The sequence below is a fragment of the Eulemur rufifrons genome, chromosome 15 (assembly GCF_041146395.1).
Source record: "Eulemur rufifrons isolate Redbay chromosome 15, OSU_ERuf_1, whole genome shotgun sequence".
Lineage (NCBI taxonomy): Eukaryota > Metazoa > Chordata > Mammalia > Primates > Lemuridae > Eulemur > Eulemur rufifrons.
In genome coordinates, this window is record NC_090997.1 from 7037273 (window position 1) to 7181451 (window position 144179).

Below are 144179 nucleotides of genomic sequence, written 5' to 3' on the forward strand. Positions count from 1 at the left end.
AAATAGAGATTTATTTTTTTTCATAACAGGAAATCTGGCAGTGGCAGTCTGGGTGGCTAAGAAAAGGTTAGACAGAAAACTACTGGGTTTTCTTTTTAAGCTTTTGAGTATATTTAACTATCTTCCCCCCTCAACTATTGTATTAGTTACTCATTGCTCTGTAACAAATTACTTCAAAGCTTAGACACTGAAAATAAACATTTATTATCTCACAGTTTCTGTGAGGGAGGAATGCAGGAGTGGCTCAGGTGGGGTTCTGCTCAGGGTCCCACAGGCTTACAGTTAAACTGCTGTCTGGAGCTGTCCTCACTGAAGGCTCTACTTGGGGGCAGGGTCCCAGTCCCAGCCCTCTCATGGCTGTTGGCAAGAGGCCTCAGTTCCTTGCCGGCTATGGGCCAGCGAAGTCAGTTCCTCACTTGGGCCTTTGCACAGGCTGCCTGAGTTTCCTCAGGACATGGCAGCTGGCTTTCTCCAGAGCAAGTGATAAGAGAGAGAAAGAGAGAGGGAGAGAGAAAGAGAGGACAAGGGAAGCCACAGTATCTTTTACAATTTGATAACCTAATCTCAGAAGTGACATCCATCCCTTCAGCTGTAGTTAAGCTGGTCACACACACTGACCCTGTCGGGGACTGTGGGGAGAGGACAACGTAAGGGTATAAATACCAGGAGGCAGGGATTATTAAGGCAAACTTGAGGCTGGCTACCACATCTGTGTGCGTGTGTGTGCGTGTGTGTGTGTGTGTGTGTGTGTGTGTGTGTATCTGAAAAGCATAATTAATTAAAAATGGAAAAATAAATAAAAAACACTAGATAAAAAACAAAACACCAAATAGCTGCTACTAATTCACTCTTCCACCCAATATATATATGTATAATATATGCCTGTTTCAGCACATATTTGCTATCCTTTGGTTTTATTTGAAAATCCTTTTCTATTTAGATTTATTTTTGTCATTTAACCTATGTAGCAGGTAAAAAGTAATATTTTTGTATCTTATTGCTTATTTCTAAGGTTGAACATTAAAAAAGTATTTGTTAACCAGTTTTACTGCTTTTTCAGCAAGTTATGTCCTTTACCTAGTACATTCATGTATTAGAATGTTATTGATTCTCTCAGTATGTATGAGTTTATATATAAAAAAGGTATTACTTTTTGTCAAAAAAGAAAAAAAAGAGGTGTCTGTCTCGATGGTGGGGAGCATGGGGACCCTGTACTCCTCTGTGGCAGAGCTCCAAGGAGGCAACAGGATTTCAAAAGGAACATCTTGATATTGTACCTCGGGAGGGGACTGGACCCCAAGTACTAGAGACACCCCACTCCCCCAGCCTCAGTAAGGATGCCTGCAACTCATGTGGGACTATAAGTAGGAGCCGGCGGGCTTCAAGGCCCCCATTCCTGGGCTGGCATGAGGTGGCTGTCAGTAGCCCTGATGATGCCTCAGGTAGAAGGGCTGGCCCGTTTCTTGAACCAGGTGCTACATATGGATTCTGAGGCATCTCCAGGAGCCAGGGGAGCCCCAGTGATAACAGAGATTGAATTTTCTTCTAGTCTGGCAATATCAGGTCAATTTAATTAGATTTTTAAAATGCAAATGGATACTTTGCATATATATGAGTTTAACTTCTTAGAGACATACTTTCCATATTTTCTTATTTAAAAATCCATCAACTTAAAACATAAAGCTACTGAATGCTGAGTGCAGTGGCTTACACCTGTAATCCTAGCACTCTGGGTGGCCAAGGTGGGAGGATCGCTTGAGCTCAGGATTTCGAGACCAGCCTGAGCAAGAGTGAGACCCCATCTCTACTAAAAATAGAAAAATTAGTCAGGCCCAGTGATACTAATCCCAGCTACTCAGGAGGCTGAAGCAGGAGGATTGCTTGAGCCCTGGAGTTTGAGGTTGCTGTGAGCTATGATGATGCCACTGCACTCTACCTGGAGCAACAGAGCAAGACTCTGTCTCAAAAAAAAAAAAAAGCTACTGAGATAATTTATGACCTCTTCTCATTCTCTTTCTCTTGGCTTTGTATACTACAGTATGAATTTGCACTTCAACTGAACACTGTAATGCAAGAAGTGGCTTTATTATCTTTATTTTTAAAAACTAATATAAAATCTGACTCAGCCTGCTTCCTCAAGGAGTTAGGGAGAAATCCTAATTCTTTGTTTCTTTCTTTTTCTTTTTTTGCCTGCCCATTCCCTTGTCCCAAGTTCAAACAACCTTGGAATCTCAGGGAGGGGTTCTGGACTTTAGGCCAGTGTGGTCACTGTGGGGGGCTTGATGCCCAAACTTCAGCGGTCCCCACTGCTCAGTAGGCCTACAGGGTGTGGCTTAGAGCTCAGCCCCAGCCAAGTGTCCTCTCAGCGAACCTGTCAGACAGTCTGCCCCCCCATGCTCTGGGAGGAAGTCAGACACATGCCCCAGAATGGGCAGAACCTGCCGCCTGTCTATTTCCCCAAAGGTAAGGAAGTCCCACTTGCTGTAGTGGATTGGGAACCATTCCTTCTTCCCTCAACTTTTCAAATCAACACTCCCTACTCACCCATGTAATCTAGATCTTTGCCTTTAAGAGCCTAGATTTTCCAAAACAAAAGTCCTTTAACTCTCCAAGGGGGGAAGAAGTGGGCAGTCCTCTTAAAGCTACAAAGAGAAAATGCCTGTCATGCTTTGGTGGTGAATCAGCAGGGAAACCAGCCCCAACTCGGAATGAGGTCATTCCTACAATAAATCACACTACTGCATACAAAGCCCTCGTGGTCTGACTCTAATCCAACTTTCCAGGGGTGCCTCTGAGCAGTCCTTCTCACGTATGTAGTACTCTTACTTCCTCAAATATCTTTTCCCTCTCCACCTGGTTCATCTCTCAAGGTCATTCAGATCCTCAAAAAGGTGTCAGGGCTCTAGGTTGGCCTCTGTAATTCTGCTGGCCTTTCTTTTGTGGTTGTAAGCTGACTGACACAGTGCCTCACGCAGTATCCCAGGCAGGAGTGTGCCAGTAAGCTTTTCTCCATGTTTGCTTCTTTCATAAGAAGTAAGACATTTCCCAGAATCCCCCAGAAGTCCTCCCCTCATTGCTCATTGGTCAGAACTGGGTCACATGGCCACACACAGCTGCAGGGGAGGCTGGGAAAGCAAGGTCCTGGCTAAGCGGAATGGGATCGCCATAACTGGTTTAGACAAATCATGATTTATGCCCAGACCAGAAACACAGTGCCACATGCCTGCAAAAAATGAGCCCCTTTAACAAGAAAAAAGGGAAGAAACGGCTAAAAAAACTTACCACAAAGATCTTGTTCCATTAACTATCCCTTTTTCTCCTTTAACACGTCAGGGAATGCTACTATTCTACTTGCCCCTTCCACTGAAACAGAGTGTTTAGATCCACACGTGGTTGGCCAGAATAAGGTTTACATTTCCCAGCCTCTCTCGCAGCTGAGTGCGGCCATGTGACCAATTTCTGAGAATGAGCTGAAAAGGGAAGAAATGGAGGTAAGTTCCAGGTATTAAGGAGAAAGGTCATTTTCTCCCTTTCTCTCCTCCCAGTGGCTGAAGTGTGAATGTGGTGGGGAGCTACCTGGGACCACATAGACCACCTTGAACCACCATGTCCTTACATGATGGAGCAACAGAGGAGGAGCCCATGCCCCTGTAGCTTGCACAGAATGGAGGTGCCACACCAGCTTTGGCTTTCACACGAGAGGAAAACTTCCACCATGTTTGTGGCCACACTTAGATCCTAACCTAACACAACTGCCTCCAATCTTCTGCCGATCATCATGCGAAAGTCTCTCCTGCCTCAGTTTCTCCCTTGACCCTTCATTTCTCTCTAATCCACCTTCAGTCTTTCTCCATGTTAGTCAGAGTGAGCAACAGATACCAACTCTTGTCTGATTTAAGTAGAAAAATCATAGATCATAGGTTTGCGGAGAAGCCTGGATAATCATGTTTACCAGCTACCTATTGCCATACTGATGCCATATAAACGACCATAAAGCCTCTGAGGCATATAGCAATGAACATGTACTTAGTTCACAAATCTGTGTAGTTCAGGTTATCTGGGCCTGGAGAGCTCAGCTGATCTCGGCTGATTCACTCAAGTTTCTGGGGTCAACTGTTGGCTGGCCAGGCAGCTCTGCTGATTTTGGCTGAGCTAGTGCATATGTCTGAGGCTCATCTGGCTGTTGGCTGATCTAGGATGGGCTCAGCTGGGCTAAATCAGGGAGACTTGGCCTAGTTCCATATGTCTCTCATCATCCAGCAGGCTAGCCCAGACATGTGCTAATGGCAATGGCAGAGGGTAACAGTGAGGGCAAGCCTGGTCACACGAGTGCTTTTCAAGCCTCTGCTTATATAATGTTTACTAACAGCCCATTGACCAAAGCAAGTCACAAGGGTGAGCCCAGAGTCAGAATGGGAAGTTCCAACAAGATAAGGTCCTGAAGTGAGCTCATGAATGCAATCAATCTACTACACCACGTTCACAGCCTTTCCCTACAGGGTGGTAGCCAGCATCACAGCACAGAGCTGGGGCACTGAAGACACTGCTACTGCTACCGATGAGCATTTGACTCCAGAGTTACTAGAGAGTGCTATGATCATCTAGTACCAGATCCTGAGTGCTGATGCTGCCACAGCTATTTTCCCAAACTGGGTGTTGCTGCCATGGCACTGCCCATGGATAGAATGGGTTCTTTTCTGCTTCTGCGTCTTCACATCACAAGCTCCTCCTGACTCAAAGTCTAGGGTGGGTGCATTTTATTTAGCAGAGCCTATGACATGTGGCCATGACTTAGTTAACAGGAAGGGTGGGAAAGTGAGTAGCTGGCATTTTCAGCTACAGTACTGGGAGGGGGGTCTGCTTCCCACAAAGTTTCATATTAATAGTGGGAAATTCTCCATATGTGGGAAAGAGGTTTAAACCATGGGAATCTACAAACCCAAAACGGAACAATAGTGACAAGGAGGAGGAGGAAAAGGAGGAGGAGGAGGAAAAAGAGGAGGAGCCTCTCGTTCTATTCACAGCTAAGCTTCTTGAAAGAGTACTCCTAGCTCACTTTTCTACTTCTCCTCTAATTCACTGCTGTAGTATTCAGCTATCGTCACAGTAATAATGCAACATTCAGTAGCTTCAAACTACAAGCCTGTGTTTTTCTCACTCATTCTCCAGGCTGCAGGTTGGCTGGGGGATGGGTTCTAGGCTTCAGTATGGGTTTTTGTCTGCTTCACTGTCTCTTATCCTCCTTGCACCAGTAGCTCCCCAGGGCATGCTCTTGACATGGTGAATACCTCCAGTCCGCTGCCCATAAGCATGTGAAAGTCTCTCCTGCCTCAATTTCTCCCTTGACCCTGGGTTTCTCTCTAATTCATCTTCAGTCTTTCTTTGTTAGTTAGAGTGAGCAACAGATACCAACTCTTGTCTGATTTAAGCAGAAAAATCATAGCTCACAGACATATGGAGGAGGCCGGAGAATCATATTTACCAGCTACCTATTGCCACAACAGTGACAAGAGGGAGAGTGAAAACATGCGATGGAAACACCCGTGGGGAAGAGGTGGAAGTGATAGAGGAGAAGGCAGTCAATGAAGGGTGAGCTATTAAGCCAACTCCCACAATGGACAACGTGAGCTGAATCCTGTAAAGAAACCCTGGGAAACATACCTCAGAATTGTCCTACTTAAGTGCTGAAGGAACTGGGGTATGTATCCAACTACTCCTGAGAGTCACTGGTTGAGGGCTGCTTCCAGGAGGAGTTAACTCCTATGCATCTTTAATATGCTGGGAGCGTGAACAGCACGGCTTTCTGTAGCTCTTGGGAGTTGGTGGAAAAGACTTCAGGCAAAGAGATGCACTTGGTACCCCAAGAGGTCAAGGGATGTGGGTGAGGCACTGACAGCAACTCCTACATGGTTTCTCAAACGCAACTTCTCTTGTAGACCTCCGTAGTCCCGCATATGCTTTATCCTTCTGCCTAGGGTGCCTTCCCCTCCCTTTCTACCTGGTAAACTCCCATTCATCCTTCAAGACCCTCCTGAGGACCACACTCCACTCTGTGTTTTCTTAGGACATGGTACACATCTCTATTTTTATCACCTCTCATACTGCTTTACTTACTAGTCTGACTCTGCCACTAGATTATACACTTGTTGAGGGCAAAGACTATGTTCTTCACAGCTTTTCTTTTTTATTCTAGAGTGCAGTGGTGCAATCATAACTCACTGCAACCTTGAATCCTGGGCTCAAGGGATCCTCCTGCCTCAGCCTCTTGAGTAGCTGGGATTTGGGCGTGCACCACCACGCCCAGCTAATTTTTAATTTTTTTGTAGAGACGGGGTCTCGATATGTTGTCCAGGCTGGTCGTGAACTCCTGGCCTCAAGCGATCCTCTTGCCTTGGCCTCCCGAAGTACTGGGATTACAGATATTAGCCACCTCACCTGGCCACAGCTCTTAATATGGTTTGGTGTCTGGAATATAGTAGTTGCTCAATAACAGCTAGTTGGATGGAAGAATTAATTTCTGTCTACAGACTGTGACCATGATATGGTGTAGTGTTGCATTGAACTGAGGCCAACCTGAGGCAAAATCCTAGTTTTGTTTGTTTGTTTGTTTTTGCTCTTTTCTCACCTTCATGGTATTCCCCTTTCTGTTTTTTGAGATGGTCTTGCTCTATCACCCAGGCTAGAGTGCAGTGGCGTCATCATAGCTCACTGCAACCTCGAACTCCTGTGCTCAAGCGATCTTCCTGCCTCAGCCTCCTAAGTAGCTGGCCATAGGTGCATGCCACCATGTCCAGTTAATTTTTTCTATGTTTGTTGGAGACCAGGTCTCGCTCTTTCTCAGGCTTGTCTCAAATTCCTGAGCTCAAGCGATCCTCCCGCCTCAGCCTCCCAGAGTGTTAGGATTACAAGCGTGAGCCACGGCCCCCAGCCTAAATTACCATAAATTTAGTGGCATAAAACAACAGAAATTTATCCCCTCATGGTTCTGGAGGCTGGAAGTTCAAAATCAAGGTGTCAGCAGGGCGATGTGCCCTTCAAAGGCTCTAGGGGAGAATCCTATGTTGCCTCCTCCGGGTTCTGGTGGCTCCAGGCATCACTCGGCTTGTGGCAGCATCCACATAAACTCCAATCTGCCTCTGTGGTCACATTGCCTCATTCACTTCTGTCTGTATCCTCTCTTATAAGGACATTTGTCCTTGAATTTAGTACCCAACCAGGTAGTCCAGGATGATCTCATCTCAAAATCCTTAACTTAATTATATCTGCAAAGACTCTTCCCAAATAAGATAACATCCCAGGGATTTGGATGTAGACAGATCTTTTGAGGGGGCCACCATTCAACCCACTATATACCCATTTGTACATTTTGAATAGGTACTATGTACAAATTTATGACAAGAGAAAAGAAGGAAGAAAGATTTATGTGTGACTGAACAGAGATTAAGGTTTCTACTTTTCTGTTTCCTGTTCAACCCAATTTTGTTCTTCTCTTAGGATCTGACTTTGAACCCTCCCCCCATTTTTATTAATAGTTACTGTTGAAACTATATTATAGGAAATGAAAATAGAACTCTCATCCCCTGTGGGTGAAAGTTTAAAGTAGTACAACCACTTGGAAAAACAACCAGGCAGTTTTTGCAAAGTTGAACATAGGAACACACCCCTAACCAGCAATTCCACTCCTACATCAATATCCTAGAGAAACGCTGCGACTTGTTCACTTACCTAGAAGACAAGGATGAGAATGTTTACAGCAGCAGAGTTCACAGGGGCACAGAATGTGAAACAACCAAATGTTCATAGCACAGATAAAATGTGGTATTTATAAAATGGAATAGTGTACAGCAGTAAAAATGAGTGAACTACAGTTATCCTCATTGACAAGAGTAAATAAATCTCAAACTGTATTATTGTCTAAAAGCAGCAGGCAACAGAAGAATAGATACAATATCAGCCTTACTATTTTTTTTTTGAGACAGAGTCGCGCTTTGTTGCCCGGGCTAGAGTGAGTGCCGTGGCGTCAGCCTAGCTCACAGCAACCTCAAACTCCTGGGCTTAAGCAATCCTACTGCCTCAGCCTCCCGAGTAGCTGGGACTACAGGTATGCGCCACCATGCCCGGGGCTAATTTTTTCTATATATATTTTAGTTGGCCAGATAATTTCTTTCTATTTTTAGTAGAGACGGGGTCTCACTCTTGCTCAGGCTGGTCTCGAACTCCTGACCTTGAGCGATCCGCCCGCCTCGGCCTCCCAGAGTGCTAGGATTACAGGCGTGAGCCACTGCGCCCGGCCCTGCCTTACTATTAATATAAACAATATATTACTTAAAGTTACAAACATAGGTGGAAAGTACGAAGAAAAGCAAGGGGATGATTAATACAAAATTCTGCACAGTGGTTACACCTGAAAGGGAGAAAACGGGGAGTGCTCATAGGACAGGACTCCCAAGAGGCTTCTAAGGTACTGGTAATGTCCTATTATATAGCGTGGGGAGCAGGTACATGAGTACAAATGTTATTTGTCAAACTGTACATATTAATTTTATACATTCTTTTGTGCATATGATATATTTAACATGCCATGAGAAAACCCTCCTTTACGTGAGCATGTGGAGCAATAGAAAATCACACTCATTGCTGTGAGGATGAAAATAAATTGGAAAGACCACTTGGGAGGACATTTCACAATATCTAGTAAAGTGGAACTTATGCATGTTCTGTGATCTAGCAATGCCTTTTCTAGGTATTCTTAGGCCGCACCTGAGAGCACTGGTTTTCAAAATTTCTGACCATAACCTCTTACTGAGAAATATATTTTACCTTACAACCAAGCACATCTATTTATCTATCTCAAGTGCACACAAATGCATACACATGCACAGACATGTAAGTATGTATAAAGCTGTAACAAAAATTTTGCAAAGCAATACCTGCAACACATTTTGAATTTGTCTATTCCTGTCTATTCTGTTTCATTAAAGGTCCAGAACTTTAAGTTAATTTCAATGTACTAATAGTTGATGCTATGGTCTGAATGTTGGTGTCTCCTCAAAATTCATGTGTTACAACTTAATCACCAGTGTGATGTTATTAGGAGGAAAGGTCTTTGGGAGGTGATCAGGACATGAAGGTGGATTTGTGCCCTTATAAAAGGGGCCCCAGAGAGATTCCTTGCCCTTTCTACCATGTAAGGACATACCTAGCCGGTACCATCTATGAACCAGGAAACAGGCCCTCACCAGACACCAAATCTGCTGGCATTTTATAGTTCCCAGCCTCTGGAATTGTGAGAAGTGAATTTCTGTAGTTTATAAGCTATCTAATCGATGATATAAGCTACCTAATGTATGATATTTTATTACAGCAGCCCAGACTAAGACAGTTGAATAACTGTAATTTGAAAAAAATTGTACTAGAGAAAATTTTGCCCCCTAAAACGTATAAAAGAATGTTGACTGAGCAATGTTCAAAATAAAAATAATTGGAAATGAGAATTGAGGAACATTCACATAATGGTACAGTATATTGCAGCTAAGATGAATAAACTAGAGTTCCGTGTATTAACAGAATGTTGAGTGAAAAAAGCCAGTTGCTGAAACATATGTACAGTATGATACTATTTATAAAGTTTCAAAACATGAAAAACATGTTGTTTATGGATACACACATATGTAGTAAAAGTCTACAACACGCATGGGAATGCTGAACATGTAACTCAGGATCGTGGTTTCCACCAGAGACAGAGAGGGGAATGGGATCAGAGAGGGACAAAAATGGGACTTTAATTATATTTTAAGATTTTTTTGTTTTTTAATTTTTTTCTTATTATTATCTTTTCTTTATTATTTATTGCAGGGGTTGGCAAACTACTGCTTGTGGGCCAAATCTAATGTGCTATTTTTATGTGGCCTATGAGATAAAAATGATTTTTTACATTTTTAAATTGTTGAAAAAAGTGAAAGAATATTTCATGACATATGACATGACAATATTTCATGACATAAAGTTCAAATTCAATGTGGTTCAAGTTTTATTAAAACCTAGCTATGCTAGTTTATTTGTTATACATATTGTCTATAGTTGCTTTCACGCTACAACAGCAGAGTTGAATAGCTACAATGGAGACTCTATGGCAAAGCCTAAAATATTTACAATCCAGCCCTTTATAGAAAAAGTTTGCTAACCTCTGGTTTATTGTGTGATATATATATATATATATATATATATATATTTTTTTTTTTTTTTTGAGACAGAGTCTCACTTTGTTGCCCAGGCTAGAGTGAGTGCCGTGGCGTCAGCCTAGCTCACAGCAACCTCAAACTCCTGAGCTCAAGGGATCCTCCTGTCTCAGCCTCCCGAGTAGTTGGGACTACAGGCATGCACCACCATGCCCGGCTAATTTTTTCTATATATATTTTTAGCTGTCCATATAATTTCTTTCTATTTTTAGTAGAGATGGGGTCTCACTCTTGCTCAGGCTGGTCTTGAACTCCTGAGCTCAAACGATCTGCCCACCTCGGCCTCCCAGAGTGCTAGGATTACAGACGTGAGCCACCACGCCCGGCCATATTGTGTGATATATATTTTATAATAGTAAAATTATGGTAATATTAAAGAAAAATTCCAGAAAAGTAAAAAGAGATATAATTCTACTATCTACCAAAATTTGCTCAATTTTTCCATGTTTTCTTCTAGTCTTTGACAAAACTCATATATTTTTATTGAAATCAGGCAAAGGCATTTTGCATTCTACTTTTTCCCTGCTGTACATCTTTTCATACACGTGAAATGTAGCTATGTAGCATTCAAATTTGCAGCCTTTAATGGTACAATAGGGTTCAAGTTTACAGACCACACACCATAATTTGTGTAATTGCCTCATTTAAACCTTTATGTTCTTTTCATTTCCCCCTATTTATTGCTGGTTACAAGGCAAAGAACATCTTTGTATACAGAGCTTCCCCCCCTCTTTTTTGACTTATATTCTTAGAATAAATTCCTAGGAATAAAATATCTAATCTTCCCTTTGCCCCCCAAACTCTAACCACTCTTTCTTCCTCTCCCTACTCCAATAACCTCTTGCTCCTTTAGTCTATTCTTATCCCTTTGCCTTTTTGCTTATCCCCTTGCCTTCTCTCATGTAACCGATCTCTGTCATTTGGCTCTTCCTAGTGGTTGTTTAGGTACTAAAAAAGCTCTCTTCCCCTTAAGTCCCAGCTTGACCTCACCATCTCTTCGGTGGTGCAACATTGTACAATGCACTGTGAGGGCTGCTTCTTGCTCTAATTTCTTAACCCTCCCTTTCTCTCCTCACTGTGTCTACTTCCTTCACTCCACTCCTTTGCCGAGGTTAAAGTCTGTTAGTGATCTCTCTGTAAGTCCAAAGGCTTTTTTCTCTATTTTTATCTTCCCATTAGAGCTCCTGCTCTGAAACAACCTCCCTACTGCTCTTCAGGCCTTTCTCCTTCCCCTCCTGTCCTGCCACTACTCACGGCTTATCTCTTTCATGCAACTTTCTCAGTGGGTTGGGATATGCCCAGCTCTTTTCAGTCCATATTCAACCCAGGCATATCTCATTCCTTTAACTCAACTTTGCCCCATTGTAAGTTGTTTTACTCCCCTTTGAATGAAGATGAAGGAGGGAAAAGTAAACACTTGCAGGCAGAAAACATTGAGAGTCCTCCACTTATGGCTTCAAAATAATCAAACCCTTGAGACAAGTTCAAGGATCACAGGCCATACTATGCTAGTCACAGAAGATCTACAAAGTGAGGTCCATGGATTAGCAGCATCAGGGTCACCTGGGAGCTTGCTAGAAATGCTGAATTGTAGGCTCCACCTCAGACCTACTGAATCAGAATCTAGGCTTTTAACATAACCCCCAGGGATTCACACGTGCAATGAATTATAAGCAGCATTGGTCCAGTGGACCACTAAGCACCTGCCATGAAAACCTTCATCAAAAGGGCTCCAAAGACCCCTTGGGAACCTCAAACCTATGATTTTTCATCTCTAGCTGGGCAAAGTTTGGTGTAAGGGTGATCTTGCTGTTGTAGCTATCACCCTTTTGATGGTAGCTGACCAACTGATATCCAGCTAGTTGGGCAGCCTCCCTTTCCTTCATTCAAGGTGCAGGTACATTCCTCTGAAGCTGCAAAAGAGTTTGAAGAAGACACACTGTCTCAAAAGATGAAGAGTGGTCTTCAATCAAGAGACAGACAAACTTACAGAATCTTTGGTAGAGTGGGCACATCCTTTAGGGGTTGGGAAACATTGTTTCTATAAACTTTCCCAACAACAATGTGCATACACAACATAGAACCAAAAAGACAAGAAATGTTTATATTCTTCATTCTCTCACTCAGTAAATATTTATTAAGCACCTACTACATGCTAAATACTATTCTAGGTGCTGGGGATACAGCTGGGAACAAAACAGACAAAGTCCTTGCCTTAGTAGAGTTTACATTCTAGGGAATGGAGATGGACAGCAAACAAGCATGTAATACGTCTCACAGTGATAGTGCTTTAAAGAAAAATAGAGTGGTGGAGCCCGCTATTTAGGATGGGTGTTTAGGGAAGGCCTCGCCACAGTGAAGACATTTGGGAATATATGTGAATGAAATGAGGGAGCAAGCCATCCAGATTATTTGGGGGAAGAGAATTCCAAGCAGAGGAAACAGCTAATGCAAAGGCTCTGAGGTAGGAACATGTTTGGCATGTTCAAAGACTAGCAAAAGGATCAATGAGTGTGGTTGGAGCAGATTAATCAAGAAGAGAGCGGAATGATATGAGACTGAAGACGTCAGTGGAACCAAATCATGTAGGAGCTTAGATTTTATGCCAAGTGCAATGGGAGCCATTGCAAGGTTTTGAGCAGAGGTGGGACATGATACAATCTATATTTTAAAAGGCTCTGTCTGGCTGCTCTGTGGGGAATGGACTCTCAGGGGGCAAGAGTGGAAGCAGGAAGGCCTAATAACAGGTTGCTGTAAGGGTGTGTGGTTGGTTTAGATTAGGGTGGTCTTGGTGGTTGCGGGGAGAAAGGGTCCAACAATCTCAATGTCCCTATCAAATACTATTTAAAAAGTTATCACTGGGCAACTAAAGTGAATTTTTAAAATCTTGGATGGGAAACTGGCTTAGATGTAGAAAACTAAGGTAGGAATAATAGGGCTTTTCTGGGTTGAGCAATGTAAACAGTATCCCCTGGGAATCAGTGTTATTTAACATTTCATAAATGATGAAGAAAAAGGAATACTTTGAGACATTTCTAGGTACACAAATTATACTTTGCTTTCCACATAGTAAAATGTCAAGTCAATAGGGAGCATCTTCTGGAGCATTTCTAAAGCTATGTAAGTAAACTGGAAAGTGTCTTGCCACATGGACAAGTGTAAGGCAGCTCACATAGGGGAAGACAATTCAGATGATATCTTTAAGACAATGAAGTCTGAATGCAAACTGCTGTTTGCCACCAAGGTGAGGAATCTATAGAAGTTGTTGTAGACTCAAGACATCAGCTCTTCTAAAATCTAAAAGGCCAGCAAAAGTTTTGGCTGTCCAGAATAAAGGCAAAACATCAGCCTCAACAAAACCTCATAACATACCTCTTAGGGTTCAGTGTGCAGTGCTGGTCATTGCCTCCTAAGAAAAAGAAGAGCCAGAGAAAGGCAGGTAAACTGATTAAAAGAACAGAGGGCTTTTGTTTCATGGGTTAAATGCCCATAAAGAAGATAAGATGAAAGCCTATAAAAGCTTGAAAGACTCAGAGAGAGTAAAACAGCCCTTTCATACAATCCCATGATTCTAAAATTAGAGGAAAAAGAAACTTGAAAATGAGGGTAATGTCTATGTGGAAAGAGGCCATTGGAGGACGTATAAAAGAAGGTCCTTCTTTACAAAGGGGGTCCTTAAGTATTCTCCAATATGTAGAAGGACATGTGGTAGCAGTAAACGAGGTGGGGGAGGGGACGACAACCAGCCCATCTCAGCAGTCCTTTGTTGGGACGAAAACGACTCTAGTTGGTGCTTGCTTTCCCTCTCTCCCCAAATCACTGTGGAGTATAACCACAGAAACTCAAAAAGAGCAAAGACCACTAACACATTCAAAAGATTCAAAATGCTAATATTAAAATTCATCCTGGGTGAAAAGTAGATTGAAAATAAATTCAAAGGTGAAATATTTATAATAGATTAATAAAGGAAATTAATAATGTTTTGGGGGGGTATATCCTTAATCTTTGTGGTTCACACCATGGAGCTATACTATGTCCTCAAAAGAAATAGCACTTGGTAATCTGAATTGTGTGGAGAAAATACGAACCTTTCCTTAACCTTTGAACCTATGAACCTTTCCTTTCCTCAGCATCTGGGTTCTCACAGCCAGAAAGTGAGAGTGAAACAAGGATTAGATCATTTGAATTTCACCCACACCACAAGTCTTTCAATAGTTTCATTTAACAGAGCACAGGGAGACTTTGATGAACCGTTACTCGCCGTTACTCTAACAGTTAGTAACTCTGGGCTATCGGATCTCTACTCATCTTCCTTTCCAGAAAAACAAATCAGGATCTAAATGGAACAAGGAATGGGAGGGTAATAACCAGACCATCATTGAGTTGAGAGATGTTAAAAGCAGGCCACAACCAACGCAATGGCCCTTATTTTTAGGTCAAAGATTTATACATATATTTATATATATATACAAATAAAAATACACATTATGCTCTCTCCTTCCAAAAAATATTAGACTGAGGAACTTCATTCCCCACAAAGAAAACAATCCTCTTTCCTCTTTCCTCTAGGTCCCTTTCTTTACCTGCTTCTTCGCTCCTGGAGGTAGGAACTTTCAGCCCCGCCTCCCTGCTCGCCCCAGCTCCGCCTTTCTGATCCACCTGTGTGCCCAGCCCCTGGCGCTGTCGCTTAGCTTCAGCGGCCTGCAGGATTCCGGCTCCCGATTGGCCGCCCGTCCACGGCCTGCGCAGCCCACCAATGGCAGCGGCGCTGGGTTGGAGGGTGCCCACATCCAAGATGGCGCCCCCAGGAGCTGGGAGCGGGTGACCGGCGGCGGGGAAGCGGCCTGGGTTGGCCCTCGGATTGAGGGGTCCTGGGGGCATCTCGCCGGGCACCCCGCCCTGGCCCGCCTACAAGGCCTTCCCTGGGCCAAAGCAATGGCCGCCGAGAACAGCAAGCAGTTTTGGAAGAGGAGCGCTAAGCTGCCGGGAAGGTGAGCCTAGGACGCTGAGACGGAGAGGAGATTGGACCAAACCCTTCCAGATCCTGATCCCTAAATCCCCGGGCCTGGGGCGCCACCAAGGCCAGAAGACTGGTTTGGGGAACCCGGGCTGGGGAAGCTGGGGCTGCCTGGTGGCGGCAGGGCAGCTGTCAAGCAGAGGGGCGGGCAGAGAGCTTTGGGGACGGCTGGGTGTGGGTGCAGATCGGGGTCTGGGGGCGGAGGTCTCAGGAGGAATGACCTCCAGCTGGGAGGTGGCCGAAGACCAGGCATAAGGGGCAGTGGAGTTGGGTGAGTAGCCGGTGTCTGTCCTGGGCTCGGAGGGCCATCCCCAGGGCTGCTTTCCACTTTACACAGAACTCCCTCTCGGGGGTCTCCACCACGCACAGGTGGTTGCTGGCACGAGATGGCCCCTTTCTTTGCTCCCCCATCTCGGCACGTTCCCAAAAGGTTCTGGTGGGAGTTTGGGGCGGCCTGCCGAGGGGGGTGGGCAGGAAAAGTGAGGACAATTCTCAAGTCCGACCTTAGTTTATCTTGAGTTGGCCCTTCCCCCTTAGAAATTATTGCAAGGTGACCACAGAATCGAGTTTATTCCTTTGGCATTTTCTAAGGATTTGTCCAACCCCAAGTGACCTCCTCCTCTTCTGCATTGTAATGCTCTTACACTACATGCAAATACACTAAATTCTTTCATTCTTCAGTTGTTTAGTTGGAGAGCAGACCTTCTAAGCTACTTTCTGCCCCCTCCCGCCCGGCTTCGGTGTATGTTGAAACTCTTAGCAATTATCCATCCATCAGTTAGCTATTGTTGTACAGTTTGAATTTGTTTGGGGCAGAGTCCCGAAAAGTATAAGGAGTGTGTGTTTCAGGTGTGTTTCAGGTGTGAATTTAAGATTTCTGCCAGCCACAGTCTACATGATGAAATTCATGTTTTGTTGTCCCCTACATGCTATCTTTTCTAATTGATTCAGGTCTTTTCCTTCTGGGATAATCCTTTGAACTTGTGACCCCCCCCCCCCCGCTTTTTTTAAGCTAGAGAGAAATGAGGGTCAGAGTGGCAATTAAGGATCCTATTAGACATATGGAGAAAAGGGTGGGAAGGGAATATATCAACCTAATGGGTACTATGAACATTATTTTGGTGAGGGGCACACCTATAGCTAGGACTCAAGCATTACAAAAATGATCCATGTAACCTAAAACATTTGTACCCCATTAATATTTGAAATAAAAATAAAATTTAAATCACAGAATAAGTTATATATCATATGCCAAGAACGATGTATGTTCTCTTCATGTGAATTTTCCTGGAATAAATACAAAGTTGATCATGCTACTTCCAAAAAAAGCCCCCCAAAACAAAAAAAACCCAAATGCTTGTGAAATAAAGTTTGTGTGTGATGAGTCTCCTATGTGTAAATCTATAGTATTTGTTCTAGAGGTCAGTGAAAGAAAGTATTTCTTCATTGACTTTTTCTTTGCTATGTAAACTGCATGTTACTGAACAGTTTAAGAAATCTAAAGTATTTTTCTCTTTTCATCTTTATTAACTAAAATTAGAATTTAACATGTCTGAAATATTGAAAACTCGACTTTTCAATGGCATTGTGATATTGTATAAGCTGTTGCTTTTTTCTAACATTTGATCAAGTAGAAAATAAAATGCAAATATAAAAGAAAAAAGCAAAAGGTGGGAATCAGCTTTTAGGAATACATATTAAAATAATACAAGGGAATGCAAAGATAGCTTCAGATTAAAGTGCTGGGGAATTACAGTGTTAATATCAGTGTTAAAGATGTTCTATGTTTTTAGATAAGCACCACTTCCTGCCAACTGATTCCTTTTTCCTTCCTGGTCTAGCGAGCTCTCCAGTTGTGCTAACTGCAGTTCTCAGGGGTTTTCCATAGTGAGATCATTAAATTTTGACATCCTGAGATTATAATCAGAATCAATAGGAAAATCATTATATCAGGAAGTAATTAATTTAAGAGATGTGAGACATGGTGTGGTCTTTTGCCTTCTGACTGGTCGTTGCTATTAACAATCTTTTCTTTTCTATATTTCCTCTTTTGGACTACAGAAATAGCTTTTTAAAAACACTACTTCTGTGCTATATGAACAGAAGTCTGTTTAGTTTCTTAAAAGTTTTTGGCTTCCTTTTTCATACAGAGGGATAGAGAAAAGAACTTTTTTTTTTTTTTTTTGACTCCTGGGCTCAAGCGATCCCCCTCCCAAGTACCTTGGACTACAGGCCCACACCACAACACCCAGCTAATTTTTCTATTTTTAGTAGAGACGGGTCTCGCTCTTGCTCTGGCTGGTCTCGAACTCCTGAGCTCAAGCAGTCCTTCTGCCTCAGCCTCCCAGAGTGCTAGGATTACAGACGTGAGCCACTGCCCCCGGCTGAGAAAAGAATTTTTTATTTCAAAATAACTTGGGTTATTATTTGGGCTCTCTTACCTAGCTAACCACAACAAATAATTGACTTAATTGCTTTAGGCCTCAGTTTCCTTATCTTTGAATTGAGAACCCCTTTCACAGGGTTACTGTGAGGACTGGAGGAAATATGTTTTTAAAGAACCTAGGACAGTATTTAGCACAGTATAGTGGCTTAAAAAATAGTACTTATTAATTTGACTGTTATTAGAGCAAGTAAACATTGAAAAGAATGTTTCTCAGATCCTTACTGCAGCACTAGTTATTTATCTTCATTGTTTATTCTTAAGGCATTAAAATGTTTCCACAATTCATAATAGTTTTTTTGTTTTGTTTTTTTGAGACAGGGTCTTGCTCTAATCACCCTGGCTAGAGTGCAGTGGCGTCAGCCTAGTTCACTGCAACCTCAGACTCCTGGTCTCAAACGATCCTCCTGCCTCAGCATCCACAGTAGCTGGGACTAAAGGTGCACGCCACTACACCTGGCTACTTCTTCTATTTTTTGTAGAGACAGGACCTCACTCTCGCTCAGGCTGCCATAATCATTTTTAGTACCTTGCTTGTTGAAGAGAAATATTGTTCAGCTGTGTGCTTTTAGCAGGGAAGTCCCAGGAGCCCCTGGTTATGGGAGAAAACTATCTGAGCTTCTTTTAGATAGAAGGGTACTTTGATTTAAGGAAAATGTTAGAGCATTTTCTCAAGAATAGAACTTTTCCATCTGTATTTTTTAAGTCTTAGAGAAGAAAAACTTTTTCGTGAGTGGAGAAATGACACAAATGACTGTACTAGATTTATTGAAACTTAGAACTGAAACTAGTTTATTCCTTTTGCAAACTGAAAGGTTAAAAAATCAAAGTGATGGCAGGTTACTTTCAGTTTCTTTGATCATGATCCAGTGACCTTAGTGACAACAAATACGAATTTTATTAAATAAAATAGCCTAAGTTCAAAATGAATGAAACATTTTTCTTTAAAATAACAGCTTTCTTGAGATATAATTCATATACCGTAAAATTCACCTTTTTGAAGTGTATAATTCAATGGCATTTAGTAAATTCATCTACAGTATAGGTGTTTTATGCAGTCATCACTAATTTCAGAACATTTTCAATATTCCACAAAGAAACTCTGTATCCATTAGAGTACATTAGCAGCCACTTCCTATTCCCCCTCCCTCCAGACCCTAGTGACTCCTATTTTCCTTTCTGTTCCTATGGATTTACCTATTCTGGACATTTCATATAAATGGAGTAATATAATATGAGGCCTTTTGTGACTGGCTTCTTTTACTAAGCATGATTTCAGGTTCATCCATGTGGTATTATGTATCAGTACTTCATTCCGTTTCATGGCTGAGTAATATTTCATCATGTATGTATACCACATTTTATTTATCCATTCATCAGCTGATGGCAATTTGGGTGGTTTTTTACTTTTTGACTACTATGAATGATGTTTCTGTGAAGATTCATCCACCGGTGTTTGTGTGGACATAGGGTTTCCATTCTTTTGTGTATAAGTAGAATTGCTGGGTCATATGGTACCTTGTTAAGATTAAACATGTTTTTAAGTTCTCTCAGTTATTCACAAGAGCCCCATGTACTTAACACATCAAATGGTGATTTATTGATGCTTAGGAAGATAAGAGGCAATCTGTACCATTGTGGTTAAAAATTCAGGCTCTGGAATCTGACTGCCTGGGTTCAAACCCCAGCTTCTCCACTTTCTAGCTGTGTGACCTTGTGGAAGTTAGTTAACCATTCTGTGCCTCAGTCTCCTCATCTGTAAAATGGGAACAGAGTATCTACCCCATACAACTATTAATATTATGAGAATTAAAGGAGCTAATGCATAGCAAGTGGTTAGGAGGTACTCAATAATGTTAGTTATTGTAAGAATGATAATTACTATTATGGTAGCTCCAATTTTTGTTTTCTCCTCTTGCTTTAGTTTCTGAAACTGGAATTGAAAAACTTTGATCGATGGTGTGTTTAAAGCCTTCAGTGAGTCCTGGACAGGAAACAAAAGAAAAAAACACAACTCACCACCCATTGTTAATTAGGCAGATGGTTTGTGGCGGCACAGAGAAGCCTAACGCAGGGGAACTATGGCTATCACGTGTTCATTAGTGACGAGGAGTATGATTTCGAGCAATGGTCCTCAAACTTCAGTGAGTCAGCTCACTGAAGTTTGAGCCCTCACTCATGAGGGCTCATGAAGACATACATACATTGCTTGGCCCCACTTCCAGAGCTTCTGATTCAGTAGGGTAGAGAAGTTGAGTTTCTAACAAGTTCCCAAATGCTACCGCTGGTTTAGGGGTTGCCCTTTGAGAACCACTGAGAACAGACCCTGAATTAGATTCAAAGAAACCTGAGTCCCAGTGCTGGCAGCTTTTGCCATGTGGCTCTTGAACAATTAATGCATTTCCATGGGGCTCTCTGTAGGCATCTCAAACTTAACGTGTCCAAACAGAACTCTGGATTTACACATCTGCCCACCTCTGCAAAGCTGTTCTTTCTATCTCTCTTAATGGTCCCACTGTTTACCAAGTTCCTCGGGCCAAAAATCCTAATGTCTTTAATTCTTCTCTTTCCCTTCCTGCCACATCCCATTGATTAGCAAGTCCTGATGGCTCATCAGAATATATCCAGAATCTGAGCTGTTCTCACCACTTCCACCCCTACTACCCTGGATCAAACTGAATCCTCTCTTGCCTGGACTACTGCTGTAGCCTCCTCATTGGTCTTCCTGCTTCTCTTCTTTCCCCTCTACAGGCCTCCCATTTGTCATTAGAATAAAATCCAAATTCTCGAAGCCCTCCAGGTCATTCATGGTTGGAAAGATAGGCCAAGTTAAGGGCTTTGATCTTAATCCTCAGATCATAATGAATCTGATAGAAGACTCAGTGTAATGTTCCCAGCCTGTCTGGGCAGGTGCGTTATAACCTATTCTTGGCTTGGAAATGTTTTACTGATAAAGTGAGTGACTAGAAGATATTAAATTAATCACTAAAACAGCATAGATCCCTGGTTCTGGAAAACTTCCACGGAGTGAATGTGTGAGCTTGAATTAGTTGCCAATGTGTTTGGCATTTAAATTCCCATATTTGCTTTAGCTTTTTTCTCAGCGCTAAACAAATACCTGTTGATTTTCCCTACCAAGGTTTTTTGCACTGTTCCAACAATGAGGTAAAACAGCTGTGCTAATACGTTCTGTGGTGTTGGTTTTGTTAAAAGAGAATGACAGGTTGACCAGGATGTTGGCTCCAGTTTGTCTCCTGGCAACACATCCAATGGCATTCTTTTCTCTGCAGATGTGGTGTAATTTCTCTGAGATGCAGCACGCTAACCTCTAGTTTTTAGGTCTGTCTAGCTAGAGAAGCATCGGCCTAAGCAGAGGTATAGGTTTTGTAGAGTTCTAATCTTCACTCACCAAGGATTGTTAAGTGCCTGCTGGTGTGTGTTGTGCTCTGCCAGGTGGTAAGAGGGCTCCAGAAAAACACATGGCACTACCGTGGCTTTCTAGAAGCTGAAAATCTGTTTGGCACCATGGCTTCCCCTGGAGAGGACGCTGTGTATGATTGACTTTCTGGTTTTTCCACTTAGCATATGTTACTTTTGTAATCAGAAAAACTTAAAAGTAGAGTTGGGTGAAAACACATTGTTGAATGAAAAAAGCAAGATGTAGAATTATATGTACAGTGTGCAGTCTTTTATGTAAAGTTTAAAAACATAAAAAAATAGTGTGTGTTGTTTGTGGGTATATGAATATACGTAGAAGTATAAAAACAGATGGGAAGGATTCCCTCCAACTTCAGAATAGTGGTTATCTCTTGGGGAGGGAGGGAACTGCAACTGGGATATCAGTAGCCTAACACTTTATTTTCTTCAAAAAAGAACTGTGATGAATGCTAACAGTTGTTACATCAGAGTGATGGTTAATGGGTGCTTGTTATATTGCTCTCTGTACTTTTCTTTGTGCTTGAAAATGTCAATTAAATGCTTTTACACTTGTGTTAGAGCAGATTTATTTTTTAACTTGTGTTGGAGAGATAGGCCAAAAGCCATGAAATTAAGTAAAATTTAAAGTAGCATTATGATTTAGGGTCATAATAAGTCATATGTACAGTGATATTATTTATATAAAGTTTTATATGCAAAACAATATTATGTATTACTTAGGGATACATAGAAAATAAAAATGAGTGTGAAAAATGCCAAATTTAATAGAGTAGCTTCCTAGGAAGGGAAGGAGGAGTAAGGCAGGGGTTTTGACTGCATAATGTCCTATTTCTTAAGCTGATTATTGAGCACCTACCTGAGTGTACTTATATTATGATCTAACTCTCGTTTGTTTTAAGAATATATAAACCCTGATTTATGCATGTTAGGGAATCAGAAGGCATGGGTTAGTGGATGCTGTGGGTGGGGACAAGAAAGTCTCATGGGGGTGTAGAATTTGAAGGTAATGTTGCAGGTTGGATACAAGAGAAAAGGGATGCAGAAAATAGAAAAGCATTCCGAGTAGGGAAAAGAGCCTGATTTAATAATTCGAGTATGTTTGGAAGATGGAGTGGAGCCCAGCCTTCCCTAGGGTGGAGTTTGGGTTTGGGAGGAGTGGAGATGGTACAGGCTGATAGGTGAATTAAAAATGGCAAGAAATTGAGCACCTTAATCATTGGTCTCTTTCAGTGTATTTTCATTTAGTCTCTGTAATCATGTTGGTTTCTCTTCCTTTTCTAACTTCTTGCCTGTCTTTTTTGAGGTGCAATAAACTGATTTATTACACAGAGTGTTCCAGGTTCAGATACATCATGGTTTAGTTCAAGAATATGTTAACAAATTCAATTTGGGCTCTGATACGTTTGCTGATGAAATCCATCGTTTATCTTAAGGCTTTCTGGCTGTGCTAGCACATTGGGCTGACATCTTTAAACAATAGTTTACTGTGATTGTAAGATTTCTTTCCTAGATGGTAACTGATGGCCTCTGGCCCTTAAGCCTGCACAGTTAGGTTTGTTTTTTTTTCTGCATGAGTTACTGGCAGGTGGTAATACTCTTTTAAGGGGAGGATTTTTCTACCCAGTCACCTAACCTAACCGGCCTGTTGAGATCTTCCTGCAGAGTTTATGCCCTGATTTTATATTTTACTATGAAGGGCCGGGCGCGGTGGCTCACGCCTGTAATCCTAGCACTGTGGGAGGCCAAAGCGGGAGGATTGCTCGAGGTCAGGAGTTCAAGACCAGCCTGAGCAAGAGCGAGACCCCCATCTCTACTAAAAATAGAAAGAAATTATCTGGCCAACTAAAATATATATATATATAGAAAAAAATTAGCCCGGCATGGTGGCGCATGCCTGTAGTCCCAGCTACTCGGGAGGCTGAGGCAGTAGGATCACTTAAGCCCGGGAGTTTGAGGTTGCAGTGAGCTAAGCTGACGTCACGACACTCTAGCCTGGGCAACAGAGCAAGACCCTGTCTCAAAAAAATAAAAAATAAAATAAAAATATATTTTACTATGAAGAAGGCTGTGGCTCATCTTAGATTATTTGCAAATGCTAAAATGCAAATCAGTGGCCCTTTTGGGGTTTTCTTGGTGATTGTTGGTGTTCTACTTTTTGTTTTGTCTAACCCCTTTCCCCTAAGCCAAACTTTCCTTTTACTCTTTGGTTCCTCTTTTTTTTTTTTTCTTTTTCTTTTTCTTTTCCTCTGCCTGGGAAACCCTTTAAACACATTAAAGTGGTGTTGTTTGCTTTTCAGAGTTTGTATTTCTATAGTAATACATATAATGGTTTGTTTATAAATAACCTTCCAGAGAGGTTTAGGGAGTATAGATTCTTATAAAGGTAGGAGCCATATCCATAAACAAGATCATACGCAAGAAGATTCCCTCTGAAATCTCAATAGAAATAAATATGAAAATGATTGACTTGGCTACATTGTTATTTGAAAGCATCTTTAGGATCACCTCTGTTATGTGAAACAAAATACTGGTAAACTTGTTCCGTTTTCTAAATATCAGATAAGGATTAAATAATAAAAATGGAAGAGTGGAAGAAAACCAACGTTTCTTGCTTGGGCCCTGAGTGTGTGCTGGGTAGTGTTTGAATGTTTGCAAGTCTCCCTCACTACCTGCTTCCCATTAAATGAGTATTGCCGCCCACCAGGAATTGTGCTAAAGGGCTTTTGACACATTAGCCCATTTAAACCTTCCAACCCTTTTATGATTGCTTAATTTATTTCTTATAAAGGTGATACTTGTACATGATAGTAAATCAGAAAAGCACAAAGGGTGTGCAGTGAAAACAGTCTTTTTGCCGCCTCATCCTCCATTCATCTGCTTCCTCTTCCAGACTGCTGCTGCTGCTGTTTATGTATTCTTTCAGAGACACTCTTTGCATGCATAGAGCTAATCATCCATGAATATGTGTATATATCTTAAAGATTTTTTAAATGGTGACACATATATAGTTCTGCATCTTTTTTCAATTAATGTTGAGTTTATTACATTTCATTGGATATAGAATTGCCTCATTCTTTTTAAAAGATGTACTATAATTTAACTAGTTCCCTGTTGATGATAATCCTTTTTCTTTTAAAAGGTAAATTCAGCAAATTTATATTTATTGGAATAACTGATATATTTAGTCTTAGTTATGTTTTTAATATTTTCTTTTTTAAAAAACTATTGTATGGACTGTGCTTTGCGGAGCATATATGTATATATTTTAATAATTTGGAAGATTTATCTTTTTATTCTAGTGATTACATTTAGAAGCATAACTTTATACCATATTTCTTCAGACAATATCTATTGAGTCCTTACCATGAGCAATGATGAAATTAGTAGTTATATTTTCTGACCCCTCCTTCCCCACCTGCTTTTAGTTGATTATATTATTTTTCTTAGTTTTCTTTTTTTTTTTGGAAGAAGAATTGGGGGTGGGGTTTGAAGCTAGAAGGACCCTCCATTGGGTAAGTCACTTCTCTTATTAGAGCCTTAGTTTACCCACCAATGAATATTAGAAAGTGGAACCAAAATATGGAACACTTCACAAATTTACATGTCACCCTTGCGCAGGGCCATGCTAGTCTTCTCTGTATTGTTCCAATTTTAATATATGTGTTGCCAAAGTGAGCATTTTTCTGTCTTAAAACATACTATGCCTCTATCACTTGAGCCGTCAGCTTAAAATATCTTTTGAGCCCTATCAGTAAAAAATGAGGAAATCACTGCACTTGTTTGTCCATTTTTTCCTCCTTCCTATTTTTAACATTTGCCAAGTATATTACTTTTACATTCTTTGCAGTAACCATACAGCCTCACATTTAAGACTTGGACCTAGGGTTAGATCGATTCCACTCGTCCTTTTACCGTGGTTTCTCCATCTCATAGTTAGTTGAAGTTGTCCTCTCATAGTTTCTTCAGGCAGGAGTCGAGGAATGCATATTCCCTGAGTTCTTACATGTTGAAAAATGTTTTTCTGTCACCTTTGCATTAATAATTGAATGATAGTTTGGGTCAGTATACAGTTATTCTTAGGTCACTTTTTTTTTTTTTGAGACAGAGTCTCACTCTGTTGCCCAGGCTAGAGTGAGTGCCGTGGCGTCAGCCTAGCTCACAGCAACCTCAAACTCCTGAGCTCAAGCGATCCTCCTGTCTCAGCCTCCCGAGTAGCTGGGACTACAGGCATGCGCCACCATGCCCGGCTAATTTTTTCTATATGTATTTTTAGCTGTCCATATAATTTCTTTCTATTTTTAGTAGAGGTGGGGTCTCGCTCTTGCTCAGGCTGGTCTCGAACTCCTGAGCTCAAATGATCCGCCCACCTCGGCCTCCCAGAGTGCTAGGATTACAGGCGTGAGCCACCGCGCCCGGCCGGGTCACTTTTTTAAGTGTGATATGTTATACACGGAAAAGTACATGAAACACAAATGTGTGATACGGTGGCTTGATGAATAATCACAAAATGAACACAAAGTGAGCACACAGAAACTTCCGTGTCCCCTCCCTCTTTTCCCCCAGAGAGACACACATCCTTTATGTTAATCTCCCCTTGCTTTCTTTATATTGCTACTGCTGTGCATGTCTCCCTAAACAATAGAAATTATTTTTGTCAATTTTTGAAGTGTACACAAGTAGAATCATACGGTATTTACTCCTTCATACTTTGCTTCTTTTGCTCAACATGACATTTGTAAGATTCATCCACATTGTTGCTTTCAGCCCTACTTCGTGTATTGTCCTCGGTGTATAGTATTCTATGTGAACATACCGCAGTTTATTTCTCTATTCACTGTTGACATTTGGGTTATGTCTAGTTTGGGGCTAAGAAGAACCATGGTGCTTTGAATAGTTTTATATATGTCTCTTGATTCACTTTTGTATATATTTCTCTTAAGATACATATTTTGGAGTGAAAACACTGGGTCTTAGGGTATGTATATTTCATTCTTTCTAGATATGGCTGAACTGATTTTTGAAGTTGTTTGTACCCTACCTGCGGTACATGCAATTTCCTTGGGCCACCTTTCGCTTGGTAGTGTTGCTTCATTGTCTTTTAGCCCAGTGAACCTTTAAGGTAGGCCATAGTCCCATTTTAGATGAGAAAACAAGCTCAAAGTAGTCAGGTAACTTGGTCCAAGTTCAAAGTAGTATTGAATGCCAGAAGTGCCATTTGAACTCTGCTCTCTCCAATTCTAAAGCCCATTACCTTTCCACGCTGTCTTCTGTACACATAGGGCTTCCTGACAGTCAGGTGTGTAAAGCACTGAAGCCTTACCAGGGAAAATGAACATTATCAAACACTTTGTTTTTTCTTTTTTTTTTTTTTTAAAGAGTAGGTTGCTCTCTTTTGGAAATGGCTTGAGTATATTCATTCTCCGCTGTAACCTATTTCTCAACATCTCATCCAATTTTGTGATACAGATGGTACTCAGCCAAAATATTTAGTTTCCTAACTAAACTAAACTAACAACTTGCTGCCTCCTTTTTTCATGCTTTTAGCATCCAGCCTGTGTATGGAGCACAGCACCCACCTCTGGACCCTCGGCTCACCAAAAAGTAAGTCAATACATTTTTCCTTTTATGCGTCTACTTCCATCACCCCTGTACTCTCCTTTATTTTGTTGAAATGACAGTTTCTACTTTGGCCTTTTCTAGGTTCTCTTCTGCCCTATTTTGGACCAGTGGATGAGCAATCATCTTACTTCCAAATGGTCCATTACTAAATGGGAAATTAACTCACAGTAGAGATTTTGTGTTTTGGGGTTTGGTGTTAGATTCTCTGGTCAAAAGAGAATGTTAAAAGGTCTTTATTGGTCCCTGAACCCAGGTAATTGCTGACCCCAGGTCTTCTAGCAGGAGATCTGTTTTCTGGGACTTATTTGCTTCTGAATATTGATAGCTCTGCCACCTTTTCCTCACTTACACTATGAGAACTGGGAAAATATAACTTTACGTTGGCATTCTCTAGGTTCTCTTTCTCTTTGACACACTCAGGGAGACCCAGGCATAGATACAGAGTTAAAAGCTCTCTGGATGCTATTTCTCTAGTAAATCTCTAATAAATTATTCTCAAACCCAACAGAGACTCTAGTTAAATCTTAATTTTAGAGACTTCTTTCTGGGAAAGTTGTAGTTTGTAATGATAGCTGAATGGTTTGGGAGGTATAGACCTAGGTGCTTACCCTTCGGGGCCTGTGTAATTATATCCACCCTTTCTTCCTTCACAGTCAATGGGGAAGTAAAGATAATGTGCAATTATAATTTCAACTATCTGACATTCTGGAAAAGGGAAAACTATGGAGATAGGAAAAACATCAGCGGTTGCCAAGGGGTGGGACTTAGGGGAAGGATAAATAGAAGGAGCACAGAGGATTTTTAGGGTGGTGAGAATACTCTGTATGATACTATAATGGTGGAAACATGCTCTTATACATTTATCCAAACCCACAGAGTATACAACACCAGAGTGAGCACTAACCTTAACTACTGACTTAGAGTAATTATAATGTGTCAGTGTAGGTTCCTCGATGGTAACGAATGTACTACTGTGGTGGGGGCTGTTGATAATGGGCGAGGCTGTGCATATAGCGGCGAAGGGAGTAGATAGGAAATCTCTGTACCTTCCTCTTGATTTATTAAGAACCTAAAACTGTTCTAAATAAATAAAGTCTTTTACAAAAAGAAGGAAAAAAGATAATGTGCATTAAGGTATTTTTGAATACCTAGAAAAATGCTATATGAAATATACATTATCAGTATTTAAAAAAAATTTTTTTTTTTTTTTTTTTGAGACAGAGTCTCACTCTGTTGCCCGAGCTAGAGTGCTGTGGTGTCAGCCTAGCCCACAGCAACCTCAAACTCCTGGGCACAAGGGATCCTCCTGCCTCAGCATCCCGAGTAGCTGGGACTACAGGCATGCGCCACCATGCCTGGCTAATTTTTTCCATATGTATTTTTAGTTGTCCAGTTAATTTCTTTCTATTTTTAGTAGAGACGGGGTCTCGCTCTTGCTCAGGCTGGTCTCGAACTCCTGAGCTCAAACGATCCTCCCACCTCGTTCTCCCAGAGTGCTAGGATTACAGGCGTGAGCCACTGTTAAATAACTTAGCTGAATATTTGGTATACTTTCTATAATTCTACCTACTTGTTCTTTTTGTGATTTGGCAAGTATGTAGAAGACACAGTCTTCTGAATTACTGTGGGAGCATGACTGCTGTTCTTGTCTGTAAGATGCACACTTATTATATCAGAAACCATTCTAGTATAAGCTCCTTGAGGCCAGGGACTTTGTTTTGTTCACCCGTATACCCTTTGTACCTAGAACAGCATGTGGCACATAGTAGGCACTGAGTACATGTTTATGGAATGAGAGAATGAAGCTATCTCGTTTACTTAAACAGTGGCTTTTCTTTAATGTTCCTTGGTTTGCACCTTTTATATTAGCTCCTCACAAGGGGAGCATGTTTTCTGTGATATCTGTGTAGTCTGTCCATTAAATAGAATGAATTCTCTTTCTTTCTTATCAAGGATAGACTATCTGGTCTGTTGGCACGTGTGGCAGGCACTATTGATTACCTTGGTAGTCATCCCTGACCCTGCTTGCTTTTTTCATGCTTAAGAACCATAATTTTATTCAGATATTGAGTAAGCAAAAATACACTTAGGGCAGGTATTAGAATTAGTTTGAGCCTCTTATGATAATGTTTTTGGAATCCCAGTGACTGGTCTAGGGTGGTCTCATCTCATTTGTTCTGGCCTATAAAAGAAAGTCTCTTAAGGGTGGGTTCTTGGAAAGATTTTCTTTTTTGATCAGAGAGAGATCACACAAGGAAGGAAGCCTCTTTTTGCTGCCACTCACCTGTTCCCTGCCTTTTGAATGTGGAAGAATGGAAGTAAGATGCTGAAAGCTATGGCAGCTAACTGGTAATCCTGAGGGAAGGGCCGAGAGAATTGCAGACACACCAGCCCGAGTCCTGACATTGTGGTCTTTCCTATTTAAGCATCACAGTTGAGTATTCTCTTGTAACAAAAAGCATTCTCGTCACAGCCAGGAGTTATTGATTAGTAATAGATACATTCCAACACATTTTATAATAACCTTTGATAAACACGTGGCTAACATATAAATCTTTCCATCCACTCATATGTAAGGCAGTAGGTCTACTATCTCATTTTATGTTTTGATCAGGGTCACCATATGCCATCTGCACCTGTCATCAACTGAGCTTTCCCTTATTCTGTATTTAGGACATATCTTCAGAATATCGCCATATCCCAAACTGCCAAGGCAAACTTTATATACTCTTGTTTTCTTACCTGTTAGTGATATAAAACAGTGAATATTTTCACTGGTCATTCAGCAGAGTGGTAGTCACACTTTCAGCAGAAGTAATCACTTAGCTTTGCAATTTGGGGGGAATTTAATTGTCACTGAATTAATTGCTCACCTTTTTCATGTCTGTGGTGGTTTGATATTAATACTGCACAACATGAGACCACATCTAGGTCTGCACCAGATTGTTTTACTCTTTCAGATTGTTGCTATAAAACATTTATCGTCCTTATTTTAGTACCTTTGTTGGGGCATTTTTATGACTTTCTCTGCGACATGATTATTGTTCCACTTCACACCATCATTAATTACTGTGTGGCTAATCCCCATCACAGTGGAAGCCTTTATGTAGGGTCTTCAATCATCTAAACTGCACAAACACAGCAAGTCATTCCCTGTCCATGTATATTGACTTCAGTTTGTGAAATTATTACTATTAGTGATGATATTGGCTGCAGTAATTTTTATAGCTCAGATAAAACTAGTCTTACTGATGAGCAGCTCCATTGGCCACTTGATAGGATGACAAGCTTCTAAATTTATTATTTTCTGAATTGGTGCTAAAGTATGATAGGTCCTAGTTCTGAGTTATCAAGCAAGTTCACATGAAGCCACACTGGTTACTAAGATGACTGATTTATTTGAATGTTACTAAATTTCTCCACTTGCCTCAAGTCACTTACTGGTGTCAAACATTTGTTTAAAAAATTCTGTTAAGTGAAACAACCGCATCAGTAAGACAGTGTAGTAGTATCAAATTATGGAATGATTGATTTTTTTTTTTTTTTTGGTCTTCCCAATCAGTGTAACCTATGACCACTCTTTTTTTTTTTTTTTAACATACTCTGAAGTATTTGCGTTACTATTTAACAAGTTACTCTTTACCAGTCACCAAACCTTTCACTAAGTCTTGCTCAGATGTGCCATTCGTTATGTTTTTGAAAGTTTTTAGTGTCACCTGCACTTTTCAGATTCCGTTTTCTTTGCCAGTTAATAGCTCCATGACCTTGGGCAAGTTACTTAAACTCTCTGAGCCTTAATTTCCTCATCCATAAAATATAGTAAGACTCACCTCACAGAGTTGCTGTGAGGCTTGCATGAGGAGTCTGTAAAAGTGTTTTCTAAACTATAATTTGGCATACAGGCGTAAGGTGGTATGGTGAAGGTATCCATCAGAGGTCAGTTGGGTTGTAAGTTTCACAGAGTTGTGTTTAATCCTGATTAAACTTCAAACCACACCGTGGCACTCTTGTGCCTTGAGTTAGGTATAATAGTTGGGACCATGTTAAAATGAGGTAGCCTATAAACTAAAGGTATCCCCAGCTGGAATTACCTGGATTAACTTTTTTCTGTAACTACTAAGGTCAACAAGGAGGGGAGACGTCTCTCTTCCAAGGACCCCATCCCTAGATGTGGCTTCTTCCCTTCCAGGCTACCTACGTGACACACGCAGTCTATTCTGAGTAGACAGGAAGTTTCTCCTACAAGGTGAGAGAGTTGGGCTGTTGGCTGTGCATACTTGAGGAAACTTATAGCTGGTGTGGGGCTCAGTTTATTCGGCAACTCCTCTTCCCAGGCTGCAGATCCTTCTAGGCCTTTACCCTCTTCTTTTTAACTAGTTTTTCTAGATGGAGTAGTTAGCACATGCTGGCTCAGGAGTCAGGTAGACCTGGATTTGAGCCCAGACTTCACTGTCTGCTCATGTCCTTAGTAAGCTTCAGTCCCCTTATCTATAAGTGGGAATAATAGTGCCTACCTCATAGGCTTACTAATAATTGTTAAATTAGAAAATGGGTATATATAAAAATTAGTACTGGTACCTAGTGAGTAGCCAATAAATGTTAATTATTATTTATGTGTATATGTATGAGCTTAGGTTTCTCCTCTGGAGAGAGCAAAATTAATAAACATGGAAAAGCTTCAAAACCTTAAATCTTACCATTGTTGTTCATTGTCCCTAGTATATAGAGTTTTCTTCTTTCCTCAGAAGTGACCCAAAGTATCTTTTCACTCCTTGCTTTCCTCTTTTGTTCTTGTGGGAGGTTCTCACCAATGTTGTTTTGTCCTCAAACTCCTACCCTTTAATAGGTGATACCAACCCCTTCCTCTGTAATGGCCTCTTTCCTCAGGACAGAGATGACTTTTAAATTGGTTGGTTGAGTTTTGGTTTTGTGGGCTAGGTGTCCCTAAAATAATTTCTGGCAGCCTCAAAATGGTCTGCCTTGAATCTCATATCTTTCCGTCACAGGGAATGACAGCCTTTCCTTCCTCCTTTCTTCTTCATTGTGTTGGAAAGTGTCCTTCAATTTCTATTTGCAAGTTTTCATTTGCATAAATTCCAGTTCATAATCTACTTCAATTGTATTGAATTATCATCTGCTTCAAAAATATAATGAAAACCGGGGCCAAGACGGCGGGCTAGAAGCAGCCTGCACTCGCTGCTCTCAAGGAGAGGATTAAAGGTTGTGAGCTAATGCTTGGCGAGAGCTTTGTGGATTATCAAAAGTGACTGGAGACACCCAAAGTGGGGGAGAGAGAAGTGGGATGATCTGTTCGACAAGATAGGAAGGTACCTGGGGGAAGCGTCCACACATGGGGAAGGGTTAGGGGAGAGTTCCCCAGGGCTCTGTGCTCCCCCAGCGGACGCTGCAACACAAGCTGTGAGCGGCTCCGCCACCACAGCAGGCCTCCACACTAATTAGGGAGCTGCTTGGAGACTGTGCAGCAGCATTGCACCGGAGAGCGCGCACAGTGGGGTCCCGTCAGCTTCTGGTCTCAGGTTGCTGCAACAGATGCCACTCTGCACTCTCAGCCCCAGAGTGCCTGGTCTGCAGAGGGGTCAGCTCCACTGCAGCCACCTCCCCATTACCCCTGCCAGGCCAGGGAGGGAGTAGGGGGGGTGGGTACTCTCACACACACTGTGACTGGGTGCTGTGCACCTTCCAAACTCCTCCTACTGGCCACCTCCCAGGGGTCCCAGCAGAGCAGGTGCCCACTGGCCCTCAGCATCTGCTGCTCCCGTCCCACCATCTCAATATTGCTGCCGCTACCACCTGAGTGGCACCATAGCAGCTGCCACAGTTGGCTACCCTGGATGGAGGGAGAGCCCCAGCCACTGCCACTCCCTAGCTGGGCACTGCATGTCTCCCCAGCCCCACCAGCCGTGGGTGGCCCAGCTGCTATAGCATGACGAGCCACCCTGCCACTGGCCACAGTCCCACAACCTGCTCAGGCACCGGCTAAGGCCCCCTGATCTGTCCAGGCATCTGCCAAGGTTCTTTGACCTGTTCTGCTACTGACTGCAGTCCCATGACATGCCCAGGCACTCATGAAGCCCCCATGACCCACCCCACAACTGACTGTGGTCCCCTGCTGCATCCAATCACCTGCCGAAGTCCTGCAACCTGCCGTGCTCTGGCTGCAGTCCCACAACACAGCCAGGCACCTACAAAGGTCCTGCCACTTGCCATGCTGCTGGCTGCAGTACCACGATGCTCCCAGGTACCTGCCAAAGTCCCGTGATATACACAGGCACCTGTGAAGGTCCTGTGACCCACTCCACTGCTGGCTGTGATTCTGTGGCACACCCAGGCACCCACCAAGGTCTTGCAACCCACCCAGGCTCTTACCAGGGCCCGCTGACCCATCTGGGTACCCACCAAAGTCACACAACCTACTTAGGTGCCTGCCAAGGTCCCATGACCTGCTCAGGCACTGGCCAAGGTCCTGCAACATGCCCAGGCACCTGCTAAGGTCCCACAACGCACCCAGGTGCCAGCTAAGGTTATGCCACCCACCTCCATGGAGAGGGACTTGCCTAACACCCAGGAAGAGCTTCCAACAGTGGCCTGGGAACCAATCCACCAATATGAACCTATGTTCCCCAGCACCAGCTTGGACTGTGACTACCACAGGGGAATGGATGTTGCAGGAGAACAGCTGCATTACAGGTTCTCAGTGCATCCGCCCCTCTCCTGCCGGATCAGTCCCCCAGAGTAGGACACAAAAGTGCTGTCTAGGGATCTCTCCTCCTTCTCACTAAGTAGGAGAGTTCCCAGCAAAGAACAGGTACACCGCAAACCCATCAGCCCTGAAGCGAGAGAAGAGGCTTCAGATGAGAAGAAACCAACAAAAGAATTCCAGCAACATGAAAAAACAAGCTCATTCAACACCCCCAAAGGTTCACAACAGATCCACAGCAATGGACCCCAACCAAAAGGAAATTGCTGAAACGATGGAAATGGAATTCAGAATGTGGATGGCAAACAGGATGAATGGGAATGAGGAGAAAGCTGAAAACCAGCACAAACCAAAAAAATATTTTAGGACATGGATGAAAAATATGAAAAATTTGCTAAAGAGATAGACAACATGAGAAAGGATATAACAGAACTTAAAAAAATGAGTCATTTAGAGAATTATAAAATAATGTTGCAGAAAGCTTCAACAACAGGCTTGACCAAGCAGAAGAAAGAATCTCAGAGCTCAAAGACAAGACTTTCGAAATAATCCAGTCAGCCAAACATGAAAAAGCAAGAAAGTAAAATGAACAATTAATGCAACTATGTGAAATGAGCCAATATATGAATTATAAGTATCCTGGAGGGAGAGGAAGAAAAAGCAAAAAGCATGGAAACCTATTTGAGGGAATTATTGAGGAGAACAACTGTGATATCACCAGAAATTCATATATCCAAATACAAGATGGTCATCGAACACCAGAAAAATTCATAGCAAATAGGACATCTTCAAGACACACAGTCATCAACCTGGCCAAAGTCAAAAGAAGGAGAAAATTCTATAAGCAGCAAGATGAAAGCAACAACTAACCTACAAAGGAAAACCCATCAGGCTAACAGCAGATTTCTCAGCAGAGATCTTACAATCCAGAAGGGATTGGAGCCCCATTTTTAGTTGTCTTAACAGAACAACTGCCAGCCAAGAATTTTGTATCCTGCAAAACTAAGTTTCATAAATTATGGAGAAATAAAGATTTTTCCAGACAAGCAAACACTGAGGGAATGTGTCACTACTAGATCTGCCCTACAGGAAATGCTCAAATAGCACATTAAATACCCACCAGTGTAAAAACACCCAAAAGTTAAAGCTCAGAGCTCTTATTAAACAATAGTACAAGAAAGAAAATAAAACAATAAAGTATCATCTAACATGATGAACAGAACACCATCTCACATATCAACTTAACATAAATGGTCTAAATGCCCCACTTAAAAGACATACATTGGTTAAATGAATGAAAAAACCCAACCCAAACATTTTCTGTCTCTAAGAAACAGATCTAAACCACAGTGACTCATGCAGACTCAAGGTAAAGGGATGGGAAAAAAATATTTAATGCAAATGGAAACCAAAAGCAAGCAGGGGTAGCCATTCTCATATTAGATAAAATAGACTTTAAATTGACATTTAAAAAAGACAAGGATGGTCATTATATAATGATAAAAGGAGGAATTCAACAAGAAGACATAATAACCCTAAATATATATGCACCTAATGTAGGAGCTCCCAGTTTCATAAAGCAGATCCTTCTAGATCTAGGCAAAGAAATAAACAGTAGCATCTTAATTGCTGGGGACTTCAACACCCCACTGACAGAACTGGACAGATCATTAGAGCAGAAAATGAATAAAGAAACACTGGACTTAAAGAGGACTCCAGAACAAATGGACCTAACAGACATTTACAGAACATTCTACCCGAGAACTACTGAATATACATTCTTCTCATCAGCACATGGGACATTTTCCAAGATTGGTTGTATCTTAGGCCACAAAACAAGCCTTAGAAAATCCAAAAAAAATAGAAATCATTCCATATATCTTCTTAGACCACAGTGGAATAAAACTAGAAATTAATTCCAAGAGAAACACTCAAAACTACACAAAGTCATAGAAATTAATGATCCTTGGGTCAATGATGAAATTAAGATGGAAACTCAAAGATGCCTTGAACTGAATGACATAGGGGACATAAGCTTTCAGAATCTGTAGGATACAGCAAAAGGGAAAGTTCAAATGCCTACATCAAAATGACAGATCACACATTAACAACCTAATGTCACATCTCAAGGAACTAGAAAAAGAACAAACCAAACCCAAAGCTTGCAGAAGGAAAGAAATAACAAACCTCAGAGCAGAAGTAAATGAATGGAAACCAATAAATAAATAAATAAAAATGAAGCCTCAATGAAACAAAAGTTGATTCTTTGAAAATGTAAAATCGATAGACGACTAGCCAGATTAGCCAGAAATAGGACAGAAAGGACTCAAATAAGCTCAATCAAAAATGAAAAGACATTACAACTGATACTGTAGAAATACAAAATATCATCTGTGAATACTTTGAAAATCTCTACGCAAACAAACTAGAAAACCTAGAGGAAATGGATAAATTCCTGGAAACACACAACCTCTCAAGCCTGAATCAGGAAGAAATAGAAATCCTGAACAGACCAATAATGAGCAGCAAGATTGAAGCAATAATAAAATATCTCCCAACAAATAAAAAGCCCTGGACCAGATGGATTCACAGAAGAATTCCACCAGACCTACAAAGAAGAACTGGTACCTATCCTACAGAAATCATTTCATAACATTGAGAAGGAGGGAATCCTCCCTAACTCATTCCACGAAGCCAGTATCACCTTGATACCAAAGCTAGAAAAGGACACAACAAAAAAAGAAAGCTACAGACCAATATTCCTTATGAACGTAGATACAAAAATTCTCAACAAAATGCTAGCAACTGAATTCAACAACAGATCAAAAATCTGGAGGCATCACATTACCTGACCTCACTTGGTTATAAGGCTATAGTAACCAAAACAGCATGGTACTGGTATAAAAGTAGAGATGTAGACCAATGGAAAAGAATAGAGAACCCAGAAATAAAACCACATAGCTATGACCAATTGATCTCTAACAAAGCAGACAATAACATACACTGGGGAAAGGGAGCCCTATTCGATAAATGGTGCTGGGAAAATTGGATAGCCACATGTGGAAGAATGAAACAGGACCACCTCTCTTTCACCATATACAAAAATTAATCCAAGATGGATGAAAGACTTAAATGTAAGGCATGAAACCATAAAAATTGTAGAAGAAAACATGAGAAAAACTCTTCTAGACTTCAGCCTAGGTGAAGAATTTATGACTAAGATCCTAAAGACATTTACAGCAACAACAAAAATAAATAAATGGGACTTGATTAAATTAAAAAGCTTGTGCACAACAAAGGAAATAATCAACAGAGTGAATAGACAACCTACAGAATGGGAGAAAATATTTGCAAACTATACATCCAACAAAGGACTGGATGTTAATCCAGAACCTATAAAGAACTCAAACAAATCAGCAAGAAAAAAACAAACAACCTCATCAAAAAGTGGGCAAAAGACATGAACAGTAGTTTTTCAAAAGAAGGTAGACAAATGGCCAAGAACATATGAAAAAATGCTCAACATCACTAATCATCAGGGAAATACAAATTGAAACCACAGTGAGATCCCACTTTACCCCTATCAGAATTGCCATTATTAAAAAGTAAAAAAACAATAGATAGTGGCGTGGATGCAGAGAGAAAGGAAGACTTATACACTGTTGGCAGGACTGCAAATCAGTACAACCTCTATGGAAAACAGTATGGAGATTCCTCAAAGAAAAAAATGTAGACATATCATTTGATCCAGCAATCCCACTGCTGGATATCTACCCAAAGGAAAAGAAGTCATTTTATCAAAAAAAAAAAAAAAAAAACCACCTGTATTTGAATGTTTATTACAGCACAATTCACAATTGCAAAGACGTGGGACCAACCTAAGTGCCCATCAATTCATGAGTGGAAAAAGAAAATGTGGTGTGTCTATACCATGGAGTACTGCTTAGCCATAAAAAGGATTAAATAATGTCATTTGTAGCAACTTGGATGGAACTGGAGACCATTATCCTAAGTGAAGTATCTCAGGAATGGAAAAACCAAACACCTTATGTTCTCACTACTAAGTGGGAGCTAAACGATGGGTACACACAGACCCAAAGAGATATAAAGGACGTTGGAAACCAAGAAGGGGAGAGGTGAGGGAAAACAACCTGAGTACAATGAATACTGTTCTGGTGACAGACACACCAAAAGTGCTGACTTAAGCATTATACAAGGTATCCATGTAACAAAAACATTTGTGTCCCATTGATATTTTGAAATAAAAAAATAATGAAACCTCAGATGCATTAAAGAGGTATAAGAAAAGCATAACAAACACCCAGATACCCCCCCATCCAGCTGATTTACCTCCTCCATTTGGTTGGGAAGCTGGTCGTCTGCTAGAACCTGCCACTCAGCGCGGCCTGCCTCTTGCTGTCCTGTTTTCACCTAGGCCAGGGTTTGCATGTGCTTCACCCCATATTAGACCATCAGTTTCCGATCAGCTTTATGATCTGAGTGAAAAGTCAGCTTCTTGATTTGATGATTTATTTAAAGAGTTCTCAAACCTTCCAGTATTTATGCAATCTTTGTAGCCTCCAAGAAGGAAAACGATACTAACCACATATTCCTGTGTAGTATTTTGTAGACGACAGATCTTTCTTACACATCTGCCTATTTGTTCTCAGCAGCAGACCCCCTGAGTTGCTACTGCAGGTGGTGGATCCTGGATTCCCTTTCACAAAGGAGAAGCAGTCGGTGGATGAGTGTAGAACATGCAGCCTCAGTATGTTTGCAGAGGAGCAATTTGCCTTTTGGCCAATAGGTGGATTTTTATATGTGCAAATATTTGTGCTGCATTGCCTCAGTTTTATTTGCTTTGGTTTGGGCACTTCTTTGTTTCCTATTTTTCTTTCAATAGGCTTATGTGTACTCTTTGGGAATTGATGAAGTCCAGCAAAACAACCTTTTCCACTGATTAATAGAAATGACATGTTCATTGTAGGAAATGTGACTAATTCAGAGAATTATAAAAATGAAATTAAATATCACCTATAATTCCATAGCCTAAAGATAAGCACTGTTAAGATTTTGATGTATTTTCTTCCTGGTCTTTTTTATGCACATATTTTTTTAATACAGAGATCATAAGAAATGTATAATTTTGGGCTCTGTTTTCATTCACTTTATTGAGATCATTTGCTAATGTTAAATAGCCTTCAAGGTATGGTTTTTAATGGTAGTGTAACATTCCATCTGGTAGCTAAACCATAATTTATTAAATCATTTCCAATTTTTAGATGTTTATATTGTTTGTAATTTTAGCCAAAATAACTAACACGGGTATAAACTATTTTAGATCATCTTTGTATCTTATGCTCAGAGATTATGAACCATTTTAAGGTTCATGGTGTGTATGTTGCCAGATTGTGTTCCAGAGGATTATACAGCATATACCCCCTCCTGCAGAATTAGTTGGTCTCACTACACCTTGGTCAGCACTGAAGAGCATAAGTCTTTAAATCTTTGCTAATTGAATGGGTGAAAAATGGTATCTTGTTTCCATGGCATTTGGGCTGTTATAATCTTGTGTTCTTTTGTATTTTGTGTAACAGATTTTCCTTTCCTCGTTATTAGTGTGCACAAATAATGCCGCAGTGATACCACTTTTTCATAATAGGGACATTCTGATGAGCTGTATGAGTTACCAGACTGTATTTATTGACATTAATAATTTAAACTCTCTTTTACAGCAAGTATTGGACTCATTTAGGGAGGGAGGACAGGTTAGCAGACCACCCACCTCTATCCGAAGGGAAGAAATCTCTCTTGGAGATGGGGGAACTTCTGCCCTTCTGGCAGAGCCTCTAGAGTTACCCTGTCTTGCTGGGGGCAAACAGTGAGGCATTTCAATGATGTTTTAACCGCGTTACATTCTGGTCCCCATGTACTGTAAACTCACACAAACCTATAACCTCTGCTTCCCTGTTTGGGGTCTGAGCGATGCTAGATGAGACTGAGTTAGAAGTGTCCTAACCAGTCTCCTGGAACGGGAATAAAGGCTCCCAGACCTTAAGGGGGAGTGGGGCTCAGGACGCAAAGAGAAAAAGCTTAGGAAAGTAGGAATGGTTCACGTGACTCTTTGGACTAAGCCCCCTTTTCTCAATAGGTTAATCTAGTGTTTCCCAAACTTCAGTCATGTACTATATTCATGATTTTTTTTTTGCCATATTCTATACTATTATTTACTAAATACATTTTAATTAAGTACTCATTTATTCAAATAGATTTATTTTTTAAAAATAAACCCTGTACTTCCATAAATGGAAAACCAATAATGTTTGCCTTAAATAGAAAGTAACCTTAAAAATACACACAGTGAAAAACAAAACAGTCTTATTAAATTCCACACCAGATCCTATTGCTAGCAAATATGTTGATCCTGACGCTGCCCTCATTTTGTTAAAAAAAAATAGAATCTTAAAGACAGAGTAGCACCAAACTTAGACTTTCTCCTCAAGGCTAGCAGAAGGACTTTAACAAAATAAAAAATGGAACAACTGTTCATTTTGTGACTTAATGTTCAATGCTGTATATATGGAATACCTAAAATCATTTCCTGTTCTGCCAGTAGTTTATGTCCCACTCTAATGGATAGTTTAGGTTATGTTGTCATAGCGAATTAACTGTGAAATCTCAGTGGATTAACACAACAAGGGTTTATTTCTTGTTCATGCTACGTGTCCAAAATGGGGTGAAGAAGTAAGGGGAGAAGCAGGCTCTGCTCCACAGAGTCACTCGCTTACCCAGGCTGAGGGAGCCGCCACCATTTGAAACCTTGCCAGTCACCATGACAGAAGAGAGGTTATAAGAGAACCCACGCCTATTATTTTATACTTTGGCCTGGAAGTGATTACTTCACTTTTCTTCTCAGCCCATTGGCCAGAGCTAGACATAGCCTTGCCTAAATGCAAGGGGGCTGGGAAACATAGAGGAACACATGGGATGTTTGGTGACCATCGCTATCTCTGCTACATCTGTCTCTGCTACATAGGGCTGGCCTGGATGCATCTAGATGAGGAATGATGTGGTGGTTTTTGTTTGAAGAAGCTAATGTTTATGTATGGGGTCGTTTGTAATATTATTAATATTGTATTAAGCTAGTGAAGGTGGTCAGATGTGTCAGACCATTCCTTGGTAATGGTGTCTCCTTTCTTGAAGTTTCATTAAAGAACGGTCAAAAGTCAACACGATTCCTCTGAAGAATAAGAAGGCCTCCAGTTTTCATGAGTTTGCCCGGAATACCAGTGATGCTTGGGACATTGGTGATGATGAGGAAGAGGACTTTTCCTCACCTTCTTTCCAAACTCTGAACTCAAAAGTTGCTTTGGCAACTGCAGCCCAAGTTCTAGAAAACCACAGCAAGCTGAGGGTAAAACCAGAACGGTCCCAGTCAACGACATCCGACGTTCCTGCCAACTACAAGGTCATAAAGTCCAGCAGCGATGCCCAGCTGTCCAGAAACTCCAGTAAGTCCACCCTGCCCCTGCCGTAGCTTCAGCCTTCTCAGCAGAGTGCATTTTAAATAAAAACGATCTTTTTAAAAGGCAGCACTCAGATCTTCCCTTGGGTGACAAATGAGCAAGCCCAAGCCAAGGTTCCTCAGTGAGCCTAAGAAGTCACAAGCTGTGCTTGCCCCTCCTGCCTCGGTGGCTCTGGGCCCTCACTTACTGACACCCAAGTCTTGCCTGCCATTCTCCTCTCCTCTTCCTTTCTACACGTGTAGTGGGGTCCAGAAGTTATATGGTTTGATGGCTTCATGTGGCTTTAGGCATGGTCAGGTTTACGAATATTGACTAATGTATTTAAAGTTGTTAGTGGCTGGATTTCACAGACGTTTTGGCCTGTTGTTAGACTTGTTCAGGCCTGGAGAACGCCCGCTGCTTCCTGCTCCTGGGGGAGGCACCAACACGTGCCTGAAGGCACCAGGTCACAGATCCCTGAGGCAGGCTGCCCATCGGCTGGGGTGGGCGGGGGTGGGGGGACAGGAGGAGAGGCCTGCTCTGTTTCTATTCAGGAAACTGGCCTCAATAACTGGTTGGGGCAAGGGTGGTTTTATAAAACGTTTGGGGGCTCTCACTATACTTTTTTCAGTATCCATTGCTGTGTTTCATGTTGCAGTAATGGATTTTATGGAAGTTGGTTATTCTGAGCTGGAGAGGGAAGTGCCTTTATTCTAGTGAGAGTTGAAATGGCTGACTGGTAAAGGATGAAAAGGAAGTGGAAGGTTGTCAGAGCCCTGGACTGTATCTGAACCTTCTGTGCCATGCCCAGATGGGCATTTCATGTTGATTGACTTGGGTGCCCACAGCTACAGGCTGTGGAAGGTGTCTATGCACCATGATTGAAGGTCTCCAAAGGTTCCCAGCATGAGGAAGGCCCCCACCACAATCCCTGATGAGCTGTCCTTGTGCAGCAAGGACCCCCAGAGCATTCTCCTTATGGGGGTTCCCTCCTGTGTGCATCTGTCTGGACATAGCTGATATCTGAGATGCACATCTGTCTCAGCTTTGCAGTGTGTGGTCTGCATTTTCTAGGCCCCCTGTTACACTAGGCATCCCACCCAAGTGCCTTGTGGCAGTTGTTTTTATAAGCCTTCTGGTAGTACTAGTTAATTAGTATTCACTCTCTAATTTTTGTTGTAACTACTACTTTTTAAGGCCCAGATATATAAGCTGTCACTTGTAAATTACTAAATCTCTCTGAGCTATAGTTTCTCATCTGTAAATAGTTATAAATTCCTACCATATATTGTAAGGACCCAATGAGAGATCATACATATAAGTGACCAGCACGGTGCCTTACACATAGTAAGCACTCGATATATGTTAGTCCTATACTGCTTATTCTTCCTCCTGTCCATCTGTTCTAGAAATGTCCAGAATCAGACAGAGTTCAGCTTGAGTCTGTGTCCTGTAATTTCAGTCATATCCTGGCAGAATTAAAAACTGGTTCATTTTGGTGGGAAACATAGGAAGAGAAAGGAACTGCAGCCACCCAAGGCAGGATGGCCTTAGGCCAGAGCTTCTCCCTGGTGAGCAGGGCACACTGGTGGGCCAAGAACAGGTTAAGGTTGTGCGGGGGATATTGATCCCCTTAGCCCTTGGGCGGCCAGGTGGGGCTTAGGGCTTGTGGAGAGCAGCCACCCCCCCTTACTGCAGTGTGCTTTGCAGTGTCATCATTTCTCGTGTGCCCAATGGTGTGGAAAGGGAAGGAAAACACTGCCTTAGATCGTGTTGCTACCAAACACATTATTTGGCACCGAGACAAGTTTCAGGTTGGGGTATGAAAGCAAACATTTGATTTTTTTTTATTTTCCTCTGGAGTCACCAAAAAAGTTCTCAGAAGTTGCCGCAGCCCCTGGAGCGTGTTAGCGCCGTGTCTTGGTCCGCATGGTGTAAATGCAGCCCTTCCTCTGGGCGGCGAGCGGAGCGGGGCTGGCTTCCCGCCCCCCACTGCCCCTCCGCCGGGCGCCCCGGGCACACACAGCCCTGGAGGAGGACACAGATGCTGAACGGTTAGGTTTAAGGCTTTTCAGAACCTGTGCTCTTCACACAGCCCGTTCTTCTCTTTCCGATGACCTCAGGTGATTCGTGCCTGAGGAACCCACTCCACAAACAGCAGTCGCTCCCTCTCCGGCCCATCATCCCCCTCGTTGCCCGGATCTCAGACCAGAACGCTTCTGGGGCTCCCCCGATGACCGTCCGGGAGAAAACCCGCCTAGAAAAATTCCGTCAGCTTCTCTCCAGCCACAACACTGACTTAGGTGAGTTCTTGTGAGCCCCGGGCAAGGTAGGGGCTTTTGGTGACTGGAATTCCCAGAGACCTGGAAGCTATTGCTCTTTATTCTTCCTTCTTTTACTTTTCTAGCTTCTCCTGATATGGTGCCCATTGCAGTGACATGCAGGTACTAAGTCAGAAGTATGTTACTAGGGATAGGGACCCAGTTAGGTGGGACTGGTTTCTGTGGCCTGTAGACCATAGTGCAACTATTCTGGCTTGGTCTTTCCTACCTCAGGGGGGTTTTTACTGAAATCCACACCCACTGGTCTTTCGGTTCCCTTCTAACTCTCATCTCTGAGCTGACTGGATGGCTACTGCAAGGGCGTGTCCTTGGCACTTTGCTGCTCAGGGCTGTTGTTCTGGGCTTTCCCCTGTGCTTATGGGTAGCAGGCGGTGGTGGTCTGACTCCTTCGGTAGGAAGCATCAGGCAGTGCTGGCTGCAGTTTGTTTTCAGGCACTTGTGGGGAGAGCTAATGCAATGTGGCTGTGTTCTGTTTGCAGATGAACTGAGGAAGTGTAGCTGGCCAGGGGTTCCCAGGGAGGTTCGACCTGTAACCTGGAGACTCCTGTCGGTGAGTTCTACCCACTGTGTAGAGAAGCGTGAGCCTCACACAGCCCTTCTTGCCTGATGAGGTTAGTCTGGACACATTGGTCTTACTCCATAGACTTCTCTTGTCCTGCTGGATATGACAGAACTGTGGGACTGTAGTCCTGTTTCTGTGCATAAAGAAACACATTCTTGAGAGTTTATTCCCACACATATAGAAGAGCACAAGCTTGTCCCAAAGTCACAGCCTCCCTTTCTTAACAGTGAGGAAGAAGACAGGGTGGTCCCAGCACTAGCTTTGAGCAAGCTCCAGCATTCCTCGAGCTTCACTCCTTTTTTCAGTAGGAGTAACCAATGAGGTTGATACCACTCTGCAACTGTGAAGGGTTGATAAATGGGCCTCCCCTGGAAGCCTGACTAGTGCTGCTTTCACCAAGTATGGAGCACTGTGCCAGCCACCACGATAGGGACACTTGGGTTTCCTGAACTTGTAAAATTCATTCATTCTTCTAATAAGGATTTATTGAGGGCCTGCTGCTTTGCCAGGCACAGTGCCAGGTGCTGTGAACAGATACAGAAACGAGTAAACCACAGCCCCTGCTGTCCAGGCACTCGCCGTGGAATGCATTACATCAGCACTTGAGAGAGAGGAAGGGTCTCTCTCCTGGCTGCTCTCCCCACCCCACTGTTGTAACCGTGTGAGCATTGCCTCTGCCACTTCTAATAAGTTTGAATGCTATTCAGAGTAGATTTGGTGAGAACGGAAGGGGAACAGAAGATAGAAGAATGAGACTGGAATCTAGACCAGGGATGAGAATGACAGTTGGCCTGGAGCTTTGGCTAGGAGGGGGCTGCTGCCAGAAGTTCTGTCTGGACGTTGTAGCTGCTATGTCACAGATTCCATTCAGCTTCCTGAGCCGGTAACTCTGAAAGTTACACTGGAGAAGAATGTGTAACTGGCATCAACTTACTTGGCACGCCACTGAGATGCACTGTAGAGATTGCTAGATCCCTGTGATTCTCCGAAGTACGCCCCTGTGTACACGCAGCCCTCGCAGGCCATGACTTGGGTCCAGTTCCCTCCCACTGACCTGCATTCACTGCTCTACTGTGCCAACTCCGGCAGCTCTGGCGTGCTCAGCAGCAGTGTGAGCTCCAAGCGCAGTGCAGGGCCAAAGGAGTGAACAATCCTGGGAAAGCCGGCCTTGCTGCATCTGCCCACATGTGGATCTCATTGAGTGAGGACAGGGCGAACACTGGGTGGCCAAAGCCAAAAAGGGATTTACCCTTGTCCTCTTGGCAGTTTTCATTCTGCTTCCTTGATAGTTTCCAAGCCATTTCTCAGGTTAAAATAAAAATTAAGAATTCATCCAACCAATGTCTGTCCCCATCTGACCGTCAGTCTTGTCTACAGGGCTATCTCCCAGCAAACACTGAGAGGAGGAAGTTGACCCTGCAGCGGAAGAGGGAGGAATATTTTGGCTTCATTGAACAGTATTATGACTCTCGAAATGAAGAACATCACCAGGATACCTACAGACAGGTACACTTATCACCTGCTGCTGCTTACTAGTCATACTCTTTAGTTACGTCTCCTAGGAGTGCGGTTGGGGTACAGATTTTTCAAGTATCCAGGCTGTGGTGTGCTGGTTAGAAATTATTCATAAGTTTATTCTCAGAACTGTTTCACCTCTTTCAGCAGCTCTGATTTTAGCTGTTTTAAATAAATAAACTTTTTTGGCATTAGTCAATGGTAGTGCTTCTCAAACTTTAATCTACATACAAATCACCGAGGATTTTAATAAGATTCTACCTGGAGATTATGAGAAAATGCACATTATGAGTCAGTAGGTTTGGGATGAGCCCTGCACTTCAAACAAGCTCTCTGGGAACGCCAATGCCTCTGGTCCACAGACCACACTGTGAGTAGCAAGATTATAGAACATGGCCGGGCGCGGTGGCTCACGCCTGTAATCCTAGCACTCTGGGAGGCCGAGGCGGGTAGATCGCTCAAGGTCAGGAGTTCGAGACCAGCCTGAGCAATGAGCGAGACCTCGTCTCTACTAAAAATAGAAAGAAATTATCTGGCCAACTAAAATATATATAGAAAAAAAAATTAGCCAGGCATGGTGGCGCATGCCTGTAGTCCCAGCTACTCGGGAGGCTGAGTCAGTAGGATCGCTTAAGCCCAGGCGTTTGAGGTTGCTGTGAGCTAGACTGACGCCACGGCACTCACTCTAGCCTGGGCAACAAAGCGATACTCTGTCTCAAAAAAAAAAAAAAAAAAAAGATTATAGAACATGAGAGGAGGAAAAGCAAACTCTCTCAGGAATGGTCCGGTCCCTCTGGACTGTGACATCAGTGTGTCCTTCTGGCTGCTACAGTACCTATTCAGGACCCACACCTGTCTGTCTGCAGGAGCCATAGCTATCAGTAGACTTGGCAGGGAATCTTCCATCATTGCCCGTAGTGGTCCTCATGGCCCGCAGAGGGGTCTGCTGGCAGCGTCACATGTGGAGGGAGGAGCAGAAGGTGGAAGATGGGGGTGGGCAACTATCTGATATACAACATGCCCCAAGAACAGAAGTAGCTTCTGCTGCTGCAGACACAAGACATAGTCTTTTGGATACCTAAACTGGACATTGAGAAATGACGGAACTGAAACCAACCATAGTGACTTCTTTGGTAACAGAAGTATGGACTTTTAGCTCCAGTTACTGAAGGCCAACTCCCGCCTGGTCCCTCCCCACTTCTCACACATCACGACTTCATAAGCAAGTCTTTCTCTGGTTCCCTATTTAGGCACGTTTTTGCGGCTGACGGAGCTCTTTTAGTTTTTGAACTGCGGATGAGTAAGATTCTGAAAGAGGGGTACACGCTTGTATCATACCTGTTGCATAAGTGCCAGCCCAGAGTGAAACGGACTCCAGAGCAACAGGAAAAAGCAGTTGATTCTCTTAGGTTGTGAGGCCTATTGCTATTTGACTTAAGTGGTTAATTTGGGGAGGTTTCCTTACTAATTAATAAGCTATTACTAAAATGGAAACATATTCCACATGAGCAGGTAGGTTAACTAGAATTTTTTCTTTTTTTTTTTTTTTGTTGTTGTTGTTGTTGTTGAGACAGAGTCTCACTTTGTTGCCCAGGCTAGAGTGAGTGCCGTGGCGTCAGCTTAGCTCACAGCAACCTCAGACTCCTCGGCTTAAGCGATCCTACTGCCTCAGCCTCCCGAGTAGCTGGGACTACAGGCATGCGCCACTATGCCCGGCTAATTTTTTCTATATAGATTTTTAGGTGTCCATATAATGTCTTTCTATTTTTAGTAGAGACGGGGTCTCGCTCAGGCTGGTCTCGAACTCCTGACCTTGAGCGATCCACCCGCCTCGGCCTCCCAGAGTGCTAGGATTACAGGCGTGAGCCACCGCGCCCGGCTAGAATTTTTTCTGAGTCAATCAGTTCTTTCTGAAGATAAACTGTGCTTTCTTACTCCTTTAATTTCTATTTTTAAAGAAAATAACTTGTCAAAAGGACAAACTGGCATTTTGTTTTTGGACATGGTTTCTGTCTTCCAGATTCACATTGACATTCCAAGGACGAATCCTCTCATTCCGTTGTTCCAGCAACCGCTTGTACAGGAGGTGAGGGAATTACTTAATGTTCTTTGGCTCTTCTCCCCCATAGCTCCGTGGCACCTGCCTGCAGGTTTACGGCTGACTGCGATGGTGCTTTGTGTTCACGTATGGGGCTTCGGTTCTTTCAGAGCACGTTCTCATGCGTTCTTCCTAACAAACCTGTGAGCAGAGTAGCACTCTGGGAGGTTAAGGAACTTGCCCACAGCCTTGAGGCTACCTGGTGACAAAATGAAGAACCCACATCTAGGAATTCCTATCCCTGTGTTTGCTCTACTTTATCAAGCCGGAGGTAGTGATTTTTAAAAATTGTGGTAAAATATACATTATATAAATTGTATCATTTTAACAATTCTTTAGCATGCAATTCAGTGGCATTAACTATATTCCCATTGTTTTACAAACATCACCGCCATCCACCTCCAGTACTTTTTTCATCTTCCCAAACTGAAATTCTGTACCCATTAATTATTAACTCCTTTCCCCAGCAGCCTCCATTCTACTTGTCTCTGACTTTGACTACTCTAGGTACCTCAAATAAGTGGAATCATACAACGTTTGTCCTTTTGTGTCTGGCTTATTTCACATAGGTTCATCTATGTTGTAGCATGAGTCAAGACTTCCTTTTTAAAGGCCGAATGATATTCCTTTGCATGTATGTAACACATATTGTGGATCCATTCATCTGTTGATGGACACATGGGTTGATTTCACCTTTTGGCTATTGTGAATAATGCTGCCATTAACTTGGGTATGCAAATATCTGCTTGAGTCCCTATTTTAAATTCTTTTGGATATATATCCAGAAGTGGAATTAGTAGTGATATTTTGAGACCTAACCAGTTACTAAAGCACATGGGAGGTCTCAGTGGGACCATTATGTTTTGACCCAAGCAGTAGCTGTAAACTCCTTGAGATTGGGACTTTGCTTTGCAGCTTTCCAGGAGCCAGGACACAGAGTGTTAGTGCTCTCTGAATTGAGCTTTCAGTTCTTGTCCTAAAGAGAAATGGTGGTAAAAATGCTCAAAATAATTTCTATTTGGCTTTGAATTATATTCATAATTGTTTAAATGTAGATGCCTCTGCTGGTGGGATCCTTCCTTCATGACTTGCCAGTGGCATAAAGAAGATTTTGAGGGTGACACTGTTATTTTATCTATAAGACTGAGCTCAAAGGAAACTAAAGATCCGTTTAGGATCCCTTTGTTCCTCCCATTCAGTTTCCCACAGCTCAGCCCTGCTTATTCCTTATTTTATCTTGAAGATGTTCAGATACTTATCTTTTACCTGTGCATGCTTACTCTAAACATGGAGATGGGGGAAGTTGTTTGTTTAAAAGGCTTCGCCTAGTAGTGGAACCTGAATACGAAGACAGAATCTCAAACTTTATTCTTTCCAGTTTTTCTTGAATCACCTTTTCATCTAGCAGGCTATAGTCATCTTAAACAAAGTAAAAATGCCAACCAAGGAGCAAAGAACTAAGTAACACTAAATAGAGAAAGGATTGCTTTGTAAACCTGAAAGGTACTTGACATTGACTATAGTAAGTCAGAATTACCCACACTAGTAGAAGAGGTGTAGGATAAACCTTCAGGGGTTATCCTGTCCACCCCTCTCTACAAGGTGGGATTATCCCAGACTCTTATAGTGAAGACCCCATGGTCTCCTCTAGTAACCAGGCTTGGTGCTGTTCAGTTCTCATCTCTTTGGCACCTTCGCTTGTACAGTGAGTGTGTCTATGTTGTCCCATCCTTACTAGAGAGGGATTATCGCAGGTCTGATTCTGAATAGCTAGCTTCCATGTACTTGGCTATTGTTAAAGCCAATTACCAAGAATTGTGTATTCACAAGGGGCCCATTGTGCAGAAAGGAGAAGCCCTTGTAAATCCTTCAGAAAGACTGCCCTGGAGGAACTTTTTAACAGGGGCATCCAGATGGACACAGGCCATAAGAGCTGCAGGAAAATAGAGTGGGGCAGGGAATTCTTGATCATTCTAGCTTGTGCTGTATTTTCTAGGAAGGAAGGGGGATCATTTAGCAACAGAGAGGGAAGAGTGTAAGAAGGCTTCTGTTAGAGTGTTGGACTTTACACAGATGAGGAGGCCAGGTCCTTCCCTCAACCACAAAGAGCAAGTGGGTAAGTCTAGTGGAGGCAGAGACCAGCTCACTTCCAGGCAGGGCTTTGTTTTCACTGCCAGTAAGGGCAGAAATGTTGACAGCAGAAGTGTTTCTCAGCTCTCGGCCAGCTGGAAGGCAGACTCAACTATGACAGAGGGGCTGGGAAACATCCTTTATTGTGTGTCTAGATTCTCTGTTCCTCCTACACTGATAACAATCTCCAGAAATCATATAACCATTTCCCTTTTATCAGCTCTCTGGGAAGTTTTTCTGCCTTGCACCTGCTAAGGAGGGCCTCTTCAGACTGACCGAGAGCTGCCTGGTTGGGACTCTGCAGTGTCCGTGTGCTGTGGGGACCCTCTAGTCTCCTTGTCCTACTGGCATGTACTCACCTCCCCTCTGCCGCCCGTCTGGTGAGGTCCGCAGAGACATGAGGCAGCCCAGTCAAAGCCAGTCTTAGGAATGTGTCAGGCCCGGGAGTTGTCATCAGGATGAAGGCAGGCGATGAGTATTATCAGGTTGAGAGAAGACGAGGAAAAAGCACAGAGGGTCTACTGAAAGCAGAGGGGAGTAGAGCTGAATGGGACAGGGGCCCATATGGTCCCTGTAAAGGGACTATAAAGATCTTTCCTTTGTCCCCAGCCTAGGCCTCTGGCTTCTTGTGGGTAAGATACTTAACCTAGAGGCTTTCCCATGGGGGCCCTGGTTGATTTCTCTGTTCTCAAATTCCCAACTGTAGGAGTCCATAGGATTTGGTTTATTTGACTTCCTATCCCCAACAAATGTCTGAGTTGCATCCTGATATATGAAGTGACTTCCTGCATGTATAGTCATCACTTGTTCCTAGTCAAGCTGAATTAAAACTAAATCTAGATCTTTCTTCTCCATAGGGAGAGAGGAGAGGGCGGTACAGGAGGTATTTCCTCTCTAAATCCTGTAATGACCAAAAAAGGTTTAAAAAAGGTATCAGAACTGGGATGCTCTCATATCTTGCTCTTAGAAATAGAAAAGCAGTATCTACAAATGAAAATGTGCTGGCTTGAATTAATGACATCCATTGCAAACCTTTTCTAAGTCGTTTTTTGTTTCTGTCTTTCCTTTTCCCAATTTTATATCATGGTGACCAGATACTGAAAAGATAAATAAAGAGCAAAAAGTATCTACCCCTACTTGAAAACAACTGGTGTGTTAGAAATTTTTGCATTTATATACTTCCTTCGACCCACAGTATTTTAAATTTTTTCTAAAAATTCTACACTAGCCCTGAGATAAATTGTGATGTAGGTAAGTGGAGGGAAAGAGTATGTCCCCATGGTTTAACACTCATGTCTTTCTTTCTCATTTTCCTAGATCTTTGAAAGAATTCTATTTATTTGGGCCATCCGACACCCTGCCAGTGGGTATGTCCAGGGAATTAATGACCTGGTCACTCCATTCTTTGTCGTCTTCCTCTCAGAATATGTGGGTAAGAAGCATGAGTACCAAGTTGAACAAGCTATTGCTTTTTCTTATCTGCCATCTGTTTGTTTGCTTTTCCCAAGAGTGTAGCCAGTGGGTATGTCTTGTTAAAAAAGAGATAGTGTCCTTGGAATACACAGCTAAAATTACTTTAACAACAGTTGCAGCCTGGCATTTATCTCTTGGGACGGTTACAGATCTCACCTAAAAAGACCTGCTTTGTCATAAGAGTGACCAAAGTGATATATTTATGTTCTGCCATAAACAGATGGTTTGATGATTTATTTGAAGTTATTTTAGGATTGTTTTGAACTTGTCCCCACATAGGCCCTCATCCATGAAAGCCGGATTTTAGGTTGGACGTCAGGCCTGCACACGTGAGTTCACTTGCTGTATCTTAGGAGCAGGATGGGGACTCGTGGAGAACAAAAGGTTGTAGCAGCAGAATCCATTTCATATGGGAGGTGAGGGAAGGGGCCAAGGAAAGTTCCAGGACCTCCTTCACCTCTCACCCCACTGGGCTCTTGTCACTTTGGAAAGTGATTAGATTTCACGGCAGCAGTTAAATTTTCTTATATTCCCAGCCTCCTCCTCCAGGCAGTCTAAATTAAGGAGAGAGTCTTAAAGGAGTTGAGGGTCCTGTTTCTCCTTTTTGGTTTCCTTAATCACTTGTGCTTGGAGGTTCATAGGAAAACCCATTTGTTATGGCCTGATGCTTTGTTCCTTTAGTCAGGTAATGAGAAGCTCATGTAGGAATAAGAACAATTGAATGGGATCTTAGAAAACTGTCCATCTAATTCCTCATTTCTCAGATGGGTTGTGAGACTCCCCACCTCCTTAATTAGTGGCAGGGCTAGAACTTGACCTTTTTCTTTAGACTCTGAAGGTAATGGATTATTGTGATTTTTGGAGGAAGCCATTCCAGGGAGATCGGAGGTTAATGAAAAGTGGATGAGAGTGGAGTCCCCTGGTGGGGGGCATCAGAAATGCCTCACTTGCGGCCGGGCGCGGTGGCTCACGCCTGTAATCCTAGCACTCTGGGAGGCCGAGGTGGGCGGATCGTTTGAGCTCAAGAGTTCGAGACCAGCCTGAGCAAGAGCGAGACCCCATCTCTACTAAAAATAGAAAGAAATTATATGGACAGCTAAAAATATATATATAGAAAAAATTAGCCGGGCATGGTGGCGCATGCCTGTAGTCCCAGCTACTCGGGAGGCTGAGACAGGAGGATCGCTTGAGCTCAGGAGTTTGAGGTTGCTGTGAGCTAGGCTGACGCCACGGCACTCACTCTAGCCTGGGCAACAGAGTGAGACTCTGTCTCAAAAAAAAAAAAAAAAAGAAATGCCTCACTTGGTCTGTCCTATTCAGGCTTTCTTTTTTTTTTTTTTTTTTTTTTGAGACAGAGTCTCACTCTGTTGCCCAGGCTAGAGTGAGTGCCGTGGCGTCAGCCTAGCTCACAGCAACCTCAAACTCCTGGGCTCAAGCGATCCTCCTGTCTCAGCCTCCCGAGTAGCTGGGACTACAGACATGCACCACCATGCCCGGCTAATTTTTTCTATATATATTTTTAGCTGTCCATATAATTTCTTTCTATTTTTAGTAGAGATGGGGTCTCGCTCTTGCTCAGGCTGGTCTCGAACTCCTGAGCTCAAACGATCCGCCCACCTCGGCCTCCCAGAGAGCTAGGATTACAGGCGTGAGCCACCGCGCCCGGCCTATTCAGGCTTTCTGATGGGGCTCAAAGGGATAGTGTTTTGTTTGGTCTTTCATGAGACAGTCTCAAAAAGTTAAGGCGACTGAATACCATCCCTTGTTCTGCTTAAGTAGTAGCAACCAGGGTAGAAGTAAAGGTGGAAGGTCCCTCTTGCCCCCTCTATCAGTAAGCAAGACTTAAATTTAGCTTCCAAAAACGTACAAAGAAAGCTTTTTCTAGAAGACTTTTTCACACATACACACACTCCCCACATCGATAGGTCACCTTTTGGAGGCAGCTTTATTCTACTGTGTTGTTTATCAAGAGAGCAGTTCAACTGATCTATTGGATTTTGTTTTGCTTCTTGCAATATTAGTTTTCTAAAATATTAATAGTATTAAAGGATGAGGCTAGGAAGGTATTAGTCCATTCGTTAATCTACATTTGAAATCTAAATGCTGGCATGAAATCTCGATATTGTGCCAGTTAAAAGTAATCCTTGGCAGCTGCAGTTCTGAACATATAGATCTACTTCATTATTTTCAGCAATTATGTTATTTCCATAATAAGACTTTGCTATAGTTTATTTAACTATTCTTCTAAAGAAGGTCATTTAAGCTAGGCGAGGTGGCTCCTACCTAGCACTTCGGGAGGCTGAGGTAGATTGCTTGAGGCTAGGAGTTCAAGACCAGCCTGAGTAATGGGGTGAGACCCTGTCTCTATAAAAACTTTTTAAAAAATTAACTGGGCATGGTGGCACATGCCTGTAGTCCCAGCTACGTGGAAGGCTAAGGTAGGAGGATGGCTTGAGCCCAGGAGTCTGAGGTTGCAGTGAGCTGTGATGACACCACTGCACTCTACCCGGGGCAGCAGAGTGAGACCCGGTCTCAAAAAAATTGAAAAAGCCATTTAAGTTTCCTATAATTTTTAGCTAGTATAAAAAACATTGCAATGAATATCCTTGTCCATATTTTCTTATGTATTTGTGTTAAAATACATATTTCTCTGAAAAAGTCCTAGAAATGAAATTGCTAGTCCTAAGAGTGTGCCAAGTAGGTACTACTAAATTATACTCCAAAAAAGTTTACACCAGTTTGTACTCCAGCCACTAATGTGTGGATGCACTTTTCCTCACATCCTTAGTGAAACTGGGTATCTTATTCTAGTTGTGTTTCACCAACTGGCAAACAAACCATGGTTTGTTTGAAATGGAATCTCAGATGCTTCAGTTTTTGTTTCCACTTGCTCATCAGTGAGGTTGTGCCTCCTTTATGTGTATTATTGTTTGTTTCTTTTGTTATCTGCTTGTTCAATCATTATCCATTTCTTTGAATGGATTATTGATCTATCTTGTTTTGTAAGTTTTTGTAGATTAGCTCTTTTCATCCTTCATCTGGTATGTGCTAAAAATATTAGGTTGAATCACATGAAATTGCTAATATTCAACCATTTTTGATACCCCCCCCAAACAGGGGAATTTTATATGGTTCCAACTAATATTTTTTCCCCAGGCCATCATTTGTCTCTTAACTTTATTTATTGTCTCCTTATATAGCTACTAATTTTTATGTAGTCAAATCTGTCTATTCAGAAAGTATTTACTGAGCTATTACTATGTGCCAGGAGATAGCGTGGCTAAAAAGGTAGATGTGGGCCCCGCCCTCCCGGAGCATCCTGACTGGTGGGGCAGTCACAAACAAGGAAACAAGTACTTGCAAACTGTGATGAAGACCGTGAAGGAAACATCTCCTTCAGGGTTTTTCAATGTGGTATCTTGCTTAAGAAACCTTGCCTCTTCCACCCAAGATTATAGAAATACTCTCCCATGTTTTCTTCTAATACTCTTCTGCTTTGTTTTTGTATCTAGCTTTGTGAGTTCCATAAGTAATTTATTTTCCTGTGTGGTGAGGGTTGAGAATTAAAGTTACTATTCCAGTTGGCTAGCTAATTGTTTCAACACCATTTATAAATAGTACATTCTTTTTTTACTGATGTGAAATCTCTCTTCATAATATTATATAAATTTCTTTAATTACACGGTTCTAGTTTCTACTTCTCTGTTCTGTTCCGTGTATCTTCATTCCTATCCAATCACCACACGCGGCTTAGATTTTTTTAAGCTATATAGTGGGGTTTTTGTCTTTTAAATTCCAGGGCCAATCTCTTTTTATCATCATTTTTTAAAAGGTTGTCTTGACTGTTCTTCCAGATGAACTTTATTATTTTTTTATTTTTATCTTTTAGTTTGTGGTAAGAACATTTAACATGAGATCTACCCTCTTAATAAATTTTGAAGTGTACATTACAGTATTGTCAACTGTGGGCATGGTGTTGGCCAGCAGGTCTCTAGAATGGATTCATCTTACATCACTGAAACTTTGTACCTTCCAACAACAGCTCCCGCCTCCCCTTCCCACAGCCCCTGGCAGCGTCCATTCTACTGTTTCTGTGAGTTTGACTGTTGAGACACCTCACATAAGTGGACTCATGCGGTATTTGTCCTTCTGTAAACTGGCTTATTTCTCTTAGCATAATGTCCTCCAGGTTTATCTAGGTGAACTTTAAAATCAACTTGTCAAATTTAGGAGATAGAGAACAATTCATCATTTAAAGTATTTGCTTCAATAGTTTTAATATATTTATAGAGTTGTATAACCATCACCACAGTCAATTTTAGAACGTTTTTCTCAAACCAAAAAGAACCCCTGTACCCTTTAGCCATGACCCCTAAGCCTCCCATCCCCTAGGCAACCACTAATCTTCTGTCTCTATGGATTGTCCCATTCTGGACATTTCCTATAAATGGAATTATACAATATGTGGTCTTGTGTGTCTGACTTCTTTCAGTTAGCGTAATGTTTCCAAGATTCATTCATGTTGTAACATGTGTCAGTACATCATTGTTTTGTATGGCAAAATATTCTTTGAATGGACATACCACATCTTATTTATCTATTCATCAATTGATGGATATAAATTAAGTGTTAAACAAGGCATGCAGACTTCTCCCCAGCATCAAGGCCTTTCTTGAACAGAGATACAACATTGTCGTGGCCAAAGGTAATTCTCTTGTCTGGGTGACAGTGCTGCATTTCTGTATTTCTCTCGTGGTGCCGTGTCCTCATAAGGCAGCTGCTGTAAAAGCCTGTTTGCTGTGGCCCCTCTGGCATGACTCTCCCTAGTGTCGGAGGCCTCAATGTCTTTCTCTCATGGAACAGGCCAGCAGTTGCCCCGGTATCAGGGGCAGGTCTCACCAGGCAGCCCCATCTCACTGACCCCCAGCCTGGGAGATCTGCCCTAGTAGAGCTGTGGAGTCCATGTGCCACTGGGTCACTGTTTGGCCTCTCTCGTATCTTTTCCCCTTATCTACCCTCTACCACCCTTATTGCTTTTATAAATTAGTATTTGGGCCTACTTTATACTTTGCGTCTTGTTTGTTGTAAATTATTTGAAAACATGGAGATCCAGTGACTTCCCTCTGAGGTGACAGAAAAGTTGTCTTCAGCCAGCCTGGCCCCTAAGCAGCTTCTTTATCTGCTGAAGTCAGCTGCTCCTACAAAAGTGGGTCCTTTGCACATAAGCCAGCCGTGTCTGGGTCCAGTGGTGACAGTGGCAGAGGCTTACCCCTGGGGCGATAATGTCTCTGGACTATGGTATTGCTCTTCACTCTCAGCTCCAAGAACTTTTGGGTTTAGACAATATTATCAGTCTAGCTCTCAACATGTTAAGATCCAATATGTTTGACAGTGTGGGCATCCTCAAAATAAACTACTTAACAGCAACTATTGAAGTGCTATATATAAGGAAATCACATAGAGAGCAGGGCTGTGATGTGTCCTTTTTTCAAAGTAGAGTGGTGTTTTGTCATTTGTTTCAGTACAAAATGCAACTGTAATTATCAAATAATTTTTTCTCTTTTCCTTTCCAAGAAACAGCATGGTAGGATTTTCATTGTAGATTTTACCTAGAAGCATGATGGCAGGGGAACTCCCAGAACAGAAGTTTTTCACAGACCTCTGACTTGTGTGTCCAGTTCCCTGGGTGACATTTCCACCTGGATATGTCATAGGTGATCAGTTAGGATCAACCTGGCTGCATGTGACAGGGAATCCCAAATAGTAGCACTTTATAAGACCAGGCATGGTGGCTCATGCCTGTAATCCCAGCACTTTGGTAGGCTGAGGTAGAAGGATCACTTGAGGCCAGGAGTTCAAGACCAGCCTGGGCAACATAGTAAGACCCCGTCTCTACAAAACAACAGAAAAATTAGCTGAGTGCAGTGGCGTGCACCTGTAGTCCTAGCTACTTGGGAGGCTGAGGTGGGAGGATCGTTTGAGCCCAGAAGTTTGAGGTTGTGGTGAGCTATGATCACACCACTGCCCTCCAGCCTGGGTGACAAGAATGAGACTATGTCTCTTTTTTTTTTTTTTTTTTTTTTGAGACTGAGTCTCGCTTTGTTGCCTGGGCTAGAGTGAGTGCCGTGGCGTCAGCCTAGCTCACAGCCACCTCAAACTCCTGGGCTTAAGCGATCCTATTGCCTCAGCCTCCCGAGTAGCTCGGACTACAGGCATGCGCCACCATGCCCGGCTAAGTTTTTGTATATATATATGTTTTAGTTGTCCATATAATTTCTTTCTATTTTTAGTAGAGACGGGGTCTCACTCTTGCTCAGGCTGGTCTTGAACTCCTGACCTCGAGCGATCCACCCGCCTCGGCCTCCCAGAGTGCTAGGCTTACAGGCGTGAGCCACCGCGCCCGGCCCGAGACTATGTCTCTTTAAAAAAAAATAGTACCTTAAGTAAGATAGAAAAGCTTATTTCTCTCACATTAAAAGCCCAGAGGTAAGTAGTCTAGAGCTTGCTTATATGATGCTTCAAGATATCAGGGTTCTAGGCTCCTTTCTCTCATTGTTCTGCCATTTTCAGCATGTGGTTTCCTTCTCACGATCCCAGGTAGTTGTTTGTGCTCCAGCAATCACATCTGTATTCCAGCCAGTATGGAGGAGGAAAGGAAGCAAGACATACTCCTGTTTAAGGACATTTTCTAAAACTGTGCGTGACACTGGCACTTGAATCTCTTTTGTCTGAACTTAGTCTCATGGACACACCTAGCTATAAGTGAGGCAGAAAAACATAGTATCCCAGGGGACCAGTATCCTCAGGGGCCCTATCACCAAGGAGGAAGGACGGAATAGTTATTTGCAGGCAATCTTTGCTACCCATAAACTCCTCGAACTCAGTGTTTGACTCTTTCCCTCAACCAGCCACCCTTTTTTTTAGTTGACAGCATTTCCTGTCACCTAAGTCAGAAATGCTAAGAATTGTCCATGATTCTCTTTTCTCACTCTTCCATATCCAGTCATTTACGAAGCTCTGATGATTTCATGTTTAGGTGTTTCTTGAATCTGCTTCTTCCTCTCCATTCCCCCTGTGACTGCTCCTGGCCAGGCCTGGATTGCTGCAAACCCATGTTCCACACCATTCAAACACAGACCTGCCCATGCAGCTCCTCTGCCTAAAACCCTTCCTTAGTGGCCCATCGCCTACAGGTTAAAATGTCCAGGTGCTCTAACTCAACATGCAGGCCCTGTGTAATCTGCTCCCCGCCTCGCCCCTTAAACTCAACATTCCACAACTGACATTTTAAATCTGAGGCTTTGTCCTGCATCATCTCTTTATCCCCTGGGCTAATCCTTGTGCGCCCTTTAAGACTCCCCTTCCTCCTGAAGCCTTCTCTGAAATGCCCACCCCTGCCCTCCCAGCAGTACTATTTCCATAGCTCTGTACGTTTCTTCTGTAGACTTCACCACGCAGTTACTGTCTGTGTTTCCCTCCTGCCCTCTGCTACCAGACTGTGTGATTTTTTGAGGCCAGTGACTATTTGAAACATCTTTATATTCCCAGTGCCTTCGTTATGTGTCCAAACTAGGCATCCCACACATGTCCACATGAATGAGCGAATGCCAATCTGTGATAACTTTGCGGAATCCTCAGGAATTAGCACAGCTTTGCTGGGCCTGGCCACTGGAGGGCGGTGGATCCCACCTTTCTGATACTGTGCTGAATTAGCCAAAAGCTTTCTCCCCTAAGGGGTGGCAGTGGACACCCCACTCATTCGGCACGCATGGCTGAGCACCTGCGCCGTGCAGGTGCCGCTCTGGGCACTGGGGTCACGACCACCACAAAGCAGGCAAAAAGCCCGGCCTTCTCCTCGTAGGTATTTATTCAAGGGAAAGGAAGGCTTCTAGCCCCCACAAGACCCATATAAGAATATCCATAGCAGCTTCATTCATACAGACGAAAATAGAAACAGCCCTGGTAGCCGTTAGCAGGAGAGCAGATACTCATACTGTGGAACAGCACTGAGCAATAAGCGGGAATGTACTGCTGATAAATGCAACCGCGTGGAAGAATCGCAGAAACCATTAAGCTGGACAAAAGAAGCCAAATACCAAAAAAACCCACATACTGTATGATTCCATTTAGATGGAGTTAAAAATAGACACAGCTAATCTATGGCCATAGGAATGAGAACAAAGTTTGCCTGTGGCGGGAGAGTGACTGGGCACGGGCATAAGGAAACTTTGCTGGGGGGATGGAAACATGCTCTGTTTGGACTGAGACAGTTTTTTGCCATAGATGTAGGTACTTATCGCAACTCGTAGAGCTGTGCACGTATGTGCAGTTTACTATATATAAATTATACCTTTCAAAAATCCCTTTCTTAGTTTAAATTCTGGTAGGCAGAAACATGATACATTGAAAACAATAGGTATTTGTTAGAATGTGATAAGTGTATAGATAAAAGTAAAGTAGGAAGGAGGGAAAGGAATATGCCATGTTGGCAAGAGTGGGAACAGGAGGCAGGTTTTAAACAAGGTGGCGAGCCACTGAGGAGATGACGTTTGGGCAAAGTCCTGAAGGAGGGAAGGAGGTGAGCCCTGTGGTTAGTTTTTAATAGTTAACACTCAAACTTTCCCAGAAAGGAGTCGTTGCTAGTAACTCCCCACATGCCCAGGTACCGTTGCCGTGTCTTGCTCCTGGGCTGTTGTGGAGTAAGCTCCACGTCCGTGCTCCCAGTTCCCGGGCGGCCTCGTTCTCCATCTCACGTGTGACTCTGCATGTGACATCAGCTCTGCCCATCCTGTTCTTCCCTGTCTGACTAGGTGTCGCGGCCAAAGATGAAGCGGGACACACTTCCATCATAGTGGGCGTTTTCATTATTGTCTCAAGAAGACATTCCTTTGATTTTTTAAATATGAACTTTATATTGAATTATAACGTACACTTAGAAAAGTGCATCTGTTATACATGCACAGCTTGATGAATTTCCCCAAAATAACCAGCACCCATATGAAGACATGGAACATTTGTAGGACTTCAGAAGTCCTCTTGTGTTCCCTTCCAGTCCCTACCCCTGTCCTCTCCCCGCCTCCCCCTGTAAGGGTAACTACTTCACTGACTTTTAACACCTCAATTAGTTTTACTTATTTTTAAACTTTATCTAAATTGAATCATACAGTAAGAATTTTCCATTTTAATGCTGTTGGTTTGGAGGGAATTGGGGTTGGGGTTGATGCTGAATTTTTGGCAGCCACTGTTTGGGAGTCTAACCCTTTCCTCACGATGCCTCCTGGCCCCGTCTTCGTGGATGAGGCAGCCTATCTCATGCGATAGACAGTTGAAGAATATTGAGGCTCTTCCCAGCAACAGACGTGTGTAGAGATAGCCCAGCCAGAGTGGTGAGCCAGGCCGCTTTCAGCTGACCCTTGAGAACTCTGTGTGTGTGTGTGTGTGTGTGTGTGTGTGTGTGTGTGTTAGGATGCCCAGTGCTGGATTTCCTGTCAGGATAGGAGGTGAGTTCTCCAAGGGCAAGTTGTGGCTTGTCATCTCTGGGACTGGAAGATTTAGCCCACTCTTTTCCTGGGCGGTGAGTTGAGTGTGCAGCACTCTCTCTCTCTCATCTGGCTCCAGGATTGGGAAATTGTAGCAGAGGAGAAGTTGAGATAGCCAACATATTCAAGATGTTTGAGCCTAGATGAGGAGCCTCTGTGAGCAGCTGACATCGGCATTGGGGGCTCAGGACCCTCCCAGAACCTGTTCACATCCACAGTGTCTTGGTGACATGCTGCCCATCACTGTGGGAGGTCTCTGGGCAAGTCCTAGGAGGTTAGTGTGTGCTGGACCTTGCTGTTCCTTTGCCCCGTCCCCTGAATACTCGTAGTTTGGGCTCATGTAATCTGGGGTCCTATAGCCAGAGCAAAGAGGCTGACTTAGGCAGTGGCAAATAATGTTTGCTAAACAAAATAATATAGAAACCTAAGGGAAATAATTAATTTTAACCTAGGTATCTTGACATGTATACCCAGGCTACCCAACACTGAGCGACCAGAGTTCATGTGTCGTTCCAAGTTATAGTCACCACCCCGATTGACAGGCACGGTGTCAGGAAGGGCTGTGTGGTTAGTTGCTACTCTGTGTCTACACAGCAGCTCGTCTCCGACAGTCAGAAACACGGGCCTCATCGAACAGAACTGCCGCCCAGTGCCCTCTCCCCTGCGGGAACCTCAGAGTAAGTCTTTCCTCTAGCCATCTCTCCGGAGTGAACATCTCTTCAGCGGCCACTCTCCTTTCTTTGTCGGTTGGTTTGGCGTCCCCTGGTTTAACCGAGCGGCCTTTGTGCCCTCTCTACGCTTTGAGGTCTGCAGTGGTGTCGCCACCTTGGCTTCTGCCATAAAGTACTCGCCTGGAAATACCAGATGAATAACACCCAACAATTCCTTTATACAGCACTAGAACCACTTAAAAATTATCACATAGACGTGATTGGATGGATTCCTTAACACTTTCCTTAACTTTTTGGATGAAACATTTACGTTTCTGTTTTGTGGAGTTCTTTAGATGTATGGTCAAAAAGATTTTTTTTCTTTTTCTGAGTTTACTGTTGTGATCAGAAAATATTATGCAAGGTATTCTTATGAGTCCGGTTTTAAAAATAAAATAAAAACAAAGGCACGAATCAGGTAAACCAGAGGCTTTTAGAAACTAGAAAGGCCATCTGCCGCGGAGGCTGAATCATTCTGACCTACCAGATCACAAAATCTAGAAATTGCCCTGGAATCACAGATGGTTCCTGGGAAATGCTTGCAGCAGTGAATAGACAAGTTACTCTTGTCAGTTTAGGCAAAACCAGTTCTTCCCAAGGCTGTTGGGGAGTTTTTGAGGCATATATCAAGCTGATTTTAGGCCCAGGACTCAGAGTTCTCAGAAAAATAAACAGTTGACTGGAGCCGCCACTCAAGTGCATTTTATCAGCTAATAAATGGGCATGTTCTTTGTCAAGCCCAGAGTGGGCAATTTGATTTTTATAAAGAGCTTTTGGGTTTCCTCTTTCAGATGCTTTGCCTCTTAAAAATGGCCATAAAATATCCCTTAACATCTTTTTCCCTCCTGTCTGAGTCCTGGCTGCTGTATGCTCTGTCATGACAACCAAAGACGCTGTCCTCACTTGAGACTACGCTGCTGGCGTGGTTTCCTGTTTCAGCTTCAATTATATGTTGAATTTCCTCAAGTGGACGCTTAATGACCCTTCGGAACAGATTGTTTATGCTGAATGCAGCCCTTCAGAGAGCATTTGCTCTTCCCTTTCTCCCCGGCTCGCAGCTTTGACTGAATGTTTGAATTTTATCCTCCCAGCAGGCAGCAAAATAGAGCTCAACTCTCCCTTCTGCTCTCTGAGATGCTGGTGAGCTATCTCACTGTCTCTGAAAACAAAGGGCTAATGGGCGGATAATAGCCCCCAACCTGAGGCCCCCAGGGAGAGTTCAGCACCTTGTCTCTGCTCCCTGACAGTAAAAGGTCTGGAGTTGGCACGGTTACTGAGCATGGCCACTTACCAACTTGCGAACTCGTGTTACTGGTCAGATTTTCCCCTTAAGACCAAAAGGCAGAAGTGGAAAACTGAAAATTGACTTATTGTCAATGTATGTTTTAGGGTGTAGGTATTATCGTTTAGTATTAGGTTTGGCTGCAAATAACAGAGATCCAACATACCAGTGGCTTAAATAAGATATAAGTGTATTTGTTCCTTTTATTATAGTAAGAGTAATAATAATAACAACAATAATAATAATGCCAGCTGACATTTACATAATGCTTATTTTATGCCAGGCACTGTTGTTAGCACTTTTCATATATTAATTCTTTAATCCTTACCCTATCCTATGACACTGGTGCTGATATTGCCACTTTAACAGATGAGGAACTGAGGCACTGAAGGTGAGATCACAGAGCTAGTGAGTGACGGCCAGGATTTGAGCTCCACGGTCTGGCTCCAGAGTCTGCTCTTAACCGCGTGTTATTCCGTCTGACAAATAAGCCATAGGTGGCCAGGGCTGATATGACAGCTGTGTCCCCACTGTTCTCAGGGACCCAGGCTTTTCTGCGTTGTTGCTCTGTGGTGTGTGGTTTCCAAGCCTGCTTGCATTTCCATGGCAATGTTCTGAAATCCTAGAATGCCTAGGTTGGAAAAGACCTGTCAAATTATTATGGCGCTCTGGTCTTCCTTTGTGAAATATGTATTAGACATGGCAGGGTAGTTTTTGTCTTGAGCCTTCCTTGTGGGTTTTACTTTTTTTTCCCCCTGGGGCCCAAGTTGTCTGCCTACTTTTTTCTTACAACCCTATTTTCATAAAGAGGGAGCTGCTGCCTAGGATGGGTTAGTGAGCGGCCGTGCCCACTAACAAGGAAAGCCACCCCTTCCTTGAGCAATGTTGTGAGGCTGGTCCTGGAGAGTGGTCTGCCTGAGCCTGTGACCCAGAGTGGTTCTCACAGGGGACGATTCCTCAGGGCACTGTTTGTGGTCATGACAGTTGGAGGCAAGCCGGTTATCCATCCCTGGGGCAAAGGGTAGATCAAGCGTGGTAGGAGCACACCACACAGCAACACAGACCTTAGAAATGGGAGGTGGATAGCTCAATATCATTTAACTGGATCATCTATGTGTGTATCTTCATCCAAAAAAAAAATATATATATATAATGTTTAAAGTAGGAAAAAAAAGAAAATGATATTTCCTGGAAGCATTTTTTAAAAAATGTGAGTTCTCAAATGGACCTTTATATGTTATCTGAATTTTTAGTTTCTCCAAGCTTAGTGTTGTTTTACAAATCTTTATTCTTTTTTGGTGATAAAAAGCAAGTGTCGTCAATTGTGCCTGTTTTTTTCCTAAAATAATGTGCATTTTCCCCTGACTATAAAAATTATGCTTATTGTAGAAATTTTTAAAAGTCCAATAAAGCTTAAAGAAAATAAAATCCTTTATTCCTACCACCTGGTGAATAAACACTGTAAATCCTGTGATATTTTGTCTTTCCCCTGTGCTTATATAAACACATATAAATATTGTATATACAGTAGTTGAAAGTATATCAAATAATTCTGTACCTTGCTCTTTTCCCCTTAACACTGTGACATACTATTTCATGTCATTACAAATTCCTAACAAACTTCATCTGAAATAACTATATTGTACCTACCATGTGCCAGGCACTGTGGTTAGCACTTTAGATGTATGCATTAACTGCGGCTGTACTTTGAGTTGGAGTTTTAGGTCATTTTCAGGGTCATGGCTTTTCTAACAAAGCAACCCACCCTGCTCAAAAAGACTTTTTTTTTTTTTTTTAACAGCCTTTGATGTCCATAAATGGCTCTTTAAACAGGATGAGAATCAGAGTTGTTACATGTTGTCACTAGGAGGTTCAGATATAAGTCTTAGTAATAATTCTTAAAAATGGAGAGGCTAGGCTCTGAATACATTTTGTCAGATGACTGTGTCTCTCTGTAGCACAAACTGCAGGGAACAGCCTGTTTTTGAAACAGGGCTCATGGGTCTAAGGAAAAAAGCTATCTTTGGGCAGAACTCAGGGGCCTGAGTGTTTCCACGTGTGGCCTCTGACAGGCATGCGGTGGCCTGTCCTGTTGGGCAAGGAGAGTCCTCCTTTCTACTTCACGTCTTTGTGGCCGGAGGGGAGAGCTAAACAAGGGCCTTTCCCTTCAGGTTTCTTGAGGGCCGCTAACGCTCTCCTCACTGGCGTCTCAGACCAGATGGCGTCTGGCTCCTGGTACTCAGTGTGGGGTTTCCCTGAGAAGCCAGTAGATAGTCCTCTTTAAAAAAGATTCCATAGCTAAATAAGCTTGGGTAAGCTTGGGTAATCTTGGGAAATGCTGGATAAACAAAGTTAAGCGGATTTACTTAATGCAGAATTTCTTATAACTTCTCAAATCCTTTTGTATGCTATAATCTGTGTGAATCTCCACGATGGGGATACGAAATGCAACGTTTCTCAGCCATATTTGTCTATGGAACCCGTCTTTTCTTCAGTATCCCATAGGGTTGATGTTTTGCAGAGCCCATCTCGGGAAATACCAGCTTGGTGGAATTATGTTCCAGAAGCACCCACAGGCATAATCTTCTTTCACACGCATGCCTTCACTTCTGAGAGGCAAGGCCATTATCTGCCTTATCAGAATTCAGGGGTCCACCTTTGAAATGAACTGTGGGGGCTACTTGCTCCCAGCTGTTCTTACCGTGCAGAGGTGTGAGTGTGCCCGACGGCTCACTGAAATGAAACGGAGGAAGGTTTCCAGACCATCTCCGGGAAGCTGGGTGCAGCTCACTGAACATGAGGCCTGAGGTAGCATTTTCTAAACCCAAAGGAACAAATGCAGAGGAAGAGAAAGATATGTTGGATCCAGTGGGGCCCGTGTGAGAAACGTCCTGCTGGTGTTGTAATGAGATCCTCAGGAACTGGCCTGTGACACATTTGTCCACCTGACTGGGGGAGTAGAGGGCAGGCCCTTGTTCCTTAACGTCAAGTTAGCCCGGTTCTCACCTGGCCTTAGGGACCCTGTTGAAGACAGTAGACTATCTTTCTCTCTCCATTTTTAGACAAGACCCCTGGAATTTCTTCACCTTTTGTTTTACAGAAGAGGATGTGGAGAACTTCGACGTGACCAACTTGTCTCAGGACATGCTGCGAAGCATTGAGGCCGACAGCTTTTGGTGCATGAGCAAGCTGCTGGATGGGATCCAGGTGGGCTGCTGCCGCCCTCGCGGGCACCGCGGCCCAGGGCTCCCTGCAGGCTTCGGTTTCCTTATTGCTCTCCTGTGTCAGGCAGGGCCACCCACTCAGTGTGGCTCCACCTCCCTTTGGTCTCTTCATTAGCTTTACAGCTTTCAGTCAGCAGTGGGCTAGTGTCCCCTGGAATCTGATGAAATCTCCACGTTCCCCTGGCTTTGTCATCAGAGCAGTCCCCTCCTTTCTGCTGTGCACCCCGAGCCATGTGGGTTTGCTTCCACTGTGCAGGGTTCCCCTAGGCTTTCCCCACACTCTACTATCTTGTAGGGGCCTTTGTTTCCCAGAACACGGTCACCGGCCATTGGCACTGGCTTTGGAAGACAGCCTGTGCCTTTAAACACATTTCAGTGAACTTGAGGGGTGATGGCACAATGTTTGGAGTCCCTGTTCATCCTGGGCTCTGTGTCATTTGCAGGATAACTACACCTTTGCACAACCAGGGATCCAGAAGAAGGTCAAGGCACTGGAAGAGCTTGTCAGCCGGATCGATGGTAGGTTCAGAGGAAGAGGAGTTCTCTTGCAGTGGCACAGCATGATTCTCAGATGAGCCAGTTACGCTCGCGGCTCCTCTCCTCAGCTCCCTTCCTAGCCATGGCCCTTTCCGGCGCACTCAGTGCTGTTGGCAGCACCAGCACCCTTCCACGTCACGTCTCAGCGGGGAGGTGAGGTGGGAACTCTGCTGCGATCTCGGGTTCTTCTTTCCCCCTGGTTTCCTATCTCCAAGTTCTATCACTTCTCTCAGCCTCTCTCCTCAGTTCACTCCTTCTCCATTTCTCTAGCCACAGCTTTAGTACAGCCATTCCTAGATTTCTGCAGCTTCCTTCTAGAAGGACTTGCCTCGTCCATATTCTTTCCTCTTCCAAACTATCTGTCATGCAGCTGCATCTTTCTAAAGCACTGCTCTGGTCAGGCCCCTGCTCTGCTCTGACCCCTCCTGCTGCTCTCCATGGCTTAGCCTCAGATCTGTATCCCCCCGTCCTTCATGTGGTGATGGCACTTAGAGCTCCTGGGCTGGGCCCTGGGTCCTCCAGTCTGCCTGACACCCCCGCAGGACTTTCTGTCTCTCCCTGTGACTGGTGTGGGCTGGGGAGATTGAGATACGGCTGTTCCTGATGCAGATGTCGTTGAGGAACAGGAGCCTTACAGGAATTCTTTGGCTTTGGCCTGGAATCATGGCATGTTAGAACTCAAAGGCAACTTGGGAAGCTCTGCTGCTGACTGAGGGAGAAACTGAGGCCCAGGGAGAGAAATCGGAATTAAGTCTCACGTGGGGCACATAGAACCTGACAGTGAGGTCGTCTTACGTGGGATCCCTAGCAGCCGTTCAGTGGTGGCAGCTTCCTTGGGACTCTACCCGGTTCCACACCAACTGACTGTTGTCGTGTCCTGGTTTTTCTACTCACGGGTTTTCTACTCCACCCAAGCGAAGCCTTCATCCCCACCCCGCCTCCCACACAGCAGTTGTATATCTCTCTGCTTTCCCAGGTTCTCCCGTCACGAAAACCTTCCTTGATTTGTTCCACTCACTCCGGCTTCCTTTATGACTTAGAATTTCAATCTTCCAATCTCATTGGTCCATTCACAGCTGTGTCATACAAGTCACCTGTGGGATACTTTTTCTCTGTGTCTCGTCGCCCTGGCCCAGCTGTTACCCCCACGGTGCAGGCCGCTGGCGTCCCTCACCGAGAGCCTCGTGCGGGCGGGCTGCCCTCTCCTGGGCTAAGCTGGCGCCAGAGGCTGGTCGTTAGTCAGGTTCCAGGGGGCAGAGGCTGTGGTTTCTGCCACTGTCTGTCCAATCGTCATTTTTACTGCCCTTAAAAATACCAGATAAATAAAGGGTTAGTACTTTAGGATAGTAGATTTTTAAAAAAATATATATTTTTATCGTTTCTTTGCCTTACAGAAAGAATACCTTCTCATTACAAAAATTTAAACAACTCAGAAAAACATGAAATTAAAAGTAGAAATCCTCCCCATTCCTTAGATTCTTCTCCCCAGAAATAACCATTGTTTATAGTTCTTCTTTCAAGAACTGTATTAAATATTTACCGCATGCCAGGTGTCACTGTAAGCAGTTTATTTGTATTTTCTCATTTTATCTTCCCGAAAACCCTCTGAGGTGTGAATGATTATCCTCATTTTATGGATTAGGAAGCTAAGGAGGACAGTGATTTAAAAAAACAATCCTTCTAAGCGTTATCTGAAGGACTGTCACGTGGAGCGGGCATCAGGTGTGTTCAGGTGGCCCAGAACACCACACGGACACCAGAGGGCGGTGTGGGAGGTGGCCGGTTTCTGGTGCGTCCGCGCACACAGCAGTGGAGGAGGCCGCCGTGAGCAGCGCCGGGGAGCCCCTCTCGCTGGCAGTGGTTAAGTCCCTGCTGGCTGGCCGTCTGGCGGGGACACTGAAGAGGAACTCCTCACTGGAAGAGGGATGGCCAAGGTGACCTCCAAGGTTCCTTTCCGTCCCGGCTCCTTCTCCGATGAGTAACAAGGTCAAACAGCCAAGCGAGCCTTATGCCTCCTGCTCTGCGGCCAGCACAGGCCTGCGAAGGAAGAGGGGCACCCCGCTGCTGTGGGGTGTTGAAGTAGTGCGCGCGGGCTGAGCTAGCCATGGGCGTTGCTGTGACCGGATGCCATCAACAGAGGCCTGTCTGCCCCGTCCGTCTGGCTTCCCAGTGGGGGAGGGGATGATAAGAAGTGGAATCTGCCCTTCTGGTTCCTGTGACCCTTTCAGAGTGCGATCCTCTAGCTTGTGCCCTGGGGCCAATGACGCTTCCTGTTTCAGAGCAGGTACATAATCACTTCAGGAGGTACGAGGTCGAATACCTGCAGTTTGCCTTTCGTTGGATGAACAACCTGCTTATGCGGGAGCTTCCTCTCCGCTGCACCATCCGCCTGTGGGACACATACCAGGTATGAAGGGATCCCCTGGCCTCTCCCTGCCACGCTGCCCTGAGGGGCCCAGCTCCCGCCCGCCCTCGTGTGGAGTGTGGCTGCTCAGAAGTCCCCCCACCTCCTCTCTACCTCTGTGTCTGCCTTAGCCTCAGGGGCAGGGGCTTTGCTAAATCTTCCCATGCTTCTGTGCGCCTGGCCGTGAAGGGGTATTGTACTGCTCTCCCACCCTCCAGAGGGATTGGAACTGAGAGGACCAGAGCTGGATCCTTGTCAGGGCTTGGAGACCTAACTCTGTTCTTTGCTTCCCAGTCTGAACCAGAAGGGTTCTCCCACTTCCATCTGTACGTGTGTGCAGCCTTCTTGATCAAGTGGAGGAAAGAGATCTTGGATGAGGAAGACTTCCAGGTGAGTGGCCGAGAGCTCAGCCTGGGCTGGGAATGAACGTCAGAATGGGAGTCAGCCCCTCAGAGGAGCTCTGCAGACAGAAGCTGCCACAGCAGGGAATAGGAATAGGAAGGGTGCTCAGAAGAGGTCGCCCCTTCCAGTTGGCAGGAAGTCACTGGGCCCAGAGTTCGTTGGTGTGAAAGGGGTCTCTGTGCCAGTAAGGCTGCGGAGTGATTGGGCAGGCCCGAGAGGTCTTTCATTCATTCACTGACAAGCATTTGTTGAATGTCGGCCGTGTGAGAGGCACTGGTTTAAAGGCACAGGATATATTGGGAAGTGAAATAGACAGAGGTCTCTGTTCTCCACAGAGCTTACGTATGAGTTGGGGGAGACATACAGTAAACAAAACATAGTAAATATAAAAGAACTTAAAGATGATAAGAAATATATTTTTTAAAAGTAGAGCAGGGTAAAGGGCTTATTAGGTGGTAGAGAATGGATAGATTTGCAGTTTCAAGTAAAGTAGTCATGATAGGCTCACTGAGAAGGTGACCCTTGAGCAAAGGCTTGAGGAGGGTGAGGGCACAGGCCATGTGGACGTCTGGGGGAAGAGCGTCTGCGCAGAGGGAACAGCCAGTGCAAAGGTCTTAGGCAGTGACATGGCCGGGCTGATGAGGGGATCATGACAGTGACCAACGTGGCCTGAAGCAACGTGATCCAGGGGAAGAAGGAAGAGGTGAGGTCGGAGAAGTCACAGGGACCCAGATCACCGAGGACTTTGTAGCCATTGTAAGGAGTTTGGCTTTTACTGAGTGGGAGGAGATCCGCAAGAGAGGCTTGAGCAGAGGAGAGACATGATCTGACTTACGTTGTAAAAAGATCACTCTGGCTTCTGTGTAGACATGTAGACTTCAGGTGTGGGCGAGGGTGGAAGCGGAGAGGCCGCCCAGGATGCTGTTGTAGTCTCCCGGGTGAGACGTGAGGGCGGCCGGCACCTGGATGGTGACAGTGGAGGTGTGAGAAGCGGCCAGATTTTGGATCTATTTTGTAAGTAGAGCCAACAGGATTTCTTAATAAATTGGGTGTAGAGTTTGACAGGAAGGGATGAGTCTGGATGACTGTACAGTTTATGGAGAAGGCTGTAGGAGGAAGAGGTTTTTGGAGGAAAATCAGGAGTTGGTTTGGGCGTGTTGAATTTGAAATGCCATTGGACATCTAAATGTAGACTAGGCAAACAAATCTAATGAGTCTGGAGTTCAAAAGAGAGGTCTGGGTTGGACCTGTACATTTAAGGGCTTTTCATGAGATGTGCCTCAAAGCCAGGACACTGGATGAGATCCCTGAGGAAGCGAATGTAGACAGAGAAGCAGACCAGGGCCCGATCCTGGCACGCTCCTACATGAAGGGGCCAGAGAACAGAGGAGGCTGAGAGGGGACGACCCGTGCGAGGGCAGCGTCCTGGACGCCCTGGGTGGGAGTGCTTCAGAGTCCCCCTGAGAAAGCTCAGGACGGGCCTGTGCTAGCTGGTGGGTGGGGGAACAGGGATTGAGGAGACAGATTGCTCAGCTCTGTGGGCTGCAGAGAGAATAGCCTGAAGGTCGTTCCTGGTCACCATCTGGGGGTGGCAGTTGGGGGCTTTTGTTTTTACACTTTGTACATTTCTGAACGGAGGGGTTTGTTTGTTTGTTGGTTTCTTTGTTTGTTTGTTCGTTTGTTTGTTTTTAACAGGTATATATTTCTTTTAAAAGCAGGGGGAAAAAAGCCCGAGAAGGTTGAATGTTCTTCTAAGGCCTGACTGATAACACAGGTGTTCTCAAGGGCAACGGCATCTGAAACGATGCAGGACCCCACTCTGAAACTGGCGTTAGGTAGTAGCAGAACGGACGCCTGTTCGGCAGACAGATGGATAAACAGGGCCCAGCTTGCCCAAGCAGGGGCTATGGAAGCAAAGGGAGAGTGGATGGGTTGACCTCCGTGAGGAGACGCTAGTTGTGGCGCCGAGGCTGCAGGCTGCTGATTAAGAACCATGGCTGTGCCTACAAGCAGCACGTGTGACGTCCTAGGACAGATGAGGACCTGGGGCTGGAGTGGCTGTGTGCCGGGCGAGCTATCGATTTTGTTAACGTGGCTGAGGGGAGCAGGATATGGGGAGCAGAAGTCCCATTTAGTTATCACAAGCCAGGCCCAGAGAGCCTCGCCACGTGTGATCCGAGTGCTTCGCGCGTTAGCTCAGGGAGCTGGAGCTGATTCCTGGAACGGCTTTTAGCAGTTCGAGGTCTCGGCACAGCGGAGGACAATACTCTGTAACTTTACAACCAGGTTAACCATAGAGGGTTCTTTACTGGGGAGCATATTTGATTATCTGATAGGTTTGAGGTCTTTTGGCGATAACCCACACAACGTTGGGGCTGTCTGCTGCTGTGTCGATGCCTCAGTTAATGCGACTCATGCAGGAGTCTGACCTCTTTTAGACAAAATAGAATGGGGCGATTAAACTGGATAATCTGCAAAGTTCCTCCCACCCCACACAGTTCTAAAATTCTATGAATAATAAAAGGAAAAAATGTGCCTGGCTATGTTAGGCTAAACAGTATCCTTTAGAGACAGAGGTCGTGGCAGAGGTGTGAGGAACAGGGCACAAGAGCATCGTGCAAGAGTGTGAGCTATTGGACATAATGTTTGCGGAGAAAATAGGCACATGCATCCTCACTGCTAAAAGGCTGCTTCTGATTAAATTACCGTGAAGGAAGCTCTGTAGATGAACACAGGTATGGTAGAAAGCCAAACAGGCCCAGCCTGGGACAGAAGTTTTAGGACTAAAGCTGCAGTAAGTGACTCAAAGAAAAACCAAATGAACTGGTTGCAGAAATAAAAGTGGGAGTTGTGGCAGTTTTAGCAGACCAGCCACTTGTTACCCTTAAAGAGAGGGGAAGAAGAGCCAGATGTAAGAGGGGCCGGTGGAGGGGTTCCAGAGGGGAAGCAGCCACCTTCTTACCAAAATTGAGGACTGTGCAGAATAGTACAGTGGTTAGACCGTGGTCTTTGGAGCTGGACTGCCTGGGGTCAAATCCTAGCTCTGCTGCTTTTCAGGCATGCAGCTGTAAACAAGTAACTTGGTGCGCTCTGTGCCTCAGTTTTCTTATCTATAAAATGGGGATAATAGTACCTACCTCCTAGGGCTATTGTGAGTTTACACAAATTATACATGTGAAGCAGTTAGAATGGTATATTTGGCAAATAGCCCTGAAAACAGTGAGCTTTTTATTATTAATATTATTACTACCTGCAGTGTACTCCTGAGTCCAGGGAGCAGTGAAGACACAGCTTAAAAAACCTAAGTTTCTAATTAAGTAGTTTTTAACTGAATGAGTAGACCACGCTAGGTTTATCCTGGGTGAAACTGCCGACCTGGCTGAGCAAACTGGGCTGGAGAGGGGGCACCGAGGATGCGGGGGCAGAGGACAGGGTCCCAGCTGCGGGGAGAGGAGGGATACCTCCTTCTCCCTGGCCAAGCGGTTGTCTGGGGCCACGGGCCGGGAGACGGAACCAAAAACTGATGGAGGATCACATTAAGAGGCACATCTGTGCACAGTGCTAGAGGGCAGGATGGCTGCGTCATTAGGGACCCAAGGGCTGCTTGAAATGAGAGCTTCTAGCAGAGCTGGACCAAGGCTCTTCGTGGTAGCAGGAGGCCCTCGACAATTCTGGCCCTCAGCCTTGGCTGGTGTAATAGAATAAAGACAAAAACGTTAGATTGAATGCAATTGTATTTATAGGACAGAATATTTGAATGTTGGCAGTTTCATAAGGTTCAATCTAATAATAGCTCGTTTTTAGCTCTCTTAATGTGCAGGCACTATTCTAAATGTTTATCTGTGTTAACTCATTTAATCCTTGTAATAGTACTATAAGGCCATAATTAATGCCCCCATTTTACAAATAGGGAAACTGAGTCATGGTTAGATTACATAACTAGGCCAGGGTCACCCAGAGAGTGCATGGTGGAAACCCGGAATCCGCTTGCTGAGCCCTTGTGCTTTGCTGCCTCTCTACCTGGGGCCTGGCCAGGTGCGTCCTGGAAGCCTTGAGCTACACTCCCGCTGTGGCAGTCACAGGCCAGGATCTGCTTACTCCCCGCCTACCCCCTCCCCTCTCCCTGTCGATTGCTGACAGGCTTTCTCCTCACAAAGAAATGTTTAACAAAAAAATTGGCTGTTTTAAAACTGAAAAAGAATACCTCCAAGGTCCTCCCTTTGATCTCTTCCTATTCTGGCTCCTGGCTTTTTCTGGTTCCACTGCCAGGAGGATCTATGCGCTCCTGCTGCCCTCTCATGCTCTCCCTCCCACGTGGCCCGACACCCTCCCTCATGTCTCTGTGGGCAGCAGAGGCTCTGTGCACCACAGCTGACCACAGCAGGCAGTCCCTGGAGACTAGTGTGGGTTGTGAGCAGAGCACAGCTCTGGGCCTCTGTCCATATCCTCCCAGCTCCCCACCCAGGCCAGCACAGCGCACTAGGGAGTCTCAGGGGTAACAGTCCATTGTTAAATTAAAACATCATAGCATTAAGAGTGGACTTTCAGCCTCCTACCCTCTGGCCAAGGCTAAACCTGGAATGTTAAACTGGAAGAGCCACAGAATTAGCTCACTGGAAAACATGTTTTTATTCCTGGCATCCATTGGCAGAGTACATCATCAAGGCAGGTTGCGGAGGTCAGACTTCAGGGAAGACTTCCCAGAGCAGGTTCATGTCCAACCCGGAAGGACAGGAACTGGCTGAGTGAGCTCTGTGAGTTCCTGTGGGGAGCACATGGAAGCCCTCTGTGGGTGAGCGCAGCACCACATAATTACAACCAAAACACAGAGGGGGTGCCTGGGGAAGTAGGGAAACACCTCCAAAATCCAGAAAGTCTGCATGAGGAAGAGCATGAGCTGTGCCAAGTTGTAGGCACTTAAATGAGCAGCATGCAGAAAATGTATGCAGAATAAAGTGACCCACAGGAAGCCTGAAAACTGTTTGGCTCTAACATATTTCTAGGAAGAGTGTGTGCCCAAGTCAGAGAGGACGGGCACCTGAGCAAATGCCTGGTCACTCTACAGTCCTAGAAAGTGATCTTAGGAAAAGCAGCGCCTGGGAGAGCCCAGAAGAACACGGGAGCCCACAAAGATGTCGGGCAGGTGCCAACAAGGCCTCGGATGGCTCACAACTGGTTTTGAGAAGCACCATGCAGGGGACTCCAAGAACTAATAATCAAAGTTCCTTTAAATACATAAAAAGGTCACCCCTATAATCCTAACACTTTGGGAGGCCAAGGCAGGAGGATCACTTGAGGCCCGAACAAGAGCGAGACCTTGTCTCTACAAAAAATAGAAAAATTAGCCAGGTGTGGTGATGCACACTTGTGGTCCCAGCTGCTCGGGAGGCTGAAGCAGGAGGATCTCTTGAGGTTGCAGTGAGCTGTGATGACACCACTGTACTCTAGCCTGGGCGACAGAGTGAGACCCTATCTAAATAAAAAATAAATACGTACATACATAGAAAGGGAAATGACAAGGGAGTCAGTGGAACTAGCTAATGACTCTAAACTGAAGTATCAGCTGGTCTTCTATCTTAGGGAAGAAAACCTTGGAGAGATTCCCACTCTGAAGGTTTCTTTTGTAGGAAACAGGTCAGGGTTATTAAATGAAATAGTGCTAAGCCCGTGGGATGTTCCAGGCCTAAATACCAAACTAAATGTAAATAAATCCCTTGAACCAGATGGCATCCACCCACCACTTATGCAGGAACTCCAGGGCGCAATTGTGGAACATTGCCCAAACACCGGCCCTGTCTTTACAGACATTTGGTGAATTGCCAGTTTGAATCCTGCCCATAGGAAGGGTTGGAGGGAGCCCTGGGAACTGAAGATCTTCCGCCCAAAACAAGCTGGTGTGAGAAAGGGCACGATTCCTAGACATGTGAACAAAAACAGGCCATTGAGGGAAATGCTATACAGCTTTCTCTGAGAGGAGAGCTTGCCAAATGGCATGGGAAAAACCAATGCATAAAAGTTTGACTCTCAAAAGTTTATATGCAAGGGAATGTTTTCAAAAAGTTGAATTGGGACTAGGGGAAATGTTTTGCTATCTCACTGATTCTCAAAACAGGAGAGGTTTGTTTTAAAGTAGTTATTTGACTAGGAAAGTAGTTTTACATGCCTGAATACACTTTACATTTGCGAAGAGTGTTCCAATATTGAAGAGTGATTCTACATGCAGTATCTTATTTAATAGCTATGTATTTTATGTTCTTTTGCTGTTAATACATCCTATCTTTGGTTGTGCTGGCCCTTATTGCCAAGTAAAATTAATCAGCTCTTGGTCACTGGCCGGGCCGCTCCCATGCGCAGGAGGGAGAGAAGGGGGGACGGGAGAAGGAGGCCACGGTGGCGGCACTGATAAAAGTTCATTCAAGAATTTAGATGTGACCTCTGCAGCAGGTTCACCTCTCTCAGCTGTAAGACAGACTGGATGCTTCATAAGAATTGTCATCTGTTATGCACAGAGAGCCAAAATCCGTTACTGAAATTGTCTGGGTGAGCTGCCTGCTGGGTCTAGTAATGCATTAGCAGACAAAGAAGCTGAAAAAGAAGGTTGGCATATTCTTTGGATGACTTGGCAAAGTGTGACACCAACATGGCATCAAGCCCCACTATGATTCTAAGGACTTCATGACTAAATAAAAATGAACAAAAAAAATTTACTCCATTCTTCAAGATTTCCTTCAAACAGCCTCTTTTATGACACTCTTCTTTTTGTTCCTTCTACTTTATGCCCCACTTCGCACCCCAGGGCAGGCAGTGTATAGTATAGTGGTTATGAGCACCGGCTCTTGAACCAGATTGTCTGGGCTCAAATCCCAGCCCCGCACTAATCCGTGACCTTGGGCAAGTTCCTTAACCTCTGTGCCTCAATTTCCTCATCTGTAAAATGGAGGGAATAATATGTATCTCATAGAGTTGATGTGAGGATTAAATGAACTAATATAAAGCATATGTAAAACATTTAGAGCCCTGTCTGGTACGTCGTAAATGCTCAATAAATGGTAACTGCCACTATTATTATCCTTGATGATGTTCTTCCTCCATTCTCCCATCTGTTGGGCGTTCTCTAATGAGCTTTCCCTGTACCTTTCCCTTGTTGAAGTCTCTGCTTATTACCTACCATCCTTCTTCATTAATCCCTTTCTAATTGTTTTTTCCACCCCTCACATACGACTTGAATTCCTTCTCTACCATATTGCTTTTTCCTTTGTGGATATGTAGGTTCTCAGCAGGTAACTGTGTCTGGCCCTTTTTTTGCTATTTTGGCCGTTTCCAGCTTTCTTCTGTGAAAGGCGATTGCGTTTTTTTCCATTAATTGGGAACCTGTCCCTGATGATTGCCCTATAAGCTGTCTTCTCCTCCCAGCTGTAGTATTTCATCTGACTGCATGACATGCCTGATGCTCCCATGAACTGGCTTTGTAACAAATCTTCAGTCATTCCTGCCCTGGCTGTGCCTCTTCTCTACCCGTAGATAAAAGCTCCTGATTTGTGATTAACACCTTTGTCCCCCAGCCATGACTAGTCAGTTTCTACTTTTTAATCCACTGGGCAGGGCTTCCGATTGTTGCAACACTATGATGGGCAGTGGGATGGGGCCAGGGCTGAAAGTGGTGGTGCTGCAGTTTCTAGGCATAGCCACCAGGTGGCAGAGTGGTTCCTTTGAGCCACATCTCTTTGGGGGACGTGGGGAGGTTAACTTGTCCAGGGGTATTATTATTTGAAGCCTCTGGGAGGTTTCTGTTAAGGCTAGAATAATTAGAAATTATAGTTGCAGCCCATCTCAGCAAAGAATAGTATTCTCTTCTAGAGAGCTCAGCCCTTTGTCGGCTGTTTTTGTTTGTTATCAATTACGCAAGTATATATAACCATTATAGAAAAATTAGAAAATTCCAATAAGAAAAAATTTGCAGCCAGGCACGGTGGCTCATGCCTGTAATTCTAGCACTCTGGGAGGCCAAGGCAGGAGGATTTCTTGAGGTCAGGAGTTCAAGACCAGCCTGAGCAAGAGCAAGACCCCCTTCTCTACTAAAAACAGAAAAAAAAATTAGCCAGGCAACTAAAAATAGAAAAATTAGCTGGGCATGGTGATGCATGCCTGTAGTCCCAGCTACTCGGGAGGCTGAAGCAGGAGGATTGCTTGAGCCCAGGAGTTTGAGGTTGCTGTGAGCTAGGCTGACGCCACGGCACTCACTCTAGCCCAGGCAACAGAGCAAGACTCTGTCTCCAAAAAAAAAAAAAAAAAAGTGGTACCTGAAATCTTACCACACAGAGGTAAATGTTACAAATTCTTTTTTTTTCCTCCCTTGGGACAGAATTTCACTCTGTTGCCCTGGGTAGAATGCAGTGATGTCATCAGAGTTCCTAGCAACCTCAAACTCCTGGGCTCAAGCGATCCTCCTGCCTCAGCCTCCTGAGTAGCTGGGAACTACAGGCACCCACCAGGATGCCCAGCTAATTTTTCTATTTTTAGTAGAGACAGGGCCTCAATCTTGCTCAGGCTGGTCTTGAACTCCTGAGCTCAGTCTTCCCACCTCAGTGTCCTAGAGTGCTAGAATTACAGGCATGAGCCACCACACCCAGCCTATCACAAATTTCTTTTAAAAATATTTTAATTAGGGCCAAGCAGGCATGGTAGCTCAGGTCTGTAATTCTAGCACTTTGGGAGGTCGAGGCAGGAGGATCGCTTGAGGCCAGGAGTTTGAGAGCAGCCTGGGCAACATAGCAACACCCTGCCTCTCCAAAAAATTAGCCAGGCATAGTGGTGTGCATCTATAGTCCTAGCTATTCAGGAGACTGAGGTGGGAGGATCACTTGAACCCAGGAGTCCAGGGCTGCAGTGAGCTATGATCATGCCACTGCACTCCAGCCTGGGTGAAAGAGCAAGATCTGGTCTCTGAAAACAAAAAATGTATATTTTTTGTATTTCTGTGTATTTTATGTACTTAAAACCATTATTCTGAGAAGGAATCGATAGACTTCTCCAGACAGCCAAAAGAGTCTACGGTACAGAAAAGGTCAAGACCTGTATAAAAGAGGGTCTGCCTAATTCAGGATAAAATTTGGTTCCATGAGGAGAACGCTAAGTAATACCTTTTCTGGTTTGTGTGGGGGTGGGGGCACATTGGGGGAAGGAAGTAGGAAGCAGGAGAGAAGAGTCAAAGGGGCCAGAGGCCAGGGAGTTCATGTTCCAAGGTCAACATCTTAAAAAATAAGTTGAGGTAGAAATGATGTTTCCCTTAAAAAAGAAAGCTTTGAGGCAGACAGGACTGAGACTGAGATAGAACCAAGGAAGAATTGCTACTGTAAGAAGTGAGCACTCCGGACATGTTCAGATCTGCTAAAAGAGTTTTTTAAAGAAATGATAGCATCTGGTGGGTTGAGTGAATGTCAGTAACTGGGTGAGTAGCTGGCCTGGTTGAGTGAATCTCAGCAACAGTGTGTTTGGAGGGGTGTGTACCTGGAGGGTGTGGGAAAGACGGTGGGTGCCAGCAGCCAGGGAAGGGGAGAGTATGGACATACAGAGAAGCATTATATTTCTCTGCGGGTTCACCTACATTGTGACTTAGGCTTCGAGTTCTGTTCTCAGGCTTGGGGATCTAAGGGAAAGACATAATTAACAAAGTTAGTTTTTTTTTTAATGAGAGTGAGTATTCAGTGCTGATGGAGATCTAAGGAAATGGGCATTTTTCTGGAATGTGTTTCTGGATGAATGTTACGTAACTTTCAAGTGTTTGTGCCCTCTGGAACAATAATTTCATTTCTAGGAATTTAGCCCAAGTAAATAAACCAAGATATGGTTTTGTGCACAAAGATATTCATTGTAATTTTATTATAGTAAAAAACTGGAAATAATTAAATACTCAAAGCAGGAGGATGTAGAGTAAATTTTGGTACATTTTACATCATGGAAAATTCTTTGGCCATTGAAAATGTCTACCAGGGGTCCTTAACATTAGAGGAAATATTTATGATAAATGCTGGGTAGATTCAAAATTATATAGAGAAAATATTTCAACTGTGTGAAATGTGCAGGAAAAGGGCTAGAAGGAAATCTGCCAAAATGTTTAAAAATGGCTTCCTCTTGATCATGAATTCATGGGCAATTTATTTCCAGAATTTTTACTTTTTACTAAACAAAACTTCCACAGAGCGTGTATTACCCCCCAAAAAATGTTTCATCACACAATAATATACAAAGACTTTCTTTGAAAAGGTACAGCAGAATGAGAGAAAAGTGAAAGATTTCCTTGCCAAAGGTAACCAGTTTACCACCTCACTGTCTACAATTTTTATATACACATGTGCATAGACAAATCTATTGTATTTTTTCTTTTTTTTTTCTTTTGCCAGAGAACTTTATTTTCATATGGCTTTAGGTTACTCTCTAGAGTTCTCTTATTTAGATTTTAAGACTTCCTTTACTATTTCTTTCTTTCTTTCTTTTTTTTTTTTTTTTTTGAGACAGAGTCTCACTCCATTGCCCTGAGTAGAATGCCGTGGTGTCAGCCTAGCTCACAGCAATCTCAAACTCTGAGGTTCTGTATTTTTTCTTTTACCCAAGTAAAAGAGGTCATATTATAAAGGGATCATAATATAAAATTTTCCTACAATTTTCCTTTTTTGTCCTTCTTAAAATGTCTTCTATATCTTTCTGTGTTGGTACATGTAGACCTACTTCATTTGTTATAAATGCTGCCTTGTATTTCATGGTATGGATAATCCATGCTTTATCTAATCATTCCCATACTAACGGGCACTTCCCTGGTATCACTTTCCCCACTGTTTGAAGCAATGTTGCAGTGAATACCTTTGTACATGAGTGTGGATATTTTCCTAGGATAGGGACATAGAAGCAGAGTTGCTGAGTCAAAGACCATGCGCATTTCTAACTTTGATAGATATGGCCTGTATTTAAGATGATATAAACTTGTCTACTGTAACCAAGACCCCAAAATAACAGTGGCTTAAAACAAGATAGTTTTTTACTTTCCTTCAGCTGACAGTCTAAATGTGAGCCGTCCAGGGCTAACGTGGTTCCAGCGTGTTAGGGACCCTGCTTTCTTCTGTCTTAGTGCTCTGCCACCTTCAACACATGGCTTCAGTAGCATGGTCTAAGATGACCACTTCCACCCTTCCGTTCATATCCATTTGTCTAGGGAGGAGAGAAGGAGAAGTTTAGGGCAGAATCCAGAAGGTACATCTATCATTTCTGCTCACATCCCAGACCTGGTCAGAAATTGATCATACTGGCCACACATGGCAATGACGTGCCACGGGCAGCTCCGTGCCCAGCTGAGCCTCTAATACTGAAGGAAGAAATCTCATAAAAGATGTGCAAGACTTCTACACTGAGAACGCAAAATATTGCCCTTGGGTGTAGACCATTTTCAGATCAGCTAAAAGCATTTTTTTTAAAGTAACCCTGGTGTGCGAGTGGGCCACGGGCATCCTGCACGGTACCTGTTCACCTCACTCATCTGGTTTCTTTCCTATGTGGCTGTTTGCCTTTTTTCTCACTGATTTGTAGGCAGTCCTTATTGATTATATGTATTGGCCTTTTATCTTTTATAGATGTTATCAGTATTCTTGTCAGCTTCTTATATTTTTATCTTTGTTTTTGGTGTCTCTTGACATATCGAGGTTTCAAAATTGTATGTAATCAAACCTGTAAGGCTCTTTATGACTTCTGGATTTTGTGTCTTACAACTATTACCTTTATAATTGGGAAAAATAAGAATATCGAGTTCAGAAAGAGAGACAGAGAAAGAACATGAAGCAGCAGCAGCAGCATAGATAACTAAATTACCAGAAATAGACTAAAATCACACATTCATTTCTTATTCCACTATCCTCTTTAATAGACTGTTTTTATGGAGCTGTTTGAGGGACCTGGACTTTGAAAGCTGAACAGGATTTAGATAAGTGGAGGAGAAAAGTGTTCCAGGTAAAAGGAACAGCATGAGTTAAACAGTAAATGTGTGGGAAGTGGACCTGGCTGGAGGGGGGTGTACTCAGGGGACGGGGGGCCGTAAGCCAGACAGGCAGGCGGAGGACGGTCTTTGGAGACGGCGGAGGGCAAACATGGTGACTGCGGGTGAACGGTGGAAGTACCAGGAAAATGTCAAATGCAAAAGGATATATGCTGCAGTCTTGTCAATACAGGTTGAATAAAAAGCAAATTAAGTACCTAACAAAAGAGAAATGGTTAAGTCAATTAGGGTATAGCCACCTGATGGGACCGCTGGCATCGAGAAGAATCATTTTTGAAGGTTGTGTGGAAAAACATGAAAATTATAGTAAAAAAGGATGACTAAAATGCATATTAAAGTCATGATTACAGCTATTTAAAGAAATATGTGAAAAAATACTGAAAAGGAATACTTTGAGAGAAGTATATTTGGATGAGTGATTATTTTTCTCTCTTAAAAATCTTTATTTAAAATCATTCTCTATTTATAACATTTTTGAAAGAGGCAGACGTTGGTGGATCAGAGAATCAGCAGAGGCTTTTCGAGCCTTCCTGAGGTGAACGAGGGGCCGAGGGCCGTGTGCTGTTTGGGAGGAGGGGGCTGGACGCTGGGGTGTGAGGCCGAGGAGGAAGGAGCCGCATCCCAGGCCTTGGTCTCTGCGTGAGGGCCTGCGGTCCCTTGGACTGCAATCTGGAATGATGTCAAAGTCCTCTCTTGCATTCCAGGGTCTTCTCATGCTGCTACAGAACCTACCTACAATCCACTGGGGCAACGAAGAGATTGGGCTGCTTCTCGCCGAGGCGTACAGACTCAAGTACATGTTTGCCGATGCCCCGAATCACTACCGCCGATAGGTGCTGTCTCCCCCGGGGACCCAGACTGCCCCCATCTCTGATGGCAATCTGATCACTGTGGCCACTGTGCGAGCCGTGGACCCCGGCCAGGAACCACTCCTGTTGTACAAAGCTCACGCCCGCCGCCCAGGTCTTAACTTTTTGGTGTCCACCACTCCGTGTCTCCGGCTGTGTCACTTGGACCACTGTCAGTATTCCATGCCGTGTGGATGGGCCCAGGTCTGGGAGAGGACAGAAAAGGTGGTACAGGGTTGTCTGCCCCTTGAAAAGAAACTGGAAAAAAGAAGGGGAAGGCTCAGGGTCTCACTCCCATCGTCCCTCCATGGACTGGCTGTTTCTCACCTCCAGGCCCCAGCTGATACGGTTGATTTTTGTGACATGGTTTGATTTGATCACAGGTCAAAAACGCCTTATGTTTTCAAAAGACTCCTGGCCCCTCTTCCCTCTCCCTGGTTTCCTAGCCCTTCTCCTTCTGCCCTAGTCTGAGCCAGCGAGGGACAGCTTTTCAATAAGACCATTGCTCTAGATGGAAGAGGCACTGATGCTTATACCTCTGGGAAGAGGCCTACACCCAAGGGCTAGGAGTTTTATTTTTCTTTTTCTCACCAGATGTCTGTGTGTGGGGGTGTTAGTGTGTGTACACACCCATCAGCATTTAGTTACATGTCTGGATTTCTGTGTCCAAGCTAGCCCCATCAGACCAGTTGGGAAGGGCCCCAGTGACCAAGCGTACAAGCGTCCCTTGAGAAGGATCAGGTCAGGGGAGGGAGAAGGGGCTACTTACCTCTCCAAACCGTTTTTCCATGATGACCCACTCCAAGATATTATGTGTAAATTGTGTTATTATGTATATGGGTAAAGATGTACAAATATGTCCTCTTTGTAGCAGATATGATTTTATATTTATAATGTGCATCAACATGTGAAAGCAATCTAGGTCACTAGCACAGATGAAGTTGCCGGGCAGGCAGCTTCCGCGTCTCCAGGTTGGTTTCTGGGTGCCCCGCTCTGGGGGGAGCGGAACAGGAGGCTGCCAGAGTATGTCTGGCTGAGCAGGTGGAGCCACTTCGAAAACCAGTGGCAGCCACCTCAAGCATCAGTGTCTCAGAGTCCCCCCTTCTTCCCACCCCTCCCGGGCCTTTCTGGAGCATCTGCCCTGCCCCACCCCCACCCCTAGCGGCCAACCCACGAAGGGACTGCAGAGGCAGACAAGTCCATTCTGTGTGTTTTTTTAGTTCCTGCCTTTCCCCCGGAACCTGGGGAGAGCTTTTGTTTTTACATTTTTAAGTCAGCATCGTGTTCAGGACAGAAGCTGTGACCGACTACTCAGTGCCAAGGAAAGGGATTTCCTGTGTGTCCCTGGGGTTTGGGGATCTTCTCAGAGAGCAGCATTCGTTGTCCCCCACTATCACCTTCACACCCCACACAGCTCAGTGTTCCATTTTTGGTATTTGGTAGTGGAGGGCTGTTGGGGGGCAAGTAGCTGTCATCCTCTTGAGGAGCCAAGCAGTGTCCCCGGGGGGGTGACACCCTTGAGTCTCTTTGCCAGTGAAGCCCGCCACAGCACCACAGTATGAGGTCGGTTTCTCATCTGGAGCTGTTTCTCAGGCATTCTTCCCACGCCTCTCCTTTCCCCTTTGGCGTGCCTCAGTAGTCTCCTTCGCAGAGCGAGAGGGCTCTGACCCTCCCTCAACCGGACTAATTAAAGAAAGACACTTGTGTTCCCCAAGTGGTGGTTTTATTTTTTTAGTTTTTATGTTTGTATGGGAAATTGTGGATAAAGTGAAAGAATTGTAAATAAATGGTGTATTTCCTCCTTCATCTGCTGATTTTTCTCCTGTGCATTCGTGTAACCTAGAACCTAAGGAGTCTCTTTTTCTTGGTTTTCTCTTGCTGATACCAGTAGCCCAGGGAAGGGGCAAGCAGGGGATGAGCAGTCGGAAGGCATTCGCAAAGGCATCAGCAAACACTTACCAACACCTACTCTGGGAAAGACACTGTTGGAATTACAAAAATGAATAACTTTGGTCCTAATAGCTAACATTTATAGAGTACCTTACATGTGCCAAGCACAGTGATAAGCACTTTACGTAGATTATTTCACTTATCCAAAAGGAGTACATAATCTAATGGAGGGTAGAAAATGGGCTAGAATTTCAGTGCTGGATGAAAGCCTAGAGATACCTAATTTAGTTTAACACTCTCATTGTTCACAGAGGAAAACCCAACCCAAGGCCACGACAGGCAGCATCAGGGACCAGAATAGAGTGCAGACCACCCCTGGCTTGCCTGTTCCACCAAACCATACAGAACTGAGACTGGCCCTCCATGTAGGGTCTCCGTTAAGCCTATTTAGGTTGTTGGCTGTTGGTATTTCTCTTGGTAACTCTGCTGTGAAATGTCTCAAGAAAGGTAGTTGACTACATTTTTCATCTACCAAGGATAGATTCAGATGGTTTCTCTATCCAGAACTTCTTCCTAGTATTTATTTGAGAGTGTTTCTTGGTTGTGGTCATTAGGAACTATGTAAGGACTAAATTCAGCTCTGGAACAGAAACCAAAATTAGCAGTGACTTCCACAAGATGGAAATTTACTTCTCCCTCATGGAAATGTCCAGAAGTAGGCAACCCAGGGCTGGTATGATGACTCCGTTTCACAAAGTCCTCAGGAACCCAGATGCCTTCCCTGGGTCTTCATGGTCAAGACGGTGGCTGGCCCTCCGGCCGTCTCACATCTGCTTTCCAAGCAGCAGGATGGATTAAAGAGGGGACAAAGAGGAAGAAGGAAAGGTGCCAGCAGTGTTGTAAGGAAGCTTCCAGGAAGCTGTCCCAGGATATTGCCTCTTAAAACTCCCGGCAGAACTTAGTACAGGGTAGTTTGCACCTGGTTACAAGGGAAGTTGGGGGGATTGGGCTATTCTAGGCAGTGATATGCCTGGCTAAGAATCAGGATTCTATTACTATGGAGGAAGGAAAAACAGACGTTACGATTCAGGTAACAATCTCTACAGTAGGAACCTAAGAGAAAAAGTTGGAAGTAGGGACAGCCTTTCCCATAAACATACAGTGGGGAATGTGACTTCAAAATTCAAGTGACTGTCACAATTAACTTTGGAATTTAACCTTTGTCATAAAACACGGACACTTTCTACTCAATATTATTTGGACTGAGGCCATTGATCCTGAAGCTAAAAATAACTAACCTGAACTAATCTTCATTAAAAAGTTCTATTTTTTATTTGTGCAGGAAGTCAAGCATTTTCTGAGATAATGTTTGATCGTGACTAGGAAATTGATGAAAACTTCCAAACTAATCCTGGCATACTCTGACCTACAGTTTATCCAATGTTTCTGCAATCTAAATCTCTACAGATTTACTTAAAATAGGCCCTTCCTGTGTTTTTATTCACCTGCAAAGGGATAATGGCACAGATTCCTGAAACAGTGACCTTATTTGCTTCTAGAAGCAAGAGCTTCTTGTTGACAGCATTTGGCTTGCCTTCATTTGGACTCTGCAGGTCAAAACAGCTTTGTGAAGCCCGGAGGTTTAGAGACAGAAACTAAGTGCCAGTAACTGAGCCTTTGACTTGGGCTTTCCAACACTTCCTTCCTGGTTGGAGACAGTTTGGAAAGCTGCTATATACAGCAAGGTGGTGATTTTAGATTCACGATGAAAACGTTGAGATTCACACAGAATCAGAGCATAAAGTACGTTGCCACAAGACCAGAATCTTCTGAGCCTGTGCCAGCTTGCCAGGGTGGTTGCAGTGCACCCACAGCTATGACAGGTCAAAGCATCCCCTTGTTTTGGCAAAGGCCAAATTAGGATTCTTGGAAGCAAGGAGAACCCCTGTGCAACTTGGTTCTGCAAGTCATTTGTGAGGTGTGGCTTCTGCATGGTGACTGTGATCGTCCCTACCTGAAGTGACAGCTGTTGGGAATCTGGCGATTTTTGCTTGTAGTAACACTAAGCTTGTCCCAATAGTGAGCCCACTATACCTGTCCCACCCACCCTAACCATTATCTGAGAGAGGAAAATCCAGACCTCTTCAAACTACTGGTCTCCAAACTTTTTTTCCCATCCTTTTAACCTGTCTATGTCTTTACATTTAATGTGGATTTCTTAAAGACTGCATGTAATTGGATCTTGTTCTCCAATCCAGTCTGACAATCCCTGTTTTTAATTGGTGCATTTAGACCATTTACAGTTAATATGGTTGGATTTAGGTCTACCATCTATTTGTTTTCTGTTTGTTTCCTTTGTTTTTTGTTCCTCTCTCCTCCCTTTCCTGCCACCTTTTGAATAATTTGAATAATTTAATGTGTCTCTTGACTTTTGGCTCTATCTCTATAATTTTTAAGAGGTTGCTCTAAGGATTACAATACATATACTTAACTGTTCACTACTTACAGTTAATATTTTATCACTTCAAGTAAAATGCAGAAGACTTACAACCATTTAGCTCTTGTTTACCTTCCCTTCTTTATGTTATAGTTGTTATACAAGGGGTCTTCAAAACGTTCATGGAAAATGCATATTATGAAAAAACTATTCATGGATTTCAAAATTTTTGCAGCAAAATAAACTCATACTAACTTGCTATAGGATCTAGTTTGAGGCACTAAGAAGGATAAGACATCAGTTTGAAAAGATCCCCTATCAGAGCAACAGATACTCTGCTAAAATTGAAATAAGAACAAATATCAAATTTATGGTGAAGCTTGGGTAGAAGAATGGTGAAATCATTGACATTTTACAAAAGGTTTATGGGGAAAAATGCTTCAAATCAGCAATTTAAAAATGGATACCTTGTTTTAAGAAGGGATGAGATAATGTTGATGATTAAGCCCGCAGAACCAGACCACATCAATTTTCAAGGAAAAAATTCAACTTGTTCATGCCCTGATTGAAGAAGGCTGATGATTAACAGCATAAACAATAGCCAACACCACAGACATCTCAATTGATTCAACTTACTCAATTCTAACTGAAAAAGTTGAGCAAACTCTCCACTTGCTGGGTGCTCAAACTATTGCACCCAGATCAGCTGCAGACAAGAGCAGAGCTTTCAATGGAAATTTTAAACAAGTAGGATCAAGATCCAAAAGCATCTCTTTGAAGAATTGTAACAGGAGATGGAACATGGATTTACTAGTGAAGACAAAGCACAATCAAATCAATGGCTACCAAGAGGTGGACGTGGTCCAGTCAAAGCAGCAGTGGACTAGTCCAGAACAAAGGTCATGGCAACAGTTTTTGGGGGATGCTTAAGGCATTTTGCCTGTTGACTTTCTGGAGGACCAATCTGCTTATTATGAGAGTGTTTTGAGAAAGTTAGCCAAAGCTTTAGCAGAAAAATGCCCAGGGAAGCTTCACCAGAGGGTCCTTCTCCACCACAGCAATGCTCCTACTCATTCTTATCATCAAACAAGGACAGTTTTGTGAGAATTTGATAGGAAATCATTAGGTACCACCTTATAGTCCTGATTTGGCTCCTTCTGACTTTTTGTTTCCTGATCTTAAAAAATCTGTAAAGGGCAATCATTGTCCTTTAATTAATAACAAAAAAAGACTGCATTGGCATGCTTAAATTCTCAAGATGTACTAAATGGGTGGTATCATCACCTACAAAAGTGTCTTGAACTTGGTGGAGCTTATGTTGAGAAATAATTTCTATTTTATATTTTTATCTTTTAATTCCATTTTTCCATGAACTTTTTTGAAGTCCTCTCATATGAATCACATCTACATACATTGAAAACCTCACCAGATAGTATTATAATTTTGTTCTCATAGTCATACATATTTTAAAGAACTGAAGAGAAAACATTTACTTTTTGTGTTATTCCTTAAGTTCCAAGTTTCCTTCTGGTATATTTATTTCCCTTCAACCTAAAAAACTTCCTTTAGCAATTCTCTTATAGCAGGTCTGCCAACAATTTGCTTAGTTTTCTTTCCTCCGATTATATCTTTATTTTGCCTTCATCCCTGAATATATTTTCTCTGGATATAGTTTTGTTTTTCTGGTACTTCATAGATATTGTTCCACAATCTTCTTTCTTCCTTGGTTTCTGGTAAAAAAAAAAAAAAAAAAAAGTCCACCATCGTTGAAATAATTGTTCTACATTTAATTCATCATTTTTTCTCAGACTGCTTCTTTTAAAAAACTAAGGTAAAATGTACCTAACATAAAATTATCATCTTAGCCAGTTGTGGTAGCTCATGCCTGTAATCTCAGCACTTTGGGAGGCTGAGGCAGGAGGATCACTTGAGGCCAACATATAGAGACCCTGTCTCTACAAAAAAATAATTTTTTTTTAATTAGCCAGGTGTGATGGCACATGCCTGTAGTCCTTGCTACTCAGGAGGCCAAGATGGAAGGATTGCTTGAGCCCAGGAGTTCAAGGTTACAGTGAGCTATGATTGCACCACTGCACTCCAGCATGGGTGATAGAGCCAGATGCTGTCTCTAAAAAAAAAAAAAGAAAAGAAAAAAGAAAAACAAGTACCATCTTAATCATTTTTAAGTATACTGTTCAGTAGTGTTATGTGCATTCACATTGTGCAATCTCCAGAACTCTTTTCATCTTGCATAACTGACGTCCATACCTACTAAACAACAGCTCCCAATTCCCTTTCTACCCCAACCCCTGGCAACCACCATTCTACTTTCTGTCTCCGTGAATTTGACTATGCCACGTACCTCATATAAGTCGAATCATATAGTATTTGCCTTTTTGTGACGGACTTATTTTGCTTAGCATAATGTCCTCAAGGTTCATCCATGTTTTAGCATGGGTCAGAATTTCCATCCTTTTTAAGGTTGAATAATACTCCATTTAGTATATATTCCACATTTTGTTTATCCATTCATCCATTGATGGAAACTTGGGTTGCTTCCACCTTTTGACTATTACAAATAATGCTGCTATGAACTGGGGTATACAAATATCTCTTCCAGGCTCTGCTTGCAATTCTTTGGGTATATACTCAGAAGTGCAATTGCTGGGTCATATGGTAATTCCATTTTTAATTTTCTCAGGGAACTGCCATACTGTTTCTCAGACTGCTTTTAAGATTTTTTTCAGAGAACCCCTGTCTATTGTTTCATGATTTTCTGCCATTTCTTGGCAAAAATGGCAAAGACTGATGCTGTTTTAAGGAGACTGGAGCAGAAGGCTGCAGAAGCAGATCAAATCATTGAATATCTTATACAGGAAGTTGCTTTCCTTAAGGAGAAAGCAATTTTGCAGGCAACTTTGAGAGAAGAAAAGAAACTTTGCATTGAAAATACTAAGCTGAAGAAAGAAATTGAAGAACTGAAACAAGTTTTCTGGAATTTTTTTGTTTGGTTGGTTTTTGCATTCATCCTGTTTGGGGTTCACTGGGTTTCTTGAATCTAAGTCTTTCACCAAACTTGAGAATATTCAAAAATTTTTTTCTACGCTAATCTCTTATTGCTCCCTTAGGACTCCAATAATATGAACATTAGACCCACAGTCCCTGAGACTTTATTTCTCTGCTGAGAACTTCTCTTTCCCTTCATTTCAGGTGTGCTTCCCTTTATTCATAGAACATAGTTATAATAGCTGTTTTAAGTCTTTGATAATTCTAACCTCTGGGTCATTTTGGGGTTGGCATCTTTCGATCATCTTTTCCCGTAAAAATTGGTCTCATTTTCCTAGGTCTTTGTTGAGGGATTCTGAATTGTATCATGTATATCTTGAAGAAGCTGTCTGTATGGTGTGAGTTTCTCCAGATTTTTTCCTTTTTTCTCTCACAGCTTTGACCTAAGAGCAGGTCCAGTTGGGGAGCTGCACGATGGCAGAGACGGCAAAATCTCTGAAACCCCATTTCTATGACCAGAGGACTTGGAGAAAAGTCCCTGTGAGCCAGAGCGTGTGGAGGGGAATCCCCATTAAAAACATTTCTTTTTCTGTCTCCTACATCTGTCCCAAGGGCAGGCTTCAATAGTGGAGCAGTGGCAGGAGCAATACAAGCAACTAAAATTTCAAAAAGAACTCCATTATGCTGGTAAATTGACTAGGAAAGGGAGTCTCCCTGGGAGCCAGGGAGTAAAGGGGGAATTTCAGAAAGAAACCCGGTAGAGAGGAGGATCCCCTAATTCTGTGAACGAATCAGCACAATTTTTACATGGTAAAAACAAATCTAAAGCAGTATAGCAAAGCCTTTGAAAAACTGAAATGACGTTGGAACCATGGCCCACAGAACTTGCAGTTTGAACCTAACTGGATTGATTGTCTGCTAAGATAAAACAAAGTCAACATTCTCTAGCCGGGCATAGTGGCACATGCCTGTAGTCCCAGCTACTCGGGAGGCTGAGGCAGGAGGATCGCTTGAGCTCAGGAGTTTGAGGTTGCTGTGAGCTAGGCTGACGCCACGGCACTCACTCTAGCCTGGGCAACAAAGTGAGACTCTGTCTCAAAAAAAAAAAAAAAACATTCTCTAGAGCAGGGGTCAGCAAACTTTTTCCATAAAGGCCAGATAATAAATATTTCAGGCTCTGTGGGCCATACAGTCTCTATGACAACTACTCAGATCTGCCATTGCAGTGGCAAAGCAGCCATGGGCGCTATGTAAATTAATAGGCATGGCTGTGTTCCAATAAAACTTTACTTATAAAAACAGGAGGAGGGCTGGATTTGGCCTGCAGGGCCTAGTTCATTGACCCTTGCTGTAGAATTTTAACGAGACCCAGAGTTTCTTCAAGCTTTGACTCCCCTCCCTAATTTGCCTACTCGTTTACTTTTCAGAGTCGTCAAGCAGTTGTATTTTGTCCAGAATTTTTAGTTGTGATCACAGGGGCCTGCAGTGGGCTTACTCCATCTTGTCTGGCACCAGAAGGCCTCCTAACTTCTTTTTGACCACAGCCTTCAGTAAAACACACATTTTACATTGAGACCCAATACACACACACACACACACACACACACACACACACAAGCAATGTTTCCCACGCAATACTCACCCTTTCTGTGTGTGATGGCCTCTGATCTATTGTATTCCTTTTTTTTGAATGATAGGAAGACTCAATACTCAGTATTAACCTGAGTTTGAAAAACACAGCTCTAAACATTATTACTGAAATGGGAGAGGTAAGGCTGCTACTAGCTGAAATACGCTTAAGCACATTTCAACAAGTTCTGAATATTATATACCAGAGCTGATGGTACAACAAATTTATGAGTCAAAAAATGTGATGAAAATTCTCATTATAACCTTGGGTTGTAGAACTCAAAGTTCTCCTTATGAGAAACACCCCCATTCTCTGCTCCTCTTCCCCAACCCTGGACAAAGGTGAACTGAGTCAAGGATCTCTGTGAATTTTAGTAATAGCCAGCTCAGAGTGATATGATTCAACTGTGAGTCATCCAAGCCTAAATTTTATATTAGGTGCTTGAAACCTCATATGACTTGCAAAATAAACAGCCTGAAGCCAACTCTACAGCAAGAGGAAAGCTAGTCAGTAGTTATTGATGCCTGATTCCCACGGCCACCTTCCACTTCCTTTAGCTTCCTTCCTTTCTTTCCTCCTTCCCTCTCTCCCTCCTTAATAAAATCAGATGGGTAATAAATATTTGAACTCGATGCTGATCCTTGAAACAGCCAGTGCCCCGACCAAAGTGGAATGCGGTGGGTACCTACAATACTAATTTTAATTACCTCCAAAATATCTGCCTTCATTACTGATTTCAGATACTTCCAGAATATAATAAACTTGATTGAAGGTATCACAAATATCTTACAACTCTATACCCGAAACCCTGTGTTTACATAAAATAGCACTTAATACACAAGCTGCCCAAATAAATGGTTCCTTTTCCCCTTCTTATCTGCTTCTGGTTTTTTAAAACATTTACTTTACAAAAATAAAAGACACCTTCCCCTGATGTCTTCTCAGCATAGAGTCTTACATTATGGGGGTGGGTGGAGAGGAGACGGTGGTAGAATAAAGGAGTAAGAGTAAAGGTGGGAGGAATGAGTGAGAATGTGGAGCCATCAGTCCCGCCTCCCCACTCCCACCACAGACACTCAGGCCGCGTCATCCCATCTGGGTGTTCACCTCCCCGCTGCCCCCAGTCACCCTGAGATCCTCCAAGTCTGTAGTACCCATCTTCGCACTCACTGCCCACCCCACCCTCAAGATGGCTAAATGCAGCAATCTGTTGAAAAGTTGGCCTGTGATCGCAAGATTAGAGAGTACTTATCAATGCTGTGTACGGAAACTTAATTTTTTAAAAAAGAGAGAGTACTCAGGGAGTACTTTGCTTGAGATGCTACATCAAGACCCCTTTCTTCTCTACTCAATCTTTCAAAAACATAATGAAAAAGTTCCAACTCACCCTTATTGAACCTCACACAGGGAAACCACGCTTTAAGTCTGTTGGCAGAGCTGTGCCCCCAAAGTGGATCACCCTCGCTCACAGAGGGAACTAGTTGGCTTAGACATTTGAAAAACCTGTCTTGCTTGGGCATGGGTTATTTAAAAAGTCTAAAATTGATTGAAGGTATTTCAGCTTTATAACTTCACCAATTTAAAGAGGGCAAAAACATCTTGTTTCTATGTCTCTTGGACAAATGAGCACACAAAAGGCATAGGGAGATAGTGTTTATCTGCAGAAGCTGACACTCTATTCTTCCACAACAGCAGCTGACAATTACTGGGTACTTACTATGTGCCAGGAATAACTATCTTATAAGAATTAACCCTCAAAACAATCCTATAAGTTCAGTGCTATAATTAACATCATCTTCATCTTACAAATGGGGAAACAGGCTTGGAGCAGCCAAGAAACTTGCTCAAAGTCTCATATCTAGGAAATAGCAGAACTAGAACTGTGAACTCAGTCAACTTGGCTCTAGAGTCCACATACCTAACTACTGTGCTATAGCAGCTTCTAGTTTACCATTGAATCAAGGGCTGGTCTCACACAAAAGCCATGGAATGAGCAAAACTATCCTTTCACCCCATCTCCATTCCAGGGAGAAAAAAAATGAGGCCAGGCGCGGTGGCTCAGGCCTGTAATCCTAGCACTCTGGGAGGCCGAGGCGGGCGGATCGTTTGAGCTCAGGAGTTCGAAACCAGTCTGAGCAAGAGCGAGACCCTGTCTCTACTAAAAATAGAAAGAAATTATCTGGCCAACTAAAAATATATATAGAAAAAAAATGAGCCGGGCATGGTGGCACATGCCTGTAGTCCCAGCTACTCAGGAGGCTGAGGCAGGAGGATCGCTTGAGCCCAGGAGTTTGAGGTTGCTGTGAGCAAGGCTGACACCACAGCACTCTAGCCCGGGCAATAGAGTGAGACTCTATCTGAAAAAAAAAAAAAAAAAAAAAGGAAGGAAATGAGAGAGAGGAAGAACCAGTTTTGATCATCATTTTAATTGAGTAACTTGAGTTCTAAAGTCTGGCAGAATCCATGTTCTCCTTCCTATAGTTTAGAGTTGTTTCTGGCAAGTGGCTGATCAACCAGGGGCTACATTTCCTAACCTACCACCCTCCACCCCACCTTGGATCTAGGTGGGGTCGTGTGACCAGTTCTCTCTAATATAACTTTTGGGACAAGACAGTTAAGAAGCAGGTGTGCCTTCTCCATTCTCTCTTCCCCTGTTTTGCTCTCTGGATGCAGAGGACTCCAAGCCCTGGGGAATAGCAAAGCCACAGGATGAAAGTAGTCTGAGTCCTTGAATGATTTTATGGAAGACTGTCCACATCCCAGGAACACTGCACTAAACAAATACATGAGAAATAAACTTCTATTATTTTAAACCACTGAAATTTGGGGTTTGTTACACCAGCTAGCATTACCCTTACTAATATATGAAGCACACACCAATGACTGTTCCAAGAACCCCCAGCATGTCCCTACACCCTTCTTCTTCCAGTTCTTTATTGCTGCATAACAAACCACCTCAAAACTAAGTGGTTTAACACAACCATTGTATTGTGTTCACAGATGCTTTGGGTCAGGAATTCAGATGGGGTACAACAGGGATGGCTTGGATCTACTCCACGACGTCTGGGGCCTCAGCTGGAAAGACACAGGGCTGGGGGTGAGTCATTGTCAGGGGCTGGTATCATCTAGGAGCATCTTCATTCCCATGTCTGTTATTGATGCTGGATGTCAGTTGGGACCTCAGTTTGGGCTGTTGGTCAGAACATCTGCATGTGGCCTCTTCATGTGATCGATCGCTCCACTTCTTCATGGTGACAAGGTCCCAGGAGGGGGCATCCCCCAAAGACCAGGTGGAAGGTGAATCACCTTTTATGACATAGTGTCACTTCTGCTGGAGTCACATGCCCACCTGGTTTCAAGAAGAGGGAAAAAGACTCCACTTTGCACCGTGAGCAGTGTCAATGACACATTATAAGGGGAAGTAGGTGGGAGATCTTGCTGCAATCATCTTGTGAAAGTGTAATCGGCCACACTTCCTTTCCATATTTCTCTCCGCCCTCTCCCTTTCTTCTTCTTGCCCTGTGCTTCCCCCTCTTCCTGTCATTCCCCCCAACCCCGCTCAAGCCTCTCCACAGTTGGCTCTTTCGACCATTCCTCAGCTCTGTTCAGTTGACATTAGTTGAGCATATACACTGTGACAGTTGTCAGAGCCACAGACAGATAACACCCTACTTATTTTCTGCATCCTGCTCTCTCTTTCCCCTTCAGTTTTCCCTCTTGAGACGGGTGTAAGCAGAGTTTCTTAACCTCAGCATTATTGACATTTCGGACTGGATAATTCTTGTCGTGGGGCTATCTTGTGATTTATAGGATGTTTAGCAGCATCCCTGGCCTCTACTCATTGGATTCCAGTAGCACCCCTGCCCCTGTCATGACAATCAAAAATGTCCCCAGACATTGCCAAATGCCCTTTGGGGAGCAAAATCACCTCCAGTTGAGAGCCATTATATAAGAGAGGTGGAGTTAATAAAATCCCCAAATCTTAGAAGTCAGTAGTCTTCAAACTGTTTTGATCATGCACTTTTAGCAACAAAACAATGTCTGAGAATACAGCCCATATGGGCATATTTATTTACTCATATAGAGTCTACATATCCTCCATGTTCCTTTATGTAATTACAAAATATTCACAAAAATGGACATTTTTAAAAGGATGGGATAAAAACCTAGTTAGGTGTTCTGTTATATTCTTTTCACAAACAAATGAATCATCTGTGCACTGCTAAGGGTGGCCATTCCTACTGCTAGACTGTAATGAATGCAACCTTGGGGCTAGATAGGTCTAGGCGCACAGCCCTGGCTTCAGTTCCCGGCACTGCCATTTACTAGTTGAGTTGCATTCATTCCTTCATTCAATAAAATTTCAGGAACACAGTGGAAAATAAGACAACCCTCGAGAAGCTCACGGTAATGAGAACTTGGGCAATCTAGTAGTCTCGGCTTTCTCATAGATAAACGGGAATGTCTTGCAGGATGGTAATGAGGATTAAGTAAGAATATATGAAAAGCATATAATAGGTACTCAAAAGTGGTACCTCCTGATTCATTGCAGGGCTATTTGTGACAGCAGAAGAACCCTATTGTATATCAATATGGGACTGGTTAGTAAACAATGGTACATCTACACAATGGAGTAATATACAGCTGTAATGAGAAAGGAGGACTATATGTAGATATTGCTTTGGAGTAATCTCCAGGATATACAGTTAAATAAAACAAGCGAGGTGCAAGGGGCAGGAGTGGGACTGAATAGGTGAAGCCTGGAGGATTTTTTTTAGGGCAATAAAACTATTTTCTATGATATTGTAATAGTGGATACATAACACTATGCAGTAAGTTTCTATCAAAACTCACAGAACTTTGCAGTAAGAGTGAATCTTAATGTATACATTACACTTAATGTATACATTAGTAATTTTTCATGTAAAATGTATATAAATTTTAAAAAATCATTTAGCTGGACAGGGAATCCCAGCTAGAATGCAGACTATGTGACAAAAGAATCTAATTGTATTACAAATGTATGAAACAACCTCTCTGAAGGGTGTGGGAAAAAGGGTGCTGACCTAAGAAACTTTGGAAATGGGTGGAGTCTGTCAAGACTAAAGGCGAAAGACCAGCATATAAGTACTAAAGTTATTTCCATGAGCGGAGGGTTAACAATTCTGAAACCACTATACACGTACACTGGAAGTGAACAGTTAAGTGAAGGAATGACAGATGGTGGGAGCCAGGTTTCTCCCTTTTGAAGTGGAAGGTTACAGATAAGCAAGGTGGGGATGGCTCGAATGATCCAGGTGGTAATAGATTAGAGTTGTTTAAGACATCAGGATGAACTCATGTTTAGCTTACAGGTATATATATATATATATATATATATGTGTGTGTGTATATATGTGTGTTTGTGTATATATATATATATATATACACACGTGCATAAATATTCATAAATATGTGTATATAGAGGGATTAGTATTCACCTATATATTTACTTGCCCTGTCAGCTGAGAGGGCCTAGAAGCAACAACATTCCAGTAGCAACGAGTGCACCTAGTGCCCAGATTTTGGTTTCTAATGCCATCTTCCCAAAAAAGGAACCAGGGCTCCTTGCAGAAATGGCTGATTCTATGTATAGGGCATCTTGTGCCAGAAAGTAAGGAAGTGCCCAGTAAAACACAATAATGAGAGTATGTCAAAGAGACACCATAGCCAACTGAAAGAGCTCTCAATGGCCAAAGTAGGAACAATTTGAGTAACAAATAAAGCAGTATTGGATTATAACCCAAAGTATAAAATAAATACCCATAGGTCCATACTGATATAAATATATGAATGAATACTCATTTGTAAATAATCAAACTTGAATAATCAAAATAAATAAACAGGGGAGAAGAGACAAAATTCCTGTGCAAAAAATTCCAAATAGTTTATGCAGAGACTCTGCCATTAAGAAAATGGAGCATAATTCCCTCTTTCTGAAGTGTAAGCTGGGAAGGGAATGACTTCCTTCCAAAGAGTACAGTATGGAAAGAGTATCCAAAGAGTAAGTTTACAGTGGAGAAACCTGACAAACACAGCGTCAGCCAGGTGAACATCGACAATGATAATTCATGTTGAGCGCACACACCCTTGATATAACATGATGAGAATGGCACTTTACCTCTGTGGTCCTCCTCCCCCAAACCCATAACCCCAGTCTAATTAAGAGAAAAACATCAGACAAATCCCAATTGAGGGAACATTCTATGAAATATCTGGCCAGTATTTCTAATTGTCAAGGTAATCAAAAGCAAGTCTGAGAATCTATCACAGCCAAGGGGAGCCTAAGAAGACACACAGACTAATTGTCAGGGTGGCCTCTAGGAGCACCTACTACACCTGGGACAGAATGCTAAGGTGGGGTGGAGGCACCAACAGGCACCCATATATGTCATAAGGAATCACCTCCATGAGTGCAGCTGTGGGTACCACCAATTTTCCTGACCCTCTGTGATGTCATGGGCTGAAGTTATTGATCTGAGAATGCCACACAGACAAAATGCTCCAGGTTGAGGCTGCAACCATGCTTAGGAAATTAGGCTTTGGAAACAGACCCAATCCATCATTTAATTTGTTAGTTTGGGAAGATTATTCAACATCTCTGTGCCTCTTTTCTCAGCATCCCTAAAGTAGGAATTATAATTGTAACCACCATCATCATACTGTTTGTGAGGAACAAATAAGATAAAGTATGTAGTGTGCTTGGCCTACCTAGTACTTAGCTCTCAATAAACGTTAAGCCATTTACTATTATACTTTGTATGATTCATTTAGTATATACATTTTCTCCTGACAGAATTTAATATAAGAAAATTCTTAACTAGGTATTGGAAAACTCAAAAGACAAAAGGGGGCACTGAGCTATCAGAGGTAGTCACTAGAGGTAGCAGGTATCACACTATACTGGAGAATCCAAGGAAAGAGGTTGAGCTTTTTCTAAAAAAAAATTTTAAATTAACAGCTTGGGGATGATTTACACACCATAAAATTCACCCATTGGAAGTATACACTTCAATGACTTTTTAGTAAATTTATACGGTTGGGTTGTGCAATCATCACCACAATCCACTTTTAGAACATTTCTATTACCCTTCCCCCCCAAAATTCCTTCAAGCCCTTTTACATTCAATACTCACTCCCACACCTAGCCCCAGGTAATTGTGCTTTCTGAATAGATTTGCCTAGTGTCATTTTTTAAAGAATTCGGTAACAACAGGAGGTCGTGCAAAATAGATGCTGTTTTAGTAACAATAAACAGACTTAAAAAATTATGGAAAGTTTAAAGTTGCTTAAATAACATGAATATCATTATCATAATGCAGTCATAAAGCAAAATTTTTTTAAGAAGAGGAAAGGTAAGGAGAAGTTTCAGTCTGGGGCGGCTAGGACTGGAGCGGTGGTTCCGGAGAGGGTTAAGGAAGGCGGGGCGGAGAGGTAGAGCCCCTCGGGCCCCGCCCACCCTACCTGAAATTAGAGCCTCTCCCCGCCCAACCGTCCCCGCCCCGCCGCTGCCCTCCTCTCGCGCAAGCGCAGTGCTCCTGCTTCCCTGCCGCTGAGGGGCGGGCTCGCAGCCAGGGAGTGTATTCGCATCGATCGCGAGCGCGCGGCGATTGCTTCTGTCTGTCGTTTAGGTATGGCGCCCGCGAGGCAGCGAAGAGGCAGCCGGAACCCAGGTCGGGGGCTCGTTCGGTGGTGACCGCCGCCCACGGTCGAGTTGGCTATGGGCGAGCCAGGCTTCTTGATCACGGGAGACCGCCCCGGTGGCCGGAGCTGGTGCTTGCGGCGGATAGGGATGAACGCCGAGTGGCTGCTGCTGGAGGATGGGCGCGAGGTGGGGGGGGTAGGGGTCCCTTTGGGACGAGGGACGGGGGTTGGTGGACGCTGGGTTGGGGGAAGGGAGCGAAGGCGTTAGGGTGGGTGGGATGGGTGGAATAGAAGAAGTGGGAGCTGGGAGGAGGAGCGAGTTGTGAAAGCTGGGTGCTGAGAGTGAGAAGGGAGAAAGTCTGGTTCTGGGGCGAGCGTTTGTGGGGGTCTGAGGTGGGAGGTGTTTGGGGAGAAATAGGAACCAAGTGGGAGAAAGTAGAGTTCGGTTCTGGGGAGACCTGGAGGGCTTCAACGGGCGGGGTGGGGACCGAGGCCCTGGCCCGAGGGAAAAGAGGTAGGAAGATGGCCCTTTCGAAAGAGGCCTGGGCCTGAAGGACGAGACGGGGCAGGCGTCGGGGTTGTGGGAAGGAGCCGAGTGGAGGGGCATAGCAAGACGGGCGTGTAGAGGATGTGAAGAGATGCTGGGGTTTCAAGGAGGAGGGGACAGGGAACTGGGACAGCCGCAGTTTGGGTCGCTCGAAGCCCTTCGGTACCCAGCCTGGGGCCGAGGAACCGAGGCAGAGCTGCCCCAACTCACAGCAGAGTCCGCGACCGCCAAGGGTCTGAGGCGGAGCCTGGAAGGGCTGCCGAGGGCGTGAACTTTCTTGAGTTCGTTTTGAAAACGATTTTGAGTTGTGGGTTGTGTCTCTTAAAATACTCAGACTTTAATGTAAAAACGTCTTCCTCTTTTCCAACTCTTTGAAGGAAATTGGCACTTTGGGATGGGCCACCTTTATCCTGTGAGTCTGGTACCCCCGAGTACAGCCCAGGTGGCACCCCTTGAGGGGGGCCCGGGGTGGAGATTTAGAGTTCTCTCTAGAGGCTGCTTATTATCTTTGTTAATGCAGTCATAAGTGCATAATTTTTTAAAAATGTAGAAAAGGAAAGGTGAGGTACGGTTCCAGTTGGGGACCCATTAGGATCGGGGCGGAGTCTCTAGAGACGGGGAGGGAAGAGAAGGGAGGGAGAGTTAGATTGCAATCAGTTTGGGAAGGAGAACTGGGTCAGGGGCGAGCTTGTGGCGAGTGGAACCATTTGAGTTTTGGAAATAATTTGTATGAAAGGTTCCTCTTGCAGTGAAAGTGGGTGGGTGGTTGGTCGTTCTGTTATAAATTAAAGAAGTGTTTTGACTATCATGTATGCTTAGTTACATTTTTCCTATAAGCCATGCAGTCTCAGTCTCAAAGGTATTTGTTAATAGTAATGAGTACTTATGTTGTTTGGTTTACTGTGAGAGGGACAAATAACTTCTGCACTCTTAAGAGTTTAGGGCTTGAATGGGGAAAGGGTTTATACAATGAAGCAATCTAAGAACATCCATGTGGGCTGTGTGATCAAGTGCCAAGATGTGGATTATTAGTAATATCCTGGGGCAGTGGTTCCTCAAATCAGAAGAGGGATTCAGGTCCAGCCTTAAATGTTGCGAGATTGGGGGCATTATAAAGGGTTACATGTGTGCTGTGGTTTGAGGAGCACCAGGAAGACATCTCTGCCCCCAGACACCTCTTTTATCCAGGTATTAGTGCCTAAGAGTCTACATTAGGCATTCATTATTTCAGCTTGAGCACTGACCTTCCCATGTATGGCCTTTTCCAAAAGCATGTGTTGTTGTGAATTTTAACAAATTGAGACACTAACACCTGAATAATAACCCGAATAATACAGTTATACACAAAAATAAGTTATTTCACATACATTACTTAATCTGATCCCTACACATGCACTGCACTCTTAACTTAGTGGTGAAGTGTTAACTCATTCTTTCAGATTCAGTTGCTGTGGTTTAATATTCCTCTGAATAGCTTGGTAATAGTATTATCTTGGCCAGGTATGATGAGGAGAAAGAATTAAAGCACCTGTAGCAAGTGCAAGAGGACTGCACAGCATTCCTAGACATATTCTAAACTACTGGATAGTTTTGTGTGGGGCCATGCTATGGGGAGAGACCCATACCCAGAGAATGATAAAGGCACAGTGGGAAGAAGGCAGAGTGCCTCAGGGGCCTATGGGGAGGAGAAGCCTGCCAGGCCTGGCTGTCTGCAATGTCAGGTCTTAGGCAGTAGTTGGAGCATAGCCTGCAGTGTGTAGAAGCAGCGGTCTGAATCAAAGCCAAGAGATAAAGTTGTACTTACTGTATTATAATGGTCCCCACACCATAACAAAAGCAGGTTTGCACAAGATTTTGAAAGGCATGTTGATATCTTTTAGTTATAACAGAAAAGTAAGATCAGTTCCCTGCCTTTCCAGTTCTCAAAGTCTCAGATGTTGCAGATAAAATAATAAAACAGGGTTTCTCTCATTGCAGTGAAGAGAATCCTCAGTAAATTGTCTGCCTAAATGAGTGTCCTTAAACTTCTTGAACCAATCTAGAGTTTGGTGGAAAAACTAATAAGTAGAGATTTACAAATTAGCTAGTTCCCAGGCACTGTGAATATCTAGGCCTTTGGGGAAAAACCCATAGTACTTTTCTTTTTCCCCTTTTTTTGTCTTTGGTTTTTGTGAAGCTTTTTGCTCCGAGGAAAGGATGGTTCTGAAGTATTTACTAGTCATCTGGGAGACAGCAGGAGTCATGCCTAGGAGGAAAAAGATAGCATTAGTGAAGGTGGACAAGGACAAGATGATCTTTTAAATTAATAATGTGAGTAAGCTCAAAGACTTGCAAAACTGTTGTAAATGGAAACAACCCCTAACATATGGGTTGACAGTTTGTCAGCACTCAGTTCCCATGGGAAATTTAATGTTATGAGTGGTGCTAAGATTTCCACATAAGCTCATGCATGGTACTCTTTAACTTTAGTATAGGTAGAATTTCAGTAGTACCAAGATAAATTCTAGGACCAGACAGTGAAGGGAAGCATGAAAGAGAATGTTTCTTTTTTCTTGGGTTCAGAATCTGTCGGAGGCAATTTCGGAAAAAGGCACTCTTCTACCTTTTCTCTACTATTTTCTCCCGGCTACCTACTATGGCAGTCTGGCTGTCTCCCTCTAGTATTAAAGTGGAAAATGTAATACTTCCTCTATGAGAAATAAATACTTAAATGGACATTTTTGCTAAATATGGATGACAGATAAATCCTTAAGCATTCTATTTTTAAAGGATATATGTATTAATTCAGAAGAACTTATATAATTAATGGAATTTCTGGCAAACTGTCAAAGAACTGAAAAACCTCATACTCAGAGTTTGGGTGGAGTGGTCACCACAACATTTTAAAGGGAACAAGTGAGATTTTAATAAGAGTCCCTAGCTGCTGCTCCTATTTTGTAGTGGTAATAATATAGTTTACAACTTCTGACCTGCAAAAATGCCCATTCTGGAATCTGGGAGGACCCATGGACAAGATCTCTTTATTCTTTCATTCATTTACAAATGCAGTACTTACTGAACACCATGCCAGGCACAGAAATACTGTGGTAAATAAGACAAATAAAGTCCCTGTTTATGAAATTTGTGTTTTGGTAAGTGGGAGGGGGAAAAAAGTAAAACAAGCAAGATAATTTTGGATTGTTACAAGTTCATCCTATACCTGTAGAAATGTGATGAGGGGAAGCAGACAGCAACTTTAGGTAAGGGTAGTCAGAGTAGGCTTATGAGTAGCTGAAATTTGAAAGATAAGGTACCCATGCAAAGATCTGAGAGAAGAGTGTTCTTAGTAGAGGGGACAAGGAGAAGACCCTCGGGCAGGCTGGAACTGGTGGGGGGAGGGAGTGGTTAAGGCACAAAAAGAAGACTTGAGTGGCTGAAGCAGCTAGTATTGCCACCATGGTGTGAGAGACAGACTAAGCAGGTGGAGGGGCTCAGGACTTTCAGGGCCTTATGGGCCATGGGAAGAAGTGTGAATGATTGGAGAGTTTTAAGGAAAGAAGGGAAATGATCTGATTTAAAATTTTTACATTTTCACTCTAGCTGCTATGTGAAGTTTAGGGGGACTAGAGCGGGAGCAAAAACAGAGGCCAGGTGGTTTGGACTAAGGTCGTAGCTATAGATAGAAATGAACAGATTTAGAACATATTTGAATTACAGCCAGTAGAATTGACTGATGAATTGAATGGGGAGATGAGGGACAGAGGTGAATCAAAGATGGCTTCTGGGTTGAGCACTTGGTTGGATGGTAGTGTTAATTACTGAGATGAGACTTTGTGGGGAGGAGTAGATTAGGTCAGAGGGAGTCATGGTGGTCTTTGAGCAACTGAGGAGGACAAGCATGATTCTGAAAGATTTTCAAAAGGAGCAAAGAGGGCAGTTTTTAGAAAACCGTAGACTTTTGTTTAATGTTCCCAGTTAAGTTTGTGATATATATGGGTCATTAAAGAGGTAGCTTGTACACTGAGAAGAATAAGCCAGGAATTCTAAGACTTGGATCTCAGAAGAATTCATTTCCTTCCTTCACAGGGTTGTTATGAACTAGACTGGTCCATCAGGAAAGTATGATAGATGTGAATTGGGGCTTCCTTTCAACCTTTTCCAGAGGTTCTCATACTGTCCTTGTGGATAAGATGAAGAATATATGCTCAATGCAAAGACTTTGTTGAATGCAAAGACTGGTTGAAGGTATATCCAGATCATGTGGGTTAATGTTTACTAAGCTTTCTTGAAAACTTTGCCTTTGGCTACATCCCATTTCAGTATTTTTATGTGTCTTGAATGAAGGTACAGAAGGCATCATATTAATTTGGTGGGTGACTCAAAGCTGGAAGGATATTGAGTATGTCTAGTCTGATGGCAGATTAAAAATTCAGAAGGGTCTTGATAAATTGGTGTGATAGGCTGAACTAAGAAGATGAAATTTAATAGGAACCAATCTAAGGTCCTGCACTTGAATCCAAGTTTTTCTTTATTGGTTAAGTATAAAATGGATGAGACATGACTTATCATAGTAATTCTTGGAGGAGGAGGAAACCAAGAAATTTAATCATTCTTAAGTCTGAGAGTACATTGGCAGTGCACTAGATCTGCTATGAAAGCTAATTCAATTTATATGCTGCAATAATAACTATAACTGGGAAAGTGACACTTGAATTTGACTGCTTAATAGAAATTAAGTTTACTTTTCTTAATGTGTCTAGGAAAAGAGATAAACCAGGAGTCCTTTCAAAGACTCATTAGAATGGCAGAGAGACTCAAACCCTTGCCCTGGGAGTTAGGTTGAAGTAACTGGGAATACAGAGGCAGAGAAGACTCAGTCACTTTACAGTTGTGACATGGAAGGAGGAATGGGGATTTTCTGATGGTGTCCAGGGCAGAGCCAGTGCCAGTGGATGGAATTTATAGGGAGAAAGATGCCAATTCAGAGCCATTAAAAAAAAATTGGAGGGCCTGCCTTGTATACAGGCTGTAGTTTGTGACATTGTTTAAGATGGGTTGATTGGGGATGTGTAGAAAGAATTTCTCCATCTCATGGGTAATTGAACCAGATGACCTTTCAGGATCCTCCCAACCCTGAGATTCCATGGGTAACTCCTTTTAGCTTTCTTTCATCACAACTTGTTGGCTTTTTCTTATTTGGTGGCTCCCATGACACTGAAGAGGAGATAGCAGATAAACTGTTTGCATTCTATGGGAGGACCTGTGCACACTGCTAGATGACTAGATTCAGTACAATGACTGACTGTGTTTCTTAACATTGTTGTCTTCCTAGGTGACTGTAGGACGAGGATTTGGTGTCACGTACCAACTGGTGTCAAAAATCTGCCCTCTGATGATTTCTCGAAACCACTGTGTTTTGAAGCAGAATCCTGAGGGCCAGTGGACCATTATGGACAACAAGGTACAGGAATTCACAGGAGCCTGATGACATTTATTGATTTTTTTTTGGTTTATTTTTAAATCACTTTTTTTTTTGTATAGGTAATTAATGGTACAAAATTCCAAACTATAATAATATCTTCTTCTCCCCTAGCTACCCAATTCTCTTTCCCAGAGGCAATTACTGCTATATACTGTCAGAGATTAGATTATGCCAAAATAATTTCTCATGATTTGGGCTGAAGTTTGTTACCGTGAAGGGAACACCTGAATTGGGGCAGTAGGTCCTATTCCAGAAACTAGACTAAGTGACTGGGAGAATTAGCCCTTCTTAAGGTGAAGATCCACAGACCCTGGGTATCTGCTGAAGCTCCTAGAGTACGCCTGTGACTCAGCAGATAAGGGGAGGAGGGAGAAACTGAGCTGATTGCACTTAGCTCCTTCCCTTCGTCATGATCCTTTCAATCTGAGTAACACCCCCTCCCCATTTCTAAAACCTGTTTTCCATATTGGTATTCTGATGATTTCCTTTGAATAAATGCTTTTTCTGCTTTAAACAATTTGGAAAACCACTGGTTTAGTGGTAAATGTTCTAAGGGAGGTGAAATCATACATAAAGCCCGGCGATTAGAGAGTATCTAAAGTGCAGATAAACCAGCAACCAGGAATATAATGAAAATACAGACTGTGAGGTGAGAGAAATTCTAATGCAAACAGTTAAGGTTTAGGAAGTATAAATGTCTTCAGGCACCATTTCACACTGCTTCACTGGCCTAGCTAGAAGGATTTTAAAGGTACCTATTAGAAGGGAAGGATATCCCACAGGCCTGCCCAGCAGCCTCACTTTGCATGCGTAAAACTGCTAGATTTAAGCTGGTGGAGAACAGCTTAGAATTCCCGCTCCAGAGTTGAGTTGACAATATGTGGAAGGAGACAGTATATAAATGCTAAGTAAATTGGTTCAGCACTTTTAGCAAGGCACCATGAGCAGAGGAGAAATTGGCACTGAGATTATCTAGTTTAACTCCTTATGTAGACAGTTGAATATGAAGCCCGGAGAGATAAACTGTCTCGCCTAAGGTCTCTGTAACTGGTGAGTGGGTAAGTGAGCCAGGACTTAAACTCAGGTAAGTTTCTCTACTATGCCCTGTTGTCAAATACCAGTAAAGTACATAAGCAATTTATTATACTGGCTTCATGATTTAAAAAAATTAATTATGTATTCTGGCTGCAAGGTTTTAAAGCCTCTATAATAGCTTACATCAAAACACGTTAAGGGCCATGTAAGGTAGGTCAGGCCTGTAATACTAGCACTTTAAGAGGCCAAGGCAGGAGGATCACTTGAGCCCAGGAGTTGGAGACTTGTCTGGGAAACTTAGTGAGATCCTGTCTCTACAAAAAATAGAAAGATTAGCCAAGTGTGGTGGTGTGTACCTGTAGTTCTACCTACTTGGGAGGCTGAGGTAGGAGGATCGCTTAAGCTCAGGAGTTTGAGGCTGCAGCGAGCTATGATGATGCTACTGTACTCTAGCCCAGGCAACAGAGTGAGACGCTGTCTCAAAAAAAAAAAAACCTTAGGGAAAGATGTTTTCCTCATCCAAGTTGACTATATGAGATTTGGGATTACAGTATTATCGAGGTGAGTTCTTTCCTGCTTCTCTCCTTATGTGCAGTGTGGATGTGATCCATTTATGGGATTAACAGATTTCAATAGGTTGGGAAGCCACCAGCTGACCAATTTTAGTGTTCTTTGAATGTCACCCACAGGAGTACAGAGGCAGCCTATGCCAGTGACAGATCATGACTGCTATGGGCTCACTCTCCAGTGTTGCTTTGCACTCTTTTTTTCTAGGGCTGTTGTTAGGACTCTCTTCTCAGGTCTCAGTCAGGTTAAATAGAAGAAAGTTAGGTTCCTAATTTTTCTAAGACTTTTCTGTACAATTGGTTTAAATCTTTTAGCTGTGATTGTGAGGTAACTGATTTTTTTTCTTTTTCTTTTTCTTTCAGTAGATTTAGGGGTACAAGTGGTTTTTTGTTATGTGGATGAATTGTATAGTGGGGAAGTCAGGGCTTTTAGTGTACCCATCACCCGAATAATGTATATTGTACCCGACAGGTGGTATTTGGTCTTTCAAGCCCCTCCCATCCTTCCCCTTCTGAGTCCCCAAAGTCCATTATACTACTCTGTATGACCATGTATATCCATCATTTAGCTCCCACTTATAAGTGAATACATGTGGTATTTGTTTTTTCGTTGCTGAGATAATTCACTTAGGTTAATGGCTTCTAGGTCCAACCAAGTTTTTGCAAAAGACATTGTTTTATTCTCTTTTATGGCTGAGTAGTATTCCATGGGGGGGTGTATACCCCCACTTTTTTTTATCCATTCATAAAAATGGGCACTTAGGTTGATTCTGTATCTTTGCAGTTGTGAATTGTGCTGTGATAAATGTACAAGTATATGTGTCTTTTTGATAAAATGACATCTTTTCCTTTGAGTGGATACCCAGTAGTGGGATTGCTGAATCAAATGGTAGGTCTACTTTTAGTTGTTTGAAGTGAGGTAACTGATTTTTGAGTGAAGCTAGGACTGGGGTGTTTTGATGGAACAATTTTTACAAGTAAACCTCCTACCTCTTTTTTTTGGCATAGCAGAGGCTCAGAAAGGTTTCTGGTTTCTTCGTGGCATGATGCTATGGCAGCCCTCTTCTGCTGATAAAGGACTTGCATCTCAGCTGCAGGATATTATTGTTATTTTTATAGTCATGTTTGAAGTCATTTGCCAAGTCTCTTTCAAGAATTAGGTGTTTCTAATAATTCAAAACTCAGAATTGTGTTCTCTCATCATAGTCTCTTTCAACTGCTGGAATGACCAGAAAGTGAGAGCTTTAAGTATAGGTACAAAAATTGCACCAAATGTTATTTTGGTTTAAAATTGGCTTAAATTAAAGAAAAAAACCATGGAGAACAGCTAACTCTGCATACAATATGAGGATGGTTCTGGTTGTATAGGTTTCAGGTAATTGATGATCTTCAGACGATCCACCCTTTGTATTGGTATCCAGCTCTTCTGTAAAATCAGTTGTTTCACAGTTACAATGCGAAGTGCTTTAGAGGCTTAGATGTGTCTTATTTGAGCCTTTTCCATTATTCCCCTCCTCTCCTGTTGATTTTCACCTGCTACTTGGTGATTCCTACCTTTGTTGTTCTGTGGGCTCTAGCATTTGAAGTCTCTGGTGAGCATACTCTATGGGAACAAACCCTGCTGCTTGGGATAGTTCATATTCTGGTCTTCCAACAACTACAGCAATGGTTTTCAACCCTGTTTCCAGTTTTTGCCCTTACCTGGGGTACTTTTTAAAAATAAACTGATGGTAGCACAATAAAATTAAGAATGTCCATTCATCAAAAGACACTATTAAGAGAGTGAAAGGCAAACTCAGAGTGGAGGATGTTAACTACATACTATAATCAGTGAAGGACTTACACTCAGATACATACAGAACTCCAAATCAGTAAGAAAAAGACAGATACAAGCTAATTTTAAAAACAGGCAAGAGACAGGCCCTTCACACAAGGTTGTATCCAAATGTTCAATATCCATGGAAAGCGTTCAGACTCAATGATCAGAGAAATGCAAATTGAAACCACAATGAAATACCACTACACATTGACCAGAATGGCTAAAATTGAAGACTGCCAATGCCAGGTATTGGCAAGGATATGGAACAAGTAGTGCTCTTAACTCTTCTGGTGGGAGTATAAATTTGTACAACTACTTTGGGAAATTATTTGGCATTGTTTGTTATAGTTGAACATATGTATAGCTCATGACACAATGTTTTCACTCCCAGGGAAACAACCCAAATGTCCATCAATAGAATGGATAAACAAACTGTGGAATATTCTTACAATGAAGCACTATAGTGAACATGAATGAACTACCATATATAACAACATGACTATACCACACAAACATAATATTGATGGAAAGAAACCAGACAAATAGAATATGATGCCATTTATATAATGTTCAAAACCAGGCAAAATTAATATGTGCTGTTAAGTCGGGATAGTAGTCACTTTATCTGGTGGAGGGAAGGGCTTACTGACTCGAAGGGGGCACAGTGGGTTTCAGGAATGCTGATAGTGTGGGTTTTGTTTTGTTTTTAACCTCATGGTAGTTACATTGAGATGTTTACTTTGTGATAATTCATCTATTTGTACATTATGATTTGTGTACTTTTATGTTTGTGTGTTGTGCTTTAGTAAAGCATTTTTTAAAAATCTTGACTGATAAATATCAATTAGAATTGCTAGAATAAAACTCATGATACCAAGTGCTTGGGAAGGATGCAGAGTAACTGGAACTCTTAAGCATTGCAAGTAGGAATACAAAATAGTACCTCCACCTTGAAAAACTATTTGGTGGTTTTGTGGGGGTTGTTTTCAATTTTTTTCCCTCCTAAAAGATGAGGTCTTGCTATCTTACCCAGGCTAGAGTGAAGTGGCCCAATCAGCTCACTGCAGCCTCAAACTTCTGGGCTCAAGCTATGTTTGGTGGTTTGTTTGTTTGTTTGTTTGTTTCTTTCTTTCTTTTTTTTTTTTTTTGACAGACTCTTGCTCTGTTGCCTGAGCTAGAGTGCCATGGCATCAGCCTAGCTCACAGCAACCTCAAACTCCTGGGCTCAAGTGATCCTCCTGCCTCAGCCTCCCAAGTAGCTGGGACTACAGGCGTGCACCACCACACCTGGCTAATTTTTCTATTTTTAGTAGAGACAGGGGTCTCACTCTTGTTCAGGCTGGTCTTGAACTCCTGAACTCAAGCTATCCTCCTGCCTAAGCCTCCGAGAGTGCAGGATTACAGGCGTGAACCACCGGGCCCTGGCCGATGTTTGGTGGTTTCCAAGAGTTAATCATCTTGCCCAGTGATCCTATTTCTAGATATTTATTTCTAGACTAATGATAACTTATGTTCTCATAGAAACTTGTACATGAATGTTTATAGTACCTTTATTCATAATTACTAAAACCTGGGGCAAAAACAGGGCATGGATAAGCTGTGGTCCACACATAATCTTCAATATTACTCAGCAATATACAAAATACTGATAATGTAACAACATGGATGCATCTCAAAGGCATTATACTAAGTGAAAGAAGCCAGATTCAAAAGGGTATATACTGTATGATTCCATTTCTGTTACATTCTAGCAAAGACAGGTCTATGTAGGGTACAGATGAGCAGTTGCCTGGGAATGGGGGAATGGTTAACTACAAAGGGGCACTGTATCTTGCCACAATTACACAACTACATGTGTTTGTATATACAGGTGACTTTAGTTCCCATCTCAGACCAGTTAACTCACTCTGAAGGTGAGACCCAGGCACTTCTATTTGTTTTAAACTTTCTTCAGGTGATTTTGCTTTACAGCCAGGTGATTTTACTGCACATTCAGGGTTGAGAATCACTGAGCTGCATAACTCATCTAGAAAACTTAAAGAAAACATTCCCTTTTGGCGTTGAGTTTCCCCTGTCCTCAACTTCTGTGTAAAAACAGCTGGACAGAGCATCAGGTGAAGTAATTTGTGTCTAAGGGGGTGTGGGTTATCCCACTATTTTCCATTGATAGCAAGGAGACATCTGGCAGGCTTTTCTCTGAATGTCATTTTACTGCTGCTGACATTGTTCAAGTTTTGATTACGAAAGCCAACATCAAGAAAGCATTGAACAAAGCAAGATTTATTTAAACCATTGTATTTGAGGTCATATCCTGCGCAGTACTTGATTGTTCTTATGCAGCCATGGGATTTTCATCCTTTTCTATAGTCTCCTTGTGAACGGACCTGACTCAGGGCTGTGGTCCAAATTATACCACTAGGTGTCACTAAGAAGTGATGAATGGGTAAACGTAGAAGAATCCAAGGACAAAGTGTGATGGGAGAAGTTTGAGAGCTTATTTTCCAGACTGAAAGGGCTCTGAAGGAAGTGGGTTAATGCAGAGGATCTAGTGGAGGGCTGCAGTATGTCTTGGAAGTTGCCCCAGCTCTTCTTAAGGATTCCTTGTTCTCTCTAGCCTTGGCCTTCTTCTGTAACCTTGTTTGTTTTACTTAATCTTTGTCTTTGAGACTTTTCTTAAATTTCTGTAACTTGGTATTAGGTGACCTCCTATGTCAGATTATTTTTTCTGAGACCCTTTTCCTGAGTATAATCTAAAATTGACTATTCTACTCTAAAAGTGTTCTCAAATAGATTGTTCTGGCTTCATCCCCCTCTTTTGTTATTTCCTCATCTGTTGTTTTGGAAGTCAGCAGAACTGATCACTCCCTGTAGTTTCTCAGGATGAATAGAAAGGATGGGAGAAGGCTGGCCAGATGAGGCAGGTTAGGCCCAGGGCAGTGGAGAAAGACCAGTTTTTCTCTCCCTCTTTCTGCTCAAACCAAATAATAGAAAATAAAACCGGAAACAAGAGCCTAATACCAAACAGAGCTAAGATCTGATCTCTACTTCCCCCTCTTTCTATGTGCTTTGTGGTCAGGCCTCCTGTTCTTCATATTTGGATTGACCAGGGATTTTTTTCTGGCTGCAAGTAGGTAGCTGTAGATGCCAGTGTAAACATAAGTCTTAATCTCAATTCAGAAGTGAGCTTCATCTCTGGCCTGTCCCCCAAGTTTAAGTCTTTGATATGGGTTAAAATGCCCACTAATATCTTTTAAGTCTAAATCCTGCGTTTGTTTCAGGTCTATTTTAGGACCTATCATCTTTGTTTAGTATCCTTTGGCTCACCCTGCTCCACGTGACATTACTTTGCATTTATAGGCTATGCCACGTAATCCCACATTTACTTATTTGTGCTCTTGTGTTGTCCTTTCTACAGTCAGCTGCTAAAAGTTATCTTTATATCTTCTACTTTTGCACTATTTACCTTGCAAGATGCTGAGCATTGAATTGAAGTGATTGTTGATAAATCCATTGAACCAAGACATAGTAATAGTAGTGGGCATTTATACATGTAATACCATGTGCCCAGGCTGTCCTGAGTATATTACATATGTTATCTCATTGAATCCACACAAACACCAAGAGGGAGAGACTGCTATTATCACCCATTTTATACATGCAGTAACTCGGCCATAAAGAGGTCAGGAAACCTGCTCAGAGTCACACAGCTGTTAAGTGATGGAGCTGCATTATAAAGCAGGCAGTCTGACTCCAGGATCCATGCTCTTAACCCCTATTACCTGACTTCATTAAAATTATAAAAGTAAATATTTATCAAGCATTTATTATATGTGGGTCACTATGCTAAGTATTTTACATGTGTCATTCATTCCTCACAGGAACAGTGTGAGGTAGGTACTGTGCTATTACTATTCTACAGACAAAACTGGGGTACAGAGAGGTTAAGTAAATTGCCAAACACCATGCAGCTAGTAATAAGCCCAAGGTGGTGCACTTGGGCTATGAACCAATATCTGTCTGAGTCCAGAGCGCCAGCTCTTAATCACTATCCTGTATTGCCCTTTGTTAGTATTAGTTGGGTCAGATCCTACCTGCAATTTGACCCCAGTACAAGGTAGGGAACTCTTTTTTTGGTTTATGTGTACTGGGAGGCACTTTGCTAGTTCACCAATGTGTTGAGGGACTACATCCAGAGACAGTGCTTGAGTAACTTTCCTGGCCAAGCCTATTCATGGCCCTCTCCATTAGATACTGTTTCCTTCACTAATAACATTTTTTTCCAGTTTGGGGCCTTTGGCTCCAGTTTAGGTTAATAGGAGCGATCCAGTTTCCATTTCCTTTCATGCTGTTGCATATGCTTGGTAAATCATCCACCAGTAATAAGATAATTCCTGCCTGTTGTACAGGCAGTGCTCTGTGGAGGCATGAATTTGAAATATAGGTAAAAGCCAAAGCACTGTTTAAAGAATGCTGTTTCTAAGGATAGTGGTCTATGAACATTTCTTTTCTATTTGTTTTCAAGGATTTTCCTTCTGAAAAGGCAGAAGGTTTTGAGGCAGCAGGAGAGAAGTTCTGTTAAGAGAAGGAAAATCATAAAGCTTATTTTGTCTGTCTTTCCCTTTCCCCAGAGTCTAAATGGTGTTTGGCTGAACAGAGAGCGTCTGGAACCTTTAAAGGTCTATTCCATCCATAAGGGAGACCACATCCAGCTTGGAGTGCCTCTGGAAAATAAAGAGAATGCAGAGTATGAATATGAAGTCACTGAAGAAGACTGGGAGAGGATATATCCCTGTCTTTCCCCAAACAGTGATCAGATGATGGAAGAAAATAAGGGCTTGAGAACTAAAAGGAAATTTAGTTTGGATGAATTAGAGGGTTCTGGAGCTGAAGGACCCTCAAATCTGAAATCTGAAATAAGTGAAGTGTCTTATAAACCTGGTCAGCTAGTGAAGTCTCATGGGAGAGGTGAAGTGGCCAGTCAACCCTCTGAATATTTGGATCCTAAGTTGACTTCTCTTGAGACAAATGAAAAGACCACAGAGTCTGGCCCCCCAAAAGTCACAGAGCTTCATCACAAGAAGCAGAAAGCTTCAAACTCTTCAGCCTCTCAGAGCAGCTTAGAGATCTTTAAGGTGACCATATCCAGGATGCTGAAGCTGAAAACGCAGATGAAAGAAAAACAGGTAGCTGTTCTGAATATGAAAAAGCAGACCCAAAAGGAGAACTCAAAGAAAATTGTGCAAATGGAGCAGGAACTGCAGGACTTGGAGTCCCAGCTGTGTGCAGAGCAGGCTCAGCAGCAGGCAAGAGTCAAGCAACTGGAGAAAACTTTCCAGGAAGAGGAACAGCATCTCCAGGTACCACACAGGAGGGAAAGACAAGAGTGCCCCTCAGGGTTGGGCACCCAGTTTGTGAGCCTCTGGCCGGAGCTCCTAGTTTCTGGGCCAGGTACCAAATGCTGAGCACCAGGGACAAAAAATGGAATGGGAACAGAAAACTTTGAGATAAAAGAAGGGGGTTGAGTAAAGGGTTAAGGCTTTAGCATGCTGATGATGAGATCAGGAGCCAGAGTTGGGGTGCCAGGGTACGGTAAGGTGACAGCAGAGCCAGCCAGGACATAACTGATTTTAGGATACAAAGCTGAGGCATCTCAGAACCAAGGTAAACTCGGGGAGAAGTTGGGTGAAGGTCAGATGCCATTGGGCCATATCCCGTAGTCCTAAGGCAGATACAGGTCAGCTGTTTCCTCTGCCGTTGTTACACCTGACGGTTAGCTATGAGGGTTAGTTAACGCTGTAGCTAACCTAGGAGGTGGGAGGCTAGAAAGGCAGAAAATGTGTTTCTATCCTGAGCAGCTAGCATTCGAGGGGAAAGGTATGCCATGAATGCATTGTTGGGTTGAGTGATAAGCCACCTTCCAGTAGGAAGGTAAAATAATGACTGTCTTAGCTGTGTCAAGGTAAGACCAAATGTGTTCCCATTCCCGAGTCATTTACTTAAATGACAAGCTCTTGCGTAAAGCTTTAGGCTAGAGCTGATCCTGTCCCTGCTCAAAATGTCATTTCCCATCTGGCAGAAACCACATGTTTTATTCCCACCCAGTTGCTTGGGTAATATTGAATGTCAAGAATTCCCCATTGTTGACTTAGAACTGAGAAGGGCCGATCACAACTGAAGTGAATAAGCTTTTATCTTTTGTTTGAGTTGCTCAGGGTAAGGAATAACTAGGAGTAGTGTTGGCTTATTTCTGAACAATTTATAAATTTCATTCTGATCTCTGCTATCCCCTCGAACTGGTAGTATTAGCAAGGGCCATGGATTAAATAGATTTTTTAAGGGTATTTGCTGGTTGCTTGTGTGTACCTTTTTGCTTCCCCTATCTAGCCTAGGGTAGTTCTTGAAATTAATAGAGGTTGGTTCATCTCTATATATTTAGGGTATCACACCATCACCAGAGCAGAACTCTCTTTAAAGGCTAACATGTTCAGGAACAAGAGTTCTGTTGATTAATATTAGTGGCTGTTCTGGGCATTGTTTCAAGATGTAGCTTCAGAATCTTTTTATGATACCAAAATGTTAAAGGTGAAAAGGATTGGTTTAGAGAATTTCCCTAGGTATGAGTGGGTCATGTATAAATTACTTGTGAAGCATATCTAGTCCCTTGTTTATTAGCCACATTTCCCTGTGCCCACCAAGCCCTAGGGATTTATCCTACTCCTACTGCTTGTTCAGAAGCTTGTTCAACCCTTGCTGCTTTACAGAGGTTTTTTTTTTTGAACACCCACGTTGCCAGAATTCTGGTGATTATAAAGATACTAAATGGTTTTTACCATTAAGGAATTTATCTTATTGAGGGGACAAGATATATTATGCACGTAATATAAACAGAGAATAGTTTTCTGTCAATGTAGTAAACTAGAGAACAATTTCAAGTTGCATATTAAATGGATAAATAATTCGTAAGGAGGGAAAGGCCCAGAGGTTCTTGTGGAAGGTACTGGACATAGATTAATGAAGGTCTGGAAGGTGTCTACATTAGAGGGGGCTGATGGAGGGAATACAGCATGAGCTCATGTAAGGAGAGAGGGGAACAGTGTTTATAGGCTAAACATCATAATGAGACTCAGAATGAGAGACAGTTTGGCCAGAATAGAAGGAAGAAACATGGTAGGTCTTGTGAGTGACAGCATGGGGGATTCTGTCTGAGTTTAGACATTTGGTGGCTCGGAAGTTCTCAGGTTATATCCTTTTGGGAATCATAGCATTAGCCAATGAAGGAGGTTTGAACTGTTAGCCTGTAGTTTTTCCAGAGTAACCAGAGTGGTGACTTGAAGCTGACAGCCCTGAGGTGTGCGGTATTTGAGCAGTTAACTCTGCTCAAGTCCTTTACTGCCAACAGCTTGAAGTAAAACAGGAGATTTTCCATCTGCTCCCTGCACCCTGTTGTTTCCAGATGCTCACACTAGCTGGTCTGCTCTGCTTGTTGCTGGATTTTGTTCCTTTTTCCCATCCCTGCAGGGAAACCTTCCATTTTGTTTTGGCTTTGCAGGACTTGGAAAAAGAGGAAGGAGAAGAGGACCTGAAGCAACAGCTGGCCCAGGCTCTGCAGGAGGTAACTTATCTCTTGCCACAGTACTGAGATTATAGTGGGCCATAGAGTGGGGGGCAACCAGGCATCATGTGGCCACTGGCTGCCTCTGCTGCTTAGTTCATACCTCTGTGGCATCTCTAGTCTGTAAACAGAGCAGGTGGCAGCTGCTCACACCATCAGGTTGGAGATTTGGATCCTCACAGACATGCCAAACCTCAGCATGAAAACTTACATCTTCATCTGAGCGGAAGTTGCTCTGGTGAAGATGGAATGGAGCCTTAGCAATTAGGAGGCTCTCTGGGGAAGTGGCTTCACTTCCAGAAAGGTGAGGGCAGCAGGGGGGAAATGTGAGCTATGACTTGGCCACCAGGGCCTGCGAGGGCCTCCATTACCTCACTGTCCCTGAGCTGTAGCCATCTAAAAACCATTTGAGAATGTTCCAGTTAAGCATTTTAGGTCAGTTTGAGAATGTGCAGTTTAACAGTCAAGCAAGAGTAAGACATATCTACTTAACAAAAGGGTAAAATTTAACAGGAATAAAATTCTCCTAAAAGATTGCATGTAATTTAGTTCATTTAACTTGACCACTCATTTGATTATTTTTTATGTGTCTTTCACATCTTTAAAACCTTTGTTTTCTTTATGTATTAAGATGAGTAGTTTGCACATTTAGTCAGGTGGTTGGAGGGATGGTTCAGATTTCCTTGAGAAAAGTGAGCAAATTACATAAGAATTTGTTCAGAGGAATTTATCCTTACATTCTTTTATTGCATACCTACCTTCCAGTCTTACAGTGCTAACAGTCACGTAGTTATTTGTATGCGTGACAGGGTGCCTGCCTTGATTTTCTTACGGTTTGCACAAATAGCTTTGGAAAGAACTAGGTGAAAATTAGTTAAGTCTTTTTGGAATTTTATTTTTTGAGCTTGTTTATTTTCTAGGGTGGGAGAGTAGGCATGTTTCCCATTTGAAGCATTATTAAATTAATATTCAGATATTGTTTTGAAATTGACTTAAAAAGAATATGGTAGTTCTACTTGGAAATCCCTGAGGCATCAGTGAATACCTTGCATCCACAACTCCTTAACCTCTTCAGAGACAGTCAGGAAAAATCACTATCATCAAGAAATACTTGGCCATACATTTATTGGCCTAAAATGTGATACTTCTAGGTCATGGTTCTGTACCCTCATGCCTGGGGGACGTGCCACTCTCAGATGAAGCAGTGATTGGTTTTTGTTCCACCATGCTGGTCCCTCTGAAGCTGTTCTTTATCAACCTGTTACAAAAACTTGCATTTAAATAGAGCTTAAGAAACTTTCTGAATGCTTTTCATACCTGTTTTATTTTCGTATATGCATTGAGGTAGGAGGGGGCATCTGTCTTCCCATTTATAGATGAGAAAGTTAAGGCCCATACATCTAATTAGTGGTCAGGATGAAGACCCAGGCCTTCTGATGTAACTGGTTTTTCTGGGAGACCACACATTTTAAAATTTGTTTCTTGAGTAATATATTTTCAAAAATACTTCCCTTTATTCTGCCTTCTTTTAAAAAGGTTTTGAGGTGAAATTCTAAAGTATAAGCTGTACTTAAGCATGAGGAAACTCATAAATTATGTTTCATAGATGTGGAACCTCTTGACATTTGGTGTAGGCGGTTCATCACATTGAATGAGCTATTAGCTCTTGGGCATGCCATCTTCCAGAAGACACTGGGAGGGTTCAGGCAGCATTGCCTTATGAACATGCAGTGTGTGATTTGTAGAATAAATTGGTTAAAGATCTTTTTCATGTCAATGAAAATGACTGTCTGGGTTCCCTGAATCCCATTTCCCCCTGATTATTTCTTAAAAGCTACTCCTAGTGCTGGGTAGCTCATAATTACTAGTTCTTAAGCACTGGTTCCCAGAATTACTTGGGTGGCCTTTAAAAAAAAAAAAAAAAAGCATATTTCTGGGCATCAAGACAAACCTACAGAATCAGACTCTCTGGAAGGCAGTGAAAGTTCTTCATTTGCTTTGGATGGCCACTAATGTTGGGTTAGTTTCAGACAGACTTATGGATTTGGTGGCCTCTTACCCGATCTGCCCCCATCCCTAAAAAAAGGCAGCAAGTAGGTAGGATTTCCTGGTGGAATGAAGGCATTATTTTGAAATTGCCAATTCATTGATCTTTGAACGAAAATCACTTACTAGAGCAAGGAAGCAGGCATGTAGGTGGCTAAAAGGAAGTATGCTGTGTAGTTCATCCTGAGTGTGTATCTGCTATGTTTCTGCAGCACAGGACTCTAATGGAAGAGCTAAATCGCAGCAAGAAGGACTTTGAAGCAATCATTCAAGCCAAGAACAAAGAACTGGAGCAGACCAAGGTACTGGAAAGAAGATGGAGGTTTAGAATTTGGTTAGTACATGCAACTCAGCATTTTCAACAGTGCAAGGGTTGCTATGGTGAATGAAGAGAGAAATTATGGCTGCTCCTTGCCTCAGGGGAAATAATCTATAAAATTATTCAAGCCTATAGAAGATTCAGTCTGTAAGACAATATCTTTTCTTTCCTTTGTTCAGAAACGAAATACTGGGAATAAGGCATTGGCACCCGCATTCTAGTCCTTTGTCTATGGTGGATGCTTCTTTAGGGTGTGTCACTGGTACAGACTAAGGACTGTTGTGGTCAAAATAAAAAATAATTCCTCCTGATGTGTTCATGTAATTCCTTCCTATGTCAAATCAGTAGAACTTTTAAATTAGAGGTTATAAACTTAAATGCCCACCAGGGCCAGACAGGTAATAAAAGTGAGTGAAGACTGAGCACAGTGGCTCATACCTGTAATCCCAGCACTCCAAGAGGCTGAGGCAGGAGGATTACTTGACCTCAGAAGTTTGAGACCAGCCTGAGCAAGAGTGAAACCCCGTCTCTACTAAAAATAGAAAACTTAGCTGGGTGTGGTGGTGCACACCTGTAGTCCCAGCTACTCAGGAGGCTGAGGCAGGAGGATCGCTTGAGCCCAGGAGTTTGAGGTTGCAGTGAGCTACGATGATGCCGCTGCACTCTGCCGGGGCTGACAGAGCGAGACTGTGTCTCAAAAAAAAAAAGGTGAGTGAAGTGGCCTGGGTGTGAGAATGTGGTAGAAAGCTGTGAGGACTGTGGCTCACTGGATGGGGATACTCACCCTCTACCCCAGGAGGCAGCTGTTCTCTGCTCAGCCAGTTGTTGCCATCCAGAAATGTAAGCCAAGTATTGTCAGATCATGATTTTTTCATAGCAGATGGAAATCCAAATGTTCATGTGAAATATTCTAGTTTTCAAATATTGGCAACAAGTTTGGTTTTTGTGTGTTTTTTAATACCACTAAGGCGAAACTAAATAATTCTGCAGGCTAGATTGAGTGTGCAGACCACCACTTTGCAACTTGAGTCTGACTTTGTCTCACCCTATTCCACATAGCTGAGTACAGAAAGGAAGAGACAAGACTTTTTTCTTAGTTGGTTTGATATACTTATCCTCTGTTGAAATCACATAGTACCTTCGTCCCCAGGATTCAAGAAACTATATCTTTTTAAACCCAGTGATTCATAAGGTTTCAGGGAACTTGACTCTAGTTAGAAATGGATCCAGACCCTCTTCACTGCCCTAAGCAGTCTGACAGTCTTTGCTTTGATTGGAAAAGAAAAGATGAAAAATGAGCCAACCACTCAAATATACCCCAAATGGCTTTTCCTCTCCCCATCAGGGGCTCTTGATGCTTTGTTTTGGGGAAAAGGTACTAACTTAAATAAATGTCTGCTTCAAGAGAGCATACCTAGGATCCTCCCTAAAAAGTGTGTCTTCAACCAGTCTGATCTCTTGGGGAGGGCACAGGGAAATTGCACTGCAGAATCAACCTCAACCTCAACCTCTGAAGGAGTGGGAAGTGGCAAGTATTATAGGGCAGGGAGCCTGAAGGTACTTCAAGAGGCCATCTCTCCAGCCTCCTTCCTCCAGAGGTATATCTTTATGTTATAGAAGAGGCAGCTACAAAGAACACAGGGACCTTAGAACTAATTCAAGCTTCCTGCTTCTGTGGAGTGTTCCTTGTATCTTTTATTGTCCAGTGAGTTTTTAATTGTTCGGGATGATTTTATATCACCTCTGAACTGCAGCTTGCTATAGAATACTTAATGTCCTCTCTGGTCTTGGGGGTTTGGTGAGATTAGTATGCCACCTTCATTTTTTCTCATTTTGGTTAATTTGGGGGAAGGAGATAGAACCTATAATGCAAATACTGAAAAAGTGGTGTTCTAGTCCATTTAGGCTGCTATAAGAAAATGCCATAAACTGGGTAGCTTATAAACAACAGAAATTTATTTCTCATGGTTCTGGAGGCTGGGAAGTCCAAGAACAAAGTGCTGGCAGATGGGTGTCTGGTGAAAGCTGTCTTATTCATAGAAGGCGTTTTCTCACTGTGTCCTCACGTGGTAGAAGGGGCAAACAAACTCCTTTAGGCGCCTTTTATAAGGCCACTAACCCTACTTATGAGCACAGAGCCCTCATGACCTAGTTACCTCCCAACGGCCCCACCTCTCAATACCATCACTTTGGGGATTAAGTTTCAACATAAGAATTTTTGGGGAACACAAACAGACCATAGCACGTGGGGAGAGGGAAGAAAGGAAGTTAGCACTCTGTATTAGAAAGCAATTCTTGAGAAACAGTAATCCTTAGGGAAGGTTTTATTCTCATGTTGCTGCACCAGAATGGATTATTAATTAAGATTCCTGAATCCTATTCCAGACAATTAACCCTGCTCCTTGTCCTGTTCTGCATTCTTGATGGTTCTCTCAGAATAACAGGTGGGGTTGTGTGTCTCTGCAGGAAGAGAAGGAGAAGGTGCAAGCACAGAAGGAAGAAGTTCTCAGCCACATGAATGATGTGCTAGAGAATGAGCTCCAGTGTATTATTTGCTCAGAATATTTCATTGAGGTAATTATGAACAGTTGCTCACCCCGTCGTATTCTCCCAACCCTGAATGGAGTCTGGGCTATACTGGCTACTTTGGCTACAGAGAAACATTCTGAAGAGACTTTTCTTCTAAGACCTTGTTATAGCTATTTGATTTCAAAGTGACCTCTAGAGATGGCCACTTCTCATTTGTTCTTTAGTCTTCTTTCCCTTCACTGTCCTTTTCTGTATTTCATCTGTTCTTAAATATTTATTTGGTATGATTAACATTTTTAGCTGTAATAAAGTTTTTATGTCTTTGTTGTTAGGGGGAAACATGGTCACATGGCATTAGATTTTTGAAGTGTCAAAATAAAGCTGCTCAGTAAAGCTATTTTTTCTTTACTCCAAATGGGCACAGTGCTAAGAGTAGGCTTATAGTGCAGCCTTTTAAACAGAGTGGTAAATGTCACTGATGTGCGGTCACTTTGGGAATACAGGGACCAGATGAATATATTTCAGGGACTCTGAGGCTCCTTATGAAAATGAAACATCTCTCCCCTAGGCTGCCATTTGTTATCCTGTATATTTTTGTACCAGCTCTTTTATTTTTTAAATATTCTGCCATTTGTGACCAGTTCATCTTAGAACCACAGGTGTTAAACTCAGGTTATTAAATGACAGTGCTTTACACACTCCTTTAAAAAGGAAAACACTTATACACTCTGCTTCCTTTTCTCAGGCAGTCTTTAGGGAGTTTGGGTCTATCAGCCTCCTGAAAAATCTCTCCTGGACAGACTTGTTTCTTTTTCTCTGAATTTATTTAGACTTCAGATCATAATTTCCCCCATAGTTTCTAGTCATATGAGTCCCTACTTTGAAGAATGCTCAGTGTTGTTTTGGCAGGGCCTGTGGACTCTAGTAGAGAAAGACAAGGAGTGGGGGTTGGAATGGGTGACAAGTTAACCATCCCAGAGCACCTGCACAGACGTGTAAGAGATAAACGACTTGACCTGTGTTTTGTTTATAGAATAGTGCCTGACTCACTCTACTGGTAACTGCTTAAAGTCAGTCTTAGCAAGATGTTTCATTTTAATCAGACAGCTTGTTAGTCCTTTTATTGGAGTTTATGTTATGTCATAAAAACAGTGTCTCCTAGTTTCTTAGCTTTCCGTGTTCAACCTGGCATTTGAAAAATACATAATATCTATGTTATTTTTCACTGCTATCCTAAAAGCAGGAATGAGGACTTTTGAGCCTCAGAAAAAGTTGTCTCGTGGGAGATATACATAACCAAGAATAACAAAGAGAATGGTTTATATTCTTGGGAGTAAAGAGACCCTGGCAGAAATCTGACAAGGGATATTACTCAGAAGGGCCTCTCAATACAGGCTTCTCCTGCTGTCTCTCCTCACAGGCAATCTGCCTAGAGGTTCAGGTACTATCAGTGAACCCATTACATTTTTGACATTTTTTAATTCCTTTTTTGCCCAGCCTTTTTAATGGCCTTTTATATTATTTTACTTTTTTAGTTTTTTTAGGGATGATACTTCCTGTCATTCTGTACACTGACTATTCAGTATGGACTCCCCTTCATATATTAAAATTGAAGTTCTAATTCACCATTAGTAGGACATAAATTTGTTTTTCATAAGCGAATTAGTAATGTAAATGTACAACATTTACATACTTACTAGTCCTACTTGTGTCCAGTGACATTTGTTTGCAAGGTGGCTAACCCATGTTGGCAGTGTGGTCTGAGTTGGTGAATCAAAAAAGATAAATTAGCCTACCTAGAGCCTGAGTCTGTGACCTTAACTTTGAGAAAGGAGGAAATGAGTTGTCTTAACATGGAGTTTAAAATTTTCCAACTCCACTGGATACAGTGTGGCTCACTACTGTAATGCTAGCACTTTGGAAAGCCAAGGTGGGAGGATTGAGCCCAAGAGTTTGAGGCTGCAGTGAGCTATGATCATGCCACTGCACTCTAGCCTGGGTGACAGAATGAGACCCTTTCTAAAAAAAAAAAAAAAAAAAATCCAACTCCAAGAATGATTCTAACACTCTTTGTAAACGCTCCAGATGGGATTGTGGTTAACTTTTCATTTGGCCTTGAAAATGAGCTCCTGTCCTACCTTTGAGATCATAACTAGCCCAAGGAAGTAAGAGTGACGGTCCTGATGTGTTGTTCACATTTCCATTGTAGGCTGTCACCTTGAACTGTGCCCACAGTTTCTGTTCCTACTGCATCAATGAATGGATGAAGCGGAAGATAGAATGCCCCATTTGTCGGAAGAACATTGAGTCCAAAACCCGCTCCCTGGTTCTGGACAATTGCATTAATAAGATGGTAGATAATCTGAGCTCAGAAGTGAAAGAACGACGGATTATACTCATTAGGGAAAGAAAAGGTGAGTATGAGAATCCCTACCCCTCAAGAAAGAATTTATTTACTTCCAGATTTCAGTAAAAAAAAATTTTTTTTTTGGTTGGGGAAGAGAGAGTCAGATTAATGATTCTTGAACTAAGGAAGAGGTGGAAGAAATGGGAAAGAGTAAAAGGAGTTAAAGATAGTGATTGTGTGAGAGAGTTTAGGTAGAATTAACTTCTGTTATTTGAACAGCAGGAAGGTGGGGTTAAATATGTGTGTCTTGGTTGTGGGAGGTCAAAGATGTGATTAGAAAACACACAGTCAGATGTTTTGCTGTACTGATCACTAGATGGTGCTGTTGCTCAAGACAGTTTAGTTGCCATGTAGGTGTTGCAAAAACCTTCAGTTGGGTATATAATGATTGTAAGTAGGATGTGTACAAGTCAAAGATTAACAACTTGGAGAATGCCTAAAGAAAATGCATATACAGGTTCTACCTATGAGTCACAGTTACACAATTTGGGCATAATGTTAAGCCAAAGATATAAATATAATCCTACATGTATTTCCTAACAAGTCTCCAGTTAGAGAGAGAGATTGAGGAAGAGATGGGTGAATTTCCTTAATGAACTTGCATAGTGAATACCCGTTCATTTAACCAAGTGACACTTGAGGCCTCTTGTGTTGGGAACTGCAGAAAGCCACTCTGCATGAGACTTAAGTGTCTCTGTGGCAATATGTCCTGGGGCAAAGCACAAGGAGTTAACGGGTAGAAAGGATTGGTTAACCCAAACGGGTTAGGGTTAGAGAACAAAGAGAACAAAACAGCAAGTTAGGTATTACATGTTCAGTCCCTTCAGTAGTCCAGTTAGGCTCTGCCTTCTGGGAAAGCTTCAGAGCCAAAGTGCTGTGATGTCAATTGGCCGCCCATAACCGGCCCATCAGAGAAGAACCAGCAGCTCACTGCCCTTACAGGTGCTTCCTCCACCTGGCCGTTGGAAAGCCACATTTGTGTGTGTTCTTTGGTTGTACCTTTCTCTAAGTCCAGAGAAGCTGGAAGGGCCAAAAGGCCATGCTGCTTAGAATAGGATCTTCTGTCCACTGACTCCTTTGCCTTAGCCCTTCAACAGAGTCAGCCACTTCGGGTCAGGAATGTGGTACTGACTCGCAACAGCTGTGGTATGAAACTGGCTCTCGGTTGGTCAGCCAGATTGGAGGCAGCAGGCTTGTCACAGAAGCGGGTAGTGCAGGTGCCGAACAGGAAGTGTGTCTGAGCCTGTTACAGGAAGACACGCTGACCTGTGGGAGGGTGGGGCAGCCTTCAGTAGGTTCTTTGGAACCGAAGTGTTTTCCACTTTTCCGACATGTGTCTGCTATTGGATTTTGTACCCAATTTTGAGCCCCCACAGATTTTTTTTTTTTTTTACCTCCAATAGCCACTTATTTCTGCCAGAATTCCATTGTTCTTCATTTTTACCTCCCATCACTCGATAAGCATTTATAGGAATACTGCATTAGGCATCGGGATAGAGACGAATAATGCATTATCTCAGCACACAGTCTGGTGAGGATAGGCACGTAGGTAGTGTGATGAGTTCCACAACAGGCTGAAGTTATGAAACTTCAGAGGAGGGGACGCTTAATTTGGCTTGGGCAAGTAAAGTATGGGAGAAAGCTTCACAGCGGAAGTGACATTTGAACTGAGCCCTAAGGTTCCCTAGGGGGTTAGCTTTCCAAGCAGAGAAAACAGCACAAGCAAAACACAGAGGCACGAGAAGCAGTGACTGCCCCACCCTCCCAGTGTACTTCACACAGGGCATGATGTCCTCATGGCACCAGACTTGCATGAGGACAGCCAAGGCTTAGAAATTACCTACTGAGGCCTTGTGAACGTTTTTTTCTTACTTTCCATTCTGAGAGGAACCAGTGACCTGGGAACCCAAATTGGACCAAGATTAGGTTATAGCCCTTGAGCTGAAGTGTGCTGAGTCTGTGGGAGTGGGGATGCGTGAGCTTTCTTCCCACAGCCCACTGCCTGGGCTCCTTCCCTGCAGTCCAGCACAGCAGGTGCTTCGCGAAGCATTGGGAAGGGAAAGAGGAGCCCCGTGTCCTGAATTCACCTTTGACTCCCCTTACACAGAGTTAGCTCCGCAGAGTAAATAATACCAGGCACCTCCTCCTCTTCCTCTCCAAAAGCTAAAGAGGTACCTCTCCACCTTATTGGTAACACTAGGAGGCTACGCAGTAAACCAAATCAGCCTCTCTGTTGCATGCGTCGACCAGAGCAGTTCTGGCACTCATTTCAGTTTCTGTAGTTACCACAGCGAGGGCAGCTTTGAGGTTTTCTCTAGGGACAGACAGAGGTTCTGAGACCCGATTTAAGGAAAGATGTGCCAGAGCCATCAACAGCTTCACTGGGCTGCAGTGTGAGTTTAGAGAAAATTCAGTTTAAATACGAACCTTCCTTGCATATTCCAGGGCCTGTTGAAAGCTGGTTTAATCCTCTGTGCATGAAAAATTTTTAAAAGGACCAAATTTAGGATCTGGGAACTAGGATAGGCACACCTGTGATCGTCAAAGTCTTGACATTGTGGCAGGGCCCTGGGCAGGGATTGCTGTTATCACGGATTCAGAGAGGGAGACCTGCCCCTGTGGCAGCAGGGGGCTGCCTGTGCTCCAATTTCACCAAGAGCAGCCTCATTTTTAAGGCCTCCTTGGCTGGTTGGTGTCTTAAAGTTCCATATCCCAGTGGGAAGAGCGATGCCTCTGACCAATTAGCCATTGATCTCTTGCAAACTCGGTGAGGCCAGAGGAGAGGAGGGTGGGGATGTTAGGATTCTGAGTCCTGAGTTGGAGAAAGGATGCTCTGGAGCCAGGGCAGATAAGAAACATTCAGTAATTCTTGTCACAGGAGCAATTGTGGCTCTCTGCAATGTTGACAAGAGATTTTTCTGAAGGGAAGAGACTTTCTGAAATCTCCCTCTGGAGCTGGTGAGGTGAGGGAGCAGTCTTCTGTCAGCTGCTCCCCTCCTGCTTCTTCTGTTCTCATTAGTTGTTAGTTGGTTGACAAGAGTGTTAGCACTCTCACTTTTTGCTTTTCCTAGGAGTTTCTCTGGGTTGTGCTCAGAAAAGAAAAAAGTAAATGATCTAGAAGGAAAATCTCATTGGTCTTTTCAAACAGTGATTTTTAGCCCAGGGGCTTTTAAAAGCCACATTCCCCAGCTCCCGTGCTGTTATAGTAGTGAACAGAGAGGCTACTAGTGAGAGTGTGCCATGGCCTTCAGGTGTGCTGAGGTGGGGAGAAAGGTTTGTGAACCACAGCTTTTTTGAATCTGTGAGACAGGACCCTCGAGAGGTTGAGGGTCTCTGGGAAGATCAGCCCAGGTCAGACCACATGGCCAGTAGCTCTTGGCAGCTTCCTGTAGGCTAAGAGATGGGTGGTCCAGACATAGGACAGGAGAAACTGGCAGAGCCCAGGCTCTGAAGAATATCCATCTGCCCACTGGGCAGGCATCCCCTGGTATTGTCCATCCCCATTGGCTGAAAGACAGAGTCTCGTAAAGGAATGTCTGAGGGAGTGGCAGCAGTAATGGTGTCTGGCAAGTTGAACCCATCCAGGAAGAACACTTGTTAGCAGGAGATGAGGAGAGGAGGGCTGGGCAAGGGACAGTTTGCATAGGGCCTTGTAGGCTTTGAAAGTGCCTTGACTTTAACTCTCAGTCTGAGAGGAGTAGGGAGTGGGCTTGGAGCAGAGTGACATGATCTGACTACATTCGTCCATTCACTCTGGCTGCTGTGTGGGAAGGTGGCTGAGGGCAAGGATGGCCAAGGAAGGGAAATGCAGGCTCCTCCTTTATTCTCCTTTTCTTTCTCTCCAAAGCAAAGAGACTGTCCTGAAGACCATGCTTTAAGGGCATTTGAAAGACTGCCAGGCAATGGGAGCTCAGAATGATCTGGAGGATTCTCTGGATGTGACGGGGCCACTCTGGAGGTCACCTGAGGAGCCACGCGGGGCAGAGACTGCTGAGTTGGGAAGCCCTCCCTCACTGAGCGTCCACGTCAGCCCACCCTCCCGTCACTGGAGAACCACTGGGGCTTACTGCACTGACCGCTTCAGGGTATTTCACAGACTCTGCCTCACTATGGGTTGAATGGGTTGAATGGGTTATTTGAGTTCTGTTTTGTTTTTTAAAGTTGTTGTTGTTGTTGTTGTTGTTGTTATTTTGACACCTCAGAGGCACCTCTGTTGACATTTGTTTTGAACAGGTTGGGTATACCCATGGCTGTCCCTGACAGCAGCCTCTATTTTGAGAGGATGGCTTACCTTTTCTTTGTGAAAATAGTATGTCATTTCCTGGAAATAAAATGTAAAACCTGTCAGTTGCTCAGCTGGGCTTTAGTGTATTTACCTTCCTTCCCTTCCAGCTCACAGACAGTCTCACAAGTAAACACTGGCAGCTCATAGATTACAGCCAAGAAAGTGACTGTATCAGATGATAGACTTCAAGTGAATGTCGGCCTGAGAAGCTGAGCCAAGCTCACGGCCACACCTGATGAGCTCTGTTAACCCCCTGACTGTCAGGTTCCTCCTTATTGCAGAGGCAGCTACTGCTTACCTTGTTTTGGGGCGAGGGGAGTTCCTGTTCTTCAGCTGGTGTTCTAAAGGTATTTCCAAATCTGTTTTACCCAGTGTCATGAACACATGGGCAATGATTTTATGAGAACTTGATGTGCTTTTTTTTTTTTAAGTTGTCTTTCTCTTGCCTCCCCTTTTTAATTAAGCAGAAAGAAAACCAGTTTTGATATTTGGGAGATAGAAGATTTTAGGACAGCCTGTGATATTGGTCACCTGTGATGGAAATGAGGGAATATACAGGAAGTTGAAGAATGGTCATTTGAAACTAGGAGCCCACTAGCAGAATTGTGAAACTGCATTATATCCTTTAATGATTTGCTTCCCTCTCCCTTTTTACTGTCTACCTGGAGAACCATTCTTTTATATATTAATAGTTAAAGAACTATACCCCAAGTATTTTCATAAAGTGTTGGAAACTATTGACTTGCCAACTTTTTAGGGATAATGGATCTTTTTTCTTTATTGAGTATACCATGTATATTGGGATTCTAGAGTTCCTTGTCTTCATTTCTGTGCTTCTCCCCATGATTGCTGATTGAATGCTGGTAGAGTGAGGGAGGAAGTAAGTTAAATATACAGAAAATACTTTAAGAATATTTATTATAACCACATCATAAAAATTCTGGAAAAATAGAGAAGGAAATGATTGTTATCATCTTGATGTAATAACTTTATTGTTTCCTCCAACATGTGTTTCATTTATATGGTTGCATGAGTATATATAAATTTTTATTTATTCTGTCTTTAAGTTCACATATTGTAATTCACTTTTAAAAGAGTACAGATGCACATTTTCTGAATAGGTAATAGTGTGTTCACATGGCTTGAAATCAAAGGTACAGAAGGACGGAGAGTGAAGTGCCTCTCACCTGTCTCCCCCACCTCCTGCCTCAGAGGCAGCTAGTGTTACAGTTCCTCATTGTCCTTCCAGAGATCTCTGTCCATACAAGCAAATATAGATTTGTTTTGCACAAATGGCAAATGGTATGCTATTCTGTACCTTAGCTTTTTTTCAGCTCTACGTTGGCAATAGTTCCATGTCAGTACCTAGAGAACTACCTGTTTCTTTTTTATACCTGGCTATTATTTCATTGTGTGTTTGCATCATAATTTACTTTTCTAGCCTATTTTTGATGGAAATCTAGGTTGCTTCAAACCTTTTACTCTTAAAACAATGCTGCAGTTAACACTCTTGTACACACATGGTTAAAGGAAAGATCCTTAAAGAAGAAACATCTTGACTTGAAGAGCCTGAAGGCCATCTGCAGAGACTGACTTCACAGACTGTTTCCTTCCACAGCTCCTGGACACAGTGACTTGTAACCCTTCTTTCAAAACATCACATCCCCCTCAAGTTTTCCACAGAGTTTAAGAAAGTGAGCTCTTAAAGACAGACTAAAAAGAATAATAAGTAAAACAAAATTTGAAAGCTAGACTAGCTGGGTTTGAATCTCAGCCCTGCTATTAGTAACTGTAATCTTGGACAAGTTACTCAACCTCTCTGAGCCTTGTTTTCTTCATCTCTGAATAATTATATCTCAGTTATTATTGCACTGCTCACAAACAAAAGTCTGAATGTTCTATTTTTAAAAGACACAAACCAAAAATTAACCCAAACTTGCATTATTTCTCTTAGGCTACATAATGTTCCTTCCCTGGAGAGATATCTGTTATTAAACATCTTCTGCATTTTGCTTGCCCAGAAAAATACATTGTAACTTTCCTGCCTTGCAGCGCCAAACTACAGTATAGCTGAGCCCCACTGCTATGCTGTCTGGCTCTAATTAAAGGCTTGTTCTTTACGACAGGGCTCTGAGAAACTGGGTAAAGCGGGTTTGTTTGATATTCTGGCTTTATTAAGCAGATGAATGCAGCCAGCTATGCGAAGCGCTTTGCAGTGAGTGGCAGGTGTCCCATATCCATCTGGTTACATTGACCCAGAAAGGGCTTGCTCTGCCTCTAGGCGTGCTTGATCCCAGCAATCAGACTGCCAAGGTGGGAGACTTTGTCCTTTGTGGGTTGGATAGCTGGATACTCATCATCTGTTTCTCTGGAAGCTGCTGTTGTATAGAAAGACCTAAATTCCCTCCTTTATGTCTAGTTCTTCTCTCACTACTTTTTCCTTCGAGAGTGACCATCCAGGCAGTCACCACAGCTACAGGAGTGTCTGGGATGATGGGTGGGCAGCTCTCTGCAACTGCCTGTTTGCTTTTTACAGGCAGAATCTTTCCACCCCATATCTAAGAATAACCTAGAAACCCGGCGTGCCCTAGGGATGTTTATCTTGACGCTCATTCCCCCAGGCCTCTGATGAATCCTGTGATTAGCTCTACTGACAGAGAAAATAAGAGGAGGAATGTCTAAGTTGTGGTCCTAATCTAAGACCAGGAGAATCCTGGAATCACTGTCTCTTGCGCAGAAACACAGTGTTGTGAGTAGGTACAGGGCCTGATTTGAGCAGGACGCTGCCATTGGCCACAGGAGGCCAAGGGCTTGTTGTGGACACCAGTTAGCTCCATTCAGAGAAGGAAACTTCCCACCTGGTCAGTTTTTTGGCATTTTCCACAAATGCGAGTTGAGGCAGTAGGAGAAGGAGGCTCTGGGGAGATGATGGGACCTTGTGTTGATGAGAAATAATGAACTGTCTTGTTCAGTTGATTGTTCAGTTTAGAAAAGCATATGAATCCTAGTAGGTACTTAACGAATACACAGATGCTGTAATTCCTTTGACTACTGCATCCGTGTACCCACGATGGGCTACCTGCTGCTGCTGCTTTACCAAATTCTAACCCAGATCCCCAGCTCAGATCCAGTTTCTACACCCACTGTTCCTGCTGGCCACCTCCCTTTAGGCTCTGTGAGTACTTCAACCTGGTGTGACTTTTTGTTGTTGTTGTTGTACATTGGCCTTTGTACTCTTTACATACCCAATAAATTTAAGTCAGCAATAGTTATTGAATGTCCCCCCGCTTTTTTTTTAATGAGGTACTGCTCTAGGTGTTGGGTATGGCAATGAGCAAAACAAAAAAAGCTGTTGTGAGATGACCTTCTAATGAGGTGTCTAATAAAGGGGAAAATCGGCTCACAAAGGTTTTACCAGATGCGGTGGGAGGGGTTTACGCAGTGCTGCCCCCTGGGCCAGCATACTGGGTACTGGGTGTGTCTTCACCTTCCTCAAGCTCCAGGCCAGAGAGCCTGCAGGATACGCTGGGCCCACTCCACGATCCAAAGCTGGCGTTTCACAGCTCTAGGGCTTGCGCAGCCCGAGCCTTCTCAGTCTGCTGCTTTTACCCGTCCTCAGGGTGCAGGGACCAGCTCCTTAGAGATCACGCCCTCCTGGGCCTCTGCCTAGCCCTAGCCAGGAGCCTTCAAGGGCATCTCTGGCAACTGTGGGCCTTCAGCGTGGAGAATAGGTCCTGCCCCTCTACACTACAGTCCAGGGCAGGCACCCAGGAGACCTCTGAGGAAGCCTCGGGTGACACTACAGCTAAGGTAGGCACAGCTCAGTGTGCCACAGCTTGCCCTGCAGAGTACATGGAGTAACCAGTGTTTAAGTAGGGACAGTCCTGGGGCCAAGAAAGCATGAAGACGGGGGCCCTAGCCCAGACTGAGGAGCATAGGAGACTTCCTGGGGCATGTGACATCTAAGCTAATATTGATACCAAACTTAACCTGGTGGTGGAGGGGGCTGGACGGGTTTTCAAGATCATGAGCTTTTGTGAGTTTATGCCTGGCCTGAGGCTGTTCCCCTGACCTCATGGCCCCCCTGGGCCTGTCCCAGTGGTGCTCCCCTCACTGGGGAGGCCATGTTAGTAGCTCCCATCAGCCATGGTGGGAATAATCAACACCATGGAAATTGGCAAATGCCACAAATCGGAGCTCTCCCCAGCCCTGAATAGCCAGTTAAACATTTACCGGAACATCTCTGGCATCTCCCCACATAGTTGATTCCTGAAGCCTTCTCGCCCCAGGTCTTCCCAGTTCTTGGGAGAAAGTCACTGCTCGGGCTAAGGATGCTGTCTCCTTCTCAGTGCTCTGGAATTGTCCCAGGATGGTAGCAGTGTCACTACCGGCGTGGAGAACAACCCTTCCCACGACCCTAGACCACACTCTGGCACCTTTCGAATCACCAACGCCTTCACAGTCCCCGTTTCTCAACAAAATTGCTGCTGACCATCGGCACCGCTGGGGCCCAGACCTAATCCCAGAGGCCAGGCAGATGACAGGTGCCATGCCATCCCCTGGACCGGCCACCCATTTCCTTCCTCAGTCACCTGAGCCCTCATAGCCACCAATGTAGGTGAGACGGACGCTTGGTGGAGAGGGTGGAGGAAAGGGATGTAACCAATAGCAGAGCCTCACTGCTCAGCACAGCCGTCCGGTGCCCCCCTGCACTTCCAGAATCCTTCACAGGAGAGCGGCAACAGGCTCTGTGCCTGAGGCACTGGGCGTTTCTCCAGGGCTGGAGCCTCGGTGCTGGATGCTGAGAACCACACTTCCCCTGAGCTGCATGGATCTGGGTGTTAGCCCTCCCTCCCCACCCAGAGGTTCCCGCCATGCAAGCCAGCTCTGGCTTCTTCCCACAAGGGCACAGGTTGTCCTGAGTCGTATCCTTCCTGATTGTGGGGACGATCCCTCCCAAGCCTGCTACGAGCTGGAAGCTGGCAGCTGACCTCGACTCCAAGATCACAATATGGGGCCTGAGGGCCGATGCTGAGAGCAGGCCAGCTTCCCTGTGAATGTCTCTAGTCACGTGACTGGTTTCCAAGTGTGCAACCCTCACAGAGCAGTAATGGCTACCCTCCTACTCCCATCTGGAAAAGCTGCTCACCCTTATGCCACAGGTCCTGAGATTCGGGGAATGGAAACCCCTTAAGAGGCCTGAATGTGAGGGGCAGGACTGCTCACCTTCCCCTGCCCTCTGGACTTACCCAACCCCTTCTAAGGAGAACCTAGCTTCTGAACCCCTGGTGAAGGAGTTCTCAGCATTCATTCATTTGTCCCACAAATATTTACGGAATAGTTACTACGTGCCAGGCACTGTGCTAGGTCCTGGGATTACAACTCTGAAAAGGACAGACATCGTCGGGGACCTTATGGAGCTTGTCCTGTGGAGGACACGGAGTAACCAGTGTTTACGTAGGAATAGTCCTGGGGCCAAGAAAGCATGAAGAGGGGGCCCCAGCCCAGACTGAGGAGCATAGGAGACTTCCTGGGGCGCGTGACATCTAAGCTAAGACCTGAAGGACGACTAGACTAGCGTCAGCAAAGTAAGAGTAGGAACAGGGTAGCACTGGGAGGGGACAGGAAGTGGGAGGGTGTGGCGGTGAGAGAGCCCACGGCCGCTGACAAGGAAAGGCATTCTGTGTGGCTAGATTGCAGAGTTCTGGTGAGAAACGACAATGTTAACTAATAATAGAGCAATGAATTTTGTGGAGCATTGTTACCAGCACTTTAGAGGAATGAACTCTCATAACAGCCCTGTTATTATCTCCACTTTATAGATGAGAAAAGGAAGGCAATGAGAGCTTAAGTAAGTTGCCCAAGGCCACACAAATTGGAAGTGGAGAATAAAGCCGAAGAAGAGATCACGCCCTATTAAGGAGTTAGGGCTTTATCCTAAGAACGGTTGGAAGCCATTGAAGGCCATAAGGTGGGGTGACATTTTCCTGTGTTGTAGGAGGAGTGCTCTGGCTGCTGTGTGGAGGGTGTGTGAGGGGCAGGACAATTGCAGAAGCCCAGGCAAGAGATTGGATGGCTTGAATTAAGGCACTGGCAGTGGGGGTGGAGAGAAGTGGAGGGTGTCACAGGTGTTTAGCAGGTGTATTGAGCTAGATTTATAATTGGTTAGATGTGGGGGAGAGGGAGAGCCTGGAGTTAAGGCTGACCATGGATTTCTGCCTTGGACAACAATCTCAGCAATGGTGTTCACTGAAATATTAATGACTCAGGGAGAGGAAAATGTCTGGGGAAAGATGGTGGGCAAACGTGAGTTCTGTTTGGGGGTTGTTGAGTTTGAAGATGCCAAAAAGAAAATTGCATGGAGTGGCTACCAAGTCCCCCTGCATGCTAATTCATATGTTCTCCTCCACTGTCCACACACATTTAGTTTTTCCTCATGGTCTTCTGGGCATCATCTTCCATAGCAATGGATGGAAGTCATTAAAGTCATCCTAGATTAGGCAGAGTTGAGAATTTATTCTTCCACAATGTCCAAAAAGCGAATGTCACCCGTGATTAAGTGTGCCACATGATACCAGACCCACATCCATTCCAGCATCCACTGTTGTTGAGATGAACAATCCCTAGCTGGGAGAGTATGTAAGTGCTGGGGCAGGAGAGCTGTTGCTTCAAGACCTGTCTCACGCTGTTGTGGGAATATTCCCATGTGCCATACATACTCAAGTGAGCATTGTCGTTGACGTTTGTGACAAAAGGAAATGCCCCATTACATAACTTTATGAAGTCGGGACATGAAGCAGCTACTGCCCTGGGGTGGAGGACGTGGTATCAGTCACAAGGACTTTGTGGCTTCTCAACACAGAATTGAGAGTTCAGAGGTGAGAGCTGGGCTGGTGATACAAATGTGGGACTCGTGGAAGTGTAGACAGTCATTGGGGTCATGAGAGGAGCTAAAGTCCCCCAAGGAGAGTGGGAAGAGGGAAAAACTTCCCAGGACAGACCCTGAGGATAACGGACGGTAAAGGGGAGCAGCTTGCAGAGAGGAGGCAAGAGGTAGGAGACGTAAGCGGTGACATATCTGAGCGGGCAAGTGAAATATTAATAGCTAATTTTCCGCATTGACGTGACTGGGCCACAGGGTGCCCAGGCATTTGGTCACACATTAGTCCGGGTCTGTGAGGGAGTTTCCGGATGAGATTAACGTTTGAATCAGCAGACTGAATAAAGTGGATTGTCCTCCCTAATGTGGATGGGCCCCAGCCAATCAGCTGAAGGCCTGAACAGAACAAAATGGCAAGTAAGAGGGAATTTCCTCCTGCTTGACTGCCTTGAGCTGGGACATTGTTGTTTTCCTGCCTTCAGGCTCAAACTGCAACAGGAACTCCTCCTGGATGTCAAGCCTCAGGGCTTTGGACTAGAACTACACCATCAGCTCTCTTGGGTCTCCAGCTTGCCAGCTGCAGATCTAGGGATTTGTCAGCCTCCGTAACTGTGTGAGCTAATTCCTTATAATAAATCTTTCCCTATATATGCACATCCTGTTGGTTCTGTTTTCCCGGTGAACACTGACTAATACAGCCAGTCAGTGTTTCAAGAAGTAGGGAGTGGTTGGTTGAATGGGCCAAAGGTTGCTGTTCAGTCAAGTAAGATAAGATCTAAAAATACCAATGGGTTTAGCAACCAGGAGGCAATCGGACAAGCAATTTTAGTGGCATAGTGGAGGCAAAACAAGAAGTTAGGGAGTGAGAGAGAAATAAGCACTAGTTATATTTCTGGAGGGGAGAAAGAAAAGAAATGGAACAGAGATGGAGAGAAAAGTCTGAAAATATGGTAGAGGAAGTTGCGGACTATTTCTACCGATGGTCTCTATTTATTCCGTGAAGTTGGAAAGGGATCTTCTGACGGGAATGAAGGGAGACAGAAGTGTCAGGATTGGAGGCTGAGCCGCTGATTGACCGCCCCTTACCCCTCTCCTGTCCACCCCCGCATCCCCACCCCACTGAGGATTCTCCTTTAAGTTCATGACATTCTAAAGCAAATGGGTTTATCAGCTCTTCCCTTCCACGCATCCTCTCCCTTTCACAAATTCTGATGAGACTGGGACAGCGGACACCCCAGAGGCTAAGTAGGTGAGAGACAAGAGGGGATGGAGAGAGCTCCCTAAAAGCCCAGGGAGGAGAGAGACAAACACATCCTCAACCTCCTCCCCATCTTGCAGAGGACCTGTCCTGCAGGGAGCTTCCTCAGAGCACACGTGTCACACATCCTGAAGTCAGCTCCTGGGACAGACTGAGCAAGTGCTTGGGTCTTCTTCCCTTCTTCTCGAAATCTTTCAACAGCCCTCTGACTGAGCCCCTAGTCTTTGCTCTTCCCATCTCCAATCCATTTTCCACCCCTTATCTAGAGGTCACTTCTAAAGTATACGTGAGCTCATGTCTTGGCCACCTACGTCTCTGCTTGAGCCATGGGCAAATGACTTAAATTTTCTATGCCTCGGTTTCCTCATCTGTTAAATGGGGACAATAACCCCTGCCTCATGAGACGGTTGTGAAATTATAAGTTATTAATTAAATGAAATTAAGTGAAATTAAATTAGTGAAATTAAATGAAATTATAAGTATATAACCAATAGCGTAGTGCCGGCTACCTCACAAGAGCTCCTTGAGTGTTAGCTGTTGCTATTATCGCTGTCACTACTGTTACTGCTATTGCAGAAACGTAGATTGCCCGTGCCGAAAGGCAAGCATGAAGTCTCGTGGCCCTCAGCACAGGCTGGGGAGTCAGACACACCTGGATTTGCGCTTCTGCTCCACCTTTACTGTTCATATGAGTGTGGGAAAGTCAGCTAATCTATCTGCTGATTTCCTTTCCTATAAAATGAGGATAATAAAATCTTTCCTTCCAGGCTTTTTGTGAGGTTGAAATGTATGCATATCAGAATTATGTTAGGCTAATACGGAGTCTTAAACAATCCATTTTCTCCCCACATAAAGGACACTGAAGGGAGGCTCTACTGTTATTGAAGACTCAGTCTCTTTCTGTCTTTCTCTTTCATCATCCTTACTGGTTGCCTGAGCAACCACTAAGGGAGCAACTGTCTTTTTCTTTTAAGAAGACTTCCCAGAAGTTCCATCCAACAACTCCTATTTACATCTCATGGGCCAGAACATAGTAATATAGTCACACCTAGCTGCAAGGGAGGCTGGGATTGTAGCTTTTCAGCTAGACAAATAGCCACCCAGAATGATGTAGGATTCAGCGAGGAATAGAGGCATTTGCCTGTGACTAAGACACACGAGTGAGCTTGAAAGTGGATCCTCCAGCCCAGTCAAACCCGCAGAAGGCTTGACTGGCCAACAGCTTGTCGGCAACCTCATGAGAGTCCCCAAGCCAGCATCACCGAAACATGAACACATGTACCATCCACAAATGTGGACAAGGCAATTTCAAACATGTCTAATGGTTGAAGTGACTATTACAAGGTATTAAGATAACTTGTTATTGCCAGCACATGATACAGGTCATATGTAGAGTTACAAGTTCTGCAAATGGCAGAGGTTCCTTCTTTTACTTTCCCCTTTTTACTCCCTTTTTCTATATTGTGTTTTGAAGTAAAGGTGTGAATACATAGTGTGTTATACTAGTGGTATTTATATATTATTTTCCCTTAAAAAATACTAAACATTTAAAAAAAGTAAACTGGGGGCAAGACTGCTGGGTGCAGCCGAGTGAGGAGATCGGCATATCCCTTTTCCCCAAAAGAAACTACTGACAAAAACAATAGTTGGCAAAAACCAAGATTGATGAAAACAACCATTTCAGTGCTCTAGAAATCAACCAGAGTCATACAACAATCTCAGAAGCATTTGTGCTTGAAAAGCTGCTGAACTTCAGGTAAGAATAGTGGGAATCTGTGGTGTTTTGGCCTGGGGCTGCTCCTCCTCCTCCTCTTGGTTGACAGAGAGGTTCTGCTAGGATGTTGCAGGCTGTCAGGACCAGCGACTTCTTTTCTGTGGTCAATGGGGGCTCCCTCAATTTTGAGCAGTGGACAGCGCCCACACTCAGCAGCACTGTTGATGAAAGTGACAGTTGTAGATGCGGGCAAGTGAGGAAGGCCAGTGGCTCTACTAGCTTGAGGTTGTATTCTTGGTGGGGCAAGCACATTCAGGCTAAGGCCGCACGTATGCACAGAGAGGGCCCACCCGAGTCAGCTACATACTCCTGACCAACCCTAAGGTTCTATGCATGTGTGGCAGAGATAAAAAAAAAAAAAAAGGCCCAACAGAAATTAAAAGCTGGATAAGAATTGAAAATGGTCCAAACTTTGAATGCACTCCCCTACTCATACACAGTTCTATCAGTAGACAACGAAGACTTAGTGGCTTGAGGTGGTTGAGCACAACTTCTGTCCAGTCAGTGGCTGACCACTAAGCTACACAAAGATGGGGCAATCCTTAGGAAGTCAGAAATAAAAATAAGAATTAAAATAACAAAACAAATCAGAGACATCAGCAGCTGCGCACTACAGGAGAGACAAATTTCATAGCTTTAGCTCAGCAAAGTTATAAGCAGAAAAACAACAAACAAAATAATAGCAGAGGCTGGGCATGGTGGCTCACGTGTGTAACTCTAGCACTCTGGGAGGCGGAGGCAGGAGTATTGCTTGAGGTCAGGAGTTCGAGACCAGCCTGAGCAACAGCGAGACCGTATCTCTACTAAAAATAGAAGAAATTAGCTGGGCGTGATGGGGCACGCCTGTAGTGCCAGCTACTTGGGAGGCTAAGGCAAGAGAATCGCTTGAGCCCAGGAGTTTGAGGTTGCAGTGAGCTATGATGACGCCACTGTACTCTGGCTGGTGTGACAGAGACAGACAGTCTCAAAAAAAAAAAAAAGCGAAAACAACAAACTGCAGGGACATAATTATAATCCAGAGTTGCTACAAGACAGTATCTGAAATGTCCAATTTTGAACAAAAAAATTAAAAGACACACCAAGAAATGGGAAAGTGTGACCCACACTCAAGGGGGAAAAAGCAGTTAATAGAAATCGAGTGTTCCCAAATGTTGAATTTAGCAGACAAAGACTTCAAAGAGGCCATTATAATTATGGTCAAAGAACTAAAGGAATTTAATGTTTAAAGAATTAAAGAAAAGTGTGACAACAATGAATTAACAAATAGAGATTCTCAATAAAGAAATAGAAACAATTTAAAAGAAACTAAAGAATATTCTAGAGTTGAATGGTATAATAAGTACCCAAGGTGATCTACAGATTCAAAATCACAATACTTTTTTTTTCAGAAATAGAAATAAAATCTATCCTAAAATTCATATGGAATCTCAAGAGATCTCAAGTAATGAAAACAACCTTGAAAAAGAAAAATAATGTTGAAGGTCTCACACTTCCTGTTTTCAAAACTTACTACAAAGCTACAGTAATCAAAACAGTGTGATGGCGGCATAAAGACCAGTGGAAAGAGTAGAGAGCCCAGAAATAAACCCTCACATATATGGTCAAATGATTTTTGACAAGGGTGCCATTCACCAGGTAAAGGACAGTATTTTCAACAAATGGTACAGGGAAACCTAGGTATCCATATGCAAAAGAATGATGTTGGATGCTTACCTAATACAATATACAAAAAGTAACTCAAAATAGATTAAACACCTAAATATGGATATATATAGTTTTATAGTTTTAAGAGTTAAAACTGTAAAACTTGAAAACATAAGGGGAAAGTTTCATGATATTGAAATTGGCAATTACTTCTTGATTATGACACCCAAAACATAGACAGCCAAAGAAAATATAGGTAAGTTGGACGACATCAAATTTAAAATCTTTTGTACATCAAAGAACACTGTGAAGAATGTGATAAGGCAACCCATGAAATGGAAGAAAATATTTTCAAATCATATATCTGTTAAGGGATTAATACCCAGAATATATAAAGAACTCCTACAACTCAACAACAACAAAACAAACAACCTAATTTGAAAATAAGGAAAGGACTTGAACAGGCATTTCTCCAAAGTAGATATAAAAAAGGCCAATAAACACATGAAAAGATGCTGAACATTACTAATCACTAGGAAAATGCAAATAAAAACCACAATGAGATACCACTTCACACCTATTATTCAAAACAACAGAAAATAACAAATATTGATGAGGATATAGAGAAATTGTAACCCTTATGCATTGCTGGTGGGAATGTAAAAGGGTATAGTCGCTAAGGAAAGTGGTATGGTGGTTCCTCAAAAGATTAAACATAGAATTACCCTATGATTGAGCAATGTCACTTCTGGTATATTCTCAAAATAACTGAAAGTAGGAACATGAACAGATATTTACACACACATGTATAAATAGCAGCATTATTCACAATGACCTAAAGGCGGAATCACCCCAAGTGCCCATTGACAGATGAATGGATAAAGAAAAATGTGGTATATACATAAAATGGAATATTATTTAACCTTAAAATGGAAGGAAATTCTAATGCATACTACAACATAGATGAACCTTGAAGACATTATGTTAAGTGGAAAGAGCCAGTCACAAAGGGTAAATATTGTGTGACTCCACTTATACAAGGTACCTGGAATAAGCAAATTCATAGAGACAAAAAGTAGAATGGTGGTTACGAGGAACTGAAGGGAGAGGGGAATGGGAAGTTACTGTTTCATGGGTACAGTTTCAGTTTGGGAAGATGGAAAAAGCTTTGAAGATAGATGATGATGGTTGCACGACAATGTGAATGTACTTAATTCACTGAACTATACATTTAAAGATGATTAAAATGATAAATTTTATGTTATGTATGTTTTACCACCAAAAGTACTATAACTAAATGAAAAATACATTAGAGGGGCTTTGCAGCAGATTCTATACTATATGGCAGAAGAAAGAATCAGTGAATTTGAATATATACTAATAGAAATTAATGAATCTGAAGAACATAAAGAAAAAAATGAAGAAAAAATAAACAGTGCTCAGAGACCTGTAAGATAACATCAAGCATGTCAACTTATGTCTAATGGAAGTGCCCAAAAGAAAAAGAGAAAAAGGCAGACATTTTTAAAAGGAAATAATGGTTAAAAACCTCCCAAATTTGATAAAAACATGGATCTATATATCCAAGTATGCAACAACCACAACAACAACAAAAACTCAAGCAAGACTAATACCAAGAGATTTACACTTAGACACATCATAGTCTATTAAAAGATAAAGAAAAAAATCTTGAAAGCAGCAAGAGAAAAAGGACTGATCCCATACAGCAAGCACCAATATGACTAATGGCCGCCATCGCATGAGAAACAATGGAGGCCAGGGGACAGTGGAATCACATATTTACTATGCTGAAGGAAAAATTCTATATCCAGCAAAACTAACCTTCGAAAAGGAAGGTTAAAATAAGACATTCTTCATAAAGACAGAGCAAATTTGTTGCTTACAGAGAGAGCTGCCTTACAAGATATACTAAAGGAAGTCATTTAGACTGAAAGTAAATAACACCAGAAAATGACTCAAATCCACAGGAAGAAATGAGGAGTGGTAAATATATGGGTTAATATAAAAGATTCTGTATTTTTTTCTATACTTCTATCATTTCTTAACTACCTTAAAAACATAAGATTATATAAATCAATAATTATAGCACTGTATTGTGTGGTGTAATATATATGACAATAAAAACTGTGAAAAAACTGTGAATGATATAAAAAACAAGAGCTGTTATTTTCTAGGAAGGCACAGAAAGCAGTTCAACATCATGTACAACAATAGTCAGATTCTTGGAAGGATTCAACTCTTGAGCTATTTGCTGCCGTACAATTCTGATAGGCACATGTCTACTGGAGGATTAAAAATCGTTAAAGGTGATAAAACCTCAGCTAAAGTGTGAATCTTGCCTTGTTTTATAAATTGTTATATTTATTTCTTGAATATCATTGTACTTAATATACAAATTACTTATTTCTCATTAAGTTTATGAAAACAATTTACTGAAAAACCATACAAAAGTTGAGTTTCAAAATGTCACTTGAAATATTATATAACAGTAGTAATGTATGATAACCTAAGACTATCGTAAACACATACTACTCATATACATGCATACATTAAGGAGAAGGAAATGTTCTTACTTACAATAGAATGCCATCTAATAAAGGCAGAAGGAACGATGGCGTTAGAAAGCCACCATTTAGCAGCTATCACAATAAACATTGATTCAGGTAAGAGTTATCATTGGATGGTAAAACTAGTTGGCAAAAGTTTGATGAGAAACACAACATCTGAATAGTTTCAAAATACTTGTTTATTGCAAAGGGAAAAATAGTAACTTTATAGTGGATAAACTTGACAGGCACCGCCTTAGGCAGATGATCAAAGTTAACATCACTAGTAATAGTGCAAACTAACATGCCCTACTGGTAGGAGGACACAGTATCATTCCAGTGGTATTGTTACCAAAAGAACATAACTCCAATATGATCACAAGGAAACATTAGACAAATCCAATTGAGCGACATTCTACTAAATACATTTTTTAAAATATCAAGATAATAAAACACAAAGATAGATTTAGGAACTGTTCCAGATTAAAAGGGACAAAAGAGGCATTACGTATAATTTGATGTGTGATCCTGAATGGGTCCCTTTATTATTTAGTACAAAGGACATTATGGGACAACTGGTGAAATATAAGTAAAGTCTGTAGGTTTGTGGAGGCTAAAGTAACTCCATCTTGGATGGTAATCTGCCATGTTGACTTCTGAATAACACCAGTTCCTGGAACGCCTCTAAGATTTCTGCTTTATCTACTCTTACTTGTGCATGTACTTACCAGAAATCCTGCCCTTACGTTATCACACAAATTACAGGCTATGACATATATAGCATTCTTGTCTTTTCCTGGAAGGTCAACTTTAATTGTCCTACACATTCCCTATAGAGCACATATACCCTTTTCCTGTAGTATATACGCCCTGGTCTGAGATCTGTCTTGCGGCTGTGCAAGACCACACTTCTGTCCATAAGTTCCCCAATAAATCGTCTTTTACTGACAAACTGGATTTGTCTGCCTCATTCATTGTTTTCTCAGTTCCGTCTGCATTTGGGGGTTTCTTTGCATGTATGATCCTTTCACGAAATGAAGATTAGAGTATCATATCAATGCTAACTTCCTAATTTTGATAATTATGCTGTGGTTAAGAGACTGTCCTTGTTTTTATGACACAAACACTTTAATATATAGGGATAAAGGGACACCATGCCCATAATTACTTTCAAATTGTTCATAAAAACATGTCTATTTATATAGAGATAAATATGTATGTATAAAATAATGATGGAGAAAACTATGTATATATAAAGAGACATATATGTGTATATGTAGAGAGAAAATGATAGAGTAAATATGGTAAAATGTTAGCAATTAGGGAATCTAGGTCAAGGATATATGGAAATTCTTTGTATTATTCTTACAACTTTTCTCTAAGTCTGAGATTATTTCAAAATCAAAAAGTTAAAGCAAGTAAATTGAATCAAAGTTTTTATTTTAGCTTGATTTTGTATGTTTTTTACAAGTTGAATTTAAAATGAAATGTCAAAGAAAAGGATGAATAATGAAAATCATTTATTATATTGTTTCACTTCCATTATTGAATGTTATGGAGCACAAAAAGCAGAGTGGGGGTGTGTATGCATGTGTAAAAATTAATGTGAACCAAAGTATGACATCAGAAAAATTGAAGAGTATCTCACATCCTCACATCTGCCCAGTCTGAAAGGGCATCTAAGTAAGACTTGTCTCCCAACAGACATCCCTCAATGCAGCCAGCTCCCTCTTTCTGTTTTCTGTATGCATGCTGATGCCATCAAGGAAGAATTCTTATTTTGTGAGTCCTCTTGGAAACTACAAAGGCTGTGAACATTTTGGAAATGGCAAAAGGATTTTATGCCAAGCAAAACTTTGGAAAGAAAACCTTCATACCCCGCACAGATGGAGCCCCTGCGATGCTTGGTAATGCATCTAGTTTTGCTACTTTAATAAGAAAGCAACTCTTCACATGGGAATCATTATTGTTCTTTTACACAGACAAGCACTGACAACAAAGATTCTTCAAGCAACACTGAAAAAGAAGTTTTGTCAACAGCCATAACGTCATCCACTTTATCAGAGGCAGGTCTCTGAGTCAAACATATTTACAAATTTTTCATCAAGCTGGGAGAGCCAAATGTGAATTGCTCGTCTACCACACAGAATTTTGTTGACCTTCATGAGAATATGCCTTGAAGTGCCTTTTCAAACTATGGGCAGGAGTTTTACTTTAACTGAAATAAAACAAGAACGAAAGAAAAGAAAATCCACGCTTGGGATATTATGAGAAAAAATGTTATCGACGTGTTGGCTTACTTGGCAGATACTTTTAACCACGTGAACAAGTTGAGCCTTTCATTTCAATGTTATGAAGTCAACATTGTGGATGTTCCTGAAAAAATTAAAAACATTCTTGGTTAAGTGGTCGATAAGGAAAAAGCTGGAGGATATGCTTCTCTAAGATGGCGTTGTAATACAAAATTCTCTGTCATTTTCTCTTAAAAGAGAAATCTGTAAATTTCTGGAACACTTCAGGAGTCTTCCAAAAGCTACTTCTATCTTGATGACTTCTAAGTTGAACCACATATATGCAATCCATTTCTTTCTTATATAAACAGCATCAAAGATGTTCAGATGAATTCCTAACTGAAGATGAATTCATTGATCTTAGGACAAAAAAAAATACAGTTGGAGTTTAACTAAAAAATCCTTGGCG

The 144179-nt window shown here is 42.9% G+C and overlaps 2 protein-coding genes and 1 non-coding gene across 4 annotated transcripts; 2 read left to right on the forward strand and 1 right to left on the reverse strand.

Annotated features, from left to right (window-relative positions):
- Positions 1-15024: 15024 nt before the first annotated feature.
- Positions 15025-83890, forward strand: TBC1D22B (TBC1 domain family member 22B). Its single transcript, XM_069487639.1, has 13 exons — positions 15025-15229; positions 26681-26737; positions 40677-40984; positions 43102-43281; positions 43800-43870; positions 45260-45388; positions 47418-47483; positions 50943-51057; positions 65730-65836; positions 66297-66372; positions 68670-68797; positions 69089-69184; positions 81941-83890. Exons 1-13 carry the CDS (start codon positions 15174-15176, stop codon positions 82067-82069), a joined length of 1518 nt encoding a protein of 505 aa, XP_069343740.1. The 5' UTR covers positions 15025-15173; the 3' UTR covers positions 82070-83890.
- Positions 24710-24815, reverse strand: LOC138396122 (U6 spliceosomal RNA). Its single transcript, XR_011235602.1, has one exon. It is a non-coding gene; the product is annotated as a U6 spliceosomal RNA (small nuclear RNA).
- A 14838-nt stretch (positions 83891-98728) lies between the features above and the next one.
- Positions 98729-127929, forward strand: RNF8 (ring finger protein 8). Of its 2 annotated transcripts, XM_069487847.1 has the most exons (8): positions 98729-98917; positions 104589-104717; positions 112787-113515; positions 115708-115770; positions 118029-118118; positions 120602-120709; positions 122874-123078; positions 126919-127005. In XM_069487847.1, the coding sequence occupies exons 1-8, from the start codon at positions 98807-98809 to the stop codon at positions 126933-126935; spliced, it is 1452 nt and encodes a 483-aa protein (XP_069343948.1). In that variant the 5' UTR covers positions 98729-98806; the 3' UTR covers positions 126936-127005. The 2 variants fall into 2 exon arrangements, with proteins under 2 accessions (XP_069343948.1, XP_069343949.1); XM_069487848.1 differs by lacking the exon at positions 122874-123078 and having other exon boundaries at positions 126919-127929.
- Positions 127930-144179: the final 16250 nt, after the last annotated feature.

What these genes read in the sequence shown, in the direction of transcription:
- TBC1D22B (XM_069487639.1), top strand. Translation starts at nt 15,174, where the DNA reads ATGGCCGCCGAGAACAGCAAGCAGTTTTGGAAGAGGAGCGCTAAGCTG. An exon ending in AGCGCTAAGCTGCCGGGAAG is followed by an intron (nt 15,230 to 26,680) that starts GTGAGCCTAGGA and finishes TCATGCTTTTAG; the next exon opens with CATCCAGCCTGTGTATGGAG. An exon ending in GCCTGTGGGACACATACCAG is followed by an intron (nt 68,798 to 69,088) that starts GTATGAAGGGAT and finishes TTTGCTTCCCAG; the next exon opens with TCTGAACCAGAAGGGTTCTC.
- RNF8 (XM_069487847.1), top strand. Translation starts at nt 98,807, where the DNA reads ATGGGCGAGCCAGGCTTCTTGATCACGGGAGACCGCCCCGGTGGCCGG. An exon ending in TGCTGGAGGATGGGCGCGAG is followed by an intron (nt 98,918 to 104,588) that starts GTGGGGGGGGTA and finishes TTGTCTTCCTAG; the next exon opens with GTGACTGTAGGACGAGGATT. An exon ending in TGGCCCAGGCTCTGCAGGAG is followed by an intron (nt 115,771 to 118,028) that starts GTAACTTATCTC and finishes ATGTTTCTGCAG; the next exon opens with CACAGGACTCTAATGGAAGA.